The sequence below is a fragment of the Leptosomus discolor genome, chromosome 2, assembly GCF_034619465.1.
Source record: "Leptosomus discolor isolate bLepDis1 chromosome 2, bLepDis1.hap2, whole genome shotgun sequence".
Taxonomy (NCBI): domain Eukaryota; kingdom Metazoa; phylum Chordata; class Aves; order Leptosomiformes; family Leptosomidae; genus Leptosomus; species Leptosomus discolor.
Window position 1 is genome coordinate 120,370,708 of NC_141392.1, and position 144,179 is coordinate 120,514,886.

At 40.6% G+C, this 144,179-nt stretch overlaps 1 protein-coding gene across 3 annotated transcripts; it reads left to right on the forward strand.

Moving 5' to 3' along the window:
- Window positions 1–16,188: 16,188 nt before the first annotated feature.
- PTCHD4 (patched domain containing 4) lies at window positions 16,189–101,021 on the forward strand. Of its 3 annotated transcripts, XM_086461634.1 has the most exons (4): window positions 16,189–16,199; window positions 16,613–17,162; window positions 41,839–42,319; window positions 99,388–101,021. In XM_086461634.1, the coding sequence occupies exons 2-4, from the start codon at window positions 16,614–16,616 to the stop codon at window positions 101,019–101,021; spliced, it is 2,664 nt and encodes an 887-aa protein (XP_086317760.1). In that variant the 5' UTR covers window positions 16,189–16,199; window position 16,613. The 3 variants fall into 3 exon arrangements, with proteins under 3 accessions (XP_086317760.1, XP_086317758.1, XP_086317759.1); XM_086461632.1 differs by lacking the exon at window positions 16,189–16,199 and having other exon boundaries at window positions 16,563–17,162; XM_086461633.1 differs by lacking the exon at window positions 16,189–16,199 and having other exon boundaries at window positions 16,563–16,988.
- Window positions 101,022–144,179: the final 43,158 nt, after the last annotated feature.

Below are 144,179 nucleotides of genomic sequence, written 5' to 3' on the forward strand. Positions count from 1 at the left end.
CCATCACCCGTGTGTTCGAAGACCTACCCTACCTTGCTTTGAGCCTTCAGCAGTGTAAGGCTGCAAATACCCACAGAAATGTAAATTCCATAGCAAAATTTGCTTAAGAGATAATGTCAGTGCAATAGAGTGCTGTGACAGGATAATGGTCTCCTGACACAATAAAACTGCCAAAAATAAGCCAAGCAGTTTATAGGTAATAAATACCAAGACGGAGGTAGATGTTTATTTTCTGAGCATCGCAAGCCTATTAACCTGTCAGATTCTCCTGTTTCGATTTCTTTATTTCCATTATCCTAAATGACTAAAGAACAGTAAGGAATGAGATATTCCACAGGCCAATCACAAGCCCGTTCAGCCTGACTGCTCCAGCAAGGCATTAGCTCACATCAACGTATGTCTTTATTGAGGAGCTGCATTGCTCTGGATCACTGACATGAACTTCAGACAAAGAGCAAACCCCCTGTCTCTTCCAGAAGGTGTTTACCTGCCAACTGTAAAGTTCTCTTTGCTATTGAACCATCTTAACTCCAATGAAGGGGGACACACGTGGAGGAAACAAGGAGAAAATATTTGTCCCTGCATTACACTACTGGCATCTGTATCAGCTTGCAGAGATGAGCATTAAATGGGTCTTTAGAAGGGGTAGATGAGGATTGTGGGCAGAGTCAAACAGGTATATATTAGTATAGGTACAACAGTCACAAGTTTCTAGAAGGCGATAATGGGTATCTTCATTTGTGTCCACATTGATAATAGGTGTGAGTTGGGTAAATCCAATGTCATTTCCTATCTTGACATGTGTTTCCTCAGATGAGCATTTTGCATTACTCACTTATCTTTTGTATGATGATGATGATTATTATTATTATTATTTAACAATAAGTATGTGTTTTATGGAATGGGCTGGTAAAAAATAATCTCTGCCCCAAAAAATGGTGCAGTCTGGAAGCGAAAGAAATCTTGTATGCTGCCGAGCAAAAAAGGGAAGTGGAAAAGGAGCTGATTGTGCTTTTATTTGCTGTTGCACGTAACAAATAAAGTTCAGAGCTGTTGCAGTGGGTAAGATAACATGAACAGGCCATGCTGGCATGGGTCTGGAGAATGGATCTAAAGTGAAGCAAGCAGGAGTATGTGAAAAGGGTGTTTCCAAAGGAAAATACACTAAGAAGTAAAGACCATCATTCGAGAAGAATGATGTGGTGACATTTGGTCTCACAAAGGTCATTTATTTCGTGTGCAGCTTTCTATTCACCAACTAAGTGAAGTCAAAAGGTCTCCAGAAAAAACAGCGTGACAAAGGAAACTCTTGGCAGCTTTGCTATGCAGAGAATGCCAAGGGCACGGTATTAACCTTCAGACTTCCTGCTGGGCCCTTTCTCCTCCTTTTTCTGGTTTTGCTTGGGCTGCTCCACCTTCTCCTGGGGGAATGGCATTGGATTAATATTTTTTACTCTCCTTCTTTCTTTACAACTGAAAGGAAAACACCCAAGATAAAACCCCTCCACAGAGGAGCACTCATCTGGAGATGAGCTGTAATATTCCCTGGCAGCAGCCTGGACTTTAACTCATGTACTGCCTAGAAATGCCTGAACATCCAATGGTCAGCAAGTGAAAAATACACTTCCAGGGGGAAGATTGATCTGGGCACCAAGGCAAAGTGCCAGCATGTCATGATGAGGCTGTTCCAGGGTTACCTCATGGTAGATACATGCAGTCCTTTGTTTTTGCTGTGAATTGTAATTGCATCTGTCCACAGATCCATGTTAATTAACATTAATACAGAAGGAGGACTTCTGAAACATTCCACAATTTCTACTCAGAGGGAAGCTTCCATGCCCTACATTTTCTGTGGGTTTTCAGCCCCATTGCAAGGAACGATGTCTCTGGTAGACCATCTGGATGAATGATGGTAGCTGACAATGCAAGTGACCCTCATCATCTCTAAGAGTCCATTCACCTTACCTGACTTCAGCCATCTAAAGGTTAGTTATCAGGTCTGAACTAACCATCAAGGAGCTGTCAATAGTCCCTGGAGACAGACAGTGGTGTCCAAAGACTACTTCATCCCCATCTAACAAAGAGTTCTAAGTAAGCCCAAGATGAATGTCCTGGTGAAGATGTCTTTTTCATGATTAAGGGACCTGCCTAACTAGATGAGACTAGGCATATAATTTTTAAACAGCTAATGTTATGTGAGTTGTAACCTGTTCCATAAATGAACTTCGTGACTTCTTATTGCATACTATTTCAGTATTGCAATAAAAAATACCTGTGTGTAAACTGAAATCACAGGAAAAATGGATAGATAGTAAAAGGTTAAAAATCAATTATATCAGATGAAATGATGGGATTTTCAACTGTGTTGTTATTTCAATAATATGTCTTTAGTATTTAATTTTACATTCTGACACCTCTGTTAATCTACTCAGAATAAGCCAGAACTGAGATATACAGTTACTACCATTTATATGAATCATTTAAATTAAAACAATTTCAAGCAGTTCACGTATCTTACCAAAGTTACAAAAATGCGAAACCGTTTAACCATGCAAGTAGCAGGAAGTGGAATTTGTTAAAGAGCTAAATTAATGCCGATGCCACTAAACTCTGTCTCAGTGCAGAGTATTTTCTGTTTATACCACTCATATAGCCAACTTGTTTAGGTGCTAGCATGTCCAAAGTAAAGAAATCAACTGGGAATCAAGGAAGTGGGAAAATTCTTTATTCCTACCTCGAAGGATGGGATCCACTACTGTAATGCTATGGTAAAATCTGGTTGAATTCTGAATCAATCTGTTCGACTTACTTGTACACGTAATAGGTTAACTTCATCCTAGATGCAAAACATGTCATTAAAAGCTCTCCAACCCTGCTTATGCATCCAGGACATTTAAGATATTTTTATTTAAATAATAAAAATTATTTTTAAAAACCTTAGTTTCTGTTCTTTTAATTAAATTCCTGGATCCATGTGAAAGCTATTTGTCACTTACTATGCGGGGGGAGGGGAAGTTAATTACATCTTTAGAAAATAAGGAATTTGTCATTCACACTTCTCAGCAAAACAGAAACGAAAAAATAAAAAACCTAAATGGGTTATTCTGTGTATTTTCTTATGTAAATGCATATAGATAGAGAATATCTAATATTTGCAAAGTGTGTCCCAGATTCTGCCGACCACTGAAGATGAACAGAAGAACATATTCCCTGGACAGCAGCCTGTTTTTTTCTTTCTCTTCTTGTTTTAGCAAAAAAAGTACCATCCAGGTTTTCTTTTTTTTTTTCATCCCTGAGGAGAGCAAGATTGGAGAAATATGATCTGCCCCACAGATGATGAGTTTTGCACCCTACTCCTCCATTAGGAGGAACTTCAAGACAGGGACTACTAGGAAACTCCTAGCAGACTCATAAAACTGCCCAGAGTTGGAGACTGGACCTCTTCTCTGGGCAGTCAGTGCTAGTGCTTACCTGTGTTAGAAGGTTTCAGTGTAATATCAACACATGCTTGCTGAAGTTTATTGCATGTTATCCTAGTTACCAAGGATGTGCAAAACACATACATTCTTCCTTCTTTTATATCTGCTTTCCATATATTTGAAAAAGACCATCATGGCCCTTTTGTTCTTTGCCTTTGTGTATGTATACTGCAAGGAATATTTTTCTTAAAGAGAACAGTACTGTCTCAAGAGGAAAGTAAATAGGTAAAACATGAAGAACTGAAAAGTTTGCAGAGGGAAGAAGGTTTAGGATTAGGGAGAAACCTCATAAATACTTGAGAGAGGGAAGGAGTGTGGTATTTTCAGAGTATCACATCATATTAGATAAATATACAAATATGTCCTAATATGCAAAGTATTTCATGATCTTGGCATGACATTCCTAAAAACCAACCTAATTTTCTCCTTTTGGCAAGATGGAGTCATTCACAGCAAACCAATCAGGTCAGCATATAGCAGAGCCCTGTGCAATTATTTTGTTGAAATTCTACTTCATAGTCCCTCGCCATGGGACAATACATAACTGGAATCAGCTCAGCAAAGGTGAAAGAGGCACCTAATGGGTTTCACAGCCCCTGGCATTTCAGCCGGGCAACTTGACTTCACAGGAGATAGAACCAGAAATATTTAAACAGATAAATTTTCTTTTGAAAAGTTTTGTTTATCTTTTAGTGCAATTTAATTAAAAGTCATTGATATGAAATGATGAGGTTTCTGCTGCAGTAAGTTACTCAGGCAATCATTTTCATGCTGATGATGACAGAATCTTGAAGTCAACCCAATAATTAAATTCAGCAAAGAACATCAGAGGAAAAATATTGACTGAAGCATCAATTCACCGTTTATTGAGGTATGATACCTCATGTCTTGCAGCGGAACTTGCTTGTAGTGAAGTCAGCCTGATACATTTTGTGGCTCTTTCTTGGGTAAATGGTGTGACAGAAGTGGGCACCGATTCCTGAAACTTTCTGTCCTACAGATGTGAATTTGCAAAGGAGAGAGGAAGAGGGCACTGTTGCAGTGGCAGAGATTTCTACAACTTGAGGAAAGTACTGAGGCAGTGATGCTTTATGTCCCCTTTGGAGTGTGAGAAGAGTGACAGTCACATTACATGAATACAACTCATGTCGTCTCCTTACCGTTTCTAATGTACAAGCAATGTAAACAGTCCTTCAACAAATGAAACAGAGGTGACCTTTTTTTGGCCAATAGGTAGAAATTAAAGCTCAGAATAGACTGGCTATTATGAAACAGCTCTAACATAGGATCTTTCAAACAGCATCTAGTCCTTGAGTTGTGTCAGAATTAAAACTCAGACTTAAAATTTCAGGTTAGGACCATGCTTTACACTGGCCAAATAATGTATATTTCTGGTTCATCTCTTTATAACTTGCAGCAACATTGAGGCTAAACCGTATCAGGCGTTAAAGTGTAAGCAGAGGGATTATGTGACATGTCTTAGAGACACAGCCCACATGATGTTTGGCTATTTTGGAAACTGTCTAATTTTGTTGAAACATGTCCAGATTGTAATGCAGTAAAACCACCTACTAATTCAGACATTCCATATCCCATCTTAAGGTGATTATTATCTGAGTGTACAAATGTGGATTTAGTTGAATTGCACACATTTCTTCTACCCTGTTCTGATTTCTATTCCATTCTCCAGTCCTTTCAGCCTTCATCCCATTTGATCCTATTTGCAAGTGTAATACTCATACTCCCTGTTTGGCCATCAGCATAACTCAAAATATTTGGGAATACCTGACCAAAGAAAGCATCTTGAGAAATCTGTCACACTACATGCATTTGGAAAATGAACCAATCATAATTACTTTCAGGTAGTCATTTTCTAACCAGTTTTTCACTCACCTTACTTTAGTTTTATCAGGACCAACTTTCTCCGGTTTGTGAGAAAATAATATGAAACAGTGTCAGTAGACATCCTAAAGTCAAGTGTTTAACTGCTGCTTCTTACTTGTCCTGAAGGCTTCTGTAGAAGGCATTGACTTTTTTTTTTTTCCTTAAAAAAACCAAATTACCACTTGTTTCTCCCTGTGAGCATTCAGATAGTTATTGTTCCATTATGGCTGATTGGCTGTCTGGTCAGTATCTTTTGACCTCTTCCTCCTCTTCCTTTTTAAAAATGTCTACTTTATTTGCTGTTTCCTATCTTATTGGACCTCAACCGACTTCTAGGAGTTCGCAGACACCTGACGATAACATCAAGATCTTTTTCCATAAATTATCTGAGAATCCAATTTAAATTCATCTAAGTGTTCTCTACAACCTCTTCTATTTTTGTTCTACTTTGATTTTTATTCCTTTGTTTCTGGCATTCTCTTTTTTAGCCATCTGATTTGATTACACCCGACCCTCTTCCTGAAAATACTATCAAATATTTAAACCTTCTTAAGGCTTCTATTAAGTAAGAGAGAAAGCAGTTTATTAAAATACCCATCTTGCTGAAGGATCAAGAGGATCCAATCTAAGAAAATGCTAATGAATTTGATGCACAGCAATGTCCATTCCCTCATGGGATGATCGAAACCGTCAGAGATTTGCCTTCTACTGGCCAAAACCAGTACCAGATTCTTGCAACGGTGGGTGTGGGCTGAGAAGGACCCTGTCCCTGCACACAAGAGCTCTAGGAACTTGAGGTCTTGGGCAAGGGCTAGGATCCATCAAAGGCAGAAGAAGCTGGTTTAAGTAGACAGTTTTAGAGAACCACTAAATGCACATGCAGAAGGGAGGGGAAGAAGGAGAGAGGAGGAAGCATTTGTGTAGGGCGGTGGTCTGAGACTGAAGTGACAGCGTTAAATTTTCTGAGGGTAGATGCAGTTCATTCAGGACATAATTGCTTGTTGATCTTCTCAATATTCTAGCTCTCTGGACTAATTCTCACATTTCAAAACTAATAAACTCATTTGGGACTGGGGTTGCTACCTCTCTCCTTTGTATTCCTCGTCTCTTATAGAAGTTGTCTGAAATTACACCCCTAGTTTTGACACAGCTTCTCAACATGATGACAAAAAACTACAGAAGCTATGTATGGAAACACAAGAAAATTTGCAGGCTGAGGCTACTTTCGTGCTCAAGATTTTCTAGAAAAATGTTTTCCAAAAGAACAAAATCCAGGGGATGTTCCAAAGGGTGGGAAGTCTGCTGATGTATGTCAATAATAACAAATGATGAGTGAGATCTCCTGGGAAAGCCAGTGTAACATCGATAACAGAACCGATAAAGGAAATAAAAAAGGCAAAATTTATACAGAATTAATAAAGATTAAGTAAGTTTTAGGGAATATAATTAATTAATACCAGTCACCAAAATTTTACAGAAAACATGTCTCATAAAACAAATGCAATTAAATATTTGATGAATTTTCAAGGCTGGCTGATTAAGGCAACAACAAAGATACAATCTATTTAGACTTCTGTATGGTGTTTGACTTTTTGCTGCATAACATTTTGATTAAAAAATTGGCTCCATGTAATATCAATGAGGAACATGTTAAGGGGATTAAGAACAGGGTAATTCAGAAACCTGCAAAAGGGTTTGTCAATGGGAAGCCATGATGGAGAGAGGACGCTCTTAGTAGGGTTCTGCATAGACTGTTGCTAGGTCTGTTGCTATCCCATATTTCTGGAAGGCAGTTTGCTATCACTGTTGGTAACATTTGCGGATAACACAAAGGCTGTCGGCATGCTAAATAATGCAGAGAATGGAGCAACAGTGCACAGCAATACACATCACTCAGTGAGTTGATCCCAGACAAGGTTACGAAGCCAATGATGAGGTGGAGTGGGGAGGAGGATTCTCAGGGCTTAGCATGTGAGTCACTCAACGAGAGCAGTGGTGTGTCAGGAAAGGGACTGCGGCCTCTGCGGAGAGCGAGCTAGCAAACAGGGCAGGGAGGTGAGTCTTTGTTGAAGGACGTGGTTTTTCCCTTTCACTGCCGCCCCAGTGCTTGCATGTGAATTTCCTAATATGTCTTTTCTTTAGGAGGGATCCAGTTTGCCTGGGTTGACTCTCTAAGCAACACCTGTATTTTTGGCACCTATCAGAGCAGTCCTACACTAAGTACCCAAGTTCCCAGGCAACTAGTGATGACAGATGCTCTGTAGGCCTTGAAAGTAAGATCCACTTTATCTAATTTAGGTGATTAAATTTAGGCAGGCAAAATCTCTCCTCGGAGGCCTCCAGAGCACCCTGCCTGTCTCCACTGACCATGCTGGGAATTTCAGCTCTTCATTTGGGAGGAACTTGACACTGAATCAGATAAAATGGATCACATTCCCTGTGAAGCCACTTTGCCTATTTAAATCTAGCAGAATCTGTATTGTTCACTCAGAGGTATTTATTAAGCAGCGTTTCTTGATATCAAGTTCATTAAATTAGTCCAGTGCACCAAAAACCTGATATCACACATGAGAATCACTTTTACTCTACATAGCACATATACTGTGTCAAAAGTTAAAAGGAACCAGAGTTTTCATTAAGTACATGATATGTCCTGAATCGAATTCATGCTTTGCCAGGAATTTAGGGCATGAAAAATGAATTTCCAGCTGGTGTAAATGGGGACAAAATCACTGAGTTCCTGGTTTTACAGAGAAATAATGGTCCTTTTTTCTAGCGGTATGCTTTTGTTTTCTCTTTGCCTATCTCTCAGTTCCAGTCATTCATAATCCACTCTTCTATTTTTCTATTTTATAGCCATCCCACAGGAGTAATGTGAAATATAATCAATCAGTATTTGTAAAGCACTCTGAGGCTATCAGGTGGAAGGAAGTGTATAAATGCAAATTGTTACAATTGCTCTTACATTGCTGCCAAGGGACCTGCAAACAGAATCAGGTCCCCGTATATTCAGATATACACAGACTTAGTCACATCTTGTGAAAGAAGCCAGAAGATAAAACCTGAGGAAGCGTGGGAAGATAGAAGTTTAATAACATATAGGAAAAGATGGTTCAGGGAGTGTTTATGAGTTTAAGACTGAATCTTTGTTCCGTTACAGATTTTTGCCCAGTTTTGCTTCTAGCACCATCTAAGGTACCTATGTTTGGAGCATAATTAACCTGTGTTGTCTGTATCGGTCTACGTAGTTCATAATGTAGTGACCTAGCCTTTCTGGACTCCTCTTATAGTCAGTGCTGTCTAACAGAGCTTTTATGGTGCAATCCATGTGACCATTATTAGACATCCACTTAATGGTAAGTAGATCTCATATGATGAGAGAAATTATGCCCAAGTGTTCCTTTTCATTGACTATACATTTTCTGGGGTAGACCCAGACAACTGTCTCAGATGTAGGCATCTACATTTGATTAGGCAAATCTGATCCTATAATTACCTCTGTCAGTAGATTGAACCATGCCAGGGAACATTCCCAAGCACTGCAATACAATCATCTGTATTCTTCAGTTTTTAGAACAGTGCCTGGGATGATTTTGGCTCAAAATAACCGGAACTTTCCCAAGGCATTCCTGAGCGTGGGTCAGGATCCCACACCATCCAGGGACCGTTCTGAGCTGTTGGTCTGGATGCAGCTACCCTGTTGCAGAGACTGGGATACTTTAATGCTATAGACACAGAAAGGCTGTGTCAGCTGGCCCCAGGGCTAGAAAATGGGCTCTGGCACTGCTTAGTTTACTAGGATAGTCATATCCACAGCTCAACACTCATCACAACTGTAGCTGGGAATATTCAGTGATTTGCCAAAATAGATCTGTGATCCCAAGTTGACAAGAGACGTACAGTCCTGCTGGATCTAAGCCATTTGAGTAGCATCTCATAGGAACAATGTGGCAGAGGCAGGAACAAGACCGGATCCCTTTGCCAGCATTCAAATGCTTCACAGCCTTGCAGCCACTGTCCTACTGGTTTTGGTTTGGTTTTCAGGGCTGGGGGAGGCGGGATTTTTTGGAGGGTTTTGTTTGTTTGTTTTTGGTTTTTTGTTTTGGGTTTGTTTTTTTTTTTTTTTTTAAATTCTGCATTACTCTTTCAAAGACAGAAAGAAATAAACTGAGACATTTTGTATGGACTCATGACTTTGTAGGTTCGCTCTTCATGAAACATGTTCTCTGGTTCCCTATTATAAACATCATAAGGCAACGCAACTTTTAGGAATAGTAAAGAGACTCTTTTCCTAGGTAACAAATTCATTAATTTTCATGCTCCTTTTTACCTCTTGTTGAAACCGCCATGCCCTTCGTGTCATTAAACAGTCAACATCACCACTAGGTGAGATTTATTGTGTATCTCTTGATTTCATGTCATTCTAAAGAAATAAAGTCCTGAAGCTGACTGCACTTTGCTCCTTCTCATCAGTTTCTGTAGCAGCTTCTCTTGCTGCATTCAGCCCTGTCCTCACAGGACTCACAGCAAAGGCCATCTCAGGCCATCTTCATAAAGGCAGACTAAGGCTGGCAAAATTAGCAGAGAAACCCTGCAATCAAGGAGAAGCAGGAAGCCTGTTAGAATGATGTTTTATGAAGCTGGTCTCTTCTACAAGACCTATAGTATTACCTTCCCCTTCTAAACCCATCTTTGTAAACAGAAAATAACACTGTCGTGTGGCACCACCCTCTGATTTGGGCTAAATAACAACACTACACTTCATTCTCAATGAGGAGGTGAAATAATGCAAGGCACGCATCCAAGATGTTGTCAGACCAAGGATTAATACCATCTATTTTCTTACTGGGATTCCTGTGCTTAGGAGTGTCTTTCCCAGCTCCATTTGGATCTGTAGCATTAAAAATACATTGCAGTAGCTTCCCCAGTCAGCCTGAAAACCTGCAGGGTAGATACGGTCTCTGTATAAAGTCCTGAAGGAGGACATGGGTATCAGGTATAATTTACAGTACCACAGATCTCCATCTAGAGATGGATTGTAGCAGACACCTTTGTTTTCAAAGTACTTTTCCAAATAGGCAAGAACGTGAAGATAAAGACATATGGTGATAGAAGAAATGAATATTCATTGTTAGCCTTTTATGATAGTAGGAAGCACAGTAACAAGAGCTGAAAAGATGGGGTTTAATTTTTGCAGAAGTGATAAGGAGAAACACATGTGGGAGCGTATTTGTTTGATTTTTTCACTCATCTGAAGTAGCTTCCTCAGTCATTTCCATTTTCTCCAGCTGAATCAATATTTTCTCTCTCACAAAAGAAAACAAAACCACAACTTAACCTCCCCACCCACACAAAACATATCACTTAACTGCCTGCTGCTCCCAGCTATCTTTGCAAGCTGTCTTCTTCCAGCATTTTAATTTTTTGGTCTTCTCAAGAAATATAATACATTAGCATTATGCATTTGATGATGCTTCTACTTGTCACAGATCTCACAGTTCCTTGTTAACACTGAAGGTTTTTATCAGGTAACAGTGTGAATTAGCCATAGTTGCTTAGAAAATGGCAAGTGTATTTTTGCAACAACAACAACAAAAAAATAAATAGGTGCAAAACCTGTATATTTGTTTCAACTAAAGTTCCAAGAAAGCTTCTATTTTTTGATGAAAACCTCAAATTTTAAAAGATTTGCAGAATTAACTAGGAAAAAAATGTATTTTAAATCTGTTCACAAAAGCTTGATTTTCAAATTGACAGGTTTTTTATTTTCAAAACTACAAGAGCTTGTAGAATATGTAGAATGAAACTGTTGGTTTATGCCCAATATTTTTTCAAAATTTGTTTTTCATATGTGAAAGTGTTGACCAATTTTATTCAACAAATGTAAACCCTTTGAAAGCCCTGGCTTGGCAATCTGCACTTACATGAGTAGTATTTTAGCAACATCACCAAATGCCCTATAGCTGCTTAAGGAAATAACACCTAATTGGGGGAATAAAACTTTTATAACTGTCATGGTTTAACCCCAATTAAGCACCACAGAGCCACTCTCTCACTTCCCACCTCCCCCAGCTGCAGGGGGAGAGAATCATGGAAAAAAGTGAAATTCATGGGTTGAGATAAAGACAGTTTAATAGGACAGAAAAAGAAGAAAATAATAACAATGAAAGAATTAGAATATACAAAACAAGTGATGCACAATGCGATTGCTCACCACCAACAGACTGACGCCCAGCCTGTTCCCCAGCCAACTTTCCCTCCAGCTTATAGAATGAACATGATGTCATATGGTATGGGATATCCCTTTGTCCAGTTTGGATCAGCTGTCCTGGCTGCCTCCCCTCCCAGCTTCTTGTGCCTCTTGTCCCCTCTTGCTTCTTGCTGGCAGGGCATGAGAAGCTGAGAAGACCTTGACTTAGTATAAACACTACTCAGCAACAACTGAAAACATGAGTGTGTTATCAACTTTATTTTCATCCTAAATCCGAAACACAACACTGTACCAACTACTAGGAAGAAAATTAACTCTAACCCAGCCAAAACCAGGACAATAATAATGCTGAATGTTTGAGAATATATCAGTACATAAAGGATCTGATACTTTCTTCCTCCCATACAAGAGTTTCAAAGGCTCTTTAGCATCTACTCCTTTGGTTATCACCACTACAACCTCCTGTGTCTTTACTGGCAGCCTGACTGTCCATGCTTTTCACCAGTCTCAGGTGTTTCTGTGTAAAATCTCCACAGCCACCGGGCGCACATTTCTGGTCCTACAGGGCCTGACATCCTCCCTGAAAGGCACAAGGCACCTCAGTGTTTCATACTCCCCATTTCTGCAGCTGGCAGAGTTTTCTCAACTATTTTCAAACCCACCACATAGCGCGAGAACAAACCAGCAAATTCCACCACAGTAACCACAGTTTGGTTTCTTTTTTCCCTTGAAGGGTCACCCCAGCACTTACATCCTTACCCCAGTGCCCTCATTCCCCAGTATTAGACACAGACCCCCTCTGTCTCCCCCTTTCCACTCCTGCCCTTCCTGCCTGGCTCCTGTGCAGTGCTGGCTCTGGAGTTCGAGGAAGCTCAGAACTTAAATGAGAATTACTAAAGGATTTTCTCTTAAAATCCACATTTCTAAAACTGAACTGTATAATACACTAGAGTTTTTCTTTCACAGTTTGTGGCAGAAAATCACGTAAGTGCATGAGCACAAACTGCCAGTCCATTTAAAGTCAGTTTTATTTACTCTTATATACACAGCCTCTGTGGCTATTCTAAATTATCCCTCTGTTTTTTCACTATTTAATGTCTTTTTGTGCCATTAACTTTTACTATATCCACCCAGCTATTAAACCATAACAACTTAAAATCACTACGTCAATAGGACTGTTTGTAGCTTTACTCGCTTGTGAATCAACATATGGCAATCTGGCTCTTGGGCAGTCGACTCTGCCTTCTTCAATACCTAATCAGTGCCAAACCCTCAAGCCCCTTGATAATTCTTATCTAAACTATCAAGAAGTTTACTGTGTCTCAGTAACCCTCCAAGCTGGACACAGTACCCCAGTGCAGCCACATCAGAGTAACACAGACGGACTGTTCGCTCCCTGCTTTAGGATATCTCTGCAAGCAAATTAACTTTCTGCTATGCAATGTTTTTTTCCCAAATCATGCCTACCTTGCCCTGTGCTGTAATCCCTTTTTTCTTGTGCTGAATCATTTGTTCCCAAAGTTGCCTCCTTTCTGGGAGTAGGCAACTCCTATTATTTTCCCCAGATACAGCTGCATTTTTTTCCAAGCTGAATCTTGTTTAAAGTATTTCTGAGTGTTTTGAATCTCTCTATGGTTTGTTATTCCTCTGGGCTCCAGACTCTGTGAACCATCCTTCAGTTCCCCTGGCTAACATCCCTGACATATCGGTAATTCCCCTTTAAAGTGGCTTCATTGGATGACAGCGGGGAGGATATAAATATCGGCATATCCCAACAGTGTTCTCAGAAAAGGTGCTGATGCCCTGCTTGTTTCTGAGATGTACTTCAAAGCGACTTTTTAGATCCTCCGTGGATTTTGCCATGTGAGATGACCAACATAATGCACTGGTCACTTATCATCGGCGTTACTTGCAGAAGCACTAGTGCCAGATCACACTTTGTTATCCTGTACTCCAAGGGACAGGCAAGACCAACTGCCCTTTGGCAATACTGCTTTATTGTCCTGCTCAGGAAGCAAGCAGCATGTGCTCAGTCCTACCTTTCATTGCACATATTTCTTTGCCCTCTCTTTGCATGGTCTGTGCTTCAGCAATGCCGTGTCTGAATGCTCCACTGCAGCATCCTGGCAGACAGGTTGTCCAAGACCAAAGTCCAAGACCTGGAGAAGGTGCAGACAAAAAACATCCTTTGCCATATCTTATTTAGGCACTAGAGGGACCTGCTCCTCCTGTGGTGGTCGGGACTACTTGTAGTGTGTTCCTGAGCTCTTATTGTGGTCAACAGGAAGATCTGGCCAACCTCCTGAGCAATGATCATCTCTCGGGAGGGTTTACTGGGCAAGGCCACGGCAACCAAGAGATGTGATTGCAGCCTTCTCCCTGCCAGACCAGGTAGCAAGACCACATAAGCCACAGAAGCAATGAGTACCAAGAACCCAAAGGCTCCAGGTGGAGCTTCTGCAGCCTATGCTGAAGCCCACAGTGCTAAGACATCTCTGCCAGTAGCACCTGTAGTTTAGGTACAGTGACATACTCTGTCAAAGGCTATTACAAGCCTGCATGTATAGAAATGAGGAATCAGGTTCTGACTTCCCACTCAAGGTCTCACTTAGGTATGTAAGTACAAAGGCTCCATAAAGCTTTTGCATTTAGACTTTATTCACTGAGAGCACTCAACCATTGCCATAAGTGCATCATAAAATAGACAAAGAGCTGTAATTTGTACCAGTGGAGCTTAGCATTTCCTGCAGTTGTTGAGGCAGACTTCCATCATGGGCAATGTTTTAAGATGAGCAAATAGGAGGCTGGATAGGGTCTTTTCTACAGAATTTCCCACCTTCAACCTCTCCTTCTTGTTCCCCGTAGGAACTCTGGACCACGTTTGCAAGCACTTCCAGGTCAGCAGTATCTAGGCCACTAAATAAAAACAGCCTGAATTTGAATGGCGTGATGTGCTTGCAGAATCCATTCAAATATCTAAAAATTAAGCCAGTTTTACCAAGGCAGTTGTGAATCTTAGACTCTGATTTTAGTCAGGTAGGTTTCCAATCCAATGCTTCCCGCCTCTCTGTTGCATCCCTTGGAAGAATTTCACATTTCCATACTTCTGCAGGACCTCAGGCTCCCAATCTGAGTCAGTCTCTGTAACCTAGCACAAGCCCTCCAAATCCTTCAAAGATGGGCTTCTTCTTTGTATGTCCTGCTCAACCACACAGAAGTGTGTGTGTAGGAGTGTCAGCATGAAAGGGATTGCTGAATATGCTGGTTTTCTCCAAAACACTGGGAAGTACTTCAAGCTGAGCACAGCCCGCTGTTTGTCTAGTCCTGGATCGGGCAGAATCTGCTAATTGACAGTTTTGAGCTCCCCAGTTTCCACTCTCCCTCCATTTCAGTATGGGTTTATTATGGAAGAACTTTGTTCTCAGGCTTTGCACAACGTCCTTGGTCCCATCCCAAAATAAATCAATTTCTGCTTGACAAAACTAGCTAAAATACAGCAGTAATTTGGTGGAGGGGCAGACACTGAGCAGAGATCTGCATTTTTCAGGTTTTGTTTTTTAATTACATTTCTGCGATTTAGACTTATGAGTTAAGTATAAAGGTCCTGCAAAGCAAGCCTGCCTTTTCTCCTGCCCTGCCTGCAAGGGGCTGCCAGGTCTGCTAGAGCTGGATCTGCTGTCCCAAGCGGTCCTGGCTGAAGCTCCTGGAGGAGCAGAGCTTGCTGCCTGGAGAGTTGGTGGGCAGCTCTTCTGCTGCAAATGCATACATTCTTCTGCTGCTCTCCTTTGGTCCAGGGAGCTGCAGAATTTTCCTCCTCTTATGTAATGGTCTACTGGTGTCTTAGCTTGGAAAACGTCTTTTTTTTTCAGCTGGAGGGTGTCAGGAGCCCCGTCCTGCCTCTCTTGGGTCACTGCTCAGGGAGCTGATGGCCGGGGGCGGGGGGGAGAGGTGCCAGGCTCTCGGGCAGCAGGGGGAAGCAGCTCGCTCCCTCTTCCCCCCCTTACCCCGAGCCCTCCCCAGAGTCACTCTCCCCCTCGTAGGAGCACGGGGCAGCTCCGCCTGGGCGACCTCGGGCTGCAAACGGGGGAAAGGGCAGATGTGGCGATTTGGGTTGGGAGCTTTGCCTGTACTAGTGGCTGTGTCGTGTCGTCGTCGTCGTCCCCCTCCCGCAAGAGCCACAGAGCGGCTGGGGCAGGGCTGGGGGTGCGGCGGGGCGGGGGGGGGGGATGCAGCAGCGGTGGGACCCGGGGATGGAGAGCGGAGAGCGGCGGCGGCGGCTGCTCTGGGAAAGCGCTTCGCAAAGTCCCCGGGCAAAGCTCTCCCGGCCCCGGCAGCCGGCGGGGAGCAGGGGCGAGAGGCGATGGGGAGGGGGCACGGTGGGGTCGGGGGACGTTAAAATGCAGCATCATCCTCCCGCCCCGGCGAATTTCCCGTGTGTGTGTGTGGAGGGGGTGGAGGGAGAAAAGCGAGCAGCGGTGCTTTGCAGCTGGGGAGGGCGGCGAGGGGGGCCGTGGGGGGGGGGGGGCTCGCTGGCTGAGGTGGCTGCACCGCCCCGGAGAAGCGGTGCCCGCCGCGGAGCAGCGCGGAGCAGCGCGGAGCAGCGCGGAGCGGGCACTGCAGAGCCGGCAGCGCTCCCGGTGCAACGCCTGAGCCTCGCCGGCGAAAGGGGGGCACCGGGGGGGGGGGGGGGGGGGGCGATGCTAGTTGGCTGGAGGGGGAGGGAGGAGAGATGGGGGGGGGGGGGGGGAAAGAAATAAAAGAGAAAGAGAAAAAAAAAGCTGGACCCCCCTCCTCCCTCCTCTGCCCGGTCCCTTCCACCCCCGGCACACACACCCGCACACACACACACACACGCGCGCACACACACCCCATTGATCAATATTTGGCTGTCTTGCTGCAACTTGCTGCAGTCTTTTAAAGGAGTAGTAGAGAGAGAGGGAGAGAGAAAGGGAAACTGGCAGGAAGGGGTAAGGAGCTACACATGTCACATGTGCTTTCTAAGACGGCCAGGAGCATCTGCAGGCTGGATCTGGTGGAGGATGCTGCGGCAGGTGATACACAGAGGGCTCCAGTCGTTTTTCTACAAGCTGGGCTTATTCGTGAGCAGGCATCCGGTGTTTTTCCTCACTGTGCCCGCAGTCCTGACCATCATCTTCGGCTTCAGCCTGCTCAACCGCTTCCAGCCTGACACTGACCTGGAGAGCCTGGTAGCCCCCAGCCACAGCCTGGCCAAGATCGAGAGGAGCTTAGCCAGCAGCCTTTTCTCCCTCGATCAATCCAAAAGCCAGCTGTATTCGGACTTGCACACCCCGGGAAGGTATGGCAGGGTGATTCTCCTCTCCAAACCCGGAGGCAATATTTTGCATCAGGCTGATGTGATCCTGCAGATCCACCGAGCCGTGCTGGAAATGAAGGTGAACTACAAAGGCTATAATTATACTTTTTCCCATCTGTGTGTGTTGAGAAATCAGGATAAGAAATGCGTGCTGGATGATATTATTTCAGTGCTAGAGGATCTGAGGCAGGCTGCCCTCTCCAATAAGACAACAGCCAGGGTGCAAGTGAGCTATCCCAACACTAAATTAAAGGTATGCTCTTACTGCATGCTTTTGCCAATTAAAGAGGCAGCACTTCATTTCTTGTCCTAAACAGCAAAAAGAAATATAATCATATCTCTCTCTCTCTATATATATATCTAAATGTGTGTGATCTGGGCTTTCCTCGGGAAGCAGCTGAAATCGGTGCCTTGCTATTGTTCTGTACGAGGAGGGAGGGTGGGGGGGACTGTAGCTAGCGAACCAGGAGAAGCAGGGAGTGGAGAACAGCCTCGGGACCGGGAGACCTTGCAGTGCCTTGAAGGGTTAATACATTGGGGAAAAGGGACAGGAGGCCGGTGGGGACTGAGAGCTGGCATTTCACTATCACCTTTTCCACCTTTTCCATGGGGTAATTTATTATTAATATGGCCAGAAAAGGCTTTCCTCAAATGCACAGTGAGCTCCTGTATCTCCCTGCTTCTGCGAGTGCCATAGGAGCAGCAGGAGGTTTGGGCCAGCAGCGATTTCAGGTGTCCTGCCTTCTTTTTCTTTACCTGCATGCAAAGAAGGGGAAAGGAGGTGGGCTTTTTTCTCTCAGTGTGAAAATAACCGCTGATGGATGGGCTGGAGCTTTGGGACAGATCCCATCAGCTAGAGGCTTCCAGCCAAGGCGAAACAAGGTAAAAGGTGAAAGAAGTTTCAGTCCTTGCAATTAAAAGAATGAACAAATGATCTTAGGAAGATTTCCCTGGCACACAAGCAACCGTCTGCTTTCCCCCTCATCTGGAGCAATCCAATTCACCAGGACTAACCTGCCATGAGGAGCAAATAAGGCACAAACTTTGCAGGTGGCTGCTGAAAGAAGTTTCTGCAAATTACAGTATATCTGCATGTGCCCCTAGGCATTGCACCAGAGGCAGGATTTATTTAACAGAGTGCAACAAACTCCCTAGCACACTAGTTACTCATGGCTTAGGTCATAAGGAAAAGAATATGGTCCTTCTTGTAAACCAGAGAGGGTCTTTGGGGTTACCTGTCCTCCTCTTTTCAAAGACATCCTCGGGGATGAGGGAGGTAGTGCTCTGGTAATTACTGGCCAGATCCTGAAGTTATTGCGTGTTTCTTATTGTTCATTTCCCAGGAAAAAAAGGGAAGCCAGTCCCTGTCCCAAAATCTGAAGCAGAAACATAGATTGATTTTATTGGGCTTTTTGCTTCAGTAAAAGGGCCAAGTGGGACAGCTGGGATTTGGTCCTGTTGTTCTAAATGTTAGCAATTGCTTTGCACAGAGTTGTGGCTGTTTGAGTCGAGTGTGTGGAAACGAAAAGGTGTCCTTGCTGCTGCTGGAAAGTCCTGAGTGCAAGGAGTGCTCAGAAACATGAGTTATTCTGGGTTAAATATCCCTGAACAAATTTTATCTGTTAGTTTGCTGTGAAGACAATCCTGCTATTGCAGAATTAAAGTGCTTTATTTACATTTTGCTTATTTCTATAGTCAAGATTAAGCTAGTTCAGTGGAGGACACTGATAATCTGCACTAACATAATTATAAACCAGCTTTGTACAGAAATAGTCTTCCTACTCTCTCAGTCCATTTCTTGTGTAGAGAAACCTTAATTGAGCTTTGCAAAACTAGGATGCAGTTACTTGCAATGTTTTTTTTACTAGGAGAGTGCCTACAGCTACTCCTTTTTTAAAGATAAAAGCAAAAGAAAAAATAACCTGGTCTGGATTAGAGATTTATTAGAATAAGTGATCGGTAGATAATTCACACACAGAGAAAGGTTTTCCCGAAACATAGATGTCTGATTCTGAGCACTGCTGAATACCAGCCCTGCACATCCAAACCCCAAGTATCATCTTCCGGATGAAGGAATAAATGCACTTAAGTAACGAGGTTTAAAGTTGGACAGAGAAGGCAGCTTTCTACCCAATTCTCAGTGAAGGGAGTTAAAGCTGCCAAAATCTGTGACTGCACTTTAGAGAAAAGCTGATTACAACCCATTTCTGCGGGTAGGGAGAGTTCCGGCTGTCACTGAGAAACACACTTTGCCACCGTTTTTCTTTTTCTGGTGCGTTAAGGACTCTGTTGTGGGACTGAGGTCAGCCCTGAACCTGGGCTGGCCTTCAGCTGTGGTGTGTCCTCAGAGATTCACCTCCTCTGGTCTCTTTGGCTCCAGCTGCTGAGAATACATTACTAGTTTGTATAGATTAATTCACTAGGTCATCTCTGTCATCTCTGTGTCCCATCTACCAAGGGTTAGGAAGTTGTGGGCAAATGTCTCTTGCTCTGTTTCAACCCATGGCCAAAATCTTAGTCCAGTCTCCCAGTCTATTTACTGACCTCCCTCTCTCTGCACCTCTGAGCAAAGGCTGTAGAAACCCAGGTCTGTGTTGCTTGTTTTGGGGTGTCTAGGTGTGTTTAACCAGAAATATCTCAAATGCTGCACCCACCAGGGTAGGTCAGTCTCTGGATGTTCAGTAAAAGGAAACAACCCCTGTGGCTATAGCTATGAGGTTTTTTATTTCTTTTTCCTTAAGTCACGACACGAAGGAGCAGTTGTGGCTAGACCTCATGGGAATGCAAACAAGAGGGACGAGTCTGCCTGCCCTTATTCAGTGTGGACCAGTGTTCATCACACTCACGAGTCCATGTCCTTGGGAGATTTCTCAGCTAAACTTTCCTGCACCATAAGGATCCACCAGGATCTTCTGGGTTGCCTCACTTTCTCAAAGAACACATTGCTTGGTTAATACTGGTAGATTTTGCTCTGTCTTGTTCTTTTAATAATGGCTTCAGATTTAATAAATTCTTCTAAGAACAACACGGTGGGTTTACAAATGATGAAGGTGTCCCAGATGTGTTTAGTCTGCAGCTGACATGGGTCAGGCATCAACCTGTACTGGTTTGGGAACCACAATGACAATATTGAGCTGTTCCAATCCCTCTCCTGCTCCATCCGGGAGCTGCAAAAATATCTTGTAGGTTTTTTTCTTTCCCTCAAGCCTTGTGAGCAGCTCTCACTTTGCCCCTCTCCTCATCTCCTGCTGGAGTCCAGATTGGTTCAGTTCTCTCAGGTGAGGCTGGCTGAAGGCTAGCTGTGGGTGAGTTTTTGCCAGGTCTTTCACAGGAACTTTGTAGGAGCTGTACAAGCAGATTTCAGCAAACTGCTCCGGTTTTGATACAGCTGTTAGTGAGCTGCAAAATCTAATGAAACTACTTGGCTTTTCCTAAGAAAATCTGGTGCTAGAGGGTAATAATTGTTTAATCGTTATTTGCTGTAGTGTTGGAAGAGGTTATAGCCTTGAATAAATCTGTCTTCACTGCCCCTCTGTAAGTTGGTAAGTCTTGGTCTCTCCACTCGCCCGAGGTGGAGCACAGAGATCGCACTTACATCCAGAGTGCAGACTGCAGTGTGGTTTCAAACATCTGAGATGGGTTTAAAATCTACTGTAGCAACACAGAGGTCATAGTAGGCTAGTTCACTCTTCTGAAAGGGCAGGTGAACCAGGCTGTAGGAAAATGCCTGCTCCCATTGCTTCAGGGACCACTGTTCGCGGTTATTGCTACGCTACGCTGCAGTCTGCAGTCCAGCCAGAAGAGTGACTTGCCCAAGGTCATGCAGATAGACTGTGGCTGAGCAGGAAAACAAAGCTGGATGTATGAAGTCTTAATGAAGACTTTTGAGATACGTCCTGGAACAAGATTGCTCATGCTTTGCCCAGTTCGGGACAAAAACCCGACATTCCTCTGCTTGGGGTCTGGATAGAAGAAGACTGGGGAAGTCTACACTGAGCACTGATCATCAGTCACCAATCTGTTAAATCACAAGTTTTGACAAAACCCAGCATCATTTTTGTCAATTCAGACTTCCAGGACAGTGCTTGCCAGGGTATGACTTGGGAGATATTATGGGAAAGGATCTGTTCCTGGTGGGTATATCTATCCCGTTCTGGTGATAACAGCATGTACCTGCTTGGATATGTTGTACCTCTGCCTTCAGGGAGAGAATATGGCCTGAGGCACATTTTATTTATTGGTCCAGATAGAATTAGTGATTCCATGGGGATTACTTCTTGTTTACTATCAGATATGAGGAAGGAGATGGGATTTTGACCCTGATTTGCCAATAACCCCAGCAAATTTTCTGCCTTTACCAGGAAAAAAGAAAAAAATCACTACAAAGAATGAAAATTATTTGTGAACACAGTCCTTACCCAGAGGGGAAAAAAAAGAAAAAAGGCATAAAAGCATTTTTTCAGGTATTTCTCCTTTACAGTTTCTTTTCACGTTTATTAGCTATGTTTCTGAGAAGAGATAATAACTTAGAATTTACTTCTCTGAGAGCAGAACGACTATGACAACTGCTAGTTAAAAGGAGCCTTTGTAAGCAGATTGGTTTCTGTAATACCACTTTCAATTAATTAAGTATCAGTCGTTTATGAACACTAGGCTAAACAACAGCCAATAAACCAAACATCTCTATTACCACATTTGTGATAAAACACGTCAGCTGGATATTGAATCCTTTATTGCTTAAGTTGCTTGCATTCACTTAGCATCTTGAAACATGTAATTGCAGATTTGCTACTGGCCAGATTCTCAATTTTGCTCACACTAACAGCTATACTTTTAAATGACTCTTGCTCCATTTGCATTTGTGGAACATTTCCTACTGCTTTAAGATTTATCCCTCCTTATATGACTCAGAGGCATAGGCCATCTCCACGGGACAGAGAAGATGTAAAACCAGAGCCCACCTACATCAGAGCAGGCATCTGTATATCAATAATATCCACAAACTGATTATTCCTTTAGTAAAGTTGGTTCAAGTGTAAAATTTCTCTGACTCCAAGGACCAGATGCTTCCTTGGAGGCAGTGGGGCTCTGTAATCGTTTGTAATACCACCCATCCCAACCCAAGCCTGTGGCTCAGTATCCTGTGAAGTGCTCCTTGGCTGGCAAAAGCTGCTAAGTCAAAGCAAAATAATAAAACATGAGGAGGGAGAAGACCAGAAGAGGAAGGCTGGAGGCTGCAGGTAGTTTTCATCTCAGCCTCTCAGATCAAGATGGGATTGGGCAGGCTGAGCTTGGATTAGCTGCTCAGTAGCATGAAAGCAAGCAGAAGATGTTTGAAGGCAAGTAGCCTCTGCTGGCTCACAGGTTGGGAAACTTATTTTGAAAAAAACATTTTAAAAGACCTTCTTGCTCTTCCAAATGTGTTTCTGTACTGTCCAGCAGGACTAGGAAGAGCTCTTCACCCTCCTCCCTTGGAGGGGCTGGCAGAGCTGGTGTCTGTGGTGGGTTAGCTGTGCCCTTGCTGGGAGATGTCCCTGCAGCTGTCAGCTCTTGAGGACATGATGAGAGGGCCTGCCTGCATCATGTGGGCAATAAATGAAGTGTTTCCTTACATTTTTAGGAAAAATCTCCACTCCTTCCTTTCCTTAGTACATTAGGAAAGGTCTCTTTCTTAGTTCTGATAGACCAAGGCTAAGACAACTCTCTTGCTAAAAGAAAGGCCAGACTATGAACCCTGACCGCACCAGAGACACAAAACCAGGTTAACCTGTACCAGGACGAGCTATGCCAATGTAAACAAACAGCAAAAATACAGCAGAAACTTATCAAAGCAAGGATGGGGTTTAGGGTGCTCTTTTTGCATTGCCATTCTTTCAGTTATGAGCTTAACTTTCCTTATGAGCCTTTGGGGTAAATTCCACCATGACCCCACCACGGCTGTAGGCAGCAGGTTCCTTGGGTGTGGGACTCATTCCTTCCCGTCTAGCAGTTGAGAGCGCTGGCCATATCAAAGACTACAAAGAAAATATTGTCCATTGACCTCTCGGATGACCTTGGTCAGCTGTTTCATGTCTTTTCCTCACAACCATTCCACTTTTTAGTTTCGTCAGCACTTGCCAGGGGACATGGCCTTTTATGCAGTGCCAGGCCTTCTGGAGACCTTGCCATGGTGTGAATAATAATAAGCAGTTAGAAGGTTATTTGGGTAGAAAGAAAAGGAAAGTGCAATTGCAAACCCCTTTAGTTAGTAACGACTGCTCATTGCTGCGAATCTGGGGTGGAAAGCAACTAATTGCCAAAGGTAGAAAATCCAGTAACACTTTACCATCTTCCTACAATAGCTACTCCTTCATGGACAGAAATAATAGTTTTATTTCCTTTACTCAATATTTAGTTAATGATTGGCAGTGATTCTACACTGACACTACATCTTATACTCTCATCCATCCTTATGCCTTTCCAAAATGTCTTTGGAACCCCTTACTGTATCGGTTGTGTGAGCTGTTGGAGGGCTCTGAACTTCTCGCTCTGTATTTACAACAGGTGGGTATTCTTGCTATCTGTAACAAGAGTTCAAACAAATTCAGATACTGCCATGCTAGCAAGGCAATAGAATACAATCGATGAGCTTTAGTGAAGAAGACGTGTCATCTTCCCAGCCAGAGAAATATTCTTTTATGGAGAGGAGAGGAGAGGAGAGGAGAGGAGAGGAGAGGAGAGGAGAGGAGAGGAGAGGAGAGGAGAGGAGAGGAGAGGAGAGGAGAGGAGAGGAGAGGAGAGGAGAGGAGAGGAGAGGAGAGGAGAGGAGAGGAGAGGAGAGGAGAGGAGAGGAGAGGAGAGGAGAGGAGAGGAGAGGAGAGAGGAGCTCCTTAAACCAATTAATTACTAACTGTTCTGTGGTAGAAGCGGGAGGAAATTTGTAAGGAGAAATTTAGATTAATAAATATATATAAAAAAAGTTCTTAAATTATTTAACATCCTTTATGTATATGTGGGTATGTATATTGCATACATATCTTTCTTAGTAAACAATTATGTAGATGAGGTTGTGCTAGACATTTTGAAAATAGTAGTCTAATAACAAACTTGTATTAAACCTTTTCAGCCATTAAGAAATAAAAGATCCCTATGCAGAGCTCTGCACAGTTGCTATTACAGAAGTCATGGTGAAAAAAACCTGCTGGCTGGTTTTCCAAGAGGAGGGAATTGAGTTATTAAAATTATGATCTTGCATTTCTGCAAAAAGCTTTTCATTTATGCAGACCCCACATCCATTGCACACTCCTAGTGCAAACACTGACACATGCTGTGCATGGCTGGGACTTGAACTGAAAAGCAGCTTTAAATACAGATGAAACAAAGCCTTCAACAATGTGGGAAAGCAGGTGCTGCGTGTGATGGAAGAGAGAGGAAGACAATGGGAGGCAGAAAGAGCAAGATATAAAGTCTTTTATACCCCTGTTTCTCACTGTATTAGTCCTGTTCTTTGTTTTCCTAACTACCAAAGTGCAAGATGCTCATGTGGCAAATAGATAGTAAAGGAAGTTCTTGGCACTGGGGCTGTGAAGCTCCTACAAAGGGAGAGAGCAGTGACAGAGCTCCTGAGCATTTCAGAGATGGTCACATGTATTGGCACATGTCGTTGCCCTAGCCCTGGACTCACTGGGTGTGAATTAGCCTCCGTTTTACACTAGTTAGGCCATTTGGGAGCAGGAGCTTTGGGTGAAGTGCTTGAAGATCTTTGATAAAACTAGCAAGTGTGACCTGGTGGCAGCAGGAGGATTTCTAGCTGAAAAGAATTACTGTGGAACTGACTCAAGGGCAAACTGGGAATAATTTGTTGGTGGACAGCTCTGGTATGGTGGAGAAATTTTTCTGATTTTTTTTGCCTCCTTAACCGTGCTCACACATCGGTGGGTAATTCCTGCACGATGCCAGTTCTGCACGCCCAGCAGCGGCTCCGCAAGGTGTCGGACAGCATTACACAAGTGTTGTCAGTCTGATGGGAAGGTGTTATTCTTACCACATATGTGATGTATTTTTGCGCATGTGTCAACAGCTTCATAAAGGGTGCTACGATTCAGAAGCGGCCATGGAGCATTTTGCTGCTTCTGTGCAAAATCATGCGTTACCTGTGCTGCATCTAGGGCCAGCCTATAAAATTTCAGCTGAATCTTTTTCTACCAGAAGTTACAGTCCTCTTAAAATCAAAAGCATCTGTGAATCAATGTCTACCTTTGCTCTTAATTTTGTCTTGGAGGAAGAAAAAAGAAGGGCAGGGTCCCATAGTTTCATTTTGACATTCTCCTAACAAAACTTTTCCATTTTTCTGTGTTGAAATGGTTCTTTCAAAGTATTCTTTCAAAATTATTTCCAAAATATTTTGCTCTCACTTTATACTTTAGATTACAAAATAAAGGAGAAAAAAAAAGTTACTTTTGAAGCAACTGTTTTCTCATGTTCAAACTTTGGGGAAGGAGAGGTCACTCTAGTTTGAAAATTGCAGAGAAATGGAGTCGCCCCACCTGCTCTGCCTGTGAGGATCCCTGTGTGGCTGAGGACACAGCCCAGTCCCCATGTACATGAATGTATCCCCCAACAGGGTGCTCTCGCTCTTGATAATGCCATTTTTCACTGGGGACCAAGACACTGTGTTGATGGGCCAAGTGAACCTCGCTTCCAGTTTTCCAAGCAGGTTTAGTTTGTAAAACAATTTGCAGTTCATTAAGAAGAAAGATGCTGTTAGCGGTACTTCATTATGCAACACAATCTCTTGTTTGACAGGACCTGTGACTTAAATATAAATTACCCTTTTCCTAACCATTTTACAGGATGGTTTCTTAGAGTAAATTTTGATTCATTAACAAAATACATTAACAAATCTAGTGCTGAGTAGGTGCAACATGGAAGCGTTCATGTGCATTTGTCTCCTTATAATCCACCCTTCGGTTTGCTCATGTTCTTGAGTCCTGTCCTACTGAGTGAAGTTTTGTTCACAGATAAGTACAAAACATCCTCTAAAAGAGACGACACCACATAGACTTCTCTTCAGGAGTGGGTGGAAGGTAGTAAATGCTCTACCAGGGGTGTTTCTTTGTTAACTAACATTTATTTTCCTGTCCATAACTGATTTTCCATCTGCACGTAAAAACCACTGGTCACCCAGTTAACGCTCAACAGATTTATCATTGTAAATTGCACAGAAAGTTCATACACTAGCAAAGCAACATGAACATTTCTGAATATTTACAAATGTCTCTCCAAGCCTTTCTTTCCCCAGGCTTCAAGATTAGCATAAGTATTAGGCTTTAGGTATATACCCCAAAATAAATTTCACAAGCTTGTCAAGCTTAAGAGCTCCCCTGCTCTCATAAAGTATTTGATGTTTTGTTTTTGAAAATAATTTAATTTTAAAGAAAAGGTAATTTTTTCTCCTAAACCAGTAAACTTTGTACCCTTACAACTTTTACCATCTTCTTGCCTCTAGTATAAGATCTTGGAGGCGAGAGAAAGAGGAAGACATGCTTGAAGGGAAATTTGTGTTATATAAATGCCAACTATTGTAATTGCATATGTTCAGTGGTCTTTCCATCAAAATATTCACCTCAAAAGGAAAGTTCAAACAGGTCATTTGTCACTGCTTAACAGATCTGAACAGATCTGAAGCTCCTTTAGGAATGAATCTGATACATTTCTTGTGGAAAACCCAATTATTCTTTGAAGGTGCAAAAATGACAGAAAAATAAGGAGACTAGGACATTTTCTCACTTCCTTTAGAGCAGCTAAATAAAAGGTAACCGGGATAGAGAATAGTCCAGAACGAAACTCAAAGGAGCTCAAGTGCACCCTTAAACCATTTGAACGGGGTTTTTCCTATAGCTTCTTTAATGGAGATAAAGTGCACAGAAAGGACAACATTTCAGATGCTGTTTTATGAAGGAACAGTTTAGGGTGTGGGATGGCGATTTTGGTGCAGGACCACGTATTTAAGAATTCATATTCTACTGCGACTCAGATCCTTCTCTCCCTTACATTGATTTTTCAATCATAAAGGAATGCTGTAGTGTTGCTGGAGAAATTCAGTCAGAGGGCTGTTGGAGTTTTATGAGCAATCTCATGCCTCTTCCGTGTAACATCAAGAGGTCAAAGACATAAAAGGTTTATAAGGTCAGTCTAGCCCATTCCCTGGTCTGTGCAGGATTATGAGGAAACCCTAATAGAAAAATTAATTCAGATTGGCTTGGATGGGAAATCAGTCATGTGGGTTGGAAACTGGCTGAAAGACTGTAAGTGAAGAATCATGATAAATGATAATGTAACAAGTTTATGGAAGGTATCTTGGAGGGTATCTGGAGAATTTCTGTTAGGTCTGGTCTCATCTAGCATCTCTATTAATTATCGGGAAGTGGAATTGAATTGCACAGGAATAAAATTCACAAATAATATTAAACAAGGAGCACATGTCAGCAGCAGCTGAGTCAGAGAGTTTACACAGACAGAACCGGAGCAGTTAGAAACCCAAACACAAAATAACACAGTGTTCTAAAGAGTTTTGGTTGCATTCTGGTCCCCAAAGGGCAATCTAGAGTACTCCCTTGGAACAGATTCCTGTTAGCTGCATTTTGCAAATGTCAAATTGAAGATGCAGTGCTTATATGTCATGGCCAAGGTCAAAGACAAAGTTGATGTTAAAGTTGGGATTTTGCGACCTCCACAGAAAGGACACTCAGTTTTACTTCTGACTCTGACACCACTTTGCAAGTATAGACATTTATCTACTCGCTGTTGTCCTTCATCGTTCACCATCTTGCAGATCAAGTTCTGCAGGACAAAGACAGCTCCGTATGTTGAGTTTGAATGGTGCTTTGGAGGCTGTAGATGATGTGTTAAATAATCAGTGAAGCCTTGACAAATTGCTGCTTTGCCTTGATCTCTGAGTTACCTTTCTAGAATGAAGTCAGTCTTCTGAACTTTCATGCTGACTGTGTGGATTTTGGATGGGCCAAACCTAAGAATGTTTTGCCATGTAGTGCATCATCTGATTGATCCCCAGCACTGCAGATTAGAATATCCTTATACCCCTAATGTCACAAATTGGCTCCATTTTGTCCCCGTTGAATTTTGCCATTCATTAATTATATTCTAGTTGTGCCAGGGAAAAATTCTCCTAGCAGGCACTCTTAAAACTCAGTTGAGCAGGATACTTAAAAAATATTCAGCTGGATCATTTCTAGTATTTTTTGTCCAACTTGAGTGTGATTGCAGACCAAGTCTTTAGGAACAGGTTGGTGATGTTTGTGAAATGGATTGTGGAGTCAGGTCATTTCTTCTCCTCTTCTTGACAAACATCCACAATGTCGGGGTATTTGTTGAAGTGGGTGGTACCTGGTCTGGTCTGCAGAGTCAGGCTGTGACCCTGCCCTGCCACTGAGGGTCCATGATGTAGCAGTTTGTGGATGCTCATACAGAAAGTCATGATGGGAACACTCATCCCAAAGAAGGGATATATGTCTTCTATTTGAGCCCTTTTACTTTCAGAGTCTGATCTAAACTGAGCCCAATGTGCAATCAGGGGAGAGAAGGGTGAACCTCCCCAAGCAATACATTTCACTTTTTCTAAACAACTGTATTAGGAAGGGATAAACTCCCCCTTCAGAGACATCATGGATCGTATTATGCATTTACGTGTCACAGAACGGTAGGGGTTGGAAGGGACTTCTGGAGATCATCTAGTCCAAAGTCTAGTTCAGATGGTTAAAATTAGGTGAGCTGAATCCCACCATACCTTTATTTCAAATCACAGGAAAAAAAAGTTCCATGAAATTTCATAAGCATGAGAATATGCTAAATCTATAGATCTTTATAGAAAAGACTTATGTCAGGTGAAGAATTTCTGAATGATTTAGGAAATAATCTGCATTTGCACTGACATGAGAAAAAACTTCCTAGAATAGTTTCATAGGAAAAATCAAGGGTTTTTCTCAAGTCCATTGCAGCTTTTCTCACACCAAATCTCTGACAGGTTTTTGAAAGACTCTTTTTGGAAATTATTATTAGACAGTTGCAAAAGAACTAAAACACATTAATCTGAATAAGGAATTAGTTTCCACTGAAGGAACCGGAATTATATGCCATCCTCCTGCAAAATAGATTACTGGATATTGGCAGTTTATTGCAGCAGGGAGACTGAGATTTTGCAGAGTACTCAGAAGACAAATGCTGAGGTTCTATCATCCGGAATTGCTTTACCGTCTGATTACTCTTTGGCTTACTTTATCAGAATTTTACCGTAAATATTTATTTGTTTGAAATCCAAAGGTTGCTAAATACCACAAAGTCTCACCATCTGCAGCACTTTAGTTTTAAAATTAAAAGTCCAGTCCTTCCTGTTCTGCCAGAACCAAAACCTTTCCAAATAGGTTATACTAATACAAATTGAAAATCACTTTGCACTCCAGGAGACTTTGAAAAGACTTTTTTTATTTTTTTAACACATATTGCATTAAAGTAACTGGAAAATGTCTATTTGGAGAAAAAAGTTTTGACATCTTGCAGGAAAAGGTCTCAGATAAGTTGGAAAGGTGGCTGATGCTGTTGTTATTATTATTATTTTTATTATTATTAACAATGAATATACCACATTTCTTCAGAAGTGCCTATACACAGTAACCAAGTATTGATCTTACTTGGTATCTTGAACTCATTCTTAACAATGGCACTACATCAACATACAAATCTAGGAACACATATAACCTAGCTTTAGGAATTTACTGAAGGTACTTAAATTAGGTTTTGGGACACTGTATTCTTCAGGAGGACTAAAAACCCTGAGAATGAGATTCAGTCCATTTAAGACCAAAATTGCAATTGCCCTCTGGAGGTGCCCTGTTTTTCTCTTCTCCTTGAGCAGGCAGTCTGATAGTCCTGGCATTTCTAACCTGGCAGGCTTGATTAGGCAGCCTAACTCAGGACCTCAGAGCCTAAATTCTGAATTTTCATGTTTTGAGTCTTGTTCTGGCTGAAGAGGCACATCCAAACCAGAAACTCTGCTCGAGTTAACAGCTACTGTGTGCTCGCACAAAAGGACAAACTCTCAGCTGTGACATACAGCCACCTTGAGGGTGAAGCTATTCAGGTGTTGCACAGCTGACACCACCACTGGACTACGGGGTTTGAGCACAGGAATTAAAGAAACCCTCTGCCAGCTGGCAGCAAGGAGGGGATTAAATCCTTTTTTTTTTTTTTTTTTTTTTTCCCCCATTGAGTTTGCATAAGCCTGGATTATTTGATTATTTCTCCAGTCCATTTCACCACATACCACATGAACTGCTGCTCCTGAGCTTGGCAGAGAGGAGGTGCAGGCTCAGGAAGGGACATTTCCTTTGGCAGCATCACCAGTTCATACTGTGAAATACAGCAACTAAAGAAACTCCAGCATCAGATGGGAAGATCTCTGAAGCATGGGCAGCTTCTCCAGCTGTGCATTTGCACAGTACCTTGCACAGTGGGATCGTGGGCCATGCCAGAACCTCACTGGTGACCAGTGATTATGGTCTGAAGTGAGACCCCAGCATCTGCTGTACCTTGTGTGGGTCCTCCCAGGCCTTTGCAGCACAAAGGCTGCATCAAGATGAATTGTTCCCAGCATATGGAGCATGATCAGTGGCAGTTAGAACTCCTGCAATCTCTAGGTGAAGGTTTTCAGCTGATGCAAAGTTTTCATGTTGTCTCACACTGTTATTTAACACTTGTTTATCATTGCAAATGTGCTCTGTGCTGTCTGACAGCACGAGACACCTTCTCCCACAGATTATGGCTAAAAAAATAAAGAAAACTAGCCCTCGTAATGTCAGCAAACTTCCAGTAGGAGAGCTCTCCAGCCATGGGAGACGGTGAGAAGCACAAAGTGGAGATGATGCCACAAGCTTTACTTTTTTTTGACTAGACTAAGAATTAAAGAGAACACATGATAGCACCTTAATCTTTACGGGCTACTAAGAACATAAGATTTTATCCTGAAGGGTTTTACAAGGTGATCTTGAGACAGATTTTACAAATATAAAAGCTACCTGCTGATGTTCATATGTGGGGGTGAAAAATATCTTTGAATGTACTGAATTCAGAAGTACCTTGGGTGGGAGTCAGCTGTCTCATATGCAGATCCAGAACCCCAGCTTTGGTTATATTTTAATGCATAAATACGTGCCTACTTAAATGCCTCATTCCCACTCGCCCTTTCTGGTCCAACCCTATAAAAAAAAAAGGAAAAACATCTGAAACTAGACATTTTTTTGGCTCTCTCCAGCTAACAAATGGCCAAACTCATTAAAAAAGTGTGTGCTGGAGGGAAGAGGGAAATTCTTCAGGGTAGAGGAATTGCTTCACAATGCCAAATTTGAGATTAAAAAAAAAAAAAAAAAAAAAAGAGGGAAAACTGATTAATTACCTCTTAAAAAGGAGGAATTTTCAGCTGGAAGTGTTAAGCGTCCTTAAGTGTATCTGCTTTGCACAGTGCCTTGTTATATCTCATCGAGTACTGCGAGAGTGGACGCTCCTGATAGGACTTGGGTAAGAGCATAGCAGTGCCCTGCATTCAAACGCTGGGCTTAGTTAAGCCTACAAATTGCTTAGCTGGAAGTTAACCTCAAAACTATGCTAGCCCCAAAATCTTGCCACATCACGCTTGGCTTTGTCTGATTCTCAGTTATTTCTTTTCTTCTTGTCTTTGATAAAACATTATCACAGTGTTTCAGTACTTTTGCTGCTGGTCCCCAGAGAAACCAGGAAGAGCAGAGACAAGAGAAAATTAAAGAGATGTTTGCCAACATAAAACGTAATTTAAAAAGAAAAAAGCACCCTTTTCTGTGTCATTATTGAAACTTCAGATTGTAAGAGCTTAAATGATTCCTGTGGATCTGCTTTACTTCTCACTTTTTATTCTCTGCTGTTTATTTTTTAACATTTCCTTTAGATGGAGTAATAAAACTAGGCAAATCCAATTCTTTTTGCTTCCTGGCAGTTTTTTTTCCTATTTCTTGTGAGTATTGGACTTCAAGCAGTGTAGGGAAAACAATTAAAAGAGGTACGCAGTGGGATGCACGCAAAGCAAGAGGGCTTACAAATACTTCAGGATCTCCTTTTAGGGAAAATGATTGGATCCCATTCTTGTCGCCCCCAGAACCCTTCAGCTTAGCCATATGAAGAGTGTGGTGAAGTTTTGCAAACAGTTTTGTGCCTTTTTGCTGTTGTTGATATGGAAAGACAACAAAAAAGGAGGTTTTCTTGATTTTTAGTGTTTTCTGCTGTCTTTTTTTTTTTTTTTTTTTTTTTTACTTTAAGCATTAGGTGCTTCTTTAGCCTATAACTCCATGGACTTTAAGAAAGCTTTAAGATTAGACCTTCACAAGAGACAGAAAACATTCTGGTGGAATGTTTTCTCCCATTTGGAGAAAGCCATGACCCTCTTCAAATAACAAAACTCTCTTGGATTTCACTGAGGCACAAGATATCTTTAATTCATTAGTCTTGCTTACTTTTTGTTGCCAATTTCATTCAAATGTTTGCATTTGGGAGAAGGATTGCTTTGTTACAAAATGAACAGTTACATTCTTTCTCCTCCTTCCCAGCAGCTCATTTCACTCTTTTATTTGTTGAAGAGCTGGAAAATCCACAATAACTATGAGACTCCCAAAGATGTCTTCCAGCCATATTATGGAAGACACTGTCTTGGTGTGTCATGCTTTAGTTTGGGCTAGATGGACCACTGGCCTGCACTGAAAAAGCATTTCTTGTCTTTTTATGCTTTTTGTAATTTTCTTCATTTCTTCTGAACATTTTTAACATTGAGTTTGATCCGTGGACGAAATCAGACTTAATATGGAGTATTCATTAATATAAAGTATTTACACTATGGATTCCTAGAGTGTGCCAAATATGAGAGGTGGTAAATCTGTTCTTCATACACATGCCTGCATACGTGAGTGTGAGTGTTTAACTGTATATACATAAATATTGTTGTTTTGTGTGTCTCCCTTGAGGCACTACTCTCTGCATAGTGATTCATTCCTGTGTTTCTCCTTGGCATAAATAAAATCCTTTGGGATGAACAGTAGCTCTGCGTGAGACCATGGAGACAAGAACAGCTTTTTTTAGTTGGACTTGAGTATTCTTCATGGCTTAGCACATGGTAGAGGATTAGCCATTGTCCCAGTTTGTATAGGTGAAGGTCCACAACTGTACCATGCAATGCAGGAGCTTGGACTTCCCCTCCTAAAGCCATGTGATACCTCTGCAAAAGTCTGTCATAAAGCACAATTGGAATATATGAAAAATATGAATGCTGTCCTGCTTGGTTATGTGAAGCGTGGAGGTCCGGGAGTAGAAAAACAGTTTTTGAGGAAATTCTCACACCTCAGTGCAAAGCTCCAGGTTGGCTCAATCAACTCGCCATGATCTGGAGCTGGTTGGCAAAGAGTGCAGGCGGGGGAATATGGCCCTGTTCAAAAATCTCCAGCAATCAGGACATGGGCCTGTGCGTGGTGAGAGGAAGCCACTGACTGTAATCCAAATCCCTGCTCCTTTGCAGACCAGAGACAGAGCTGGAGTTATTCATGCAACCCTCTCCCTCTTCCCCCATGGCTCATCCTTTGCATGTCAACCTGTTACAGGCCACTAGGGAGACCCCCAGAGCTGGCGGTGGGGTTTGAATCCTCCCACACTGTATGTGTTCCTACACATGGGTCTAGAGCAGCACAGTATGGCTGTGCAGGGCTTGCAAACCAGGTGCTTGGGAGCAGGTAGACACCAGCAGGAAGAAATATCACGTGTGCTACCCAGCCTGAAGTGTGACTTTTGGGGTGGAAATGCTTGAAATTTCCTATTCTTCTGTAGAGATATTGAGAGGGAAGGACAGTTTAGGATAGCTAAACCCAGCCCTGCATTATTGCTGCTGTGCTCGATGCATGTGACCTGGGGTCCTGCGGGAAGGTGGGAAGGAGGGATGTGGAAGGGGGATGGGAAGGCAGCGAGAGCTGAAGCAGGGACTGCAGTGCAGGGCTGTGCTCGTCTGCTGCCACTGGCACGGTGGCACAGGGCACAGGAGACATGACTCTGCTGTTTGCAGGAGGGTGTCAAAGCAACTTTGCTCCCATCTGCCTTCTGCCCTCTTTCTGGATGGTCAGGGTGCAATGAGAACTGCTGCTTTTGTTACCACTCACCCTGTGTTTTTCCTCTCCTGGCCCCCTCTTTTTTAAAGAGACACTCCCAGTCTCTTTAAGGCATCCAGCTCCATAGTCCCAGTTTTATTTCACGATCACTACCAACTCCCCTTCCTTTGTATCACTGACCACTTTCTTACTACACAAATCCCCCATAAAGCACACTTCTCACTTGCTTGGTCTTTCCACATCCATCCCTTGGACAGGAACCCGTTCTTGGATTGCCAGGGAAACTGTGCTGGTCTGCAGTGATGTTTTTTACAGTCGTCCTTCATCCTGGGGGGTTTAGCGGCCATGGTGCCAGGATGCAGCCTGACTTTTTTGCTCTGTGATACCAGGGAAGCTCCACTGGCAGGGACAGGCTGTGAAAAGCCTGAGCCCTAAGTGACTGCCTCAAGGGCTTTTGACCCTGGACAGGGCAGAACACAAACTAAAATGACAGTATAAAGTGGGGAGGGACCTGTGGCTCTGTGCCTGCTGCAAACAAGAGGACAGCTGTATTTTAAGATCTGACCTGCTAGATTTACACACCCAGGCTTACCTATGACTTGAGCGGTCCTGCTGACACAATCTCCTGTGGAAGGTGAACTGATGTCGCCAACGGTTTTGCTGAGCCACCCGCTGCAGGCCTTCCTCTCCTGCCATCTCACCAGTGCTTGGGTCACTGAGCACTCAAAGCCATCTGTGCCCTTTACCCCTGAATCCGTCCTGCAGGGCTGGGATGCAGCACCTGCTGCTGCCTGAATCGTCAGTGCCAAAGCTATTTCGCTGCTGTGTCTGTGATCCTGCTCCTGCTGGAGCAGAGAGATGAAAAAGGCAGATAGGCCAGCTGTACCCCAAAAATTACCTCCCAGTGCTTGAGGTCCTCTTTGTGCTGTCTGTAAATCCCCATCTTCCAGCAGTACCCTTCCCCATGTAGGGGATGTGTGTAATCACAGCCAACATGGGTATTACTTAGCAGCATCAAGGACACCACTGCGTCCTTGGGTGCACAGGTGCTGTTTAGGACAACTGGGGACAAAGTTGTGCTGGGAGTGAACTAGACAGTAAATCCATCCCTCTTTTCCCAGAAGTACTGGGATGGGATCAAAAATGGACCAAATGGGGATCAGAGCTTGAAAGTAAAGGGGTCAGTTGAGTGATGAAGAGCTTGAAAAAAGGTCAAAGAAAAAAGAAGTCTTGAAAAGGATGTAAAGGTGAAATACAGTCTACGAGGGAAGGTTTGTTGTGGAGTGAATTGGACTGGGAGGGAGAGGACCTATTTTGTGTTTTCATTCCTGAGGGATGTACAGGGGAAGCAGAAGGTGAAGGTACAGCCTTTTGCACTTTCCCTCTCTCCTTTCCCTCTCTTGACAGAGATGCCCAGTTGAAGGTGGTGAGACACTGAAACAGGTTGCCCAGAGAGGTGATAGATTACCCAACCCTGGAAACATTCCAGGTCAGGCTGGATGGGGCTCTGAGCAACCTGATCTAGCTAAAGATGTCTCTGCTTACTGCAGGGTGGTTGGACTAGGTGACCTTCAAATGTCCCTTCCAACCCAAAGCATTCCAATTCTATAAAAACCTGATGGGATGATACTGAAGGAACAATGTTGGGAGGATCACTCAGCAATACAGTGTGTCCAGCACCAGAAGCTCCTCTACAAAGAAGAGCTCGCTATTAGAAATCACACTTTGCCATTGCATGCTTATGAATTCCTCTGTAATTTCATTTACTTAGGAGGAATAGATCTGTGTAAGGAACATTTCTCTGATTCTCTGTGTTAATCCTAGAGTATATAAGTGTCTTTAAATACTTTTATCCTGTTCTTTCCTCTTTTCAAATTATCTGATCAAAAACTAGAAACCCAAAACAGTAAGAGTCTGGGCTCTAGCACGAGAAAGAAGTGCCAAACAGTTCTGGTTGCCTTTTGGGTGTTCTGGGTACACACCTCCTGCACTTAAAAATCACAGTAGCAATCCTTGATTTCCCTGGGAGGGGGCTCAAGGTCTGTATGTTTATTAACCTGCAGGATATGCCTGTGAAGTGGCCAATGTGAGCCAGGAATTGCAAGACAGGTCAGCTAGTTTTGTGTTTGCATCTGTCAATGAAGGTGGGTTAATATCTCCTAACTTTTTAGCCTTAGCCTTAGTAATCTTGTGCCTCTGTTGTAAATGGAGAGAGACAGGCAACTGCAGAAGGCAAGCCTCGTTTTGACCTGCACCTTAGGATGGGGTAGACCGTCCTTTGGATGTGTCTGACTCTTCCCAGTGACTTACAAAACAAATTTGCTTGACTAGCTGGTGAGCTGAACCTCATCATTGCTAGATAACTGGAAATAACTGAATTGCTCTTTATTGCAGCACAGACCTAGAGGACTATTTCCTGGATAGCTTGTCACGGCCACTTCCGTACATTTATTTTTGCTGAGCAAATAGATCACATGGCCATTGCTGTTCCCAGCCAGCCAAGGTGCAGTTTTACCTCGAATGCATTGCCCTCAGGGCTCACTTGCCTTGCACTCTGTCTCCATTGCTGAGCCGTACAGAATAGCTGCACAGGGACAAGCACAGCAAGCAGGCTGGTGGGTGTGCATGAGCACCTACACAGCTCTGAGGGCAGGAAAACTGCTACACTGACATAAATCAGCATTACGTGCGACCATTTGAAAGGGATGCTTCAGGAATTGTTGGTAATTGGTGTCTGTGTGATAGGCATCAACTGGTATAAGGTGGATGGATATCTGTACTAGGGACAGGGACAGAGAAATCAGTTTGTTTGAGGAGAAAAAACCACCCTCCAAAGTTTTACAGTGAGGCTGAAGGGATGCAGGAGCAACACAATATGCTAAACCTTAAATGAAAGGGGATTTTGGGTTTTTTACCTTGAATACTTCAGGTGCACTAAAGCAACTGACTTCATCCTAACCTCTGTGGCCTTTAGTGTAACACTTTCTATGACCTATGTTTGGTAGAGAAGGAATATCCTCATCATGGGGAGAAACAACTGCATTGATCGCATTAGAATGTTCATCACAATATTTCAACAGACGTCCCTGGTTGACTTTTGTTGAAGATTTTTAAGCTTTTAAGACAAAATGGAGTTTAACCAGGATTGCATGCTTTATCCTAACATTTCTATAATGTAGCTTGATAATTATCCATCACTCCAGTTGATAAGAGGTAACAGTTAAAGAAAAATAAAAACAGAGACAGATCTGCTGGCAAAGATCCCGCGATGTACTTGAATGAGAGTGATCTGGCAGTAGGGTGCAATGGCTTCTCTCCTTCTTGCCAGGGATCTGAAATGACTTTTAAACCTCTCACTAGCCATAACCTCCACTAAGCAGGGCACTGGGAAGGCAGGAGCCATGTCATCTCAAAAATGTCTTAAACCCTCCATTTTTTCTCTTAGAGGGTAGTCAGTAGAGGCTGGTGACATTCAAAGCAGGGAGGAGAAGGCATCCTGCCCAAGGCTGGTGCAGCAGTGGTCAATGGCCACACAGAACCCTTGGGATGGGAGTTGGGGCTGAAATTGTTCAGGAAATTTAGTAGTAAGGAAGTATTGCTAGTATCCCTCTGGGCTGCATGCAGAGAGGGTCTGTGCCTACATCTGCACCAGAAAAAGATATTTAGCTCAGTAGAAGCCACTGTTTTTATTTAACTTGAGAGGTCCTGCATTCAGCTCTGGAGCAAGCCAAACATCCCCGTGCCATTTACACATCTTTTTAAGATATTAAGAGTCCAAGCATCCTTTAAAGAAATGTTTCTAGCCTGAAATATGGTAGGGGGTTATTCTGCATTCATCCATCTATCATTAGTGATTTTCACTGCCGAATGGACAAGCAGTTTGGATTTTCAACCATGTGCAAGGCCAGGTCTGCATAAATGCAGGTGGCAAAGTTCATCTTGCTGGGAGAAAAGCAGGACGATGCTGTCCATGTCTGTCATCTTTCAGTCCTCTGAGAGTCCTTAGTTCTTGTCCTCCTCTCTTTTAGAGTCTAAATCTACCAAATGGCTCTGGGGCATCTAGAAAAAGAGAAGGGAGTACACAATACCCAATTTCATAGTATCCATCGAAGCAAAGATTTTTGCTTGGCACCTGTTTAAGATCAAATATCACAGGCCCCGGCAAGTGATCTATATTTCACTCCATTTCTAAAGATGTTGAGATCTGGAGGGTCAGAATGGATGATGGCCCTTTTTGTCCTCTGGGAGAACAGACACGGTGAAGTTTTCATTAGACATTAAAAAAAAAAAAAAAAAAAAAAAGAGAAACACACATAGACACATAGACACAGCCTGGGAAGGTGAAATTCAGGCTCCAGCCATGCTAGTGACCTTGCTAAAGACAGTTATCATCTTGTCTTGTAGATCCTCTGGAGATACATGGGTGTAAAATGGTGCACAACCAATAAGTATTTTTTATTACTCTATTTTTTTACTTTGCTTTTCTGTGTATAAGATCAGAGAGTAGCAACATATGTAAGTAAAATGTGTAAGGGATCTGTAGTCTGAAATATGAAACTATTGTTACAAAACTAAAAATAGCATCATGTAGGCAGGTACCAGGAAGGACGTGCTAATTAACAGCAGAAAGTGTTTTTATTCATTGAAGAACTAGGCAAAATGAGGGAACTTGTTCAAAACCTGCATGGTCTTCAGGCCTCATTTATATAAGTCCTGTGGCCTCATTCTGTTTCCCAAACCTTAGACAGCCCAGGAGCTTAGCCATTCATGTCTCCTTTCATCAAGGTGGTCCTGGAGGACAACAGAGAACTTGGGATGGTGAGTAACACCCCTATAGTGCCCATGAAGTTGTTAGGTCCCTGGCTTGGTGGCCTCTGGGAGATGCTGAAAGTCATGTCGGCAGCACTGGGTCTTCATTTTCTCACACTTCAGTTTCCATCTGTAAAATGGGATGTAAGGCAATATTTTTCCCCATCTTTCTTCTATCTTCCTTGCTGAGATTGCAACCATTGCTATGACAGCCCTGCCTAGCACAACAGGACCTTTATCTATCTTAGAGCATTTGGCAGAGACAACATATGAGATGTGTCAGAAAAGGGCCCCGTTTTCCCAAATGTCATGGTGGCAGGTTCGTGTTTGCATGCTATAAAAGCAGCAAAGGCAAAACCCTTGCATAGAGAGGAAGCAATCTGCCTTTGGAAAGAAAGGGACGGATGAAAAGACCTCAAAGCAATTCAGCATCTGTGATTTCCGCGATTCCATCTGAAAGCTTGCTCTCTATTTTGCTGACATATGAGCCGGGTGCCCTATTGTACATCAGTGTAACAAATAGGCGTTATCTTCTGTTTCGTGGGAGATACAGCAGAACATGATTTATTCGTGCCTGCTCTGTTGCCTCTTCTGAAATGTTGCCGTCGTTCGGCGCACCTTTCGCAGAGCAAGGCAGATGGTCATCGCAAAGTTTCTCATAACCTTGCCATGCATGCTGCATAGTGCATCAATGAAACCTGAATTACAGTCCATTGTCTGAGTTTGGAGCTGTGCTGCTAAAGTATCCTGCAGTGGCTGAAAACGTTTGAATGTCAACACTGCATATATACTGAGGAAATACAACATTTCTCCCTAAAATTTCAAAGCAGTGCCAAAGGGAATTTTTTAACTGCAAAGTTGCATCTGATGTGAGCAGGGACTGCATTGCTCAAACCTTAATTGCCAGCTTGGAAATGTACCTTCTGTGAGTGTGTGAGTGTTAGGTGTGACCCCTCCTTAGAAAAAAAATGAAATAATGAGTCAAAACAGGATTCTAACATGAAATGCCAGAGACAAGGCTTTTTTTGGAGTCCAAACAGCACCAGCTGCCCCTCTGTGCTAGCTGTCTCTGCTTATATGACATTTGCAATGAGGCTTCAGGTGATTTGAGAAGCTGGCATTAGACTGCAAATCACCTTTCATGTCAGCTCGTGCCAGGATACCTCGCCAGAAGCCATTATTTCAGTCGGAAATAACAACCGGGAATAGGGAAAAAATGAACTTCCGAAAAGCACTTTGTCATGTTCCCTGGGCTGTGGCAGGCAAACGCTGAAAACAGTGTGAGCTCCTGCCATGAAAGCAGGCATAGGCAGAAATTTCTCAGTGGGAGGATTGCCTCCTTTACATACCAGAGACAAGACAAGGTGAGTATATAAAACACTTTCAGCACTGTCTCTCAATTTCTGATATTTATTTACTCTATGAGCCAACATGCCAGAAGACATCTATGTTTCCTAAAGCCTGGTACCTTGTTTCATTGATTTTTCCTTAGGATGGGAATCATTTCAACAAGCAGGTCTGCAATTTCAAATAAAGGCCCGCATGCAGCACGGGTGTTTCTAAAAAAGGTTAATGTTGGATGTAACAGATGTTAAAAGTGTCTCCCCCAAATGCTTCTGGCGTTTTGCAGATGACCACTTCCATGTGTGTGTGTAGGGCAGGGCATCTCCCAAATTCAAGCTGTCAGTTAGCTCACTCCCCTAGCGCATCTAGGCAGAGAGCATCATCTCATGTCAACTTGCTGCTGCAAGATGTTTTTTACATTGCACGCAACACATTAACTGGCTTGAAAAATTTATGCTTTTATTAAATTCAAGAGGAAAGAAACCTGAAAACTTATAATCTAATTTACAGGGGGAAAATAAGCAAAAAGTTGTTATTTGGTGTGCCACTGACATTTACACCCTGCGTTTAGATTTTTGATCAAAGCGATTACTTATGCTAGGATATTTTTATCCAATCTACTGGGTGTTCTTCCTCAGTTTGCAAAAGGGTTTGGTTTTCTAAATCCATGCAAGCTTCCCCTGCCTTCAAAGTGGCACGTCAGTTATTCCAGAGAACTCGAAAAAGCAGTGGTTCAAGAGCAGGGACCTTTCTTGCTGGATCTTTCTTACCAAAAAAAAAAAAAAAAAAAAGCAATCTAAATAGGACCAGATAAATCGACCAAAAAGAAAAATGGTCTGGTCTTGTAAATAGACAGAGACTGATCCTGGGTGCACCTGATGTATCCTTTACTGATTGTCATAGCATATATCGGAATAAGTGAGACCAGAGTAAGGTTTATATTCTTGAAATACAAAAAACCAAATCCTGGGTAAATCAAGGTGTAAGGTAGATTCTTTTCTCTGTGCCACTGGTATAGATCCATGAAATCTCAAATGAACAATTCAAAAAGTCTGATTTTAATTACATTTTCCTAGAGCCACAGTAGCTATTAAACTTTGTGGATCTGTCTACATTTACACCTGTATATTGAGGAACCAGGCCTCATTTTCTGTACATTTCCAATTTTTAAAAGCATTTCCAAAGTGTCAGGAAATCACAAATTTTCCAGAAGCTGATTTTCATCTCAAAAATTTCGTACTTCAGAAACTGGAGATTTGTTGTTTGTTAGAGTTAAAATATGGGAAAGTGATCCTCTTCTGTGGGTGAGGAGCTTGCATGCAACTTTTCAGTCCTCAAACATCTGGGACTGCAATGAGTACCAGAGCAGTCCCTGAACTGCAGCACAGAATTGCACATGAATCTGTAATGAATAAGAAACAGAGTTGTGGCAAGGAACAGGGATGTGTCCCAAAGCCCACTGAAGTGAATGGCATGACTCCTGTTGACTGCAGTGGCCTTTGAGCGGGGCGCTGTGCATGTCCGTGAAAGCAAGGTAGAGTCAAACGGTATCACTGTATCACATCTTACGTGGGATAACCACATGCTCATCTTTTTTACTTTCTCTCCCAGGATGGAAGGAGCAGTTTTATTGGCCACCAGCTTGGAGGGGTCATGGAAGTGCCAAACAGCAAGGATCAGAGAGTCAAATCAGCCAGAGCCATCCAAATCACTTACTACCTCCAAACATATGGCTCTGTCACCCAGGACCTCATTGGGGAGAAGTGGGAGAGTGAATTCTGTAAACTGATGCACCAGATGCAGCTGGATCACCAAGATCTGCAGCTCTACTCACTAGCATCCTTTAGCCTCTGGAAGGACTTCCACCAGACCAGTCTCTTGGCCAGGGGCAAGATTTTGGTGAGCCTGATGCTGATTCTCCTGACAGCTACCCTCTCAAGCTCCATGAAGGACTGCCTGCGTAGCAAACCTTTCCTGGGACTCTTGGGAGTACTCACTATCTGTATTTCCAGTGTCACTGCGGCAGGGATATTTTTCATTACTGATGGAAAATATAATTCTACTCTGTTGGGAATCCCTTTCTTCGCTATGGGTAATTATTTATCTTCATAATAATAGGATTAACAGAGCTTAATGACAGGATTGTAAATTACATCCTGGGTTATAAAGTGCAGATTTTACCTTGAGTGAAAGTCTAAGTCGTTTTCATCTTGTTAAATTGATCTGTGCCTTGCCAAAAAAAAGAAAAAAAAAAAAAAGAAAAAAGGAAACCAAACAAAGCAGTAGCAACAAAAAAAGAGCAAATGACGTTGCTGGAATCTCGGCCAATATGAGAGAGGGGCAGTTTTATTGATCTCTGTTACAAAACGAAGGAGAAATTGTTATTGAAAACTAGTCAGCTCAGCACAGAAAATGGATATGTGTTGACCTGACTTTGATGGGAGGCCAGCCAAAAGAGTAAGTTAAAATAGGAGGGCACCGAGGAAGGAAAGATTTTAGCGTCCTTCCCGAGGAGGGCTTCTCTTCCAGCTCTGTCTAAGGGGCAGAGGGGAACGGGCTGGTGTAAGAACAAGATTGATGGACTTTATCTCAGAGAGGAGATTACTGTTGTGGTGTTTGCCAGGCTGTAAGCAAAGAGGCCTGTCAGTATCTGTAGCACATAATCCCTCGGTTTGTGAAGTCCCAGATCAGCTGCAGAGATTTGCTTGGTGTGGCACCTGGGCAGGGGAAGGTGCAGATGATGAACAAACATAAACCCCAGATCTTTTAGCAGAATTTTTTTCATTCCTTCTGCTTTTTATTTCGGTTCCAAGCACATTTGGTGCATCTGTGTGGTTAATGACTTTGATGAGAAGGTACGTTGGAAAGGAAGAGGGAAACGTGCCCGAAATGGCTTGCTGAGGCAGCATTTTTTGGTGTGATAATATCCAAGTTTGTCAGTTTCTCCCTATCATGTGTCCGAACCACAGCGATGACTCCTATGGAAAAACTCAGCAGCGACAGCCCAGGCCCAAAAACCTTCATGCTGGCTTTTTGATGGCAGAAAACCTTACCTGTGGGCAGAACTCTGCATCTTTACAGTTAACTTCTAAAATTCCATTAATGCTTGTAGTACTCAAGCCCAAGTCCTATGCTACGGTGAGAGATAGCTAAATATGTAACGCCACAAGTCAGAGTCAAGGTTTTGAGAAGGGTCTTATATTTTTCTTAAATACCTAGGCCTCCCAAAAGCCTACATTTTCTTGCTTTTTTCCCTCAAGAAAAGTCCTATAGGTGTACGCATCCCCCACTCTCTGCCTCCTATTTTTTCTGTCACCCGAAAATTCATCCGTGTCACTAACTGGGGGGCTAAGCTTTGGCTTCAGCAGTCCTACACCCAGCATCTCTGGAGCAGCTGGTTGAGGTGGGAAGGAGTGGAATGGAGTGGATGGACAAGATTCCAGAAGAGAAAGGGAGGAGTGAGGCAAAAGACCCCAAGGATTTGAACGATTGTTTCAGCTTCATTAATACTGATAAACAATGCCATGCCAAAGCCTCTAATTCAATAATCTGCACTGTTACATCATGACAATGGCCCCTGGCATGGTCTGCCCTGTGCCAGCTCATCAAACGCTGTGCACAGCTCTGCCGTGTGAGAGAACCTGAGGAAAAGACAGTGTTGAGAGGGGGAAGGGAAGAACGCCAGCAGGAGGCGCAGAGAACATGCCAGCTTGTGACAGGGATGGATCCTGACCTGACCAGGGGGTGTGGGCTTAGGAAAAAGAGATCTGCATGGCAGAATGAAGAAAAGGATGACAATGGGGAAGGGGAGGCTCGTGCTTGTTGTCAGATTGTGGCAACCTTTTTGCTGGGTGTCAGGAGGTGCATATCAAAGAGTGGGGCCAAATGTCACTGCCTTGCTTGTGCAGCAAATTGGAGTATAGGCAAAAAAAACACGGAGTAGTGAAAAGCACCTTCCTTCAATTGTTTATTCCTCTGCGGGTGTCCCTTTTTAGATGGCTGTGAATATGGGCAGCCCATACTCTTTGCTTGACAGGTCCTAAATTTGTCACTCTCATGGAGCCTCAAACAGCGCCTGTAGGTGAAGCTCATCTTGGGGCTGACCTCGAAAGCATCAGCACCCATACAGGCCAGGAGCATCAATCAAAATGGCAGTAACATTGCACTCAATGTATAGATACCCTGCAGCCCCAGGATGGGACAAGGGTGGGAGTTTCTGAAAGCAGAGCGGCTCAATTTCCCATCTAGGATGGTGGTAATCTGGGAAGTTGTTCTCTGTCTGTGGAAAAGTAACGTTTATAACTTTCTGTTGTGTTTTGCGCTGTCATTCTTCTCACAGCCCCTGCCAAGACCAAAAAAAAAAAAAAAAAGGAAACCTCTCTTGAAATGAGATAATTGCAAGGATTGTTTCTATAACATTATTATCGAACAAACTTCAGGTTGAAAAAGAAAACATTTAAGGAAACCCTTCTACAGAAATTTCATTCAGGAATCTCAGACAGAATTGGAAATATCATTAGAGAACAGCTTACAATGCCTGGGAACTACTTCTGGTAAATATTAGGCAACAGTTTTACAGTTCAGTGAACTAAAAGACAGGAAGCAAGTCTTACCAAAGTCATACTGGGTTACTTGCTGCAAATCCCATGTGCCTTTAGTCCCTTAAATGACGGTGCCAGCTAACAAGATCTTGCTCTGCCTGTGATATAACCAGACCCTCACAGAGCTGGGCTCCTCACAGGGCAGGGTTTTCTGTTGAACCTGGATTACAGTGAACTGGTCTGACACCTTAGGGTAGATCCATTAAAGACACCGAGACTGTTAATTCTGTGGGTCAATACGTAACTCTGGCCCATCTTGTGCCAGTGTCCGTCGCCACTAGCACAGCAAAGAGCAAACAATATGTCAAATAATAATTGAGTGAATATAGATGATAAAGTGTGCAAAGTGGGGTTTCCCAGAATTACAAATGCGAGATTTGCAAGTCAGCCTTTCAAAGTCAAGTTACTTAGATTAAAAAATAAATAAAATGGAAAACCAAGCAATAACAGCCACAAAGTGCCTGCAAGTGCAATACTATGCAGGCAACCTTAATTTTGACAGCTCCTGACTTTGGAATGCTTCAACCTGACATTTGCAAACTGTCCATTCAAAGTGTATTTGTTTGGTTAAAAATATACCATTTCTTCTGACATTCGCTTTCCAAAGGATTAATTTTAATGGAAATTCTGTGATGTTCTGCACTTGTCCTTTTTCCTGCAGAGATGGCAGGATGCTGCCATCTGAATGACAAGAATAACCCTGGACTTGTACAAATGTTTAGGTCCGCAATTCCACTTGCAGTGCAGAGCTTCTGTGGGTTTCAGTAGGTGATAGAAGCCTATATAACAACGAAACATTAACATTTTTCTAAATTTGGACTGAATGACCTACACATTAATTATTTATTGTAGTCCTGCTGTGAGGGAATGGTCTGCTGGGATAGAGCACATCTCTGATATACTGGAGGAAGAGTGTTAGCTCAGATTGACTTTTCTCTTCTTTATCCTTGAAGGTGAAAAACTTCAGTCTTAAGTCAGGCATGAGGACAGTGGTGGAAAATCCTGCTTACTCTGACTGTCTCTTCCTGATACCACAGCCTTCTCAGACAGCTGTCTCAGGAAAAAGATTTTCCCCAGTACCGTGTCTACCACTGTGTTTTTGGAGTCAGTGAGGATCAACTCTTCAGAAAGGTCCTGTGCAAATAATGCTCTGCTTGCAAGGATCTCTGGCAAACAGGAACAAGAGACACTAATTTTTAGCTGTTGATACCTCAGACAAATGGCTGAATGTAGTGAGTTAGAGAAAAGATGCTACTTTAGTTTCAGGGCTTCCTCCTTTAGGAAAAGATGCTACATGTTTCAGGGGTTCCTCCTTTAGGAACTGAATTGGACTTAGATGTTTTGTTTGTCTTTTTTTTTTTTTTTTTTTTTTTTTTAAAGTCAGCTTTTTACCATGTGAAATCAGAACATGAGACAGTTCTATCTTGCATTTCTCTTGTAGGAGAAATACAAACTGCAGTTTCTTCTGCAAGTTTGACATCAGCAGAGCTGTCACCACTGGATGTGTTTCAGATAGGAAATAGAGGGTCAAATCACTGAATTTCAGATTTGTTCTAGACATCAGAAATGGACCTGGTTAGATGTTCACATCTGCCTTTTGTGGTTAGATTCATGATGCAATTTCAAAGGATTGTTATGTACGTGACATAATTATGGTTTCCCATGCCTAATCATCACTAATTAATATAACCAGAAGGTTAACTACATAATTGAGATATTATTGCTCCCATAATTTTCTTTTTAATGCACAGGAACCAGCCTGATATCGTCAGAGAGATAATGATTTAACTCAGCTGAGGATCTGACTGTATATTTTTGAATACAGGTGTATTAATTATGTCGTTTTACACCAGAATGATTTTTGGCCAGTCCATGAAGTACGTCATTATACAGATTTAAAAATGTGACTACAGTGTAATTAGAGTGTAATTATGCTTTTTTATGTTACAAATTATATGAGATTCTTAGAAGGCTGGATTCACAGTGGATGTAAGAAATACTTCCTCCCCTTTGGAAGTCTAGGCCATGAAGACCCTAAGGTCTTCATGGGAATGGCTATTTCTTGTTGAGTCTTTAGAGAACGCTAAACTTAATGGATGCCCTACAACACATTGCAATATTATTACTACTAATAATAACAACAATACTGTTAATAGCAGTGTAGTAAAGAGACACAAAATCTATAGGAAGCAATAGGCTACCTGTTTCCAGCAGTAGCCCCACTCCTGGTGTAAAAGTGCAAGTTTGTTGGCAGGTTTGTACTTACAGTGCAGACTTTTCTGTTAAAATTCCACGTTTTTCCTTCCCCTGAGTTATTCAAATGGAAGGAAGAAGCAAGGCAAAAGCAGACAAGACTCCAGGCAGTTATTAGCATTTCAGACAAAAGTCTTCCAACCTCTTTCAGATGGCAGTTGTTAAAATAATGACTGGGGATCACCTTTAAGTAAATTTGAGATGTCACAGTATTACCATTAGTGGGAGAGTTATGGGAAATTACAGAAAAAAAGTCCTAGTGAAGATGAGGAATTTTTTTTTTTAAACCTCAGAAGACAAATATGAGTGTTAAAGTGCATGCTATCATCAGTTTACCTGTATGTGAAGTATCAAGGTATTTCTAATCTTTGCTTCAAGCAATGGACTTTGTGATTACAGCTGCAACCTAGAAGCATTTCAGGAGTGACTCTGACTTTGGTTTTGTCCTTTTGATGCAGCAGTAAAGCAAATCCCCTATGAATCTCACGTTATATGATCATATCCTATCTGTATGATGAGCAAGAGAATGACCCTTTAGAGCAGAGACCTACCGACATAAAACCCCAGAACTCCATGCCATAGAAACACAGTGAATCTGTCATTTTAGATGTTGCGGCCATTCATGTCCCCACCCACTCAGTAGATCATTGAGGACTTGGAAATACCGTGTCCTTAATTAGAAAATGTCCATTCTTGACTTTTACAGTGGGAAATCGGAATAACAAAAAAAAAATATGTGGCAGCAGGAAAAAAAAAAGGAAAGATATAAAAATGCTTAAAATTGCCTGTCTGGATGGTCAGATAACATAATTAATTCGTATGAAGGTTGACTTCCCCATAACCTGGTATACTCCTTAGCAAGTCTATTCCCAGTTACAGAGGGTTATTTTTTTTTCATTTCTACAGGAAAGGTTAACCTCTGCAGAACAGTATTTCCTGGATTTTGAGTAAAAGACCAAAGCCTTTCAGTTCTAACCTGTTGCACTTGCACCGTGCAGTCTGGCCCTGCAGCTATGTCCTGGAGCTGTCATGGTTAGGGTGAGACAACAAGCTTCTCTCCTCAAACACAGCTGAGATGAGGATCTCTCTGCCTGGGTCCTTTGTGCCTTCTCGTGCCCAGCAGAAAGGGATACAAGAAGCAGCCCAGCCAGCCTCAGTCCTAACAATAGAGTTTGTAGCACCTAATTTCAGGTGTCACAAATGTTCATCCCTTAACTGAAGTGACACAGTTTCCTCCACAGTCAATAGAAAGAAATAAGCAACTCTGAAGTCTTTCGGACCATGACTTAGTACATATTTGGGATGAGCTGCATTAATCTCTGGAAGGTCCTATCCATCTCTGAAAAAGCTAGGGTGACTGCTTAGATTTTAACACCCAAGGTTTTATACATAAGCTCTAAGATATACATTCAGGTATGCATATACAACATATATGCATAAACTGACTTGAATCCCTTACAGATCGAATTCTAGCTCTTCTTTTGCTGTAGGCACTTACCAGAAGGTCTCTTACCAGCTCAAATGTCACCATCCCTTAAGGGCAGTTACTCCACCCCAGGAGGAGAGTCTGCAGGTCTGTGATCTGGTCAGTGATTCTGAGGCTCAGATCAGGTTGAAGCATTCATCCTTGGACCGTTGCCCAAGCACTGACTGTCCGTAATGACAGAGCAAATACAAAAAATATTGGCTGGGTTTGTTGCTTGAGAACAGTCAGCTAAACTCTTCCTCCTTCTGACTCTAGTGGGAACCCAATTAACCCATTTGGCCAAAGTGTCGTGTCCAAATACAGATGTCATTTGTTGTTATTGTTATTATTTTTATTAAAACAGCTTTCTCAGCTCCCCATCTTCAGCTAACAGACTGGTTGCTGTCATTTGAGCTGCTTCTAACTTGCTGCAAGCATTTCTACAACTGTTTGAAAAAAAGTGGTTTGATAAGAGAAGAGAGCGTGTTTTGAGCTAAAAAGTCAAAGGCTGAAAGGAATGATTTTTTTTTTGCACTTAAAAATGTATGTTTAGTACTCTTAATCAATATACAAATTCTGTTGCGATAGTAAAGGATGTTTCCTTTCCAGATGCCTCACGCATTTGTCTGAACACCTCTTGCTTTCATTTTTCTACCCTTTCACGGCAATGCTCATTCCTATGGCTGGGTTTTTTAAGGTTCTTTATTGAATGCACCTTTTCTGCTTGTTGATCTCATTTAGCAGGAGTTTCCTTCCTTGTATTTAGCACGTATCAATGCACATCACATTTATATTTGGCTCATTTGGGCTGGAAAGGAGCTGCATCATGGCAGAAATTATTTAGCTCCATGTATATCATCCCTAATAGGGCAGTGCCAAATCCAGCCTTGAACTGCACCATTGCTAGCAATTCCATAACCTGTCTCGACAGCTTGTTCCAGTGCTTAAACAGACATACATTTATAAAGGTATTAATATTTTCACTGCTGCAGCTTATGCCTATAACTTCAGAGTCTGTCTGGTCTGACTGTGGAGTGTAATTTTTCACAGTATCTATGTATTTGCAAATGCTTTTAAGATATTTTATATGTAGGGCTATGCTTACTTCAGCTTAGATATAATTTCCTACCAGATCTTTTTTCCCAGATATTTCACTGTAGTTCACGCTTTCCTGCGAGCTCCATTCATACAGAAAGATTAATGGTGACTTCTGGTCTCTGCTGGAGCACTGTGGATCTGCAGGAAGGAGCAGATGTAGGATAGGCTGAGGACGTGTCCTGTGCTTTTTGGTGTGTGGCGGGAAAACACAATTTGGCATTGTCCTTTCTTTTCTGCTGGGCAGGAAAGGTGAGCTCTGCTACCTGAGGAAGCATAGAGTGAATGATCCTATGCTCTGTCAAGCATGCTGTCTGCTTGCCTTAAGTGCCGTGTTCCTCTGTACGGTAATCCAAAATTGCGCCTCTGGATTTTAAGCAAAAATGAGAGGCAGCAAATGCATTTACTTTCTCCTGGAATACATTTTATATGCAAAAACCCCTGGAACGTACTGTTGCGAGATATGGTTGTGGCTCCAAATTCAGCCTGATTCAAAAAGACTTGTATTTTTACACAGCTAGCTAAAACATCTTCATTATTTTTAATAACATTGCAACGCTAAAACATAACAGTAAGGAAGGAGTATAAAAACTAATGACCATGTTCAAAAACCCAGTTCAAAAATGGTTACAAAGAAGTTTCACTTGTGAAGAAATTTTCCCACAGCTGCCCACTTTCAGTCTGATAATTTTACCCTGAAGAGTTAGGAAAGGGATACGGAACTCAATAGACCATTTGCCAAATGTTCTAAATCGATATTTATCTGATATATTCATCTTCACTGTCAAAAACTTTGCATAGAATTAAAGGTTTAAAGAGTATATTGTAAACACAAAACCAACTAAAAAGACCATTATTGTATATTGTATCATTTATATGTCCTCATTTGTGCAACCACTACCCAGCTGAGTTTTTAATAATTCAGTTTTATCCTTCCATTTCCGATCCTTTTTTTCACTCCATTTCTTTCCCATGAAGTGACTTCTCTCTGGTGGGATAACTGCCTGCAGTAACATACAGCATGCTGAAGCCACACCATGTCAGGGCTCGTTTCTCCAGGAGTGGTAACAAACGACAGCAGCAGCCAACATTGTTCAAGAAGTATCTCCATGTCATTGATACACACCTGGGTTACCGGCCTTCAGGCAAAGATACACTCAGGTATTACAGCTGTGACTTTCCACGTGTTAGTCCTGCTGGATGCGGCGAATCAGGTCATGATTCATCCACACCTATCTGACTGCAAGTTGAAGAAGGACACGCTATTTTGGATGCCCAAAGTGGTAGTAAGAGCTGCAGCAGCAGTAGATGTAGGCACAGGGCTGCAAGTGGCAACCACCAACAGAATGCTATGAAAACCTCAGGCCTTTGCAGATTTGCATCACAGAAGCTGCTCTTTAATTTTTGTTCTGCAAGAGTGGGTGTACTGTCCTCACTGTCTTGGCTGAATATCAGCATGGATAATTGCATTTCTATCTTCTCCAAACTCCCTCTGCTGTGCAGGTTAGATGCAATATTGGTGAGCACTGCCTGGCTCAAAGCACTGCGCAGGTGAGTGCTCAGTTAAGCAGATGCTGGTTTTCACCCAGACATAGTTGTATTTCACTGGTGAATGCAATGGCCATGTTATGTGGCTCTCTAAAATCATTCTGCGTTCCCTGAGAACGCGTAGCTGTGTCTTGGCGTGTTGCCATTGCATTTTCCTGCAGTAATCTGTGGTATTTCAGCACAGGGGAATTTTTTGCTCATACTCTGTATTCTCAAAGTCCAACGAAGAAAAGCATTTCTTTACAGCCTGATATGACACTTAGACCTACCCAAACCATCCATCCCAATGCATATTCAAATGCAAATTTGCCACAGAAATTTTAAATGCCGTAGCTTTTTCTGGTGTTAAGAACTCCATTGCTGTTGATATCCTGCATATAAAGAAAACTATTTTGCTAGCATAGCCATGAAACAGATTTGTACTATATCATTTTGCAAATGTTGCATAAATTCAGAAACTTCAGCTATAATCTACTAGAGGGAGCACTTGCATTGCTTTATAAAGAGGATCAAATGGCAGATTACTGCACATCGGGTGAGACCCTAGCAGGTGAAATTTTCTGTTCCTTTAAGTTTCCAGTTGATATTTTTACCATTGCTGTTGACAAATTATTATCCTCCATGGAGGACACAGAGTTGAGAAGCAAGATGGAGAGGTGTTCTGCATACTGAGTGCAGAGCAACAAAACCTTTTGTCCTTCTACAGTACCCTAAAACATTTTACACGCATTATTTGTTTAAGGCAATTTAAGCCTTCTGAAACCAGACTGGGAGCCCTGGGAACAAAAAGTCTGTTTGTGCTTAGAGTAGATACCACAACAAAAAGAAATTGTGCAAAGAGCAAAACCAAAACACTTCTAATGCAAAATCTTCTTGTGGGAACAGCTGAAAGAGAAGACCCCACAGGAGAGATTTTAAGTGCACGATTGTAAGCATTACCAGAAAGTGCAATGTTGTGGCTGTACAGGAGCTGAATATATTAGGCAAAAAAGCAGCTCAAATATCCCTCCCATCACACTTCCAGTCAACTTCAAGACACCACTTTTAGGAGTGAGAGCTGCTGGATTCACCTAGTCCTTGGCTCTCTACAAAACTGCAGCTCAGGGCCTTTTGTAATCCCTTATGTGGGCTTTCAATATCTCTCCCATCAGAGCTAAGAAACAGTAAAAACTTTATCATGCAGTTAGCCTGCTTTTAAATTAATAACCTTGGTAGGATATTGAGGCAGAGAAGGCTTTACTAATCATAGATACAGATGTTCTACCTCTTTCTTAGGTTATTTGAAGTCAGGCTCTGAACAACGCAGTTAATGAAGCAAATCTCAAAAGAACTCTCTTACGTGGATTTTGACCTCTAATATACTATTCTTTCCCTGAGAGGAAAGTAATAGAACCACTTTATGGACTATTTCCAAAAAAAAAAGTGTAGAAATTTATTATGATTGAAATCTCTTCTTCTCTGCCACAATTTTTGAAGTTGGTCAGGAGCTACAAAAGTAGTTGGTGGTCAAGGACAGACAAACAAACACAAATGGCTACACAAACCTAGAACACTGAGCAAAACAAGGCAAAAATGTCCATCAGTTTTCTTTACACATAGTATAAAAGAAAAAGTAAAAAACTGCATGTGTGTTAAACAGACATGATTCAGCTTTCACAGCAATGAAATCATTAAATCTCATCCACTCAGGAGTTTTGTTCACAAGTTGGAAAAGACACTTTGTCAGCTTTTAAACTGCAAGAACGCTGTCAGTGCTCCAGGAGACCTCTGCTTGTCTTTTGTGACCTTTTTTACCCGACCCTGTCATGTTTGCATTCCACTTCCCTAGGACCTGACACTGTATTGCAAAACACACAACAAACAATGCATTCCTTATGAAACTTTTTATTTTAGCTATTGATAATTTTTTCTTGGACTGTATTCAATGTTTATTTGAAAAGATGAGGATACCTTTATTTTCATTAGTCAGTGACACAAATGTCCCATTTAATGTCTTTTACTGGAATGCATTGCAGGTTTTAACTCTTAGAGGGGATTTTTTGACCTGACATTAGTAGGGAAAAGTGAAAGCATCACAGAAATTCTTGAAAAATAGAGAGTATTTTTACCTGCAGATGAGGTTCTTCCATGACTTTTCCCTTAACAGTGATGTAACTGGGTCACTGATCCACTGATAGTTTGAGTAGGCAAATGGAGTACACAGGTGATATTGGAAGTTCCTTATCAACAAATTCAAGATGAAGTTGTTAGGAATGATTTTTGTTTTCTCATAGAGAGGGTTGGTTTAATTTTACATGAGAAAACAAAGATGATATGTTTCAGGATGATAAATTTTAGCCTAATACTCCTCTACTGATCTTGGTATATTGAGTAACGGGCAAAATTAAAAGTAAGCTTTAGGTCATTGAATTTAACTTCTTCTGACTGCAAAATCTTCATCTTAGGATGTCTTAAATCTTAAGCTCGGTACATGAGTATCATCTTGTCTAACTTCAACTTTCTGAAATTTGGGCACCTGTTCTAAACTTTAGGGTGATTTCTTACATCATTACGACAAAGACTCTTAGAATGACTCTGACAGATCAGGCCAAGGTTTCATCTAACTGAATACCCTCTCTGACAATGTCTGGCAACAGAATCCTTGGAAAGAATAGCAGGACAGGATAAGTGCACAGTTCCTAGGTTATCCCTCTGTTCAGGGAGCCACAGATAATGTCTCTGCACCTAGCAGCTCTTCTAGAATATTGTTGAGTTGCATTTTTGCCATGTGAACTTGTACTATCCACAAATTCAGTTTAAATCCATGTGATGTGAAGAGTTACCTCTTTGAGATAGTCATAACTATATCACCAGTTAGTTTCACTGATGACTTCAGTTCTCGTTTAGGAAGAGAGAGTGAACATGTCAGTCCTAGAGATCGTCCTCGTAACATTCATGAGTTCATAATTGCCTGCTCCATAAGGCTGATGAGGTCCTATCTGTTTAATCACCTGTCATATAAAGCCCATAATCTATATGGGTTTGGCCATGCTAGATTCTCTTTTAATGACGCCTGCAACCCAAATTCTCTGAAAACTCTTTGAAAAGCCAAACCCAAATACCTGTAGGAATATCAGGTTCATAAGGAAAAGAACTGCTACCCTGAAGACTTTACAGTTTATGAAAGGGAAATCTACTCAAAGCCATAACATGCAGCACATGTGCCAGTTTTGGTATTCAACAATGTACAGAAAACCATCAATTTCTCTCTCGGAGTGCCCTAAAAAGAAAAGGAAGTTTACAGAACAAAAGATAAACTGACATTGTAATCTAGAAATGTAGCTGGAACTAAATTGTTACAGCCAAATTAAAACTTGGGTGCCAAAGTCATCCTGGAGCATCATCACAACAAAATTACTCAAGTCTCTTGAAGACCTTAGATTTCGTAGCCACTGATTAACCTCTATAGTCAGAAAATCCAGACTGACTCTTGTTAATATATGAATTAGGACAAAGTTACTGCCAGCTACTGAATTTCCAGTATAAGAGACTGAGGCTTTATCCACTCACCTAGATTGCTGGGAAGGGGACAACTAACAATTAAAAAATTCCTCTAACCAAGAATTTGGGGGTTACATTCCAAGGCGTCCTCAAAGAGTTAGAACAGAACAGAATAGAACAGAACAGAACAGAACAGAACGTTTTGAGTTAGAAAGGGCCTACAATGATCACCGAGTCCAACTGCCTGACCAACTCAGGGCTGACCAAAAGTTAAAGCATGTTGTTAAGGTCATTGTCCAAATGCCTTCTAAACACTGACAGGCTTGGGGCATTGACCACCTCCCTTGGAAGTTTGTTCCAGCATTTGACCACCCTCTGGGTAGAGAAATGCTTCCTAATGTCCAGTCTGAACCTCCCCTGGCACAACTTTGAACCGTTCCCACATGTCCTGTCTCTAGATCCCTGGGACAACAGATCAGCACCTTCCTCTCCACTTCCCCTCCTGAGGAGGCTGTAGAGAGCAATGAGGTCACCCCTCCAAGTTAGACAAACCCAAAGCCCTCAGCCACTCCTCATGGGACATGTCTTCCAGTCCCTTCACCAGCTCTGTTGCCCTCCTCTGGACACATTCAAGTACCTTCAAATTTTCAATTCAAGTTTCAATTAGTTTCAATTAGTTTCACCAAAAGTCAGCGAAGTTAGACAGTTATTTCTCATAAATTCTTTGAAAAGAAATTGTCAAAAATTATGTCATTGGTCTAAATGCAGGAAAAAGAAGTGATAACTCTTTCTAGTTTTTACAATTTTCAAATTCGTAACTTTCCACTCTCAAACCTCTTTTTATTTTTCCTCTGGGGAAAAGGGAAATAGAGAAAAAGAAGAAGAAGAAAAATCAGGGTGTGAGGAATTGAAGAAAGGAAAACATCCAGGAGTTCCTTTTGCTTTTTAAATTATAAAAATGCTGGAAAGAAAACAATGCATTTTAGTAGATAAAAGATTTAAGTACAAAAGTTCCGACAACTTTATATTCTAAAATCTTAATCTTAAATACGATGGCAACAGATATTTTAACACCCTGGATCAAATATTTATCTGGAAAAAAATCAGTAAATATTATAACATAAAATGACTTTTTAAAATGGTGCAATAATTATTTCCTTGATAACATGGAAAATATGTCTTATTAGATAAACCTGATGTTTTTAAATTATTCTCCAAGTTGACAGAAGAAAAGAAACCATGCTGGTGTAGTATATTCAGATAATGGTAATTTGATTTATTCCTGCACAACATTTTGATACATGCATCTATTTGTACTAGATTAAATCACTGTGGCTTATATTAAATATAATAATGAAATATTAATTTGTAAATGTGCACTCTTCCTTCTGGGAAGACATAAACAACCAGGCCAAAAAAAAATTTCTTCTCTGCTGTTCAACACATTCCCCCATGTTCTGCAGTAAAAAAGAAATCAATAGTAGTAAAATTCTCAGATAATGGAAGGTTTGGCAGATAAAAATAATGAAAATGCAGCCCAGGCACATCGTCAGGCAGGCTCGTTTTGTCAACATGTGCTTCATCACAGTTAAGTGCTAGATTATGCATCTAGAAACAAAGAATGTATTCACATTTGCAAGATGAGCCACTGCATCCCCCGAAAGCAAAAACAATGAGATCACGGTAGATAATGCATTGAATACAAATTCCTAGTGTGCTGCTGTTGTTAACATGGGAAGATGAAAAGTGTGCTAGAGAAAGAATAGGAAGGTGACATCAGTTAGGTGAGCAACTTCAGGAAGACTCTAATTGGCATTTTGAGTGGGGTTCACCTGATAAAATATAGTCCGTCATGTATGCAGTATCTCTATGGCACTGTGGAGCCCTTCCTAGAGTATGTTTCAAAATAGACTACAAAACTGGAGTCCTTCACTGGGAGGAATGTGATGTTCGTGTTGTCTTTAACAGCAGTTGTACAGGGCGGGTGGAGATGACGTAAGAAGACCCAGTGTCTGGAAGCTGCAGTTAAACCACTTCATACCAGAATAAAGGTGCAATTCTTTTACACCGAAAACAATTAACAACTGGGACAATTTTTCAGGGCTTGATGGAACATGTATGACTAAAAACTTTCAGACTAAGATTGCCTTTCTTAGCTTACAGCTGTACCTCAAAATCTATGATGTTGATGCAGAAATGATAGGTTACAATGTTTTGGCATGTGATCATAATAGATTTCCCTATTCTTAAAACCTATGAATTTTCTGTCTAGAAGAACAGAAATTTTGTCTTCTGTCCTGTGTGACAGATCAGATTTGGTTTTGCTCATCCTAAATTTTCATCTTCTCAACTTTATTCCACCTTTAGGGAACTTCAGACAATTGTCTTTACTCACCAGACTCCTGCAAATACTCCTACAGAATAATGTTGTGTTCATGTCTCTATTTGACATATCTTTTTTTTTTTTTTATAATAAAAAGTACTCTATTATTTAATGGTATTTTGTAAGACTGTCACATTACAACATATCAAAAATCCAAAATCACTTTCAAAATCTTTCTTAGCACATTTTGATAAATGCCCAAGTGCCACTGACCATTTGACATACACAAAGGTTTTGCTGGTTTTCTTCATTTGTTTTAGAACATTTCTAGCTTTTAGGCTCTTCAGAGCAGCCATGACTCATCTGGCAAACCCTTCCAGGCCTGCATGTCTTTCTATTCCTATAAATCCAACACATCTTAAAAATACTGGAAAGCTATTATTGTTCGTATGGCTCGCTGGCTTTTGGTCACATTTTGCTTGAACTCGTATAACAGTAGGATTGCATGAGATGCTGCATCACAAATATATTCTCTAACCAAGACATACTGTGTCTCTTCTATTAGTTTCTGTTTTCATATTACTTCCAGCTACACAGTAGTCTTAACAACATTGCTCTTCCATAAACCCATCAGTGTTTCTACCTTCTAGCTAGTGTGGAATGCCATCAGAGCGCCAGTGAAATGTTCATATTTCTATTAAACCATGTGTTGCCTCTCAGCACAGAGATTAATTTCACCTAGTTCCCTTATCTGGTAGCTTGTTAATGGTATTCCTCTTTAATACTTGCTTTTCCTTTTGCCTAGACATGAAAGCTAGTTTCAGTGGTTAGCAATTGCTGTACTCCACCTCTTAAGATCAGCATCATCATTAGTTCTTCAAGTCTTCAGTCCTTTGACACCGCTTTTTATGTCTTTCCAATACAAACTGGCAACAATTCAGTGAATCTGGTCACAACCACCATTCTCTTCACACTGGTACGACAGATGAGTAGGCTGAATATTTTGGCCTTATGATTCAATGAAAGAAGAAGTCTCAGTAAGAGCTGAAATTCAAGCTTTTCTTGATCTGAGTTGTAGCACTTGCTTCTTAACACACTCACTGGTTCTATGATAATCACAATCTGGATTTCACAACAGTGTAAAAAACATATGCAGTGTCTCAGATTGTAACACAGGGCAGGAATAGGCCACTTAAAGTTTTCTCTCATCACAGCTATCCCTACCCCTTTATGGCTTTCTTTTGATAGCTTGCATTCCTCAGATCACTGCTGGATACTGAATTTCCAGTATAACAGATTGAGGCAATATCCAAATCATTTGGGAACCTAGCACTTTCTGGAAACCTGAAGCTGCTGCTTTATAGAATCTATGTTTAGAAATGCTAGCAGAAGACAGCAATTTTTGAGACAAGTGTAAATAAAAAAGTTGTTTTGCTTTTTCCTTTTTGTCCCTGTTATGGCAGTTTAACTTGCTGACCATCTCCTAGAGATAATGCCATAACATTTCACTGCTTCCACAGATTCATCTAAACACACGTTTTTCTTCCGTTCTGTTTTTTGCCTCCTATACTCCAGAATTCCTGTGGCCCATGTAGTTCATCCTTTCTTCCCACAACTTTATATGCCCTTGGCCCTTTAGCATCAAACTGTGGTCTTTCTTGTTTCTCTGTTTCCAGTTACAGCATGATTCCTATTTGCATCAAGCGTATGTCATGTGACCATGACTCTCATCTAACTGCTTTGCAAATCTCTTCTTTGGTTCCTAAAGAATTCAGGATAACAGTGTTTCTCCACTACCTCTTCTTAGAAGCAGCATCCTTGTAAATCCTTCTGTCAGCTGCATGCTGCATGCACCGATAATCCCCAGACGAGGTGACATTGTCAAACCATAATCCATAGTCTCCTTGTTGCCTCTTCATATTTGCTAACTCTGTTCTTTTAGTAGTCAAACACAATAATCTTCCAAGTGACAACGAAGGCCTCAGCTTATCTGCAAGGAGTGGCAGAGGATCCAAGCATCAAGAAAGACTAGAAGGGAAATTTGCGTTCAGCCCCATCCCAGCAACCCTGCAATATGTGCTGCCTACTCACCCAGGTGCTGGTTTGTAGTGTCTGCCCACACCAGCTCCTTGAATCTGAGAAAACAGTTTGGGATTGGGACCATGATGAGGAGCACTTAAGGACCTGACTGACTAGAAGGTACTCAACTTTCAGCATCCTGGCACCTTTTTCTACATCTTTTGAAATTATCTCTTTGCTCTTCAGAAAGTGCATTGGTAAAATGAGCTCGGCAACACTGTTTGTCTGCACTTTAATTTTTGGATTTTGATGGGTGGAAACCTGCCATAGACTGCAGCAGCTGTGTTGCTAATTGCCTAAGTGGGGTCTTTTCATGCTCCTTCAGGGAGAGTCCGGCTCTTAGGTTTTACTTTTCTTTCAGATCCCCATCTTCTTCAATCGCAGGCAGCCAAATGCCTACTGTAAGGACCTCTATTGACTGGAGGGAGATCTGAAGACTCCCGAGATGCCTGTGTCAGGAAGGACTTCCTGGTTTAATCCTGGTGTGAGTAAAGAAACAGGAGCATCATGAAACAGGAGGCCTCCTTGTATCAGACACTTCCAAATGCTTGACTAAGATATATTTGTATTTTTCTGTTATAAAACAGAATAAATATTGTTGGCTTTGAAGTGAGAAAAAATATGTACATGGTGTGCCAGAGAAGGGGCTTCTTTACTTCACCCTCCATCAATCTTCCCTCTTTCCAAAACTCTTCTCAATAAATCAGTGTGGAAATGACAGAAATCATGCCCTTTTCTCCCTGGCTTCTCATTGTCATGGATGAATTCACAGGATGAGTCTATCAAAGTCAGTGGAATTGCCTCAGAAATTAATTTGTCTGGGATAGCTTGCAACAGATGTGATGTTGGCTTCTGCTTTGATCATTTCTGTGCTCATAGCACGGCCCTGTTGTGTGAGACCCATTCCAGGCCCTAAGGACCCTGCAACACAAACTCACTCTGGAGACTGAGAAAGCCAAAGCAGAAAGATTTGACCAATGTCACAGAGCAGGCCTGCTTTAGAAATTTAACGTGACTCTTGTGTCTTCCTTGCATGGTCTGATTTTGGACCATGCCACCCACTGGGGTGTAAAACATGGGCGGGAGTAACCATGGAGGAGGCCAGATGTCTACTTGGGAAGGTGTCCAGGGCTTGCCATCGCCATGGGAAAAGAGAAAAGAACAAGCCACTCAAACTACTTTCTAATTTGATATTTGTGATTGAAATATTTTATCTCACTACAAAACACTTATTTGTGATAGATGCAACCGAACTCTGTTGGAATCAGACCACAGGTTATTTGGCTAAGATGGGTATTGCTGCAGAGGTGGAGGTGCATTGTACCACTGGGATATAGCTGTTTGCTCCATGTTTGGCCATGAGCCACCACCAAAACTGTCAAGATGACTGAGACAGCAGTTGTAATGCTATATATGTCTATGCTGTGTACTCTGGGACCTCCATTCAAGTGCAGACTAGCATTTGAGATGAAAGAAGATAAGGAAGGGAAGCAGCTTGCTCATCTGCTGGTCTGCACCCAGACATGCCCACCCAAAGTGCTGCAAGTAAATAAGAATAACTATCCTCTTAGGAGAGCAATAATGATATTGGAAAGATCAGAGTCTTGCTGGAAATACCCCAGACATCCTAGACACTGGCTGATAAGGAGAAAGGCGAAAGCTCTTTTGCTCAATGAAAAGATAAATGAACAAGAGTATCAGCCACGGTGGCAGCAGAATTGCTACAGGCACCAGCTTCATCAGAGAAGTAGCAATAACAATGGCAAATAATTTCAGTAATCCCTAGCTGATACCAGCATCCTTCTGTTCAAGTATCTAGCTGAACTCACAGCATAATTAACCTTGGCTGCGTTATAAGAACAGCGATGTCCTGAAGAGAGTGGCACCAAAAGAATATGTACTGTCACACATGTGAGTAGGAAAATCCTATAAAAATCTTATCAGAAATATTGCATATAGCATTTCACAGCTAAATATGAGCACTTATAGGATTGAAATACGTTAAAGGTGAGATATAAGGCCTGAGACTTTGTAAGAAAGCGTTTCTGCATCTCGTAAGTGCATCCAGAGTCACAAGTGGGACGAGGCTCAGGTACATCCTTTCATGGTTACCAAAGTATTAGTGTACTATGTAACTAACTATGGTTATCAAAGTACTACTGATTTGGTGTATTCTTCCTCAATACACACTTCAGCTGTTATGTGCTTTTACACCAGAGAAGACGACACTACATCCCCAGAAAAGACCAGCAGAGAGTTTTGGACAGCTGTTCCTGCATTGCATAGTTATTTTATTAAGAGACTCTAATTTTTTTGTCCTAGTGGCTGCCTGCCCATCTGGGATGGGCAAACAGAGCTGACATTGCAAAACTGTTGATAAGGCTTTATCTTGTTTCATCCTCCAGCATTGCAATGTATTTAGGTAAGCAAAAGCCCCAAAGTTACCACTTAAATATGGCTTAGAGCCAGAGTTTCTCCTTTAAACACGTTTTATTGAGTAGATAAGAAGGTTAAAACTTTGAAAATTACTGACCAGGATTTTGATCTGAGAACTGAGCATGGACAGAACAAGCAACCGTAAGCACCTTTATGCTCTCCTGCCACCAACACCTTGCACGAAATTGGAACAGTTCTCTAATACAGAGAAAATGTAGGGAGAAATAATTTAGATGAAAGGTTGTCCTTGGATGGGCAAAGAGATTCAAGATGAGGCTCAGGAGAGAGAAAAAAAAAAAAACCACACAGAAAGAAAGAAAAAAAAACACCAAACAAATTAAACAACCATACATCTTGAATCTTTTGTCTATTCTGATGAAGTTTTAATGACTCAAGTTCCTTCTTTCTGTTAGTTATAATATTTTTAACAATTTTCTATGAAAATAAATTTCTACTCTGACAGAAGAAAAGGCCTAAGTGATATATCCTCAGGAACAGCTACGATAATTACACTGTAGTTGTGATGAGACGATAACGTAGTTACATTGCAGTTAACTTTGAGACACTTTCATGACCATTTTTCATGCCCATTTTTCACATAACTGACAGTTCATCTACATGATAGAGTTATTGATTTTTTTTTCTCTGTTTCTTTTATGCTTAATAAGCACAGTTTGTGACATAGAAGTAGTAACAAAAGCATTTTAGCCTAAAATGTAATTATACAGAAACAAATTCAAAATTACAGCATAATTGAAATGCTATTACCCTCTACAAGAAGTTTTATGTAGTGAATTGTACAACTATGAATGTATAACTGGGAACTTTTGAAGTGATCAGATACAGTAGTGGCAGATCCAGTAGGAAACTGAAAGTAGTTGTCTTAAAAAATATTAGTGGGTCTTCCTTCAGCTGGCATATCAGCTCCATGGAAGGGGCTATGCTCAAAAGCTGCAGTTCACTCATCCTTGTTTGGTTTAAATCGAATATTCAAAAATACAGATTAGTATACAGCATGTGGCTTCTTTGCTCATCTGCATATTTTAATATGATTGCAGCTTTAGCTTTCTGTCCTTCCAACATACTGTTAACTCCAGTATGACTGTGAACAAGCTGAAAGTAGGTACCTTTGACTTGTGAATTAAAATGTGAGTCTGATAATTAATGAATTACAATAGCAGCATTGCTCTCTGTTTTGAGCCAAATGAAATAAAGAGGCTAGGGGGATTCTTTAATAACAATAAATATGGCACTCTAATTCCTTTTTATGCTCTGTGATCACATACAAAAGATCTAATAAAAATAATTGCATTAGTTGTCCTATTTTTGGAGAAATGCATAGCTAGTGTTTAGGAAGAATCTTATTGCTCTGATTTATCTATTAATGAAGCAAAACCTAGTTAATTACCTAATTTGCATGATATTTTGCATCCACATAGATGCTGGGATGAGCACTGGGGAGAGGTTTTGCATCAATCCATTTTTAATAAGGTAATGAAGTTGTCTGGGCTGACTGCAGATCAAATCATTGGATGCTTTTCTCCTGTTGGACCAAGAACTTGTAAATCAAGGTACTGATCAAACAAGCTTGTGACCTGGGGACGGCAAGACCTTTCCTCCTCCGCTGCCAAGGTCCTGTTACTGTACTGGAGCTGCAAATCGATGACCTGCTTGAGGTCCCAGATTATCATCCCATGGTCTTGAGTGGAGGCAGTGAGAAGGATACAGTAGCTTGTGGCTTCCTATCTCATACCTTCTGCCGTGCCTGCTCCACTGCACCATTGCTCTGAGGCGGGATATAACCTCGAAAACTGCCAGTCAAAGCTGGGTCAGTAATATCAAGGCAGAAAGTGGTAGGTCTACTGCTGCTTTTTCCTCTTTTTTACATCACTCCTTCTGTTCTCCATGGTGTGTCTCCCCGCTCTTTGTCTGTCACTCCTTTGTCCCCTTGCATCGGGATGCCTTTTTTCAACCTACCTATCCTTCAGTCAGTGTGTGCTTATGTTTCTGCACCCCATGTATCTGTCAGGAGATGATACCTCAAGAAAAAAAAAACAATTTTCCTTGAGGCCTTCCCAAGCCCTGTCCAGCAGAGGGTCTGATTTGCCATATAAAGATGATTTGTACAAGAATGTATCTTCCCTATCGTTAGCTATTTAAAACCAAGGCATCCCAGTCTAAGCCAGTTAGCTGTCCAGGCTGAGCAGTGGTGGCCAGACAGAACAGCACCTGGAGGTACAGAGGTACAGAGCAATACCCTGGAGGGAATGCTTCTTCTCATCTAGAGGTGGGAGTTGGAAAGTTTTGAACCACCAGTTGATGTTCTCCTCTCTCTGTGTTGACAAGAGAGGGAGCCAAAAACAACAGATTTAGATTATATGCAAAACTCTACATGGCTAAATTTAGGGGAGATTAATTTCATCCTTAGGGTCTTCTAAAAAACTCCCGCATGCTCTATGCAAGCACAGAAAAAGTGCCATTAGATACAAAAACTCATGAAACAAACTAGGTCTTAAAATGCAAACATCTGCCATTACAGAAATGAGGGGATTTGGCAGGAAAGAACTTTCCAAAGAACAGTCCCTAGGCTTCCAGTCTCTGCCGCTTCAAGTAACAGCTAAATGTATGAGCCATTTAATACTGAAAAGAGGGCAGACTCTCATCACTGGAGATAAATTACTAGTTCTGGAGACTCAGCTACAGCATAAAAGTAACAACCCACTGGAAAAAAATATTGTCCTAATTACACTGGGTCATATATTGAAATATGGTAATTTGAGTGCTGAGTCACCAAGAGTGCTGAGGAAAAAGTTTCTGCTATAAAACAAAGTTAGTGAAGTCTATGTTTTCTGTTTTTAAAGCCATTCTTGGGAATAAGATAAATAAAACCACATGGGCTTTTGATATATTTAATGTAATTTTGCTTGATTTTTATCCACCATTATTTAAATACATTTGGAGTTTTATTTAGATGGTTTACCTTTGTGTCTAAGGTGCATTTTAACAACTAACATGATGTTGAATCTCAAGGAGCAATTTGAGCTCCTTATTATACAGGGCAGAAAGACTGTGGCTATCTCTGGAGCCACTGGAGAGAGGCAGATGCCTACATAAAAGTTCATCTTGTGTATCTTAGCCATTTAAAACTTAGGCTTATAGCCTAATTGTCTTTACTCTTTTTATAATTGATGGTGACAGGCAGGTACCCCAGAAAGTGATCGGTGCTATGTATTTTACCTATGTAGTGGTATGGTGAGGAGGTCTCTCTCCACTGACAGCTAGATTAGACTAGATGCATAACTTTCAGATCTCTAAAATTAGTGAGACGAATCCCACTTGTGCGGTAGATGATCTTACATGTGCTCCTAAATTTAAAACTGCATTGCATGTAGAGCAGGCAAAAGATATATTTTTACCCCAATATTCTGCAGCACTCCATTCAAAGCTGAGGGAAAGGAGAAGGGTGTGATTTGTTTGCTCTGTTGTTGACGGGGAGGTACGAAATCACAAGTTACCAAGACACTGAAATTTCTAGCTTGTTGGACATTAAACATAAATGTCATTAAAAGATAACACCTCCAGAAAGAGCTTACAAAAAGTATAGTTTAACGCCGACGGAAGCCAGCAGAAAACTTATTAACTTCAATTAGTATTTGCATCAAGATAGCCATAATTCAATTAAACATCTCCTCATGAAAATATTTAAAATTGATGTCAAATGTGACAAAAGTAAAACACTCCTGAAGAAGAAAGTGTTTAGCGCATTCAGCACAACGGTTGTGCTGAATTAAAATATTTTGGATGACACCAGAGTACAGGAGAACCATGAAATGGTCATTCTCATGAAAAGCTGTTGTAGTGTACCAAGGATATGCGTGAACTACTGCTCATCAGACTTGCTTTTCAAGTCAGTGGGGAGGAGAAGGCAGATACAAAGGGCAGTCATCCCTCATATAGTCTCAAGTGGATACATGGCATCTGCTGCTCCTTTGCTGCAAAGGAGGAGACTGTCAGCTTAAACGTCTCACCCAGGGGTATCTGTGAGCACAGAAGAGTGCCACCTCCAATGCCAAGTGCTCGTAGTAACATCCATATCATAAACAACTGACCATGCTTTCCTGTTTGGATGGAAAGATTCTCCTTCAATATCTTTATCTAGGGTTTTTTTCTGAGTTTTAACTCTGGCATAATGTGGGCTAAATAAGCTGGTGTGTACCAGGCCAGTGTTCATCTATAACTTCTCTGAGAATGTGAGATCTGTCTAGCTCTCAGGCTCATGAGGTAATCCTCTCACGGCACGCGATGTAAACCCGATGCCACATAATTCGTAAGAGATAAAGAAACTTCCAAATACAGGCTTTAAAAAGGACTTGACTTCATTGAAAAATGTCCTGGCAGTCTCAGTTTCCCTTGCATTGTGCAAGAGAGGACAAATGCCACCTGATAACACAAAAAGAAAACAAGATGATAAAATTCTCAATTCAATTCTAAGAGTATTCAACCAACTTTCTCTGTTTTCTAAATGCCTCCCTGAGCTTAGTCCAATAATTGCCTGTGGCACTTTTGAGATTTTGATCTGAATTGCCTAGTTGCCAGAATGACAATGAAGTAGGGCTAGATCATGACAAAAAAGAAAATGTAACCCAACAAATTTCAGCATCAACCTAACTGCTGTTATCATAACACAGAAAACATAATACAACATTGGGACCCAAAATTATAGAGCAATATTTCCATACCCTCCTTCCTATTTTAAATTCTGATGCACTTGAGGAATGATATAAAAATTGCCAGTTTGACTAGGATAAAATTTCCAGCTCAAAGCAGCGCACAAATGTGTGGCAGAGCTAGCATAAATCAGTCTCAGGCCAGTGAAGCTTACAATGAATTGAGCTCTGCTGTTTTCCCAAGCATTTTTCCCTGGGCATTATTTTCAGACCTGGGTGATGCACCGGTAGAGTCCATTGCTTCACACAGGCTCACAGCACATATATCAGCACTGTGCCCATATTTGAATCAGGGTGGCATCGCTACCAAGTATTGGTGGGTTCCTTTTTCTAATCACAATGCTGGAAAATTACACAGAAAAAACAGCTAGTAGAAAAACTGTGTTCCTGAATTTAACAAGGAATCAGCTGGTGACTTAAGAAAATTAATTTCAGGAAGGAGATATATGAGAATAAAAAAGAACAGAAATTTGTCCCTTAAATCCTCTCCTCTCCTCGCCTCGCCTCACCTCGCCTCTCATCCCCACTTTCTTTTTTTTTTTTTTTCAGAAGAACATCTTCCTCTGGCATCTTAAAATCACTGTAAAAGTCACCTCTGGGAATAATAGTCCAGGCATCCCTGAGCTTAAGCTCTGCTTGAGAGCAGAATTATGTGATTCCTCTCTAATTGCCATAAACTTAGCTCACTTAATGCAACTAGATGTCAAAATTTTAAATTCCCTAATCAGGCTGGCATTACTCTATCCAATGAGATGGGAAAATGATCTTAAAATAGAAGTATATATTTATATATTTGTATTTCTAAGGATAGAATTAAAGTGTCTTGTTTCATTTGTGAGAGCCTTGCCATTTTTTCTGCAGCTGAATCTGAGGTCTGACAAAGTAGCAACATGCTCTCTGGGTTGATTAAACCAAATGAATTTCACAGCCTCGGCAGATGAGGGTTGAAGGTCTCTTGATACAGTAATGGTGCACACTTCAGTTCCAAGAGATGGGAGAGGATTGTTTCAGGTTTGCTATGGGCCGGGGTTTTTATGAAGGGTTTATTGCCACATGACATTGGTCTGTGCTAAAAGACCCTTCCTCCATGAGGAAAAACAGCTGACACTGGCAGTTTCCAAGTAAAATCCTTTGTAGGACAGGATAACAAAAGAGACCATTGTGATTTTCTGATGTGACTTCTCTTTGAGGACTGACAATAGAAACTCTTGCATTTCTGGAACCAAGTGAATAAATCAAGAAAAGAAAGACAAGACACTCCCATCCTCCTTGTGCTGTTACTTACCTTAACTCCACTGAATCTGGTGTGAGCCTTAGATTTGTGGCCCTTGCAAAAAGCACAGATTGAGATGTTTTTTAAGATAGTACCCCAAAGTGAGCAAAATCTTCTGAAAACATAGGCTGCAATTGCTTTATTCCCCCAGTCCACTGCATTGGCTCAGACAGAAGGAAAACAGGCAATAGGCAGAGAGTAGCTGGGAAGGAATATGACCATGGGGAATAAAAACCCTCACAAGCAGGTATAGGAGCAGGGAGGAGCCCTTGGCAGTTTCTGTGATCTTATCAGTAATGACAGCCCAAAGGAAACCTGGATCTTGCAAAGAGGGGAAAAAAACCAAACCAAACCAAACCAATCCAGGGAAAGAACTTGCATAAAGGGGAAAAGGACTGTGCCAAAAGGAAAGGAAGAGTGAGTTTGTTTAAGGACTGGCCATGATGCTTAAACAGAGAGGGATGGAAACATTTTCTAGTCAAATCATAGAATCATAGATGCATAGAATAGTTTGGGTTGGAAGGGACCTTTGAAGGTCATCTAGTCCAACACCTCTGCAGTAAGCAGGATCATCTTTGGCTAGATCAGATGGAGGTGATGGCAATCGGAATACATGTTCCAGCGCTCCTCAATCACCTCACAGCTTGCTATGCTGACAATCAACAGCCACATGTTGAAAAAAATCTCACTGTTATCATCACTGTTCAGATATTTCCCCACTTTCAACACTTGTTGGTACAAACTTCTCCCCTTCAGTCCTTGTACTGTGGAGAGCATGGCTGAGGGTGCATGACATCCATTCTTTTTTCTGTTGTGAGTTCATTTCTCATCCATTCCTACTTGCAGAGTATTACACCTCACTCCTCTAACAATTATGCCATCCTTACTCAAACAGAAAAGCTCCTCTTAAAACAAATACTCCATCCTAGCACAGGGAAAAAACTGTGAGGTTAATTCACCAGCGTGAAGTTGGTATGACCAGACCTTGTTCCTTCCCTGATGTACGTACTTTTCTGATGTTTATTATTGCATTCCCTTTGCCTTATTTTTAATTTTTCTCAGAGCATGATATAGAAACTTTCTCCTTGACTGAGTTTTGAATAGAAAGTTGTCAGGAATTAGACCCCTTTCTTCAACTCATGGTTAGTTTCCCAGAAATGCAGCATATTATCTATTCAACACCTTTCTCTGATACACCCTGAGGCCCCCCCCTGCTCTCTCCTAGCTTCAGGCACTTATCTGAGATTCCTGCTTGCCCAAGGCACTCTCTACAGCCAAAGGGAAAGAGAGATCTCAGCAGGTGTTTCTGATCTCGGTAAGCTCTCTCTTCCCGGTGATTATAAGGAAAAATCAGTGCATCTACTAATGTAGTTACCTCTTAATTGCCTGAAATTAGGTGGGATGAAGCCAGGAAGCAGCATCTAAAACTGAATGCATCATTCCATGTAGAAGCTATACAGACTTTGTGTCCTCCCCACCCTTAAGGCTATTGCTGACCTAAACTGGATGAGCCTTTCTTTGAAACCGTGCAGTACAGAAAACATTGGCTCGTTCTGGTCTTTTTCAGCATCAGCCATCACTAGTTACTCCATCACTATGCTCATGAGTATCTGGATATTGTCTTCCTTTTTGTTATTAGATTGTTATTTTCACAACAATATTCATTGTGAATGTCCATGAAAACAATTCTGTTGAGTTTTGCTGATGGCATTTTTGGGAGACAGTCAGTTCAGGCTAAGAGAAAACTGGTTGAAAAGAGATTATCCTTTACAAAGTGACAGAGCCCCCACCACTCCTGGTGACATAAAGATGATGTCTTATTCTTCAGTCTCTCCAAAACTTTATTTGCTCTATTTTACTGAATCGTGTGTACAACTGTAAGCAATGAAGCTGGAAGCCTAGGAAGCTAAAATATGAGAGCAAATCTCATCTAAGCTTTGCAGTAGACTTCTGTGATAATTGCATTCAGTATCACTCACCACCACCAGGGGAATATTCCATGATTTATCACTTTAATCTATTTCTTTATTGCTAGTTTTTGTCAACAGGAAAAAAATGTATGGATTAGCTATTTGACTGACATGACTAGGAATACTTCGAGTTAATGCTCTAGGCTTGTGTTCTCTAACACCTTGTGGTAGATCTGGTGCTATTTGTCTCCATGGAAGAATGTCTAAATACAAGGGAATAAAATCTACTTTGACATTGTGGTCTTGCAAAAGCCATGCTTCTGCAAAACGTCTTCCTTAGTACAAAATAACACAAGCCTTTGGCTATCATAATCAAATAACAATATTGGTAAAGGTACAATCTTTTATGCAGTTGAGAAAATTTATATCTGCTTTCTTTCTTTTTTTTTTTTTTTTATTTATGTCATACTGGATACTTTGAGAGGCCAAGCAAAAATTTCACTTTTTCTGGACTGGAAAGTGGGATGGAAGTAATCATATAATCTTAGCTGGCCTCACAAGGGAAATTGTTTTCTCTCTATTTAGTACTAGTGAGGACTTGCCTTATTTGTATCTTTGTGTTAACTGAGGAGAGAAAATTTAGGAAAGCTGGTCTGTAAAAGTATTCTACTTTCTTTAAACTTCAAGGTGTTGGTGTTTCTTCTAAGGATAAAACAGGCACATAAATTTATGTTATTGTAATTTTATAACGGATGTCTCTAGCAGATGGCATATTTTAATGAGGTTGAAAAATCCCTATGGGCTCAAAAAGAACATAGCAAACATTTCATAAAGAAGCTAAATCAAATATATTTAAAAAACAAAATAAGACTTTTTTTCCAGTAGCCAACCTATATACTGAATGTTTTATTCTCAGGAGTCTTTAAAACAAAACAAACCTCAACCGTTTTAAATACACTTGAAAAATCATTTTGATCTCCTCTAGGATGTTTTTCATGAATGTTTTACCTCCAGTTTCCACCATAGGCATATTTAAAGAATTCTGTAGAGAATTACTAAAAATGACAGTGTATTTATATTTCCTAAGGGCTGTGACAAAAAAATGTCACCCCTTCCCTAATTTCCATCAGGACAGCCTCATCCTTGGTGTAACTTCTTAGATGACTAGAGATCTACTTCAAATAAAATGAAGCTGAACCAATGGAGCTCTTTTATACAGGAATGAATCCAAAGTAATTTAAGAAATTTTAGCACATGTACTTGGGTTTAAGACAGTATAAGTGAGATGGCAATTCAGAAAAGTATTTAAGCACAGACATAACTCCATCTCTGTTCATGTTTAGCTTTAAATATGGCTTTAAATCCAATCACTTAAGTACATCCTTAAGTATTTTCCTGAATGGGATGCTTTTCTGAATCACAGCCTAGAGTCCAGAGCGATGTTCACATTTTACGATGTGCAGTACATTTAGGTAATGTCACACTTCACAGGCACTCGGAATGGGAAAACCTAAGGTGGCAGTGATGTTTTGGAGCAACCTTACTGTTTATTATGAAGACTTGGCTTGTGGCTCTGTGTTTAAGGCTGTTTTGATTTCTTTTTCTACACAGAAAATAATTTAAATTCCTTATTTCTTTCCAGAGAGCTTCAGTTATTTCACTATTATGTTTTGGAGTCTCAGTCATTAGGTTTGGACAGGCTCATGAAAGATGGTGATATATGCTATATGGCAAACAACGTACATGAAATTTCAAATCTCTGTCGGATTACCTTAACAAGTAAAAATGTTAACTATTGAGATAACTACTTCTGTTTCACATCCAAGCATTTACAAAGCTCTCTGTCTTGCAATGCGCATGATGTCTATTCATTTTTTATTAGACTGAACAACAAGATTTATGATACTTAAAAATTTAAGATCTCGCCCACACATCAGTCTTCATAAAGGATCTTTTGAGAGATTAATCTCTTTAAGAAGATCAGTCATTACAGGGAAGTGGATGGGTAACTTGAAAGAAAAAATGTCTTTATATCTTGTGTATTGTCTGGTGTGATTAAGTCTTTGGATATTAAAATAAATAAGCCATAATTATTATCATCAAATCATTGCTTAATATTTCTCTGTAGGAAGAGTTACCTATCTCAGATGCCTGGAGGGCCTCCTTTGCCTCTCCAGTGACCAAAGAGGGAGCACAGGTGATAATTTTGGACTAAATTCCTTTCCCTTTGGCTGAAGACAGGGACTCCCAACCACCCTTGCTGTCTGTAATGTTATCTTTGCTGTGGACTAATCCATTACTGCAGTAGAGGTATCTCCATTTCCAAACACTTCTAGATTCTCTGAGACCATAAGGCCGTAGCTGAGGAAGTGTGACATAAAATCGTGCTTCATTATGGCATTTTTACAAGCCAGTTTTGGGGATTTGCATTTATGTTCCCTCACTTTTTCTTTCTAAAGCATAGCTGGTCAGAAAATAATTTGTTAAAAGCATTCTCAGGTAAAGAATTTCTACATGAAAGCACATGCTTTCGCCCTGGGGTAATGCTTGCTTGACAAAAACTAAAGAAAACCATTGACTCTGCTTTCAGCAAACACTTGTTTTTAGGCAAAAAGCAATACATTTTGACTGCTAGACATCTAGTGGTTTCTACTTATCTGGAATTGGTTGAAAGTTCCAGCTACCTGAAACTGGAAACAGTAAAAAAAACAAACAAACAAACAAAAAAAAAACCTCTTGAAAAACTTAACCAAGAAATGAGCTTTCTGATAGAAAATAACTTGCTTTTCCTCACTAGCTCTGATATTCTGAACTGTTCTTTATAAGCACAGCTTCTTGAAATATTGCACAGCCTTATTCTGAACAAGGTTTTCATGGGTGTGCAGATAATTTTTTGGAAATGTATCTGTTGTGTTCACCTACGTCTGTTTAGATATCTTGCATAAGAAAAGAAAGTGGGCTGATATTTTTTCACATTTCAGGCTCTTCGTGTTCTCTATGCCCTCACATTTCTGAACTGATAGCATTGCTGGTGCCAGTACCACAACACTGCAGCTGAATACTCTTGGCTATTTTGCAATTAGATTTTTGTTTAGATTAATGCCGTAGAAGATAACTTCTTCCTTCCCCCGCATTTGAATCTCTTCAAATAACATATATTATAGTCTATGAGCTATAAAGAACCTATGTTAATGCATTTCTAATCCTGACAGATGTCTCAGGACAATATTTTAGTAAAATATATTTACTGCCAAATGGCTTTTCAAAGTTAATGACCCATTGTAAAAAATATTATCTTATGGTAATTTGATTTTTTTCTGAATTTAGGACACTTCACTGTGCAAGAATGTAATCTCATCAGAAAGAAAAAAATAATTGATAGGAGTTGTATCTTTCTTTAGTTTCCCATTCACACCTTCTTGCCCAGTACAAATAGATCTGTTTTGCAGGAGAAACACACAGTGAAATAAAAAGATGTTTATATCAAAAAAGTGTGTTTTCCAAACCCATTTTTAATAAAGCTTGCAGTACGTTTTACTGGTATTATATCTGAAAGAGAAATGCTTTAGGACCTCTTTATCCTCTCTTTTAAAAAAAATGTAGCAATCTAATCCAACAGAGTGGGAACAGGGAAAAGCACAAGAGAGGCTGCAAAGCTTTGCCTGCCTAGAGTGGCACAACGCATGCAGCAGGTATTGGTAGGACACCCTTTGTCACCTCTCCTCTCAAACTCCAACCTCTCTAGTAAATTTGTGACCTTTTGTGAATTGAACTCGTGTTAAAGCACACAACGACTATGAGATGCTGTAAATTTGTCTCCAAGCTGAACTAAATTTTAGATCAAAGTAAATGCTTACAGAAGACGTGTAAAAAGCATGTTTCTTCATACCTCCACCTCACCTTTGGAAAGATAGGAAGGAGAAAAATAACGTTCTTTGATCTCTTCTTTTCCACGATTACAAATCAAGCAAAACTTGAGTTTTCTGAATTAAACTTTTCCCTTATGATGAAAGGCTGAGGGAGCTGGGTCTCTTTAGCTCAGAGAAGAGGAGACTGAGGGGTGACCTCATTAATGTTTATAAATACGTAAAGGGCGAGTGTCAGGAGGATGGAGCTGGGCTCTTCTCGGTGATGTGCAATGACAAGGCAAGGGGCAATGGGTACAAGCAGAAGCACAGGAGGTTCCACATTAACATAAGGCAAAACTTTTTCCCTGTGAGGGTGGCAGAGCACTGGAACAGGCTGCCCAGAGAGGTGGTGGAGTCTCCTTCTCTGGAGACATTCAAAACTCACCTGGACTCGTTCCTGTGTAACCTACTCTGGGTGGTCCTGCTTTGGCAGAGGAGTTGGACTAGATGATCTTTCGAGGTCTCTTCCAACTCCTACAATTCTGTGATTCTGTGATTCCGTGATTTATATTTAGTCTTTCTGTTCTTCCTGATGTGTCAATGTTTGCAGACCTCACAGAAGATGCTTGCTGAACATGGATTGAAAAACTTGACTTCCAGACATCTTAGTTAAGATAGAGGATGTTTTTATTATAAGGTATACAATACTTTCTTTAAAAAGTCACCTTGGTACATTGTCATATTGGACTAAGAACTTACTCTTGCACTGACAGCTTATCCTTATTCTATTTTTAATAAGAATGTATTGCACTAAGAAAATTAATTATGTAAGCTGAAGGGCAAGATCCAGGTGAAAAAAGGTGGAGGAAGACACTATTTCTTAGCTTTTGAGGAAAAAGGTAGGCCAAACATATTAATTTCCCCTGAGCTGCAACGGTAGAGAAAAGCAGTTAGCAGTGGGAAACATTACCTATGAGTAAATAAGCTAAAGAAACATCACTTACTAAGCTTGGTACTTGCTAGGGCTGTTGAGAATGACTTCCAAACATGTTCAGATAGTCCCCATGAACCAGTGAGCCTTTGGATCATTTCAGTCTTCTGAAACAGAAGATCTAGTTCTTGTCTCCACAGTTGTTTAGTATGGCATAAAACAGAGCAAGACAAGATAAAAAAAAAAAAACAGACACACTTAACTGTATTTCGTACTTAACAACTACTGCTCTCAGTATTAACTTCTTATCTACCTTATCTGCTTCTGCTCTTGGCATTTTCTTTAGTCATTGTCATATCTTCATCTTATGTATTTTCCTCTTTCTAAGTATTAAATTTAAACATGGGGATTACATGGGGCCCTCTCCAATGTCAAGTCTGTCACGGCAGCCCTGACAAGGAAGCTTGTACTCCAGGTGGGATGTTCGAAGAAGGCAGCTTTTATTTCTGTGAATGTTTCCTGATGGCCAAACAATCCCAAGAATTCAACAACTGTTGAAACAATTCAGTCTGGTTCCAGGTCTGGGATGGAAAACATGAGACTTCTAATGCCAATCTGATAAATGTTGGAATACATGATGTGTAAGTAGGAAAGTTTAACCTGACAGGGAGAACTTTAAACAGGCCTTCTGCTATAGAAGAGTACCTAATGTTGGAGAACTGGAGAGGTTCTCCAGTCACCAGACAATCCCACAACCATTCGGGAGTTACATAGAATTTCATTGCCAGACCATGATATCTATATGGGAGCAGTCACAAAGACTATTTCTTGACATGGAAGGAGAAACATGGCCAACAAGGGAGGAGGAGAAGATGAGAAAATGGGAAAAATGAACAAAGGAAGAAAAGTCAGGTATTACATGAGATTTGCATCTCCCCTCTCTATTTTAAAGGATAGCTAACAACTTTATCCATTGCAGAGTACTACAGCCTCTTTGCAGAAGAGTTCACTTATGTTTTAAACTCTGCCAAGAGGCCATGTCTAAGCTTGCAAAGCTGTTTATTGGTTGGCCATCTGGCAACATGCAAGCAAAACACATGAATAAAATTAACATCTTGTCTAGGCCTTCAAGTCAGAGAGAAAATGTGACTCAACCTAGGAAATAAAATTGAATATGACGAAACCCCAGAACCTTAAAAGTATTTGAGTATCTTATCCCACTGATAAGGTGAGGGTTAAGCTCCTGCACACCTCAGAAGAGTTAGGAAAAAACAGAGGCTTTTTTATTCATAAGATACCTCTACAATCAGTTATGGGGAGAAAGCACAGAATTACTGTACTGTGTTAATTATTTATTCTGACAGTCTGAACAAGCAATTGAATTGAGAGTTTGGGAGTCTCTGTTGACTAATAGCAGAGAAATATTCAAGAGCTTAAAGGCAAGGAGTGAATTGAGAGTGAGTGTTTATTAATACATGACTGAATTTACTACTCCAAGGAGAAGTTTATTAGTATGTTATAGCTCTTTGGTCTTCAGTTACAGAAGAGGATATTTTGCAAAGGCTTGTAAGGCGGACCCTGAAACATAAAATCGTTAAGACAGTAAAAAGTTAAAAGGAAAATCCTGAAGGAGAACAGATAAGATGTACGTCGATCATCATTCCTATGCAAAGTGTAACCTAGGCAAACAGGAAAGAAATAAGGTAACTAGATGAAGGACTTTTTTTTTTTTTTTTTAATGAAGACTAAAAAGTAATTACAAATAAAACATTTAATATCACAGAAAACAAGAAAGACAACAGATTGATTTTGACCTTGATTTATTTTGTTTAAGTCTCTTGGTTTCAGGCAACTAACTCTTGCTGAGCAATAAAAGCTTTGTAAAAACCAAATTAGAAGGCAAAATTGAAGTCCTGAAACTCACAGAAGTCAGAAGAAATAAAGAGTGAGCTATGCACAGTATAGCTGTCTGAGACAATTTCCTGAGCATTGTGGGTTCCCTTTGTGATTGATGGGATGAAATATGCAGTGTTGGGTCACAATTCATCTTTCCTGATTTAGAAGCCCTCCTAGACTGAAATGAATTGTCCCCTAAAAATGTTCCTCTTTCATGGACTAAAAAGGGTGTTTAAACAGATAGATCATAATCACTGGAAGCAATGGCTGTGTCTATATCTGTTACCAAGACTGTGCCACCATTTTCTATCCTGGAGGCCAGCTACCATTATCTGACAGCATCCATATGTTTCAGTTCTCCTAGCCTTCAAAAGAGAGTGATCGTAACCAAATTTCCTGTTGGGAATGGTTCTTGGACTATAGTACATCCTAAACTATGCCTGGGAACTATTTATGGGAATGCTGCTTGGACCAGACTAAACCTGTGTCAGGGACCTCTCTGACAATCAAAAATATGGCAAATAGATTTGCAGTGCCCATTCCAGGGTGCTGTTTAATGTACTGATATAGAGGTACTCACTGAAAATTACTTTATAGCCCAGCTTAAAGACTTTGGGCTTCAATAACCTGTAGTACACTTCAGAAGAGACAGTGGCAAAAAAAATACCTCAGTTCATGTTGGATCCACCTCTGAGTTATCTTATCTCCATTTTTCAATAAAATACAAAAGATACTTGGAAGCTACAAAAGAAGGTGATGATATAGTGAGAATGAATGACAGCTCACACTGATAAAGAGGAATATTTACTGGGTAACCCAAGTATATATGAATATAGGAGATATGATCAATGGGAAAGGGGCATTAAAGTGATCACTAGCAAATAGCTGAAGTCAAAGCAGACCAAAAGAACAGAAAATTACTACATGGTTTATTTCTGATCTCTTTATGTAGCAACATGAAGCAATCACAACAAGAGAGTTAAGCTTACAGCTTATGTTTTAAGTCAAGAAGAGGATAAATCTGGAGTTCCACAATATCACACATTAGTAAATGCGTAGTGAGTGGTTCAGTCTAACAATGGGTTATGACAATTCATACTTTATCTCAGTGGGAATATGTGGAGTAAGAATGTCACCAACCATAATGCTAACAAAATATCCAGATCATTCTGAAAATACAGACTTTCAAAGAAAATGCCAAGGTAATTAGAAGTCAGGTTGGGGTCTTGGGGAACAACAGACAACACCTGGATGGTTACCACCAGGCCTTCCCTAACATCACCATAATCTTAAGTAGTGCAGTAGGATTATTGCAAAAGATAAGCTTTCTCTATGGAGGAATAGTATTACAGTAAAAACAATATATGAAAAATGGAAAAAAAAAAGGAGAAAAGGTGTTACTTAGGAATAGTAGATGTTTACATTTCTTATGCAACAGAAATTGATTCACTTTCTTAACGATGTCTACTGCTGCTTGAATCATGCTAAGTGACACTAATTTAGAGACCTACGTTAAACTCATATTTTTCTTGAATCACAGGTAGAAACTCACTAGGCTGTCTAGCCTAGGATATCGTTAATGGCATGAGATGCCTACAGGGGCACCTGAATAAGGCTTTCCTGGTTCCCATTGCAGCAACAGAGGTCAAAGGTGGGATTCAACTGCTTAAATGCAGGTATCTAGTGCCATTTAAGAAGCCCTGGGATATATTCTGTCTGACCTCCCACTGCCAAAACAACAAGACAAGAAGATATCCCGTGTCATTCTGCCCTACCTTTGTCTGTGTGTCAGATGATCAAAAGTATCCAAAATGTCAGTGGGTGTTTACATTTGCACATACTGATTTTGTCACTAGTAAACAAACACAGTCAAAAGAGCTTTTCAGTTGATCAAATAGATTTGTCCACTTCAGGATGTGCTGAATACTTTTATAGATTTCACTGACTATTGACAGGGCTTCCACTGACTATGATGAGATCATTAATACTTACCTCCCGGGTGCATACCTATGCTGCAGATACTGAAACTTATGTACCTGAATCTGCATCTGAATCCTTCACTGTCCTGTGGGTGTCTGAATCAACAAATAAATTCCACTTTCAGGACTTAGTTCAGTTTTCTAAGAGTATGAATCCTCTCAGTCATGTTTGCATATCTTGAATACTCAAATGCTGCACACCTATGTTTAGGCACCAGAATGGAACCCTAGTGGTTTTGGGTAGCCGTATATTGTAAGGTAAGATAAATGTCTACAAGCCAGCAGAGTCTGATGGAATTTATTTTCCAAAGGTTCAAGAGACTATGTGAAACAATCTTGGAAATTTTAGAAATCAATCCCTCAGAACTTGTGGAGGCCAGGGCAGGCCCCAGAGGATGGGAGTAGGTAAACATAATACTTATCTTTAAATAGCAGCAAGAAAAGAAGGATCCAGAAACTTATGGATCCAGGAACCTGACTGTGAAAGTCACAAAGATTGAGAAGATTGTTGAACAATCATTTTGCAAACACTGGCAGGATGATAAGGCGATAAGAAACAGCTAACATATATTTGTCAAGGACAGGTCACATCGAACCAATCTGATATTCTTCCCTGGTGGAGTAGAAGCATAAAATTTAATGTAAAGACATAGAAAGCTATTTATTTTAGTGATCTATTTATTTTCATTTTCCCATAAATAATGGATGCCAGATCATTAGCCTGTCTTCATGTGCTTTTAATGTCTTGCATGTGGCAAATGCCTCTGTTTAATATGTGGTACATTTTGTAGGAAAATGTCATATTGTTAACTGACACTCTGCAGTAATTGCCATACCATGGCAAGAATGAGAGGAGACATATGTACCAGAATTTGTGATGGAAGTATTGCTACCGTGAGAAATTACTCATGTCCTTGAGGGATCGCCACTTCTTGAATCACAGTTCTACATCTGTGTCTATCATGGTCAATATTTCTCAGTTAATCACATTCTCCATTGGTGCTATCAGCCTGATTTGCCCAACACTTACACTGGTACTCGGAATGCCATGATCATTAAACTACACTGATGTAAAAGAGATATGGATCAGGCTCTTGACTTACAGAAACAACACTAAATTCAAAAGCCCTTTTAGTGCAAAAAGAAGCTTTCAGTAAAATAACTTATGAAGATCTAAAGTCCTTCAGATTTAATATGAAAATTATTTACTAGTATTTTCGAAAGGCCAAGGTTTCACACTCAATGCCTTTCTGCTAAAGGCGCTATAAGGTAAATGTCTACAATGTTCAACTTCCACCCCCCACCCCACCCAAGTACTATTATGGTGGACTTCTCAGCATGGACTCCTAATCATACACACAATGTTTCGTATCCTCAGTTCGAGAAGGACAGGCAACTGCTGGAAAGAGTCCAGTGCAGAGCCACAAAGATGATTGAGGGGGTGGAACATCTCCCTTATGACGAAAGGCTGAAGGAGCTGGGTCTCTTTAGCTTGGAGAAGAGGAGCCTGAGGGGTGACCTCATCAATGTTTATAAATACGTAAAGGGCGAGTGTCAGGAGGATGGAGCCGGGCTCTTCTCGGTGATGGCCAATGACAGGACAAGGGGCAGCAGGTGCAAGCTGGAGCACAGGAGGTTCCACATTAACATAAGGCAAAACTTTTTTACTGTGAGGGTGACAGAGCACTGGAACAGGCTGCCCAGAGAGGTCATGGAGTCTCCTTCTCTGGAGACATTCAAAACCTACCTGGATGCGTTCCTGTGTGACCTACTCTAGGTGGTCCTGCTCTGGCAGAGGAGTTGGACTAGATGATCTTTCGAGGTCCCTTCCAACCCCTACAATTCTGTGATTACATGAAAACTGCACTGAATTACAATTTGGCTTCCAGTAAAGATTTCAGCAGCAAGAAAGATGTATAATACTAAATAAGCCCAGTGCACTCGTCTTTCTCTGTGTACAGTTTGTCAGTACTTTCTCAGCTTTTTTCATTTAAAATCTCAGGAAAATTTGGTACAGAGTCATTTGTGAAGTTGAGTATAAATGAAATTTCAAAAGTGTCTAAGGGAAAACTGATAAATGTTAATATCTCTACACATGCATACATAGTGGGATTTTCAAAATGCCTTTGAAATAGATGGAGAAATTACTTAGGTGTCTATCAGCCAGTTTAGATGTCTACATACATTTTTAATTGTCTTTTTAATGTTACGAGTGCCTAAAATCTCTATATTATCTCACCTACAGTTAGCAGTCTGAAAATTAGATTTCTAGACTCCCTCAATAGTCAATGATGTGAGGCGGGTGTCTCCAGAGGACAATCCATCCCACCTATTTTAAGATGCAATTAATCATTTTTTTTTTTTTTGTCTAAAGAGGAAGCTCAGGTGCCCATCTTTTTCTTGGTGTTTTTGAAAAGTAAACACGAGGTATCAGGGCATACCATGTACCATCTTGCAGAGAAAACAGTTGGGGGTGGGATCTGAAGGAGCATCGGGCTGGCTGTTTCCTGTTTTAGTTAATTATGGAGTGAAAAATGAATGTGAACAAGCTGAGCATGTAAGACGTTAGAGTAAGACTGCATGTATTAAAGCATCTAAAATTCATGTGAAAGTCAATGTTTACTGAGGCTGTTCTCTGACAGAGAAAAGTCTAGGTTCTTCTTACAGTCCTCTAAATACTTCTTTGAAGTTCTTTTCAAAGTTTCTTTGAAGTCTATCAACTTACATTTAAGCACCTAAGGATTTTCTATAGGACAACTTCTTCATGGATTTGTAAAATGCAGAAACAAGGTAGGTAGCCTCAGTCTGAAAAACTTGCTTCTAAATCTATCTTTTTCTTGCCAAAATGCTGAAAAAAATTACTTTGCAATAAAATGTTCAATTCAGCCTGAATCAAAGCACTTTTTTAGGCCCTTGGGAAAAAAAGCAAAGCAAAGGAAAAAAATCCCCTCTGTTAAGAAATGATGAAAGTATCCCCTTCCTGTCAGTATATCAATGGAAAGAGCACCTACACTTGCTTAGATCCAGATTCAGGATTAATTCCCCTGGCTGTCTGAAAGCACCAGTGCCCATTTGGTTCACAGTCCAGCACAGTCTCCACGTCACCATGCAATAGGAACATCGGGGCTAAGACAGTGCCTATCTAGGCACCATTAGTCTGCCCTGACAGTATTAGTTGCATCAGTGATTGAATTGAGCTGTCACTGGATTCAGTCCCAGATGAATGACATAATCCCCAAACAAGACAGCCACTCTCTTTTCTCTCACTTTTTCTCATCTCACTTGGTTTATGCATTTAAAAGGCACTTTAAAAGCCAGCTCCCATGAACAGGGAAGGAAAGAACTATGTGTTTTTACAAAAAAAAAACCCAAACAAACAAACAAAAACATTAGTGGGTTATGTTTTTACTCTGTAAATTTATAGGAAAATGAAAACAAACTTTATGGTACAAGACAGGAATCAAAGTGAGATATGAAGGCATCAATTCAGTCCTGAAAGAGTAAGGATAGAAAAAATTTCCCACCAAGATTCTTCATTGTTCCACATCTACTCTCAAATAAGCCTAAAATACTCCTATGGGTGCCAAATACTTACTAACAAAGCTAAAGTAATTCCTCTTTAGTAGAAAATAAGAGGTGGATGGGAAGGATTATAGAGACATGATGGGATACTTCAAGAGCAGTGACAAAAATTGCTGAGTATAACCCAAACAAAAGATTTGCAGCTAGCTCATTTTCATTAGCTCCATCTTTGAGTATATATTCAAGTCAAACTGTGCCTGTGCAAGTTAGAATATGTCTCCAAGGTCCTTCTTCAAGGGATAATGTTTGTGGGGTAAATTACCATGTGAACAAGTTCCCTGGCTAACAAACCTGAAACAATAACCAAAACAGGACACTTGACTTAAGTAGCTTCTATACTTGTATTTTTCAGTTTAGGTTCTTCAGCCTTGTAGCCCAAGAACTTAAAATTGTTACTTCCTTTGAGCAAAAACTTGCCATTTCCATCAGAATTTTGTCTTCTGTTTAAGGCAAGCTCAGGACTAACTGATCAGCATTAAGCTTTTTGCGTTTGCAGACAAAAAACAGGGATCACAGAAGAAGTGTAATCATTAACAGTAAGGCTGGGATTGAGTTTCCTACCAAGTTGCAAGAGCCGCTGCAGTGGGAGTCACCAAGCCAGGGAACACCAAGAACCCTTCTACCACTGAGCAGACACTGGAGAAGAAGAAAGTTACGCCTGAACAAACAAATCTGTGAAAAGCAATTGAGAAAGGTCCCTCAACTGCCTATGCTAAGAGAAAAAGAGATAAAAGGGCCGATATGAGAATGAGCATTTTGTTTTCTGTTCTATTTAGTTCATACCTGAGAGCCTAAGAAGCAGAGAGGAGGTGTAAGAGCATGCCTTGCCTTTATCTGGGCTGCTGGCAAGTGTGCTTGGACATATCAACTCCCATTCTGCTGTTCCAGAAGTAGTAAAATCTGCCATCATCGTTATGCTAGTGCCAAAGGCAAAGAAGAGTTTTCTGCAGAATGGTTTGTGAGAAAATTAATTGATGACAGGCTTCTTGGCAGTTTGCAGCCATAACATTTGTATGATCTGCTGACGCCACCGTTTTATTACCTGCTAATCAATTATTGCTCTCTTTACTATGCAAGAGCATCTCTTCCAGCTATTGTTTGCATGGAGAAGGAAGACCTCCTAATGGTAATAATTCAAGTCCACAACAACTTTCAGTTCATATTGGCACATATTTTTATAAGGTCTCAGAATACTCCATGGAAACAACCCCAACATAAAATAGCCAAAATGTGACAGTCTGCCTTGTGTGGAAATCCAGCTTTGACAGCCACCTTTTTGGCTTCAGCACAAATCCCTACCTCACTGAATGAGCTAATTCCTAACAGATAATCTCAATCTTTATTTACACCCCTGAGTGTCTGAGATAACTGAGTTATCTACATCTGAAGCTCTGTCTTCTAGAGCTCCCTCTAAGTTAATGGAAAGAGGCAGACACCTGTAGATCTCCAGACAGACAAACTAGATTGTCCTAGACTTGAAGGCGGAGGGACACAATATCAGGCCTGCCCATGACAAGCTGTGGGATAACACGCCAAGCTTAAAGGGATGGGGTGCTAGTGAGGGCCTTCAGCTTGTGGGTCTGAGACATGCTGGGTGCACTGCAGCACACTTGAAGTCTTGCAGAGGTGAGCTACAGATGTCGTCTGTCTTGACTTCTGTAAGGCCTTTGACATGATCCCCCACAACATCCTTCTCTCTAAATTGGAGTGATATGGATTTGATGAGGACCTTGTATGAGCCTTTCTGATGATGAAATGCTGAGAGAACTTGGTTTGTTCAGCCTTGAGAAAAGAAGGCTTAGAGAGGACCTTATCACCATGTTCCAGTACCCAGTATTTAAATGGTGGCTACAAATGAGATGGAGAGTCCCTCTTTACAAAGAGTCACATGGAAAAGATGAGGGGTAATGGATACAAGTGACTCATGGGGACATTCCGATTAGACAAAAGAGGAAAATTTTCCACAACAAGAACAATCAGTCACTGGAATAATCTCCTCAGGGAGGTGATGGATTCCCCAAAATTGCACATTTTTAAGATACAGCTGGACATGGTGCCGGGTCATCTTATCTAGACTGTACTTTTCCCAAGAAAGTTTGGATCAGATGATTCTTGAAGTCCGTTGCAACCTGGTGTTCTATGATTCTATGATTCTGTGATGGATGGACTGTTCGGTGAATGAAGAATTGGTTCGATGGTTGCATCCAGAAGGTAGTGGTCAATGGCTCAATGTCCTGATGGTGATAGGCAACAAGGGGCATCCCTCAGGGTTACGTATTGGGAACAGTGCTGCTTGATACCTTCATCAATGGCACAGACAGTGAGATTGACAGATGACACCAAGCTGAGTGGTGCAGCTGACCGTCCTGAGCGACGGGAGGCCATCCAGAGGGATCGGGACAAGCTTAAGAAGTGCGTCCATGTAAAACTCATGAGGTTCAATAAGGCCACATGCCAGGTCCTGCACCTGGACTTGGGCAATCCCCAGTATCAATACAGGCTGGGAGATGAAGGGATTGAGAGCAGCCATGATGAGAAGGACTTGGGGGTACGGGTGGATGAAAAACTGGACAGTAACACGAACGAGCTGGATGAACGCCAGCAATGTGCACTCGCAGCCCAGAAAGCCAGCCATCTCCTGGGCTGCATCAAAAGGGGTGTGCCCAGCAGGTTGAGGGAGGTGATTATCCTCTCCTCTGCTCTTGTGAGACCTCGCCTGGAGTATTGCGTCCAGCTCTGGAGTCCTCAGCACAGGAAAGATATGGAACTCCTGGAGTGGGTCCAGAGGAGGACCACAACAATGATCAGAGGGCTGGAGCACCTCTCCTATGAGGACAGGCTGAGAGAGTTGGGGTTGTTCAGCCTAGAGAAAAGAAGACTCCAGGGACACCTCGTAGTGGCCTTCCAGTGCTTCAAGGGGGCCTACAGGAAAGACGGGCACCAACTTTTTAGCAGTCCTTGTTGTGGTAGGACAAGGAGTAATGGTTTTAAGCTAACAGAGGGTAGTTTTAGGCTAGATAGAAGGAATTTTTTATGATGAGGGCAGTGAAACACTGGAACAGGCTGCCCAGAGAGGTGGCAGAAGCCCCATGCCTGTAAACATTCCAGGTCAGGCTGGATGGGGCACTGGGCAACCTGATCTAGCTGAAGATGTCCCTGCTCACTGCAGGGGAGTTGGACTAGATGACCTTTAAAGGTCCCTTGCAACCCAAACTATTCTATGATTCTGTGATTTCTCTGGTTACAGAGGGACCTTAGGATGATTAGACACCTCAGATAAATACCTAAAGTTACACAGAAAAGACACAGATCAACCGAGAGAAAGAGGGGACACTCAGGTGTCTGTGGAATTTATCCAGAAGTAAGAGAAGTACGAGAAGCACTTACAAATCAGTTGAATTTCCCAGAAAATGGTTCAATAGGGTGAAAGTTTCATAGCAGAATTCACAATGAAATAGGCTTTACATTTCTGAGAGTGGCAAAGGTCAAGAGAAGAGAGAAAAATAAATATTTCTCTCTGTTTTCTGCCCTCCTGGCAGTCTGGTGCCAGAATTTGGGGGATTTCTTTGCAAACTAAGAGTGTAGAAAACTTTGGTTTGCTCAGCTGAGGTTCTGGACTCTTGCACAGTCCTGGGACACCAGAAACTGGAGGTGATAGAAGAATCTCTGGTGCTGCTGCAAATCCTGAGAAAACAACACTGCAGTAACCTGGTGCTAGAGCAGCAGAACTCCGTGTATAGGGAGAGCACACCTACGTGGAGCTTTCACCTTCCCATTTAAAAGAAAAAGACATTTAGTATTAACATTACATACGTAAGAATAAGATTATATCTAAACAGAGGTTCCAAAATGCAGCTATGTAGTAATTTTTTTTTATGAGTAGTGTTTGTTTCAGTAATTTACAATTTCTCTTGAAAAATATTCTTTGGAAGACACAGAGTACATCTTACAGATGCCAGATAATTTTGTTGTAACATAATGATTTTTAATACTCCTTGCTGTTACATTTTTAACTTCTGTCCTAGTGCTCTGGATTGTATTTAGCAATCTTTTAAGTTTGCACGGTGCAGTTGGAGCCTTATGAATGAGAACACCAGTATAATAATCATTTATCAGCTTGAGAGATATAGACTGAAACTGTACACGTTTCTAGCGCAGCCTTATAATGATAACTCATGACAATATCTAAAATCACTTTTAGTTCTTTAAAACTGAAAGGAAACTGCAATTTGTGATGTCATATTTTGGATGAATGGGCAACGTTCTGAGAAGCAATCAAATAAAATAAGCTGATTTATAGGTTCCTGTAGGAGGCAAACAATCTTAAAATCTCTTTCTAAAACAAAACATAACTTTGCATTCAGTCCCACATTTAAATTGCAATGATTTATATATATACTTTGTTCATTTTATATTTATTGTTATTTGCCTTTCTGAGTAAATTCAATGTACTGAGAGCACATTGTGAAGTGCTACTCACAAAGCTTTGCTATCATAAAAGTAATAAAAAGAAGCATGCTGTGAGACCAGTGATTCATTGAGAACAGCCAGCACCTTGCTTCTGGTGTACATTATAATTTTCTTTCTTGTGAGCTCAGCAAGCAAAACTCTTTTTTTGGCAACAGACTAAGAAGCTGCTTCTTTCCAGATTTTTTACATCTCTCAGTTACATCTACCAAGCAATTAAATGCAGTCTGTAGTCTGGGCTCATGTTATCTCTGCTTTACTCCCATTGCAATGACTGACAATGCAACATTTTAAAGCATCAAAAGCACTAAAACCAGAGTTTGAAGGAGTTGGATCTAGCAGTTTCCTCATTCCTCCTTTTTCTTTCCCAGCATTTGGCTTCTTACAAGGGGTAATCTCCTATTCATCAGACTTTTTAGAGGAGAAAGATAGCCAAATCAGCACATCAGATGAGAACAGAGGCAGAGATCATCTCTCCAATTCCTATTACCTTTTAAAACTCTGCCATTTCTTAATTCAGAGAAATTAATGAACGCACAGCAAAGTCAGGTGGGAGTGACAGGCTCAGAACAGCCAAAGGTTTGGTCCTAAAGCTGGCACCAGTGACATACTGTTGTGCCAGTCATCCTATGAAGTAAGCCAGCGCCTCTCTTTCGCACCAGTAGAGCTGTAAGTACTTTCAACCAGCACAGCCATCTCTATAAAAGCGTGATAAACTGAGTTATCATTTTGTGCTTTCTCCCATGTCCACAAAGGAATTAAGACAGAGACACGCACCCAGCCCCTGCCATGTTTATAGATGTAAACGTGAAAGTTAGGTACTCCAACAGAACTATGAAATTCAGCATCGATGTGATTCTTGTGCATGTGCAGTGGCAGAACAGCATCACCCTTTGGCTAAAAACTTGACTAGAAAACAGAAGAGGGCCAGGGCTGTGACTGTCTATATGGAATTAAATTGTTTGCATGCTCCCTGACATGATTTTGCCCTGTTCATGGCACTTTCTCAAATTAAGGTTTGGATGTGGCCATGCTATTTTGGAGGCTAAAGAAGTAAAATACCATAATGAGCTCAGATTGACCAGCTGGCCTTTGTGACAGAAAATTAACCCTAGAAATATTTAATTCATTAGAATGGATGCAGATTAGGAATCTCCAATGACCTCTGTAGGAACCTATGCACAACAAAAGATTAATCAGAGAAAACACTCCCTCTCCAGTCCTACGACTCTCTTCCTCCTTGGGGTATTAGGAAAGTACACAGTCAAGCTAATTTCATGTTCAAAATTATTCACAACTGAAATAATGGATATTCAAAATAATAGTGGGAAAAGTGTGGGCAGCCAGCTGGCTCACTGCTCCTGGTATTCCTGGCAAAAAGGACGCCCCCCACCACCACCACCAAAACAGAAGTGTTTCTTATATATTATTTTAAGGCTACAGTGAGTTTAGTCAGCATACTAATTAAGTGCAAGCTTAATTATATCCCCCTGGGACTGACTGTTAAAGGTCAGGTTTCAGACACACTAACGAGCTGTTAAAGGCTGCTAACTGAGAAAGGCTTTTTTTAAGTCCTGCACAAGCCAGCCCACTCATATTTTTAAAGTCAACACTGGGCATTTTAGATGTCTGTGGGAGTTTCGCCTTGAAAAGAAAGCTCATCTTGTGCTTTATTTACAACTACTTCACTAGGTTTTATGAGAAGCAACTTGAAGATGAGGCCATGCACCACAAAACTGGGAAAGAGCTTGTTGGTCTGATTCCAGCTCCTTACTGGGTCCTCTGGTCAGTGATTCAGGGGGTAAATCAGAGCTATTCAGAGGCGGAGGTCTTTGTGGTGGCAGCCTGGCTTCTTGAAAAGGCTAAAAAGCAACATGGGAAGGAGTCTACGGCTTGAAAAAAGCAGCAGTCATGTGCTATCGTCAAAACTGGGAAAGCAACATATTTTAACAGATGCCTACTAGTTTGCACAGTTTACTGCTTCTGTGTCTTGGTCTGACACTCAAGGTATGAATCCTCAAAGTATGACATATGCATATATTGGTTGATATCAGGCTTTAAGCATATAAATTGCAATAAAAGTCCTGTGTTCCATGAGAACAGCATGGTCTGGTCAGTGCCAAGTGCTCACTGGTGGATCCTGGTGATATTTTAAAATCAGATTTCCTTTTGCCTCAATTTCCCTGCCATAAAGTTGGTGTAATACCCATAACAATCTCACAGAGGTCATGGTATTCATTAATGTATATGGTGCATGTGGGAATTGATGCACACACTGCCATATAAACCCGTGGCAAAATAATCAATTTGTAATCAGTGCTATGTACAAATGGTGGAGTTAAATAGGACCAGAGACCCTGCAGTCAATGAGGCAAGTATTTGTACCAATTCAAAGACACATTTCTAAATGGTATTACTATAAAATTAGTAAAGTCAAAAACTTAAATGCCCGAAGGAAGGGCCAGAATACTTGCACAGCTTTAATTCATTCGTCACGTGTATATGGATTTCAATGCAGTCACCCCCATGAATACATAGAGATGCAAAAGCGTTCAGACTGATTCAGGGTTTATCTAGCTCAGCATCCTATCTCTGATAGCAGCCGATGGCAAGCGCTTTAAAAATGAGCATTTCAAAAGGTCAAGTGTAAAGTCATACTTTCCCAAAACAGTCCCCCAGACTCCGGCTGCTTCTTGGCTCACTGGCTTCTATGTTCAAATGTGTTGTCTCTGACTTTAATGACCCTTTCTTGCAGTTTTCCTACATGAGTGTATGCAAGCCCTTTTAACCTCCTGAATGGTCCGTGTTAGTGTTATACCTTTTTGAACAAATTTGATATGAGTCTAGTTGAGAGTCATGGGGCAGCAGGCATAGCATCCATACGTTGCAGTTGTAATTTTTCAATAGAGCTGCATAATGAAACGTAAGGAGTAGGGTTTTATTTCAGTCGTTGAATAAGTAATTTCTTCTCTCTTTGGTTCATCTTGCTTTTCACTCTTTGTCTAGTGAGAGGAAACTCCTAGGTCTGAGAATAAGCTTTTGCCCATGCAGAGGCATGCTGAGGACCATTAAAACCATTTGGCAGCTTGGCTGAATTAATTCCTGCATCTGCAGCATTCCCTGGCGCTGCTGTTTGATAAGTGGTGTATATGCAACCTACACATCCTGGATCTGCCACCTGCAATCCTCAGGGTAAATTTGTAGGAACAAGCTGGGAGTATGGGAAAGGGCTGCTGCTCCCCCACAGCGTTACTGTGTGAGCAGCACAGCTTGTGTATCGCAACGTAGGGCAGCAGCCACATCGCTGCACCAGCCGCTTGGCAGCTGCCTGTGTCTCGCAGCCGAATGGGAGGATGTTTCCCTGCCGGAGCAGTCCCACTAGTGGGATGACCTGAGCTGGAGCTGCGGTGCTGCAGCAGGGCATGGGCAGCCCGGCACTGCAGTGCACTGAATGCCTCCCTCCCAAGTGCCGTCTTGGGCTTGGCAAGGGCAGCAGAGCAGCCTTCCTCCACGTTCTTGTGCAATGCAGAACCTGGGCTTTTGGGGAGGGAAAAGGGAAATTTAATACCTATTTTCCAAATTGCTGAGTCAGTCCCCCATATTTTCTTCACTCCCAGCCAACAGAAGCAAAAGGCTAACGCCTCCCACTGCCTTCCCATACATTTTCTGAAGTAAACAAATGTCAGCAAATCCTGCACTAACGGTGCTGTTAAAAATATCACCCTGTCAGCAGATGGTTTCATTCCCTTTGGTCTGGAGCTATCTCTTCATTGCAGAAAAGATGTGTTTTTTCATCAAGATAAGTAGTTTAGATAGAAACCTCAGTGGCCGAGTGAAGAGCAGGCATGTTATGGTGTGCACCACAGTGTCATCAGCTGGAGTAATTTCTAGATAGAAATTGTTAGAGAAGGAGTGGATTTGACCTGTGTTAACTATCAAGACAGAAGTTAGCCCTGCTTTTCTCAGCTAGAACCTGGCCCTGGGGTAGCAATCAGAAATGAGCTACTTCAGCCAAGATACAATACTCGTGCTCTTTAGCATATTGCAAACCCCACAAACCAAGCTAACCACAAGACTAGATCTTCAGCCACTGTGAAAAGATGGTGCCCATTTAGGCTTTGGAACCCGAGAAATATCCGCCATCAGACAAACTACATCCCTTTCAAAGTGAGATAAATCCCCACAAAGTGGGGAAATGACTGGGGAAAGTGGAGGGTGAACTTTTTCCTGCTTATTGCTTGTTATATTCTGGCATCCCGCAGTTCAGAAACTTCAGATTGTGCAGACAAATGCATCTTGTCCTGAAAGGCAAAAGTTTTCTCCTTTCATAACTGGGTCCACCGCTGAAAACATTATACATTTCCCTCATGTGTAACTCTAGAAATTTGTCCCACTGTCTTCAAAGACTCCTGTACTCTCTTCATTTGCTCGTTACAAATGCATCAGTCATTTTTTGTACATGTATTTTTTCACACCTTTTATTTGCTTCTCCAACTATTTAACCATTTTTTTGCTTTCCTTTGAAAAATCCACAATTGCACTCTCTGCCAGAAAGTAGCAAATGACCAAACTCATTGTTCCTATAATGATTCAAGTATAGATTATTTTTTCTGGATGCCAGAATCCACATTTGGTCAAAGCATCTTCCTTTCTTGAGACTCACTAGTACCTTATTAATCTGATTTTCTTCTGGGTGATAAATAAAGCATTCTGATCAATGTCGCAAATCCATCCTATGCATTTAGCACAAAAGAATATATATGAAATTCATTAACAGCTTGATCTAAATTCATTCCCTTGTCTTCTATATGTCACTTAAACTTCTATCAATGAATAGCCATTTCCATATATGCAGTCCTTGTTTACAATGTTCATTAAAAGGCTTAGATGCGAAACAGTGAAAAGCATTTTAATTCATTGCTAAGCACAGCAGAAAACTAAGCAGGATTCCGACTTTATATACAATTTGCAAGCAGCATACATTAGCTCAAACGTAAATCTCACATAATGAGGTGTGCAGCCTCATGACTAATCACATCCATTGAAGCATTCTCCATGTTCAGCTCTGTTTCAACGCATGGGGTGGGGACTGTTGCTATTTAAAATTTTAGTTCCTTCTAACAAGAAGAAGAGGAGCTTCTAGGCATGAAAATTTGTAAAACTTGACCTTAAAATGAACTATGCCAAACAAACCTTGAATACAAAGTGATGTCACTACAGTTCAGTTAGAAACATGTTTGCATCTGGACTAGCAGGTCTTTGGCTCATCTCCAGTGCTCAACCCTGGGCTTCTGCCCAGGGATGCTTATGGTGAAGCTCTGGAAAGGCTTTGTCAATATGAAAGATGTAAAATTGGATAAGATTCAAAATCAAAGATGCCAAATTCATGTTAGCATTAATTATTCTTAATTCAAACCCATATCAAGGTCCCATTATGCTGGTCTCTGTGCAAACAGGGATAACAGTGTTTGCCTTGCAAAGTCTGCAAAATGAGAAACAGAAACTGATGAAAGATTGAGGATGTGCCGAAGGGATGTGACGTGTAAGTAAATGATCACCATGCAATTTAGCCCAGTTCCCGTATTTACTCATGTCTGGGCTTCTTTATGTTGAAGGAGGATTGGGGCAACCACAGGCCTGTCAGTCTGACCTTGGTGCCAAGCTAGGTTGTGGAGCAAATCGTCTTGAGTGCCATCACATGGCACATACAGGCCAATGGGGTGATCAGGCCCAGTCACAATGGGTTTATGGAAGGCAGGTCCTGCTTGACTAACCTGATCTCCTTCTGTGACAAGGTGACCCACTTAGAGGATGAGGGAAAGGCTGTGCATGTTGCCTACCTGGACTTTAGTGAAGCCTTTGACACTGTTTCCCACATCATTCTCCTGGAGAAACTGGCCGCTCAGGGCTTGGACACGTGTACTCTTTGCTGGGTAAAAAACTGGCTGAATGGCCAGGCCTAAAGAGTGGTGGTGAATGGGAATCCATCCAGTTGGCGGCCAGTCACAAGTGGTGTTCCCCAGGACTCAGTATTGGGGCCAGTTCTGGTTAGTGTCTTTATCAATGGTCTGGACAAGGGGATTAAGTGCACCCTCAGTCAGTTTGCAGATGACACTAAATTGGGTGGGAGTGTTGATCTGCTCGAGGGTAGGAAGACTCTGCAGAGAGACCTGGACAGGCTGGATTGATGGCCCGAGGCCAGTGCTATGAGGTTTAACAAGGCCAAGTGCCGGGTCCTGCACTTGGGTCACACCAACCCCATGCAGCGCTACAGGCTGGGGGAGGAGCGGCTGGAAAGGCGCCCGGCGGAAAAGGACCTGGGGGTGCTGGTCGACAGCTGGCTGAACATGAGCCAGCAGTGTACTTGATGCAAGCATGCTGGCCTGTGTCAGAAACAGTGTGACCAGCACAACTAGGAAAGTGATTATCCTCTGTATTCAGCACTGTTGAGGCCGCACCTTGAATAGTGTGTTCAGTTTTGGGCTCCTTACTAAAAGAAAGACTTCGAGGTGCTGGAACGTGTTCAAAGAAGGGCACCGAAGCTGCTGAAGTGTTTAGAGAATAAGTCTTATGAGAAGCACCTGAGGGAACTGGTTTTTTTTAGCCTTGATTTTTTTTTTATTATTGTTAATTCGGCTTTTTACATGTTGTAACTGAATTTTTTTTTTATTTATTTCCTTTGAAGTTCCCCATATCCTCCAAACAATCTTCTGTCTCACTTCTCCTTCACCTGTTATTCTTTGTTATGCATTTCTTTAATTTGACTTCCTAACACCAAGTACCTTGCATTAATTTCATCTTACTAATACCTGACCATTTCTCCAAGTCTAAAGTCTTGCTCTGCTCTACAGAGGGCTTGAACTCCTCCGCAGTTTAGACTTAAGCACAAATTCTGTAAGTGTCCATGTCATTAATGGAAAATATTGAAAAGAACGAGGTCCAAGATGAACCTTTGATACAATCTTAAAATGTCCCTGTGAAAATTGATAGATCATTGGAAACAATTCTATATGTGCACACTTTCAATCAGTTGAACATGTATTTTCCATGTTTTCCTCTAGGTAGCATTCCCTTAAATTTCTTGTCAGAATACTAAGTGCAATAAAATTAAAATCTTGCTAAGTCCAGTAGAAAGATATTAACAGCCTTACTGAGATAGCCTGTCTCCTTCTCCTTCTTGCCATTAGGCTAGTTACTTTTCAAAGCAAGAAATCAGGTTGACTTGAGATTATTTGGTTTTGACAAATTTATATCAGCTTTTTCTGATCATCTTCCTATCCTCTCAGTGATGATAAATTGGTTTGCAATTGCTTGTTCTATCATCTTTTGAGATAGGAACTAAGCTGATGGACATTAATTTCTGTAGGCTGTCTTCTCCTATTTGAAGATAGACATTATGCTTGTTCTCTCCGTTTTTCCTGGACCATTCCTTCTACATTCATTCTCTAAGGCGACTGCTAATAGTTCAGAGATTGCTTTGGCTTAGCTTTTAATTGATTCATTTCTCCAGGCTCTTCCATCTTGAATAAATTTAACAGAATCAAGTGGCCTTTAGTCTGTTACTTCACTCTTCTCATTTCCATCCCTATCGTCTTAAACTTATTTTAAATATCTGCTCGCAATTAACCTTTTGTTTTGAAAATTGAGGCAGAAAAAGTGTTATATATTTCCACTTTCTCTGCAGCCTCACTTATTTGCTCTCTTAACCTCACAAGTAATGGAATAAAATTGTCTGTTGTCTCCTTTCTTCTTAAGTAGTCATAGGCCATTGCCTGTCTGTCAAATAAAAAATTGCTGTACTTCGTTCATGTCATGTTAATACCAGAGAAACTTGGCAGTTTTGACCCAGAGCTAAAGACCCTGTGAACCTTCCTAGAACTGCTCAGTGAACTTAACTCCACTGTCCATGTTGTCAGTGACATTAGTGATGAAGCTGAAGGAACAGAATTTTACAGAGTGACTGTGGTGACTGAATTATCAGAAATGTCAGAAAATGTTCAGAAAAAAATAGATTTGTGTCCTTGTTGGGAAAGGAAAATAAACCTATGTAAAACAACGGAAGCTGACTGGAAAACTTGGTATCAGAGTAATGATGTGGGGAAAACCAGTCAGGCAAAGATTTCTTCTTGTGGCAGCAAGGGAATTACTGCACTGTATTCCCCAATTCCTGTATTTGTGTGATAGAGCTGAAGTTATCTGTAAAAGGGGGATAAGTGGAAATATTACATTTCTGCAACAATAATTCTCATAAGGAAATCAGTGCCAATTTTCATCCCCAAAGAAGTTACAAATACCAATATTTTATTTCCTTAAGATACTACTTATTCTATTAGAAAAAAAAGGCTAGAGTTTAATTCCAGTATTTCAATTTGCAGTTTTAACAGAAGTTTGTGCATACACATTAGTGTATACTCTTGGTAGTCTTTGCATACATATATGTTTCACAATAAAACACCTTTCTATTTGTCATTATGTACATACCCTAAGATTAAATGCATCCAGGTACTAATCACTGAGAATGTGATACGCAAAAATTTATAATTTAATAACAATAAAATCATGGTAAAGATGCAACTGTGAACATAAAATTGCAGGTGGGCAGATAAGTGAGATTTTGGAATAAGTAGAGAAAAATCAGTATTACTTTAAATTGTTGACAGAGCTGGTAGAGTATTGCTTCACCTAATGCTTCTTTAGAAAGTGCAAAACCATCATAACATAAACTGTTCCTGCAAAAGGACTCTTTTTGATAAATTTCCAATTTAAAAATATTAAAATGATCCACACTACCTATTTTAGCACTTTCAAAATGTTAAAATGTTAATTTGGTTTTGCCAATCACTTTTAGCTCCGATTCCTAACAAGAGACTTCCACAGTTATTCTGTCAATACATTTGCTTGTGTAGCAACACCCTGCAAACAACAGGCCCATTTCAGTCACATCTGTAAGAGAGATGGAGATCTCAGAGACTACTGCAATCCTAGAAGCTTTGTGAAAATTGATGCCTAGAAAAAGGAAAGAAATCCCAGATTAGTACCTCCTAGAGAAAGCAGAACCTCAGCTATTTTATATTTGTTAACATCCACATGGCAAATTAGCACGTGCATCTTGGACAGCCAGCAAGGAAGAGCACACCTAGCTGTGGACATGTCATCAAGGAGAGGTGTCAGAAGGGTGAGGGATGCTGGGACTATTCACATGGGAGATCCCAGGAACAAAAGACATGTGCATAGGACAAGTTTTATTAAAGACCCTGCTCACGAACTAACAGGGTCACATTTTGCTTAGTTCAGCCATAAAGCTTTACTTAGTGAGAGTTTGAAACAAACAAAAGCAAGGCCTTCCTTCGTTCAGCAAGTAACGAAGTTATAAAGCTCCTGGCAGTAGGAGGCCATGGTGGCCAAAAGTATGAGTGTGTTTAGAAATGAATTAGACAGATGAATAAAGGTCCCTCAATGCCTCCAAACATGATGTTGCAAATGCAGCATCTGGTTTTGGGAGGTCTTTTGGCTGTGTCTAAAACTCTCAGAGGCTGAAATGGAGAAGAATTACTCTATATGCGTTCTATTTCCAACATCCTTTTCTTGAAAATCTATCCCTGGACTTTGTCAGGTCAACTAGATAGAGGTAGAGCAATCCTCAGTTTGACCCAGTGTGGTTACTGTCATGTTGTTAAAGGCAGAAGAGAGAAGTCAGAGAGGAAAGATGTTCTCAAAGTCCCAGCTAGATCCTAAACTAGTGTTTCCAGTGTGAGATTTGCAGACTAAGGATTCCATTTGATCACAGCAGGGTACCTGGGAGAGTAGGGGAGAGAGGAAACTGAGGTAGAAAACTTCATCTCCGCCCAGTAAGATCATTCTGCCCTCAGTGAAAGGGTCTTGATGGGATGGGGAGACAGGAGAAATGACACCAGCAATAGAAGCAGAAATCCTATGTTACTACTCATCCGCTCAACCTTCCTTATAAAAGAAGAAAACAAATAAAAAAAAAGACAGACAGAAAGAAGAGGGGTGCCTAAAGCTGGAAGAGAAGGAGCAAGAGCGAGGTCAGGAGCTGGTTTGGGAAGAGTAGTGTTACTGACATAAAAGATATGAACAAGTTTTAAGTGGTAAAGTCATACATTAAAGGAACCTTTGTCAGAAATATCTGGAAAAGAGCCATTCAAAATCAATCAGTAGATGGAGAGTGTGTGAGCAGACATCTGAGGGAGATCACTGTGCTCTACTGTTCCCAAAAGAGAATGAAACTCATTGAGGTGCTGGAGCATGTCCAAAGAAGGGCAATGAAGCTGGAGAAGGGTCTAGAGCACAAGTCTTATGAGAAACAGCTGAGGGAACTGGGTATTTTTAGCCTGGAGAAAAGGAGACTGAGGGGAGACCTTATCGCTCTCTACAACTACCTGAAAGGAGGTTGTAGTGAGGTGGGTGTCAGTCTCTTCTCCCAAGTAACAAGCGATAGAACAAGATGAAATGGCCTCAAGGTGCACCAGGGGAGGTTTAGATTGGATATTAGTAAAAAATTCTTCACCAAAACAGTTATTAAGCATTGGAACAGTCTGGACGGGGAAATGGTGGAGTCACCATCCCTGGAGGTATTTGAAAGACATGTAGATATGGTGCTTAGTGACATGGTTTAGTGATGGACTTGGCAGTGCCAGGTTAACAGTTGGACTAGATCTTAAAGGTCCTTTCCAGCCTAAATGATTCTATGATTCCTATACTATCAAATTAAGCCATGTCAGGACATGGGCACTGCACGTGCTGACCAGCCAGCCTGCAAAATATAAAATTACATCCAAGTCACCAGATTCTGCAGCTTTACTCAGTCCAAGGAGTCAATACTTTCTGCTTGATGATCCAAAAGTGACAGTGTGCAAGACAGCCATGCCTTGAGAATTTGAACAGACTCCACTAAACTTACCAGGAAATTCAAGGTCCCTCCTGAATCAAGATGCTGATTCATAAGAGAGCAGCATTTCCACACAGGCTTTTTGCTAACTGCAATAATTCTGTAATACTATATGTTTATCTTTCACTGGGGACACTGATTTGCAGTAAAACAGGTAACATTCACGGAACTTGACAGTTTATGCTGTAGTTTTCCCTTTCTAGAATGGCTGTCAGGAGTCTGCTTTGGGCACCATAAGCAGCTGTAAGAATCCAAACAATTTAAATCAAAAGACAAACTCAACAGACTTTTTGTTCACTGTTACACACTTGATTACTTGCAAATCTCCTGTTGGTATATTTCTGGTTTTGTTACAAGAAAATTACCTTTGTTCATGATTTGTCGCATGCAATTCCTCTACAGCAGAAGTGAAGGCACACAAACAGAGGCAGGAGAATCTGCAATCTGCTTTTACTTCTTTCTCGGCTCAGTAGTGTGTTTCCTTGCATTGTCCAGGATTTTCTCAGGGCTTGATTCAAAGTGCAGAGTACTTTCCACTTTCTCATCCAAACCCAATATGTTTTTTTAATTTTTGACCAAAATTTTTATTTGAAAACCAAATGCTCTTGGATGTATTTTTTTGTCAGTTTTTATATTTTCCCCAAAATTTAATTTCTCTAGTGGGAAATAACAGAATATGAGAGTGTATGCATATATATATATATATATATATATATATATATATTTTCAACATATAAATTATATGAATATGTATAAATAATGAATAACTTTTACTAGCTTAACCTTTTCCAGTAAGATTACAAAATCACAGAATTACAGAATGGTAGGAGTTGGAAGGGACCTCTGGAGATCATCTAGTCCAACCCCACTGCTAAAGCAGGTTCACCTACAGCAGGTTGCACAGGATCTCATCCAGGCGGGTCTTGAATCTCTCTGCAGAAGAAAACTCCACAACCTCCCTGGGCAGCCTGTTCTGGTGCTCTGTCACCCTCCATGTAAAGAAGTTTTTCCTCATATTCAGGCAGAACTTTACATGCTCCAGTTTGTGCCTTTTGTGCCTTGTCCTGTCACTGGGCACCACTGAAAAAAAGCCTGGTCCCCACTGAAAAAAAGCCTGGTCCCATCCTCTTGACACCCACCCTTTAGATACTTATAAGTGTTGATAAGGTCCCCTCTCAGTCTTCTCTTCTCCAAGCTAAACAGACCCAGGTTTCTCAGCCTTTCCTTGTGGTAGAGGTGCTCCAGTCCCCTAATCGGTTTAGTAGCCCTCCGCTGGACTCTTTCCAGTAGTTCCCTGTATCTCTTGAACTGGGGGGCCTAGAACTGGACGTTAGCTTCAACTTCACAATTCTGTCCCAAAGTTTAATAGCTGTAGACTTCCTGGACTGTGACTGTGGTGAGTAAAATGAACGTAAGTCTGTATTAAGCTTTAATGTATTAAAAAATCATACCCTTAAAATGCTTCTCAGGACTGAATACAGAGAACTTGTCATGGAGCACTGACCACATCTGACTCTTTTCTGAATGTCCTCTCGCATGAGCTAAGGCAATTCCTTTTAACCAGGAGGAGCTCTAGATAGCTGAGAGAGAGACAGAGGGAGACATAATCATGAAAAAAATGCCATACGTTTTCTAGTCAATTAATGTGGACCAACGTTTTAGCCAGTACTGTACTCTCCATCATTACCACCAGCATGTCAACTTTCATATATCGTGGAAACTTGTGTACTATCACTGAGAAGTTCCAGTTTCACTCAGTAGGTAAAGAACCATGATAAAAATTATTCTGGTTATTTGTACTTAATGGCAGTATATTTTTTTCCTTTGTCCAGCTTGAAGAACCAAGATGTCACTTTCTTGGACACACACACTCATTTCTCAAACAATGCCTGTAATTTATACTCTCTGGAAGAAAATGTTGTTACTTGCATTTGTAAGTGTTTTAAACCAAATCCCTTAAACCTTGAAAGATGTAGTAGGATGCCACAAGGAACTTCAAGAATGAACCCCAGACATGAACTAAACTTCATGTTCTCATTTGTTCTATATATGCAGCCCATTTAGGAACTAATGCAATGTCCATTAAAATCAGTGAGTGTCTTAAAGGGTATTTCATCATTTTATTTCTGAGCATGGAGAGTCTTAGTATATCAGGCTGTTAATTTAAGCACCTGCATGTAAGTTCTGATATCTAGCTTTAGATAGACATTTCACAATTTTCCATTTGTTTAACTGCTGACAAAACCGTAACAAAATTTAGCTGACAAAATTTTTTGACTGCTGGAGGATGAAAAACATGAAGGATAACAGAAACTCCTTTATATATGCACATATATGCACTTTGTTTTCTCATTTCAGGTCATGGAACCAAAGGAGTGTTCGAACTTCTTTCAGGATGGCGTCGAACCAGAGAGAATCTGCCATTCAAGGACAGAGTAGCAGATGCCTACTCAGATGTCATGGTCTCCTACACAATGACAAGCTCCTTGTATTTCATAGCCTTCGGCATGGGTGCAAGCCCTTTCACAAACATTGAAGCTGTAAAAGTCTTTTGCCAGAACATGTGTGTCTCCATCCTGTTGAACTACTTCTATATCTTCTCCTTCTTTGGCTCCTGCCTGGTCTTTGCTGGCCAGTTGGAGCAGAACCGTTATCACAGCATCTTCTGCTGTAAAATCCCTTCAGCAGAATACCTGGACCGGAAACCTGTGTGGTTCCAGACCATGATGAACGACGGCCATCAGCATACTTCTCATCATGAGACCAACCCGTACCAACATCACTTTATCCAGCATTTTCTCCGAGAGCATTACAATGAGTGGATTACCAACATCTATGTCAAGCCATTTGTGGTGATACTATATCTAATCTATGCCTCTTTCTCCTTTATGGGGTGCTTACAGATTAATGATGGAGCCAACATTATCAACCTTCTTGCCAGCGAGTCTCCAAGCGTCTCCTATGCCCTCATACAGCAAAAGTATTTCAGCAACTACAGCCCAGTGATAGGTTTCTACATTTACGAACCTCTGGAGTACTGGAATGGCACTGTGCAAGAAGACCTAAAAACACTAAGCCAGGGATTCAATACAGTGTCCTGGATTGAACAATATTACCAGTACCTTCGAGTAGGTAACATCAGTGCAACCAACAAAAGTGACTTTATCGGCGTCCTGCAGAGCTCCTTTTTAAAAAAGCCAGAATTCCAGCACTTCAAAAATGACATCATTTTCTCCAAAGCCGGAGATGAGAACAACATAATTGCTTCTCGTTTGTACCTGGTGGCCAGGACTAGTGAAAACACACAGAGGGAGGCGGTAGAATTGTTGGAGAAGCTGAGGCCACTCTCTCTTATACAGAGCATCAAGTTCATTGTATTCAATCCTACTTTTGTTTTCATGGACCACTATGGTTTATCAGTAACTATGCCTGTCCTGATTTCTGGTTTTGGGGTCCTGCTGGTGTTAATACTGACATTTTTCCTGGTTATCCATCCTCTGGGAAATTTCTGGTTAATTCTCAGTGTCACCTCGATAGAGCTGGGTGTCCTTGGCTTGATGACGTTATGGAATGTAGACATGGATTGCATTTCTATACTGTGCCTTATCTACACTTTGAATTTTGCCATAGATCACTGTGCACCCCTGCTTTATACATTTGTACTAGCTACTGAGCACACCCGAACTCAGTGTATAAAGAACTCCCTCCAAGAGCATGGGACAGCCATTTTGCAGAACGTCTCTTCTTTTCTTATTGGGTTGGTCCCCCTTCTCTTTGTGCCTTCAAACTTGACCTTCACACTGTTCAAATGCTTGCTGCTTGCTGGCAGTTGCACACTTCTGCACTGTTTTGTTATTTTGCCAGTCTTTCTAACCTTTTTCCCACCTTCCAAAAAGCACCACAAGAAAAAGAAACGGGCCAAAAGAAAGGAACGAGAAGAGATTGAATGCATAGAGATTCAGGAGAATCCTGATCATGTTACAGCAGTCTGAAAGGCTTAGAAAAAATTATAGTATATTCTCTTTTTAAAAAAGCGTTGCACAGAGATGCAGGGAAAATAGAGCAAAGATCTCAGCTGCTTGTGCTGGCCAGGTCTGACAAGGCAAAGGAAGATCAAGAAGGGGTTTTCATGACACATCAAGGTGCAAACTTTTTTTTAACAAAAATAATGAAAGTAAAAATAATCTCAAATGTTTCCTTTGAATCTTCATTCTCCACCAGGGAAGAGTCTGTTGGCCATTAAGTGTTCCTGAATCTCAAACTGTAGCTCTAATGAGAATTGCTTGATCTGTCGTATGTAGGACTGAAGCAAAGGTGAAAAAAAGAGTTACCATTAAGTAAACAGCAGGGGAAAAAAGCAGATTTGTTTGATAAAATTGCCCATGGAAAAGAAAAAAAAAGAAAAAAACATTTCAAACAAGAAAAGGGAACAAGACCAAGAGAGACACAAAAATGCCATGGTATTTTCTTCTTACTTTCTTGAGAAAGTTGGTTAAGATAAAACCTATGCACTTGGGAAGTAGATGTTTAAAACAATCTAAGCCAAAGTACTTCCCAATTCTAGTATACCATGTAACACCACAATTAGAGTGTTATTGTGAATATGGATGGCAAAGCTATACTGCTAAGGGATAGAGGTACTGTTTATACAGAAGAAGAAATAATTACATACATTTGAAAATTTAACATTTAGTTTCTTTAAATGTGACATGGGATCTTTTTCCCAAGAGGTCACAGCTAGTAGTTAATACCACACACACATTTTGGTATTTCTGAATTCTGAAATTCCCCTTGAGCTAACAGACCTCACGAAACTAACCCAGGCCTTTACCACTGCAGCAGTACTTGCAGTTCCCGCAGTGTAACACTTTTGAATTCTAATTTCTCAGTGTTGATATTAAATACTGAATATTAATCAAGCAGGTGCTTTAAATGTAATGATGGATTGCATATCACAGGCATAATGTGATCGTGTAACAGCTGAGTCAGCTCTGGAGCACCTGCACAGTATTATCGTTATATATTTGGTCCAACGGACGAAGGGATATGTTTGCTGGTCCCTGCAATATGCTGCAGGAAGTGGGATTTTCCCCTTCTTTAAGCAAAATGTCAGTCAAATACTTGCCACACACACAAAAAAGACCTTGTTAAGGTTTGCACGGGGCTGAATCAACCCCTAGTTGTAAAAAGACAGATTAGTCCCCTGTGGGAAGGGGAGGGCGAAATGTCTTTATTAGTATTATTATTATTCCTAAATATTTGAGTGTTGATCATCTGCAACATAAAGCTTTGTTATGGCAGTTGAAATTTCACAGGAGAGTGCAGTAAATAATTGGCGGTTACTATGTGACACTGGAAATCATATTATAAAGAACTGTGAATGACTTTCTCTGCTTTGTAAACTACACAGCTTAGTAGCCCAAGAGAAGGGATGAAAACAGATCTAGCCATTTCAGTTCGCTCTTGGCCCAGTTCTGCAATGGAGCTTGCCATGTGCATCTCCCCTTTCAGTATTTAAAAAGGGCTTGCTTTCTACTCTCTGGAATATGGTATAGCATCACCTACATGAGCAATGTCTTCCTGAATATATAGTATCCATGAGGACACTACGTAAAGATACCACTATATGGAGTGTTTATGTCTACTTTGTATTACTTGTGGGTACCTTTAAAAGATGTCTGGAAGCTGTTTGCCTTCCAAAATGTGTGTACATGTCTATTTGTGGCTGGTTAACTCAGTCTCAAACCTGCAGAATTTGTTGACGAGTGTGTGCACATATGTTCTACTAAAAAGCTCTCTGCAAGAAGTTGATTCTTTGTTGAGTGACGTGTCTCACCTCTTCCAACTGTTTCAAGGTTAGGGAGAGCCAGAGAAAGTTCCTCTGCAGCACAAAAAGCCATTTGAAAGCCAGTTCTAATGTTCATTAGCTGCTTCTGTTTCCAAGGAATGCAGTTTTGCCTCCTCTATACTTTCTGTTCTTTGACATTACCATTTGCCAAAAATGACCTCTGTGTTTTAGGAGTGGTCAAAGCTCTCGATTGTTCAAGGACCCTTTTGCATGCAACAGGTTTTAGAGAAAGATAAATTTCTAGATAGGTAAAGCTTCCAAAGTTTGAATCCAGATCTAAACTTCAGGTGTATCTAGATAAAGGTTAGTGGTTTGACCCAAGATATTTGAGTGCCACCTGCAAAACTGAGATCTAAATTGTTTGGTAAGGTTTAGAAGCAGGGGATGTTTTAAAGTTGCGTTATGGCTCAGTTGTGTCTCTAGTTTGGAAACATTTACTGACCTTGATTTGCATCTTGAAGACATTGTGCAATATCCGTCTTTTTTAGAACAGTTATAAATGTCAAGCTTTCCATAGCTCTTCTTACATTTCCTCCACTGCCCATACAAAACCTGGATTGTTGCAGCACAACTGTGAGTGACCCTTGGGTATCACTTCTGGAGGTGTCACAGGGGAAGTTGCTGTTCTTCTCTTGCACTGCCCAGATGTATCCCAGGGATCTCTGTCATGCATTGTATTGAAGAAAGTAGCATTTTCCAAAGCCATCAAAGCCAGTATTCATCTCATCTGACTTCGGATGTTGACAATGTAGAGATATATATATATATATATATGAGCTTCCTTTATGGCTATAGGAGAGGGACAGACACTTCTGGCTCATTTACAGTTGTGCATTAGGAATGAATGAATCACACCTTAAAAAAATGCATATTTCTGTCCATCCATGATAGAGGAAGCTCAGCATGATTAGTTCAGACACAGACATTGGCAATGCAGACTCATCCAGATTTGGTGATCTTAACCCCACTTAAAATGATCAAATACCAAGTGAAAGAGAAAAGAAAAAACCTTAAAAACTTGCCTCCTGAGCATCTATTTTGGGACAAATTCCTGGAGTAACTCAGCTCAAATTTTGTTTGGCTTATGAGGCTTTTATGCAGAACAGACTGTTTAAAAATTGCCATTGGAATTCCCCTAGTAGGGAATGGTGAGTTAAGAAATCAGAAGGTGTCAATATTGAAGGTGGGCTCATACAAAAGAGCTAGAGTTTGATGAGATGTCAAACCAGCTTTTCTCTCAATATCACGCATGTGCAGTAGCACTTGTATATACTAGACACAAGATATATAGATTACGCTCTGGGCTAGAAGTTTTTTATTTCTATGTCAATGTGGGAGCGGAGCAGAAAACAAATCAGATCCTCCATGGATATCTTTTTGTTATTCTACTTGTCAACATTTTCCAGATCCACCAAGAAAGGTCGTTGCAGCTGTTACTCCTGCAGATACATCAGTCTCTGCGGGACAAGGAAAACTTTCATCCGAAGCTAAAAAAAAAATAGATTATTTTCTCCTATAATTCTGTTCACACTAGCAGCATTTGGGGATGGGGAGTCCATATTTTTTAATTCCTTCTCCTTTTTTGCTTATTTTCAGTCCTTTTCAGTAAATTCTACCCTTTTCTGCAGCACTTGTTCAGCTCAACTGGAGCTACATAAGCACTTGAAAAGAAAGGACATAGCCCATGCAAAGCAATTTGACACTCTGATATATGCTGCATATTGGATCTTCATTATACACGTTTTTTTCCAGTTACCATAAGTCCCCTGGGATATTGTGCATATTCCTTTACTGTCTGGTTTTATATATGGTCTACATAAGCTGTCAGGAACCCTGTGTGCATTTCCTTCTTGGTTTAGTTTCATTCCCTCAAAGTCTATTGGTTTAAATTCATTGTTGAGGTAACTCTGTGGAAGTCAATAGACTTATTGCCATGATATGTCTGGCTTTGCATGCTTTATATCTGGTAAGAAGTGAAATCGTGACAAATGAACATCTTACATTGTTGATATGCTTGTTGAACAATATATCTGTCTATACTCTATAGACAGTGTTGCATGCTGCATTCAGGAGGCTGGAGCGAAGGTGTATTTTATTTCTGTCATTTTTTCTTTACACTTTCCCATGCAGGTTATTATCACTTTAATTAATCTATTCTTCTGTGTTCTTTATTATAGTTAAGTCTTCACTTCTGTAGTCCAGTGCTTAACATTTCATAAATTTATTGCCTAACAAAGCAATATACTTTTTATGGCCAAGATAGATACGGGTGCATGGCACCTTGCATGAATAATTTAAAGAGATTATCTTCAGGGTTATCGTTCTCAACGTTCTACTTCAAACAACTCCTATTTAGAATGTAACCTGCCACATGTTAATATCTATTCAAGTTCACTTGAACAACTCCAGTTTTGAAATGTTCTCCAGTGGGAAGGAAAAGAACCAGGGGGGATGGAAGAAATATAAAGAATGTAGTTGTGTAATCAGTGTTCTTTTTTCCCAAAAGGCTTTCACTGCTCTACTCTTAATTAAGTCACACTGAGTAGTGACTCTAGCATAATTAAGATTTATTTCAATGGAGTTATTCCATATTTCACTATGACAAGATCTTGGCTTATTGTCTTTATGCAAGTACCATGCTAAGTCTCTTTGATTAATTTTTCTGTAATTATAAACTTTAATAAGTTCTTTTTCATTGCAACACTAGGTTTTTGAGTACCTCAAACTCTGATTTGATGTCCTAGGAAATACTGAAAGAAAGCAAAGTTAGGCAGTTAGCAAGCAAGAGACATGTTGTAGAGTTGGGGAAAAGGGATACTTCACAAAGAGGCAGCGTATCCTCCAACAAGGACTTAAATAAAAAATTATGTTAAGGCTATATCAGAAGATTAAGGTGAAGTGGAAACCAAGTGAAACATGTTTGGAGAGTAGTGTAATCAAATTACAGACAATCAAAACTTTGGTCTTTCTTCCGTATCATCTTACACAAGCAAGAAAGTTAACTGAATACAAAATAAAGCTCATCCGTCACCTGAAATGCTTCTTTTCACTGTAGTCATGCATAAAGCAATGTCACAGACCAAGTGTGTGCAGGTTCTCCCACTTCAGCGTGAGACTCTCCATGACCTGTTTTTCATGTACAGCAAGGAAGGGATCCCGTCTTGGATTTCACACACCCTTGGGGAGGAGATTCAGAGCTGCTTCCTTATCTGATGAAGCTGTGAATGAGAGCTGAAAGGTGCAAACCATACTGCAGACATCGGTATTGTATGCTCCCATTGTTTGCTCTCTGCCTTCTTACAAGCAGGGACACCACAATCTCCTGGAGATATGCAGAGATATCTACCTGGTCCTGAGTGCCAGCAGTCCAGAGTAATCTGGAATTTGTGATGACAGTAGCTCACAGGCATACACCTCTGACCAAAACTTTAGGGGTTTTTTTAGAGGTGTTCTTTGAGAGATTCTGATTTCTCATTACATCACATTACCTGCCCAATACTGGAGAGGTACAACTGTTTCTTCCGTCATGTCAGTCAGGTAGAAGAAATTTTTCTGGAAGCTTTTCTTTTTAATCTTCAAGGCCTTCATCTCCCCAACTGTTTCTACCTCCTTCATGGCTTAAAAGCAAATGTTCCAATGTGAAACTTGGATGCTCATCCTACCCGTAGTGGTGCAAAACGTCATTGTTTAACCACAGGGTTGACATGGGTTGTGGGTTTTCAGGCCAAACATAGGGATCTGGTCTTCCGCCCAAACAGGCAATCAAAACCCTGCTGAAAACAAGTAAATGTGAAGCAGTTCTGAACTTCATCTTTGCTTGCTTTCTTTGTTTCCTCTCTGAGGTACCAAAATGCCCACAACACTATTCTCATTTTCTTCCTGTTTCCTCATTAAAGAAAATAAAGTTTCTCTTTCCCACTCCCTGAGGCTCCCTTCCCGCTCGTTTCCTTTGCAGCTCAACTTATTTTGTACTTTAATCTTCTGTGTGTGCTCTCAACCTCTTCAAAATTTTCCTATTTATTTTTAAAAACTCTGAGAGCATAACTCTGTTGAAATAAACGAAAGATGCTTGGATGCATCGAAGTGCAGATGCTTGTACAGAACTAGCTAATTTACAACAGCACCCAAATAGCTAAAAACTTTCTTCAGACAGCAAAGAATCTGTAAGAAAACTCAGAAAATAATTATGCCTAATTTTCCATTTTTCTGCACTTTTTATCTCATGAACTTCTACTCTTTCTGGTTCTTTTTACTGTAGGCATTTCCTTTTTCAGCACGCTTTTATCATAGAAATGCCTGGCGTTTCACTGCTTTTCTGTCTCAGCAACAAAAATAAATGGGCATTTCTTCATGCCCTCAAAAAGAAAATATTGCCCCTGCTTGGAACATTTTGTGCCAAGTTTCTGTTCAGAGCTGAGCAGAACATTTTCCAGGCTGAATTATACAAGCCTCTGGAAACAAGTGTTCTAGTGGAAATGCTGATACAGCCTTAACTAGAGAAAAATTATTGGAACCTCAACAGTGTTTTGCTTAACTTCAACCCCTCTGCATCAGCCTGCTGGATACCCTAGGCAGTATTTCTAACACAGATTGATAATGGTCTTCCCATTACTTGCAACACCACTGTTTCAGCAATATCAGCTGTATGGTTCTTCTGAGCACACATCAGCGTCTACCCTGCCTATGTACTAAAATCATGAACAGATGAGCACAGCTTTGGCTGGAGAAGGGATATATCCCAAGGAAAGGCAGTGTGGCAACCCTCTAATATAAGATGGCTTCCGTTTCCCTACTGTATGTTGAATGTTGCACTGACTTCCTCTGTAATGGACAAAAAGCATCACTTTTTTTCAATAAGCCACTTGAGAATAGGACATGAAATATTTTAGATTTAGTCATGGGTAGAAATTTTTTACATGGGAATTTGAATCCACATGTCAACTGAATAGAGAGTAAAGTCTCCATGAATAGGGAAAGCTTGGTCCAAAACGTGTTTCTTCTGTAATTCTGGCATGATACTTCTCTGATCTTATTTCCTTTCATCAATAAAGACTTAACTTTTTTCAGACTTGTCACACCAAAGATAACCCCTGACCTATGAAAATATCCTGTCTGCCAGAAGCAGACTTTCTTTTGGAGAAAACCCCATTGGTTTCAACTCCATGTCAAGGGACATTTTGCAGCACCTGCACAGCAGAATTGTTAGCACGTACCTATTCAGACATAGGCCCTCATCCGCAATGTGTAGACCCAAGTACTAAATATGTAGTATTTGTGGGATATGTGATTTTACCTCTAGAGAAAAAAGGAAAAACAGTTGTAAAATTCTGTTCCATGAGGTGGAAAAGCAAAGTGTGACCAATGTGCCAGCCTAGCTGCTGTTATTGTACCTGCGTGAGACCTTCAGAGAGAGCTCTTCTAGCTGTGAAAGCCTGAATGATGACAATATCTAGGCTTAAACAACGATTTGTTCTCTTCACACTACCTCAGAGAGCCACATATATAAAAATAAACTGCTACTGAACAGCACCATGAAACCTGATCTAAGTCCTGGGCATGACATACAGTTTGAAGCACAGGACTTAGGATGCAACCTCTTAAGACCAAGGCAGTTACTTTCAGAGGCCATTCCAGATTTTGTAATGACACAGGTACTGGAATTTAATCTTCAAAACTATTAAATATCTAGGGAGGTTGCTGGCACAGCTTTGGTCCAGAAAACTAGCTCTCTCCCCAACAATTCCTGGGCACTGTCTAGGTGCTGGCATGGCCCAGGGACCATTCTCATCAGACAGCATGTTTATAGTTACCCGTTTTTTTAGACTATAGGAATGTTTAATAGTATCGACACTGCAGACCATGCAGCCTCCTTCAAGGCCACAGAGCAGCTCCTGGCATTGCTTGGTTTACTAGAAAAGTTATAACTGTAGACATCACGCAGCCTATATTCATACTGGTATTTTAGTGCTGAAGATTTTAATCTGGCAAAGCACTCAAGTAAATGATTTAGTTTAATCAAATTCTTAAGTCTCGTGGACTGGGACATCTTTAAATTTAAGCATGTGTTTAAGTACTGAACTAAATAAGGATGCACTTATCTCTGTGCTTCGAGTTAAATATGAGCTTTGCAGAAAGAGGCCTTAAAAGAAGAGGCATTTTCCCATAATATACTGAATCCTACAATTATAGTAGCAATTTCACAATATGTAGAAAGACCGTGACAAGCATATATATTTTTCAGGGTTTCAATTTCCCTGATGTGAGACATCTCAGGGACATTTTAGTGATTTGTTACAGTCATACAACACTCAAGAACAAAGCCTTGCTGTGCACTTTTCCTGAAAAAATAACAATATATTTGACTCAGAATGAACATACAGTATTTTATGATGTTAAAGCTCATTTCTAAAAGAAAAAATGAAACTTTTCATTTAATGTAACTCGTTATTTCTTTCAAGTACTACTCTGGAGAAGTGCTGGATATCCTCTGTTACAGATAAGAGAGGAATTGCTTGATGATGTCAAATTCAGCTTTGCCAATTAAAAAAAAAATAAAAATTGGCTTTGTGCCTAGTGCAAAATTGCCATGGCATCATCTGTTGCTTTTTAATTGAATTAAATGTGAATGGTGACGTGAATGCTCACATGAATGGAGCAGAAGTGGAGAATCACACTATACATGTCCTTGAGCTGCATCTGGTGAGGAACAGTTATGTACACCAGGAAAAGAAATCAAGTCCCCACTCCTGCAAAAACAGATTCAACTGCCAAGCTGTAAACATCATGAATAATCCCATTGGCTTCGGCAGAGCCATCAGGATGAATATAAAGATATGCCTATAAATCTTTGCCAGTCTGAGGACTTGGGATAAGCAGATACTCTAATCTGAAAAGGAAACAGAGGGTCTTAAATCAGACATTTCCCCAACATCCTTAAAAGGTTTAGTGTAACTGATCTCTATTTCTGACATGAACAATGGTTTTTTAAAAATCTTTGCCCTAAAACATAAGTTCAATATAAACGCAGGGAACTATAAACATTCAAGGGTCTAACAGTATCTTTTCGTGAAATAAGCCTTCCCCTGTGATGTCTGTAGCCATAGTTTATGGAAGCACATGACCAGATGGAAAGGGACATGTGAAAATCGGATATCAAAGACCTTCCCTGCTAGGCTATAGTCAAAGGAGAGAAATAGGTACTGCAATTCATCTAGCTCAGATAGCTACTTTAGGATGACGGCCCTTGCACACATCTGAGGGCAGCTACCAGAGCCGGTGAATAACCTAGAATAACTAGTTCATATACTTGAAAGCGCGTGTCAAAATTGAGTCAGACTAATCCTTCTGAGACATCTCTGTTCATCGTAACTGCAATGAAAATGTTGAGAAATATTTTTTGGGTGATGGGCAATAACTAGTTTGACCGTTCATTTTGTTGAGGTGTTAAGATAGGACACTAGGGCTCCAGGATGGCAGCTGGGTGACTGGAGCATTACAAACAATGCAGTTGTGAGCAGCCAAGAGTCTCTACAAAAAGGATTGAATTAAGCAAGTACCGTGGGGAAGATGAATGTAATTTCTTCCAGCTGCTACTTATGTCCACTTGCATCCTATTTTAATGTATTGCTTGGGGCTTTTTTTAGCCCATAATGGTCAGCTTTTCTATCTTCCTTTAAGTTGCAGAATTTGCTTAAACTTTTTTTGTATGAATTTAGCATTAGTGTTTAATTACTGGAATTTCTCAGGTGTAGGCAACTTTATCATAAGTCAATATTGATTTTTCTCCCTCATAAAGCTCCCTTGTTGCTGAAAACTGTCAATATTTTTCAAGATTATACCATGACCATATTTGTATAACAGCCTTTTACTGAGCTTGAAATTCTATACCAAATACTTATATCTCTGAAAGACAAATCTCCAATAAAATACATTACTCATACATATTAGAATTTTCCCTTTCTTTGATAGAAAGATTGCATATTACAGGACCATTTTGTCAGGTGCCTGTTCCCTTACATTTAGTTTTAGAGGCAATGAACAGGGTTTTTTTGAGAGCAAATGTGGAGCTAAGACCTTGGGCAGCACCAGGAACTGGCACCTCCTTCCTCACAAGAGGTGTAGGGCATTTCAGGACTTGTGAAGAGTGGGTCAGAGTCAAGGAACTGGCAATCCTGAGCTGGCATATGGTCCCTCACAGACTATCGGCAAATAGACAATTTACAGCTGCCCTGAAGCTATGCTAGATGCAACCAAATGTTTAATTTCCCAGACAGAACTGACTAGATAATGGTCTCTGTAGGACATAATCCAGTTCCTTTCTTCACCAACCACTCATGCCAACAGCTCCTTTCTCACCAAGTTCTCTCTTGCTTTCATATTCAGGCTTCTCCCTTCTCCTTCCCAAGCCTGGTAGCACTCCGCTCCTCTTAGCACAGTGGTAGAGTTGGAACTTCAAGCCTTGCCAGTGCAAAGGCATGGGGCACGGTTTTCTTAGATTTTCTCTGATCGTCTCTGGGAAGCTCAAGGGAACCTGCCGGTGTTCTGCCCAGCACCGCCCCACGGGTGTATGATCTGTCCCTGCCTCTGCACTATCACTTCTCTTGCTCTTGATAATGGAGGTACCAGCATGAGCACCTCTCAGGCTCTTGAAAAAATACTGAGCTTAGAAGGACATGTTAAATCCTGTATTTCACATTCATTCACATTTCCCCTATGAAGTGCAAATGGCAACCTTTGGGATTTGCCTTGAAGTCTCTGGCTGTATCGTGAAGTCCTGGTCCTTGGTAACCCGTCTAGAAGGAACCTGCTGTACTAAGACTCTGGCATTCCCATGGACCCGGTTTCCTTTCAAAAGAAGAGGAGGGGATGATGAAGGATCAGAGGACACAACCTTGTTGGTCATACTGGGGACGGCACCTGACACAGGATGTAGGCCTGTCCACCTTTGTCAAGCTATTTTCCACAGATACATTTATTTTCCATTTCTAAATCAATCACTATTTCCCCAGGTGAGTTTTCCAACTAGTGGCCCCAAAAGGCACCGAAAAAAGGCCACAGCTAGAAAACTGCCTCTGCTAGTTTTTGCTGGGGAAACTCTGCTTGGTGAAAAGAAGGTGGCTAGTTGTCATCTCACATGGTGAAGTGGTAACTCTATTGTGTCTTTGAGATGCAAAACATCTCCATGCCAAATACGGGTCATATCGAGCGCAAAAAACCCCATGCTAGTAGAATAATACTGAAGATGTTCAGCTGAATTGCAAGAAATCATGAAATTACTTCAGTTGAAATATTATTTGTCATCAAAATTGCAGAGCTCGTATCGAAAATCACTAGTCACACTACAGCAATTTATCAAGTTTCTGCCTAGAAATTTAGGACTACCAAATACTGCAACCTACACAATAGACACTCAGCTGTAGCAACACATCTGTGCTGGTCCCATGTCAAATGCCTTCCTGTCAATCAATTGCACAGGCTTTTCTGGAAATCAAGCAAATTAGCTTATCAGAATGGTTCCTGCACATACAGCCAAGAATGTCAGCTGATACAAGTTGGCCTGAATCATACAGCTGCAAATGAAGTACATTTCCTTGCCTACTGAGGACTTTATCCTCAAGTTTCTCTGTCTGACTTAAGGTTGTCATATCAGAAATGTTTAACCAACCAATTTACTAACATTGCTGTCAGAGTTTCTTTGTTTTTCTTCCATTTTCTCTTTTTATATGATTTAACTAATTTGGTGTAATACACATTTTTCTCCATTCTTATTCTGGCAGATTTATTTGAAGGGGAGACAAAATTATTTTCCTTGCTTCTATCATAGCCACTTATATAGTCTTAGATGGGATTAGATGTTCACACCAGCCAAGATGAATGAAGTAGAGAACTGCTGTTGCCTCAGAGGCTCTGGCTTTGCATGACACCAGAATTCATCAACGCTATTTCTCCTGGCCTTAATTAGGTGCTGCCATTCCTAGTTGTGTTGATTTTGTGCTAATTTCACTTTCATGAGGGAGGATGTAGATTTGACTCAAAGTAACAGAGGTACCCTAGAGAAATAAAGTGCTTTTTCCACTGTTTCCTAAGGAATGCCTAGTTCAGAAACTTCATAGATTCCTATGATTAAGAAAATATAGCTCAGAACTGCGGCATGAAATTCTTTTCTTCATAGCCAAGGACACAGGAAAGTTTGCAAAGTTTTCTGTGCATGTTGCAAATGAAACAATTGGTCTTATTTCAGCCAGCAAGCCCTTAAGCTCTGCTGAGTGCCAAGAAACAAGGGTAGTGAATGCCCAGCTATGAAAGAGATACCTCAAAGGCTTGGGACTGCATTCAAGTTTCGTAGCAGCCATAACATGATGAGGGCTTCTGCCACTATATTTGCCATTTAAATTAGAGCAGAGCTCAATACTAATTTTGCAAACAAATTTCACTTCCAGAAGCTCTCTGGCCATGGAAAGTTTCTTTCTCTCCCAGTCCAGGTCTGGTCTGGGAAATTTTAATGACAAAGAAAAACTGATGACAGGAAAACTGTCTTTCTGTCTTTCAGCGGCAGATCTGACCTGCTACCTGCAGGATCTTTTGTTAGCAACTGGCATCATAAAGAAGCAACAATTTCTGTTCTGGTAGATAAAGTCACTTTATTGAGGATACTGGGGTTTTGCTATTCTAGTTTATATTGGTACTTATACTGCCCTCCAGTGACAAAGACTGTTCCAACCTGTATTCTAGCCTTTTGTGGCAGCTTAATTCTAGTCTTTGCTCAATTCGTACCGAAAACTGCAGTTCTCATTCCAGAATTTTAGCCAGTTCTGGTCTAATAAAAATAATAATTATATAGTTCTGGTTATATTTTTTTGTAATTTTCGAAAAACTAAAAGTAAATGTGGATCAATTTGTTATGAGAAATAAAAGGTAACATGGAATTGAACATGAAAAAACTCATAAATACATAATTTTGGATCTATTTAAGCCACCAATTAATGAGACTTTCAATTAATTCCTTTTTTAATGCAGATTGACATTTTAGTTTTAGTTCTGCCAAAAAATGTCCATTTTCATTGTTGTTGTTCCTGAAAATAATTCCCTTGTACTCTCAACATTTGATCCATATAGATTTTGGTGCTGTGTTGATTGATGGACCTTAGATCTATTCTGAGTTTTTGCAGTTGTTGCTTCTCTCCCACGCACCTCAAAAATCAGTGTATAGTGTGAAAGACAGGTGCTATCTTCATGGCAGCAGACAGAGAAATGATGCGGTGTTGTTAGTATTTGACGTTTCTATGAGCTTATGGCATCATGCAACAAAAAACATGTATATGGTCCTGCAACTCAAAGGTTTGGCATGGTTTCTCACAGCAAAAGAAGTGTTTCAGAAACATTGGTGGTGGTGGTGTTATAAGAACCCATCATCTGCAATGACCTGACCTATATCCTGGCTGATTGTGGCTGCGTGTAGAAGCATTAGAGACCGGAAAAAAAATTAGCATATTTTGCTCTGCCCATCTCATTCATGATCACTTTTGGATTTCTAGCTGTAATTTACATTTTACTTGGGAATGCTGCAGTTGTGCTGATGGCTGCTTCTCCATTTCTCCTTTAAATGGATACTACAACTTAGTGCTCTTTCCTAAGATGCATCACAGATATATAACTGCAGCTCATGCAGCCATATCTGAGTTTCAGAGTATGGTATGCAAACAAAACATGTCTGAGAAGCTGAGTAAGTGCCTGAGCTATTGGCTTGAGCAGAAATCCCTGTTGCCCCCATTATCAGTAGTGACTATGCTATTGCTGTTAAAACTAAAGCTGTAGCTCCCCCACACATGGCAGCACTGTGGTTTTGTACAGTGATTGGCAGGACAGGAAAAGTCAGTACTCCTGTGGTCTGAATCTGAAGGAGGTGTCATGATCCTCCCTTCCTGAAGTCAATGAGAAGCAGCCGCTGAATTTGTTAGGTGTAAGATCAGTCCAGGCTAAGCAGCTTTTCGACTACGATGCAATGATCAGAGACCCAGTGCGAGGTGTTGTGTCCATAAGATGCCACTATATGGAAAGAAAAGCTTTCTTGCTTTTTATTAGTCTGGAGTGGTAATTTTTCCAATCCTGTTGGTCTAGACTTCCCCGCAATAGTATCGAACGAGAGCTTGAACAAGACCATGTGACATCCATGCAGAAAAATTGCTGTACAGATCATACTTACTGAAATAGTTAATACCAAAATGCAGAGTACTGTCAGGGCTTGTTGGATTTAGGTCTGGATTTTGGCAATCTGTTCAGGAAACGATTTTATGTTAACAGATGATGTGCCTGAAGGTAGCGGTGAAGAACAGAACCAGGGATGGAAAAATACAAAACCTAATACCACAGTAGCAGTTCTTAAATCCTTTACACAATTGGAACTGTCCTCCTAATCATCTCAGTCTGGGCCACGTTAATTGGAGCCTTCCCAGCCATGAGTCAGTCTCACACATTTTCTGCATTTTTGCTAATTAAGAGAATTTTCACCTTTTATAGTTGCTTTGGTATTCAGAGCAGTTTGGCATGGGGTAGTTATAATCACTGAGTGACGGCTTTAGTATTTCATGTTTGTGATGACATTTTGTCACTTTAAATTGGAATCCCATAATGCTTCTTGTGCTATGGTAGATAAGGAGGTCATGTCTATTCTCAGTGTTATCCACCGTGTAAGTTTGTGTCGATATTGAGCATCTACCACATTTTCATTCAGAATCATAGCAGTTTCTTCTGCTTTTCAACTGAAGAGACTAGAAACCCAGCTGATTCCTGACAGAGGAACACAAAAAATACTGAGCTCAAGATCCAGGGCACAAGCCCTTTACTTTAATCCAATAGATGCTCTTGCTTTGTTTGATTTGAGAGAACTGGATACCAGAGTACTGAGGGGCTGGAAGGAAGGAGGCAAGGCAACAAATTCTTCACATCATTGCTCCTCCATTTCCAAATCCATGTCATTTTAAGATCTTAATCACCTATGCAGTGTGGAAAATCATCAGTCCCCTTGAGCTGAGGGAGCAAGTAGAGGAGCACAGTCTCACAATGCAGTCATTGCTTCTTGCAATCAACGCTGTATGACAGCTTACAGCGGCTTTTCCCCTCTGCTCTGTGAAAGCTCCTGCATTGGATCTCAGGGGCTTCCCAGCACTGATGTATCCCTTGAGTAACTCTCAATAGTTCTCAGAACTTGGTGCCAAGGTCCTGAAACATCCTCTTTGTTGCATGGTTGGTAGGTTTGCTGCTTCTCACTTTAGTTGCAACGACTTGTCCTTTGATCCAAGTTTGACAAAGATGGAAAAAGCCAAATCAGGACATAAAGTAGACCATCACTGACTAATGTAAGCATAGTTTACTTAGACTCATCCTACAGTGTGCAAGGGAATATATTTACTGGATTCAAAATCTCTGCAAACCTTGTGCCTTGTGGAGAGTCTTTCTATACCGAGTAGTGCTGCAATGATGAGAAGACAAGAAAGCTTTGCAAGCCTAGATGCAAAGCTGTGTCAGCATGGCACTGTGCTGGAGCTCATCAATCCTGCTCAGAAATAAGACTATCATGTGAGTAACATCACACCAACACAACTATGCCATTTTCAAAACCAAACTAGCACCTTTACGCAGGTCCTCTGCAATGTAACTAACTAACACTGGTATCTCTAATCCAGCATAGCTTTACAAGCATAAAACTTCCCACTTTTCCTCATATCTTTCAAGCACAGGCTCACATCTCACTAGTGTCTGTGGGAGAGAAGCATGTGCTTATGAGCTTTGTTCATTTTGTTCACGCAGGATTTGAGGAGTTTATTGAACTGTAAGTAGCTGGATATTTAATTCCGTCTAAGGCAGCAATAAAGACCAGTTGCAAATAGGATTTGCTTTGTTCTTGGTTGAGGAAAAAAATCTACAAAGCTAAAAATGAAATTTAGCAATGCAAAGAAGCAGTCATATCATAACCAAGCTGCCATTTCTTCTTGACTTCTTGTTAGAAGAATAAGTGTTTCTGGGTACAGATGATAAAGTTAAGGAAATAACTCAGAGTAAATCAGAATTTGTTGAAGGTGTTTCTTTTCACTGTATGCGAAGCTGGAGCTTGTTTTACCAGATTTTCAGATAGACTTGAAAATTTGTATCTAAGGAGTTTTCTTGCCGAGCAAACAATTTCAAAGATAATTATCGAACAACTACGACTGTAAATTTGAAGCTTATGACTTATGACTGTTCATATACATCAGGCTCGTATTTCTTCTATCCGCAGATAAGGTAAATAGAGCTCCTATCCCTCTGCATCTGTTCTGTTGTCCTATACAGATCACAGTCTAAGTAGTTGACAAAATATAATTCCTTGAGTGCATGTGTAGACTAGCTCAAATTTTACCTGAATTGTCTAGTTCTTTCTGTGCCAAAGGGCCATGAGATTTTGGGAAGCCAATGCTTTCTTGTGTCAGTTCAAAGTCACGATACTTAAAGAATAAATATTTGTGACTGAAGGTAATGGTGTCAGCAGATCTCAGCATAAGCAGAGGCCAGCAGAAGCAGATATGAACAAATCCCTGAAAAGTACTGCTAAGCATCTGCTTTCTCAGGTCTACTTAATAAAATGTGCACCTGTGGGAGCACAGAATTGCTATTCTAGAAAACCTCTCTGGGCTCTAGCATTTTCAGAATAGAGAGTTTCAGAGTTATGCAACATTTTCTTTCAAAGATGCTTGCAAATATCTCTCAACAAATGGCTGGAAGTTTGCAGTCCTAATCATTTTCTCAGAGTACATCTTAAAAGAGAGCGTTTCTGAAGGAGTCCACAGCCCTCAGAATATTAGTAAATCTACAACTGCAGCAGACAAGGGAAAACCCACTCTCTTCCTACATATATGACGTAAAATTAATAGAAATTGAGAAGAGTAGATCTATTTTTAGAGCTCTAATATTATCTTTTTTTTCTGCTTTCTGGCAGTTATCCAAATTTTGGAGGTTGCAGTCATTTCTATTGGCAGGAGAAATCGATAAAGAATTCAGCTATTTCTTCAGTGTCCTCCTCTTTCACCTACAAGGCATGCGAAAGGCACTGCCTCCAGGCAGGAGGAAGCAGCTTCTCCAGCTCACAGAAAGTCCCTCCTTTTCCCCTGGTTCAAACCAAGAGGTTTCCCATAGGCATTTTTCGGAACCATGCTCCCAGTCTGGCTGTAGTCTTGCTTCTTTTTATGTCTTCCCTTTCCTGGTGTTTTCTACAGCCTTCTTATCTGTCTTTCCTTCCTACACAGAGGTTCAAACATCCCAAACCAGTCAAGTTACCCCTTCCCACATAGACCCCGTGCCCTCTGGATAACATTACAGACTTGTAATGGATGGAAATGTATAAGTTGTTTCAACTCCCTGGCTCAGTAGGTGAGCTACATACTTCATTTTACTGTCCCAGCCTTCTTTTTTCCTTTCCCCCAAGGCATATGCTATGTGATCACTTATGAAATACGGCTGGGGGTAAGACAGGCAACACCGACAGCGTCTTGTACAGTACATGACATGATTAGCAATGGTTGGGCTTAGCCACAATGTTGTCCTTGGCTTTTAGGTCAATGGAGAGCAGGGCTTGACCTCTGAGAGCTCTGACTGAAACTAAATTCAAGGTCTGGTATTTACAGTCAGTTCAGATGAGAGTTGCATCTGGGAGGTACTGTGCTACGTCCACCAGGGAAAATAATCAGTCTTTTGTTGAAATCCTTTCTCCTGCCATCAGCAGTGATTTGGCTATTGCTGTAAATTAGGATTATAACTGTGATCATAAAAATGCAGTTACGCCGACACGTATTTCCTATCCATATTCAGCCACAGAGATGACAGACAACTTTCTAAATGAAAAGGTATCAATTTCTCTCTGTAATGCACTGTAACATTAAAACTCTTCCTCAAATCAATTTGTACATGGATGGAATACAAATAAGGGTGACTTCATCATATTTTTTTCTGACATCCTTATAACAGAAAAGCCTCAGTTCAAAAAGAATATAATTGCTAACAACTGACAGCTTAGTAGCATATGATTTTTGTGTACTTCTGTATGTTATTATTCTCTCATTTTTCAAGCATTTAATTCACCCCCTGTCATTCAAACATAGGTGTCCCTTCTTTCATTTAAGACTTCATTGGGATATTTTACGGCATTGGCCTCTAAACAGGATGGTTTTTCCATCTCATCTTGGCCATCCTGTTATAAATAGCTCATCTCCTTAACATAAATTTGCACTTACATCCTCAATTAGCCAAGTTTCTATTTTTATTATGCTGAGGAATTCCCGAAGGACTAGCTCTCTTAAGACCATAGAACCATATGGGATCTCCTGCTCATAAAGTCTGACAAGCAGTGCCTTGAGAGTTGGTTCCTGGAAATGTGATTCGTGTGATGACTTGCTAAAAACAGATGTGGCTGAACCAAAATAGAAGTTCCAGTATAACAGAAATCCCCTTAAAACACGGCCAAAAGTATAACCAAACTCCATAAAGCACTAATGACTCAAGTTGGCCAATGGCTACAGAAGTCAGGACATGAGGTAGATTTTTTAAGAGATACCTAAAGATATGCTTAGCTCCCATTAAGGCTCGCTGCTTAGGACCTTTTAAAAATCCAACAGAAATGTACTTTTATCATTCTAAAGCCTTTGAAAAACCCGGCTGTACAGCACCTTTGAGATTGCCTTGTTAGTGGAGCTCCCGAGGCTGAGAACTTCAAGAGGTCCATTTTTCAGAGCTTCTGCTTTCACCACTTTTGTACCCAGTAAGTGATATCGAATCAAGGACTTAAAAATTCTTAGATGTGCTCGAATATCCTAGCCATACTAATGTTAATGGGAGAACCCAAAAACTGTGAAGTTGATTAGAAATAAAACTGAAATAGGCAAAAAAAGTTTAACTACTTTTGAACAAGGTGTTGCAGAAGCAAATGGGAAGCTAAGCCAGTTAAAAATGCATTAATCTTTTTAAAACTCATTCATTTTTAATAATGTAAGGTATAGGTTCCAACATTGATGCAGGTAAAGTAAACTTAAAGAGGCTTTTTATAAAATCTTGCCAGAATTCCTTTGATGTCTCAACCCTCTACCTTCACTTAATGGGAAGGAAAAGCTCAATCTTCTTCCCTAGATCCAGACAGACACTCGCGGAAATCGGTCACGTTATATTGAGCGCTGCCCATGCTGACCCACTTGCATAATCAGCTACTCACCACCAGTAAGCCTGTACTCTGGATATACCTAAGCAAACATTTAATCCTGATTATATCACCACAGTTTAAGTGCTCAAAATGAAAGTGCTTCAGGAAATGGACAGGACATGTCTGTGGAAATTGCATGTAAGTGGAGTAGAGGCAAGGGGCATACATAGTTGAGAAGGAATTAAATTCTCTTCACAAAAGCTCCTCCTGCATGAGCTAACACAGACAACCCCTACAAACGAGGGCTTTTTAATATTCAGGTAGCACATTGCCCACCTCCCCTCTGTTCTGCAGGTGACCTGCACTGTCCCGACACGTCTCAGGTCATCATAATCTTTGGAATGCACCTTAAAATTACAGAGTTGTTTATCGGAGAAATGAGTCACATCCATATTGTCATTTAAGTCATTTCCAAGTGGAGAAAATCTGGACCCAGGGATTTGTTTTCACTTACTGCAGTGTTTGGGATTAGGTGTAAACTGTGCCCTCGTGTGGTTTGTGCTTCTGACTTCTGTTCAAAACAGAAAGTTTGGGTACAACTGGATCTGAATGCTTGTTGTCAGTAGCTGAAAACCACGTAAATAGGAGCAGAATAAAGAATGTCAAGTCACTTAGTACCTTTTAGCTGTTAAGCAAAGAAACGGTGTAAATTTTTCACTGTGACCTGAAACTCAATAAAGTTTAAGCAGAGCAAAGCAAAATAGGTGCTTGTTTTTTAATTACATAAAGCTGACAGAAGAGAAAAACTAGTTCTACACCAACGGCCACTATTAAGAATATATTTTTACAGGCATCTCTGGCATAATTAGCATCATAAACAAAAACTTTTGAAAAATGACAGTACTATGCAGACCACAGGGATCTGAGAAACTTGACGACACAATAAATACATCCACAGGGTCACCAGGAATGGCAAAGAGAAAGCTTACAACATGGTGTATTGCTCTGGGCTTGTTATGTCCAGGTACCATTAGTTCCTCTAAGATCAATAGGAACAAAAGAATTCAAAATTCCTATTGTTTGAAGAGCCAGATCTGAGGCTTTGGATTCAACCATATCAGAAATTTCTTTTAATGTGATCTTTGTAGCTGTGAAAACTGATGGACTGACAGTCCTAGAATCAAAATGCCTTGATGTAGCCAGAGCAGAGATAAAACGTGAAATGCCAGATAATGTAGTGAAGAGTGTACTGAGGAGGTGAAGGAAGATACAGGAGATAGCAAAAGAGTAGGAGGGTAGATATACCAACAGAACAAGAGGACACTATTAGACTGTTAATCTGCACAAGTAGCTTCTTGAAGGAGTTTTAAGGAGCTGTGCTGAGTGAATACACTGAATTATTTTGTCCTGAAAGAGATTATGCCTCTTTGAAAGACATTCATGTGCTCCTCAATGTGCTTGTCTCTCTGCTTTTGCACATTGCCCCTGGTGTTACATTAACATGAATGCTTTTGCATGGCTGCATGTATGAGTACTCTGCCTAACTCTGACACAAGGTTCTCCTGGACAACGCACGTTTGCTTTGGTAGCTGTTGAAAGCTTTTTTCTGCATAGAAGGACACAATTATTTATCTGCTGGCAGCGCAAATGTCTTTTGCCCTGACAGGGATGTGTAAACATCTTGCATGTCTATTTGAGCACAGACAAGGCCAATTCTTTGCGTAAAGAGGTCCCGAGAGTTAAGTTTTTCATTTATTATAGGTATGTCTTACATCTCGTTGCACTCAGTGGCATAACCTATGAAGTTTTCTCTGTGTAAATTTTGAACAAAGATCAAATACTAGATACAGTGGCCACAGGTGGGAAGACTCCTTGGTTGAGCTACTGTCAAGTTCTCAAGGTAGCAGCAGAGTTTCTTCTCCCATCAAGGCTTTTACACATTGAGCAGAGATGGTAAGAATTCCTAAACCCCATGCAGTAACCTGTCTCCTTAACATCAGCTCAGTGTAAACCCCATTTCCAGATGATTTTCAGTACCTTGTAATTGTTATTTTATAAAGGTCTATTTCTCCACCATGTATTGGTCAGGCTCTACAGTCAAATGTCATATCTCACAGGATGCCAAGGTGGTGTATCTATAAGTCCGCCTTAAGAAAGGGGTCACAGGAGCATTGGGTCCCAGGGGAGTTGCATTGGCATTGTAGCTCAGCTCTGAGCCAGTCAGGATGCTGAAACTATACGCTGCCTAAAAGGAGGCAGTGTGCCATGACGGGGAAACGGAGTTTGATGTCCCAAGGATAAGATCTGAAAGAATTTAAGTTCAACAAACTGAAAGAAAATATTGTGAGGCAGAAATATTAAAATGCTCCATCCCATTTTAAATACATCAAACTGAAACATTTATAAATCGTCTCTTTCAAGATTTTAAGAATAATATTAGTAATAATAATTACTAAATAGTAAGTAACAATAGTAAAATCCAACTTTTCATCCAATTTGTAAGAAAAGCAAGTGTTGATAAAATGGCATTTTCCAAGGGCTAGAAACTGCTTTGTGCTGAACCGTTAGTCGTGCAGCAGAGCTCATAAGGATCTGCTGTCTAGGATCTCCCGAGAGAAAAAAAAAAACAACAAAGATTGCACCAAGACAGCTACAACTCTGGGGAAGGCAGATGGATAAAGACACCGAGAGTGAGGCAGAAGAAATAATGAGATAGTGCTAGTAATAGTTGCCTACGAAATCTCTCACACTGTGCTACCTATGTGATATCACTCCAGTATTTGTAAAATTTAACCTAACAAATTTGCAGTGGATTTATTATTGCAAAAAAAAATGAGCAGTGATTCAGCCCTCATATCTCCCTCTTACTTTCATAATTGTCTTACGTTTTCTCTTGTGACAAGTGGAATTAGACTATGATCAAGAAAAGAAAATGAAAAAAAAAAAAATAACAAAAATAAAAGAGCAAAATGCCATTTCTTCTCTGCTTGAAAGCCTGGGCAAGGAGTACCATGTGTTTTCCCATCTGCGCAGAAGTTTTGCTGATTGCTCTAGATCAAAATTTAAGGGAGATGGTACACCAGGGATTTTATTTCAGACCATAGTGTTGTACAGCACAAGCAAGAAAACTTTCAGTGACATTTTGCATGCCTATTCTTGTTTTCCACTGCAGGGATAAATAATGGATGAGCAACCTCATGTTTTATTGCCAAGTGTAAATAAATGATTCATTTATTTTATATGTGTATATATATATTTAAACAGCTGTTTGTAATCAAATGATAAATTCTACTAGCTCATGACCCAGAGTTTAATTCACGCTGCATGAGGATGAAAATTTACAGTATGAATCAGCAAATGGTTCTGCTTTCTCAGCGCATGCAGTGCGCAGTGTGACATCTCATGCATCATTCAAACACAATGCAATGCACACCATAAAGGAGGAACTCCTCGTTTCAGTTTTTGTGCTCCAGCATTTCCCGATATTACTTACCACTGAGCATTAAAATGTCCAGTGTTTTAGTAACATCATTTAGATTATACTCTCATAAGGGTAGCGTGCCTCATGCTTGCTGAACAGCTGGTTGTGAGGCTCTATGCATGCTTTCATGTCATGACCATCACTAGAGTATTTGAACATCAACTGGTTTTAGTCCTGCAAAAGCTTACAAGAGGATTAGTTAAAGTGGTAGCTTTTAAGACTTGAGTCCTTTTGGATACAAGCTCCCACTTCTGATTATGCTGTCACAATCTGTATTTCGCTTACACTGATGACTGCTCCACAGCCACTTGAAACTGTTGGAAATACTCCCTTTGACTTCAACAGGATTTTGCAGCTGCAGGGGGGACAAGAGTGGGCTATTCCCACAATTGTGGGCATTGACTGAAATCTAAGTGACCACAGCCTTTTACACAGAGGTGGATAGACTGAAGAGCAACACAAGGACAAACGCTAGCAGAATCCCCAGGGTAATATCACTTCCATCAATCTTATATTTTTGAGTCCAAACCTTTCCCAATATCCATTCAGATATTAATGGTATTTTCAGGACAAAGAAGAGATAATGCCATGTTTTCTGATCTGTCTTATTTTGACCTTTCCTTGTTCTTCTTGAATTTCAGGACATAAATTAGGAAGCTGCATTTTTTTACATAAAGTCTCCTTCTGAACTCAAAACTCTTCAATTTCATGTTTGAAATTGAACACCAGCACAATGAAGCCCAAACTTCAGTCTCATTAACATCAAAACTTCTGATATGTAAGATTTCTTACATTTTTTTAAGTATAAAGTACATCTAGTTACAAAACATTCAGCATTTCAAAACATGTGAAAGAGCTTGAAATGCATCCATGTGTTTAGCCAAACCACCTGCACACTATATTATTGATTATTTTGATTATGATTAGTTAGCAAAATAGAGATCCCAATTTCATTCTATTTTCTTGATGGAATCTCCTATCGAGGTGTATTTTCTTAGCTAGGACAGATTCATCCTCCAGCAAATCATGTCGTTAGGAACCTACGTGCAGTTTCAGGGGGGTGATTTCCTGAAAAGTGTTAAAATCAGCCTTTTCGATATGTTTGAGTTTAACAACCCCACTGGCTTCTGCAGTTAAAACTTTGACTGACCTTGATCAGAGTTGACAAGTAAATGACAACTGCTTTTAAAACTTCCAACCCCAGAATATAAATATGAACTAAGCCTCCAACATGAAAGCCTGAGATTCATCTGACCAAAATAAGGACGTTTGTAGAGTCCACGTTTGGCCAAGAGACAGAAGTAGGCATTTCCTGGGCACAATCCATTGTATCATAACAAAGGATACAAAAAACCAGAACAAATTAACTGTGCCCTAAAATTACCTACTTCTTTCTATTGATGAGGAAGGAAGCTTGGGGGGGTCTAGTTCAGGCATACATGTTGATACTGCAGAGGTGAGGTGAGGTGAGGTGAATAAGTCCTCTGTGATTCTGAAGGGATTTCTTTGGAGTATATCTCCTCTGAGGATGGCAGCCAACAGACAGAACAATGGGTACAGCCAAATATCTAGCAAAACTTATTCCCAGGGAGTGGTAGGAAAACTACAAAGGTCAAGATGAGGCACATATGAGACCTGCCTGAAGCCTAGCAGCAAGAAGAATATTTTTATGAGCATTAGCAGGCTTTGGAACAAGCCTGCTGAGAAAGAAATCTGAGAATGTGTTGACAAATGCACCTCAGAAGAGGTATGGATACATACAGGGGAATCAGCAATGAAGTGTCTAACAAGACCTGGATTATTGCTATATTCATTGCTGATCCTGACCTTGGGGTGAAAACAATTAATTATTTTCAGTAGGTCTTCCATTAAAATCCAGACTTCGAATTGTATGTTTATTTGTAGCTTGGGAGGAGTGGGGAGAAGGGGGGGGAGGGGTGGGCAAAATCACAGAAAATCATCTAGACAGTGTCTAAAAGCTGGTAATTTAACAATGACTATTTTAGACAGTGCAATATACTTTCTCAGTGCAGTAATAAATTATGTGCAGTTTGCCAAGTAATTTACCCAGTCCTCTTTTCATCATTTCAGCTTAAAATGCTTTAAATAAACTGTGACATTATGTAAATGACTGTATTTATTTAACTGTTTCTCTTAGACACTAATCATGCAAGCAAGAAAATACCGGGTATTAAATGGACTATGCAAAATAGACACAAAATCCCAGACTTTAGATTCTGTTCTATTAATTAAGTATGAATGATAAATTGTTCATAAGTTCAATGAGAAACATAAGTTAATGTAGATACTGTATATTCTTTTTTCACATGGGATTTCATTTCATCGCTTGGACACTTCTTTCCAGGGAAGCAGCTCCTTTGCAAACATACCGTAAACAAACTTCGGGCTTTTTTCAAGTGCCCTTGCATGTCGGTGCATGGTTGAGTTAAGTAGTGATCATGTCATTTAACGCAGTTCTATAAAAACGTCCAGGTTACAGTCTTACACCTTTAGTCAAAGTCTCTTTGTGCCAGTCTCATGTGAATGGAAGCCCTACGGTATTCAGCTGGAAAGTCCTGATTCATAGGCATGCCCACACCTCATAGATAGCACAACACACCACCACAATGTTAGCAGCACTGTGGTGCAAAAACTGTATGTAAAATTGCAAGCTTTACCGTGTAATCGGTTTTAATGTTTTAATGCTAATTAACACTTGGATTTTTCTTTTTAAAAAACTGTGTTATAATCATTACATTTGAGTATGTTATCCCCTGCAGGTAGTTGTTTTGCTGAGTTCAGAACATTAAAATTCCCTGTATGGGTTTAGATCCAAGCCTGCTGCATTTCCACTCCCGCCAGTCACAGAAAATTATTAATAAATCATCAAATATTAATATCATCCCTTCAAGTCATAAAAGGCTGCAATATACATCTATGATTTTTAAATAAAAATTGATGACTATAGGCTTTTTTGTAATAGGCAACATAGTATGGGGGGAGAGACAATCTGATGAATGCTGTTATTTATTTTAACTTTTGTATTAGGTTAATGGAAAAAATATTCTCTCTATAACGTACCAAGATTTATCAGCTTGTGAAATTTTATAATAAAGAAGAGACTGATTTTCTAATTAAAGATTTGTCAAGTAAAGAAAATAAGTGTGCATGCATTTTCTCTCTTTGGGGGATAGTCATGTGAAATAAAATGGTTGAGTTGCATTTGCAAAGTCCCGTGTCAATGCATTTCATTGCTCTGTGTAGATCCATTCAAACTTCTGTGGACTGAAAGCGGTTGTTGATGCATGTGTGTAAAACACAGAACAGGGCCATCTCTCTGAATGATTAACCTGACATTAGATTCAAATTTAGCCTATCCATTTTTAGATGCATTTGCCCCAGGTTCTGAAAGCAACAGAACTGTGCCAGGGGATTATAGCATTGTTACACTGATGTATGACAGATTATCCTATGCTTATCTCTCTCCGCTGACTACCCAGAGAGACAAGGTTCTAAATTAAGTATCTGAATTTTTGCTCTACATGAGGTGACATGAATCCAAACTCTGAATTTCCACAAGTGAGGGGAAATTCCTTATCAAATTCTACCCAAAACACACACGTCACATAAGTTTAACTCGTATTGGAGGCACTTCTCAACACCAGCAAGATAGAGTAAAGGCCCACCAGTTACTAGATGGGAATAAGGTGTCTGGTATAATCAGATCCTCTTGGATTTAAGTATACAAGATCCTCTTAGATGTTGTGGTGAAGAGATTTTCTGAATAAATTGTAGCCTTAGGACTTCAGAGACTTGAGGCTGACAGTACTAATGAGTAGAAGTTCTTTGTCAGACCTGCAGGAAAATGGAAAAGATATGGTGCAAGTGTATCTCAACAAAATGAAGAAAGGAACTATGAATACTAATTTTGTTCTTCTGTTAACATCCAAAGTGAAAGCTTCTCTGGACCTTGATTTCAGCAGACATAATCAAATAGAAATACAGAAATAACATCTGGTGTTTTTCTTTACATGTCTTCTCAGCCACTTCAGAGAGGAATGGAATTAAATAGCAGATTTTGAACTTGCTGAGACAAGAAACACGCACAGAAGGATAATGGTATTTTTAACTCTCAGTATCTCCTTTTTTCTCAAAAATTCTGGGCTCAGATTTTCCATCCCTTTGAACATGGAAAATCGTTTTTTAATTGTCCTGCCATTTCTCCTCAAAGACATTGCACCCATAAGGAAACAGTAAACTTTTTTCATCATATTGATCAAAATCTATAAGAAAGTATCTTCTGCCTTCACTGAATATAAGATCATTCATTGTGCAGTACCTTGCTACGATGTAAATGATCAATCAAAAAAACCTAAAGAGTTCTGTTCCTGGCTCCCTTCCAGGGACTACTTCTTCACTCATGAACCAGATAATATCTGTGTGTCCATGTACCAAATGAAGTCACCTTTTTACTGTGAATTGTATTAGACCAGGCCTAAATCAACACATTATCTTCTCTCAAATGCCACGGAAACCAAAGAAGTTCAGGCTACAACACAAAAACCAACCAAAACCAGGCCCCGAGATTTGGGGTCTTCTTCTTCTTTGGCTTTGGGAGACAGTCTTGACCTGCTGCTATCCATCAGCAGTTTTCTTCCGGGCTCTTGACATCCTTTGGAATGACTCTGCAGAACATCCCAGAAATCTGAAAAACGACCACACTGTCTCTATTTTGGAAACCATTCCTGGTATGGTGCCCATGGAAAAGATTTAGTGTTAGCTGCAGTGCTGCTGTGTGGAAACACAGCAGCTCTCATGCTGAACAACTATGTACCACTTTTAATGCATACTTGTCATCATCCATGTACTCCCAGCCTGCTTGTATTTATCCCTTGTCTCTTGTTCTCATGTTCAAATCATAAGCACTTTGAGCAAGTTTTATTCTGGCTAAGTACCACATTTAGAAAAATGGGTTCATGGATTAAAGCCACTTCATAAAAGATTCAGTACCAATCACAAGTTGACCTTTTGACTACACAGGACAAAAAGCAACGTTGCAAATCCACCTGGTATCTTTTTAAGCAAAGTCTGTCCCCAGGACTTCTTTATCAACAGTAATGTCTTCAATTTCTGCGTTATCATTGGATCGCTAATATGCTAACCCAAGATTATATCCATTTTAAAATGTGAAGCCCCAGTAAGTATGAACATATACAGTGCCTTAGCTATGTATTATACAAAGGCAAGTGCAGAGTCCTGCACCTGAGGAGGAATCACCCCATGCACCAGTACAGGCTGAGGGTCGACCTGCTGGAGAGCAACTCTGTGGAGAAGGACCTGGAAGTTTTGGTGGACACCAAGTTAACCATGAGCCAGCAATGGGCCCTGGTGGCCAAAAAGGCCAATGGTCTCCTGGGGTGCATTATGACAAGTGTGGCCAGCAGGTTGCGGGAAATCACCCTCCCAGTCTACTCTGCCCTAAAGTGGCCATATCTGGAGTACTGTGTCCAGTTTTGGGCCCCATGGTTCAAGAGGGACAGGGAACTACTGGAGAGGGTCCAGTGGAGGGCTATGAAGGTGATGAGGGGACTGGAGCATCTCTCCTACAAGAAAGGCTGAGAGACCTGGATCTGTTTAGCCTGGAGAAGAGAAGACTGAGAGGGGACCTTATCAACACTTTTAAACATCTAAAGGGTGAGTGTCGAGAGGATGGGGCCAGGCTCTTTTCAGTGGTGCCCAGTGACAGGGCAAGGGGCAATGGGCAGAAACTGGAGCACAAGAAGTTCCACCTGAAAATGAGGAAAAACTTCTTTCCGTTAAGGGTGGCAGAGCACTGGAACAGGCTGCCCAGGGAGGTTGTGGAGTCTCCTTCCCTGGAGATACTCAAAACCCACCTGGATGCAGTCCTGTGTAACTTGCTGTAGGTGACCCTGCTTTAGCAGGTGGTTGGACTAGATGATCTCCAGAGGTCCCTTCCAACCCCCGCCATTCTGTGATTCTGTGAGTCTGTAATGAACAATAACAGTTTTGGATTTGCTGCTGTAATTCACAATGTCAATAATCTATAACATAGCACTGCAGCATCTGCTATTGTGTTACAACAAGCTCCACAGGCTGACCATGACTCCTGGATATACAACTCAAGGTTAGATCTCAAGGGCAATTACTCTTTTAGAAATAAAAAGTCTTTTAGAAATTTGGAAACTGTATGAAGGGGATAAAAAGGATGAGAAAACACATCTGATTCCTGCTGAGGGTCTGAACACCCTCTGCAATTCACCCAGAGGCAAAAAAAAACACTTTGGAGCACTTCAGCACCAAACTAGGGCTAAATCCATTAAGGCAGGCTTCAGAGCTACCCATCCATGGCATGAGACTGCTTGCTCTGGGTTAGTGTGTCCTGCTGAGAAGCAGGTGGCATAAAAAAACCCACCAAAAATAAAGAACACCAAAAACAGTGTAGACAGAAGTGCAGTAAATTATCTCCATGATAAAATCTCTTCTGTTTTCTTATTATTTAAAGAGAAATTAAATGTCTGGAAAATAAGATTCAAAACTCCTAGTGAAAGCCCTTTTTGTTCTTATTTATCAGAATTTCTCATGTTATTCATGTTAACCTTACAATCACTCAGTCCCTCTTTGAAGGTGACTATGGTCCACATAGTACTGCTGAGAGCATGAATTCCACCGACCATAAATCATCTAAATAAAAAGAAAAAAACTATTCCAGTGTGCAAAATTTGATGCTACTTGATTTCATAGATAATCTCATTTGCCTTGTGCTGGAAATTTCTCTTTTTGCTACCCCTAAACCATTCATTGCTATGCATGCTCTTGTCATGTCTCCTTATAAGCAGATCTAATGCTCTGGCATTAACAACCCATATCAAAAATTCATCCTCTTTGGACAGGATTAGATTAGTTTCAAAAAAAAAAAAAATTCCTATTCCTTTCTTCCCTTTCACAGGTATAGAAAATTCCTGTGCCACAGCTGTGACTCTTGAGACAGAAATGTGATTTCCAGAAAGCCCCTGTATATTTTAGATGTCGTTGATATACTTGCATTTTTGTGGTTAACCACGTTGTCTATTTTTTGGTGAACTTTCCCTTCCTCTATGCTGTTGTTTGCTTCATCTTTCAAATATGCAGGATCACCCTCATGCGAAAGGTAGCTCTTTGCAGACACAAATAGTCCATTAACCGCACTTTGGAAAGCCTACTATCTCTCATCTCTCTAAATGCATAACTAAGCAGTGGTCATAACATACTTTCTCGGCTATAGTTTATAACAGCTGCAATGTTGAAAATCGGTTCTCTGACATCGTCTCCTTAATTAATCCTTAATTAATCTTCAGTACTTTTTATTTTCCTGGTTTATGTTCTTGCCTTTGTTTTCACCTCAAAAAGATCAGTATTTTGCAAAAAGACCATCAATTTTCTTTTATTATTTTTTTGTCTGGAGACTGGGAATAAAGGTGAGAATTTTTACTGGGATTTCTACTGTAACTGTAACCAGGAGACTTCTGTCTGTGAGGAGCAGAAGTTCTCAAAGGATGCGATGAATTCTCTTCTCAGGCAGCTGTGCCATGATTGGTGTGCCTACATTAGGGTGAAGTTAATGTCTGATGTAGCTCCACACATGTAGACACCAGGCAGGAGTCTGAATATGAGCCCCCCCTGCAAAGTTAGGTGCAATGAATACCCTAAGCTGGTCCCTAAGTCAAGTGAACTCGTTCCCATCTAGTCTATTTAATTAGGGGGAAAGTATCCAAACAGCATCAAATTTTACTAATTTGCAGTTTTTTGAGTCAGTATCTTTGCATCATGATAAGTGAGGAAGGATTTTGCAGTGGTTACAGTCCTGTTTCATTTTTAATTACCTGGGATGGACATAAGGCCGAGGGGCTAACTAGAGGAACACAGCCACTGCACAGACTCCCCTGACAGCTGATTGAAATACATGTTCTTCAAAGATGAGATACTCTCCTGTTACAGTGTTCTGTGTTCTGCATTTAATAATGTCAGTGCTAGTAAATGCAGAGAAAAATTGATAGAAAACATTTGTTTTTAGCATGACAGTTCACGCTGTCTTCAGTAATAAGGGTTGCGAATGAAAAACTGCTTCAATGAGATTGCTCAGCACAGCTTTCCTGTGATGACTAAACTCTCCGAGATCTCCAAATGATCCTAAAATCCATGTTTTCCTTCTATACATTATGTATAAATATGAATTTCTAATCAAGAGACGTGTTCTTCTCCTGATATATATCATAGAATAGTCCTGAGTTAGTAAGAAATAGCTTCCTACTCTCTTAAAAATTCAGATTTTCTCTAGTGGGTCTTTAAATCTTTGTTCCAGGAATTGATCACCTTGTTTTGACATCAATGGCCAATACTGAGGTTATTGAGTGCAGCAATTTTACAGCCAGCTCCTCTGTTCTCCTTCATGTTTTACAATTAGCCAAAGTTTTAGCAGAAATATCATCTGGGAGGAAAATCTCTTGTCATTCCAGATTCAGTAGCAGCAGAAGCTGCCAAGAAAGGTCAAAAACAAAAGCAAACATATGTTTTTACATTTAAAACAGGCAACCCAAACAGCAGAGAGCTCTTTGCATGCGTTAAGCACAAACAAAGCATTCTCAAGTAGTGAAGAGTGAAGGTAACCGATAACTCAGCCAACAATATTTTATGTTAAGTGTTTACAAAAAGAAGAATGTAGGACAGAAAACAGCACTTGTTCCCCGGGAGTGTGCTTACCTATAATTCCACCTTGAAAATGGCTCCACATCAAGAAGAATAAGAAACCTAACTTAGCACCTTTATTTCTTTGTTTCTATTGTTTACCTATGTGCCAAATTTTCCTTTCATTCCATCTTTTTTTTATTTCTAAAGACAAACCCTCTTTCTAGATTATTGGGTTTTTTATTCACTAATACAACTTTTTCTTTGTGCCCTAGTATGCAGAGCAGCACAGATGTCAAACCAGAGCAATCTGACTATTATTTTCCTATTGATTTTCATAGACATCATCTCCAAGCTAAATTTCACAAGTTTTCTCTTCACCTGAAAAATCTGCACATACTTTTTATGACCCCAGACCAAATTTGCTGACATTCTGCAAACTGATTGAAAAATATTTTCATTTTTTTCTCTCTGAAATAGCAGACCCCATTGCCTGAACCATTTGTATCGTGAGAGTTACATGGCTGTGAACTGTGGGATATATAAGATGTGCTTAGGCTTCTAGCCACAATGAAGGATAAAAATGTGACACATCTAAACTGCCATATCAGAACAAAATTTCCAAAATGCATGATCTTCTGAACTGTCTGCTCTTAAAATAGCTCAAAACCTTGAAATTTCATTAAAAAGTTTAGGTACAAAGTATTTTTCATGGAGCAGATGTAAGGATGTTTGATCAGTTCTGGCTTTGAGCTCCTCGCCTTTCTGTACTGAACACAGTCTGAAAACCTGCAGCTAAAGCTGTAAACAATATAATACAAAAGCTGTGCTATACTAGCTCTCCAACAAATGGCCACTCTGTCCAGTACAAAACACTTCTTATTGAGGGAGTCTTTATTCCAATAACAGTTCTGCTATACCCATTGCCTTTTTGGTTTCACCTGCCCTATATTGTCATACTAGCGCAGGGCCAGGCCTAGACACCAGAATTTGGTTGTCTATTCTAATAACCTGTTAGAGCAGTGTTTGGCATAGTTTTGGCTGAAATTTTGTGGTGTAGTGTCCAGTTATATCCCTCCCTGCCCTAGTACAATAAGGACATAGTCAAACAAGGGACATTCCAGTTGAGTGTCACTGAGATGATCAGGGGGTTGGAGACATGCATGACATACGCTGATGGGCTGTGGAGTGGGGTTTATTTAGACTACTAAAAAGAAAGCTACATGGCAGATCTTGTAGCAGATTTCCACGGTCTAATCAGGGTTAAGGAAAAAAGATAAAGCCAGAGTTTTCCCAGAGGTCCAAAATGAAAGGACAAGTGACAATGGGCACAAAATGCTACAAGGGAAATTTTGATGACAAATAAGGAAAAAAAGTTTCACCATAAGGGTAGTCAAATATTGAAACAGGTTGCTCAGAGAGGTCATGCATGGAATTGCCATCTTTGGAGACACACAAACTCAGCTGGACACTGAACTGCCCTCTGAAACCCAAGCGAGCTTGAAGATAGCCCTATTTGAGAAGGGTTTTGGATTACCTGACCTCCTAAGGTCATCTTACTCTTTCAAGCTAATTTAGTCTACAATCCTATTATTTTATATTTTAATAGCTTATTTTAATACTATAGATTTGTCCAGATTGTGCCAGTTGACTTCTGCAGCAGAGAATGGACCCTGAGAGCATTTAATTCTAGTACAGATGGAGCTTTTCTGCTCGAAAAATTGGGCATTATGTGACAGAAGTCTGTCATTTTCCTTCCTTGTCTTCTGTGATTATTCACAATGCTGTATATATGGCATTATATACACTTATAAAGTATATATCTGCATCAACAAGCCTTTGTGGGGAACAGGAAGTGATTTTTACATTATTAGGCAAGGCTTTTTTTTAATTTTTATTCCCCATGGAAAAATTTTAATAGCTATTAAAAGAAAAGAAAAACAAAATCAAAGGCATTCATAACTGTTTGTTTCCATTTTAGGAAAAATTAAAAAGAAGGAATAGAACAGAATCCCACACTATAGTTTTCTTGAATATTTAATGTATGTGACCAAGTCTAGAAAAAGTCATGAAAACTCTACCATGTTTCTGAGGTTCCAGTTTTAACTGCATCAAGGTCAGCTAATTTGTAACAGCAAACTATGATATATCCAACAAGTAATATCTAAGTGATAATAGAATTTAATTCCAAGTTGTAACAAATATTTTCTATACTCCATTCTGGTGCTGTACACAAAGTGCTTTTCAGGACTAGAGTGTCCTGAGATCTCTTGCAGATGGTCCATTGGCATATAGGCCGCATGGTAAGGAAAACAGAGCTCCAAAGACCATACCAGAGGAACTCATCTCCTTCATGGCAGAATCAATGGAGGAGAGAAATCTAATAAAGCATTAGTGTAGGTTAATGCACAACTTATATCCAGCTATTTCTTAGTTTTCAACTGAATCAACCTTGGAGATGGCCATGGTAAAGTTCTCCTCCTACGCTTCTGCTTGCTTTTATTGAGATCAGTGCTAAATTCTTGTTGGCATTCCTAGGACAGAAGGGAGAGAGCTGGATCTGCCACGTATATAGCAGCTTTGATACTTGAAGGATCAGTAAGCTCTTTCATTCATATATATGAAAAGGCACACATCCAAGTGACCATTCAAGTCTTTTTCTTCATAATTAAGACCTGAATCACTGAAGTAGTTAATATATACAATAACTTTTGTACTGTGCATTTACCCCAGAGGAACAATGACTGTGATTCATAAGGTTCATTATGTGCTACATTTGGCACATTGTCAACAGTACTACCTTTTAAAAAGCCAGGATTAAGGTTAATGGAATGGAAAATTTCCTTTTATCCCATTGCTGGGTCAGTCTGGGTGTATCCCATATATTAGCTTGCAACAAAAAGGCAGAGTGTGTGACATTCCCGCTGGGAATTTCTAAAGTGAATGCTACCACACAAAGGAAAAGGAAACAAAGTAAAGTATGTTCAGTGACTTGAAAGAATTAGTTCTTTTATTTTCTTTCCTTTTTCTTTCTAGTTGGCCTTTCCAGGATCTTACTAAAAGTATAATTTAGTCAGAGGGTGTTTTCCTTTTTAATGCTAAATATGTAGGTTGAAAAGTACATATCACCCGGAATTCAGGGTTACAGATGAAAACCTTTCACCTTTCTCACAAAGCAATCAGTGTCTGGCATTGGAAATCGGGTTGATTTCAGAAGGTTTTACAAGTTGCCTATGCAAACCCCACCAAAACCAAAGGCTTTTTTTATTTAGTCCTAAGTTTTCATTCCATCCAAGCCAGTATTGCCATATTCCAAATACTACCTACTTGTATCTCAGACCTGACAAAGCTCTTTCCCCCAAATTGCCTGTCTATCCTATCATGCAAGGCAGTCAAACAACTGTACCAGCTACATTACAGTTATTATAATATGCTTAGTATATTTCTTAATTATTATTAGGTAAAGTGTTCACACCCAAACTGCCTGCTAGAAGTCATCTTGACTATTATTGGATATAAATTCAAGAAACCAACAAATAATTTCTATTCTTCATGTCTTACACACCCAGCTTTCCACCAACATAATTGGAAGAAGGTCTTAGGTTAGGCAGGCTTGGACACTGTGATCAGTAGTTGCTTTCCAGGATCCGGTAGCTTTAGACAGAAAGCTTAGATCCTTTGTAAAAATGAGAATTACTGAAAATAAATTTTTACAGCAATCTGACATTCTAGACAAACTGCACACTTGCAATTGCTGCATCATTAAAACTGAAGCTGAAGGTTATACGAACAGACTAGTTGCTGAATAGTCACACAACAACAAGAAGTTGATTTCAAGAACTTGTCATTTGCACAAAAGAAGCGGTGATGAGCAATGAGTTATGAAACTCAGTGACAGAAAACAATTGAAAAAACCCCAAACATTCTGAACAGCCTGCATCCATCAACACTTCTGTTTGGGGAACCAGGTATTATACATTATGAAAAATGGGATCCAAGTGCTTGCTCTTGCTTATTTTCATTTTAGTTTGTTACATTTGCTACAGGCAGAAGCAAAGTTACTCTATGGAAATCATCACACCCACTCTTTGAAAAATGCTATTGCCTTGTCTTCTCTTAAGCTTTGTGGTAAGCTCTCTGCCTCTCTGTCTCTCTACAATAATGTGCACGGGCTCAGGAATGTCTTTATCTAATTCCTGCTGCATTCTAGGTTATATTCCATTCAGCTAGCCTGATCTGTACGCCTTTGGATTTTCCAGCTAATTACTTTGCTCTATTTGTATCATTAATTTTATTGTTGCAGTTTTTAAGAGGCTTTTCCTCCCTAACTAGTTTCCAGGCTTTTTTTATTTTCCTGAAATACTGAGTTACAGAGGAAGGCAGCAAACCTCTTGTGTTCCTAATCATAATCCCCAGTTTCTGAAATCTTTAGGTTTTCTCATTACTGCTCCTAGCAAAAAGGATTTAAAAGCCACATTTCTCTTCTTGATGCCTTGTAGCAAAACCAAGTTTTCCACATATAAAAATTCCCCACACACAAGGCATTTGCAGGCTGCCCCTGGAATTTTAAATGCTGAATATAAAGCACAGAGGACTTGATGCCATGAGGAATCTTGTTCCCCCAGGTGCAACACCATGTCAATATGCTTTTGGAGAGGAGCAGTATGTCTGTATCCAGGCCGTGCCCTGTCGCCTTTTCAGATCATATCAACCACTACACAACAGAGCCATAGTCTCACTTGCTCATCGTGCCTGCAGAAAAACCACAGCATTTTTCTTGCCCAAGTGTTGTGCAAGGACTAGACTCGATGAACCGAATGGACTGTTTGATTTGTCCTTCTATTGTTCTGACACCACTAATTCATCAAAATAAAATGAAAAAGACTGAGTGGCTTAGAAAGACTGAGCTCAAAATGAGAAAATGTTTTTTGATAAAACTCACGTGCCAGATTCATCTCCCTTTGTGTAAACTGCGGTCAGTTGCCCTCCAAGGGACAGTCAGCTATCTCCATCCGTCCTTCAACATCAAGTTTGCAGAAGTTCATCAAGTTAAGGTGAGGACCACAGGCAGGCCATATGCCTTTGGCCTCTTCTGTATCACCACCATTGTGCATCACCCAGTTGCACCTATGTAACAGCTTGTTATATGTCTAAAACGTGTTTTCATAGAGCTGTAGAGTATTTCTAGTTGGAAGGGTCCCATAAGGATCATCGAGCCCAACTCTGTGCTCCTCTCAGGACTACCCAAAACGAAATTATTTTTCTTAAAGGCACTCAGGTTTGAACTAAAGGCATCAAGGAATGGGGAATCACCCATTCCCTCCATAATTTGTTTCAATTGTTAACCAAGACCCATGCTTAAAACATATTATCCTGTTTTCTATTATTTATTTATTTATTATTTATGTTCTCTATTTATATGCTGCAAACAGAGCCTCCTCTGAATCATCTGCCAGACTCAGTAACTGGACACTTGCTTTGCGCTGGGATGGAGGAAGAGTGCACACACTCAGCTGCTGATGAAAAATCTTGTTGCCACCCTATATTGAAGTTGTGAGCCAGTTGCCATTGCTTAACCTGCTGGTGTGTCTTGATGTCTCCCCACACCACAGTGAGGAGGCAGCTCAGACTTGCTGATGAAGGTTGGCTGTCCCCAGGATATGTGCTGGCAGTCTCCTCTATCAATAGTGGATCCAGATCTGGAAGGAGGTGATACACAGCCCCAAAAGACATTACAGATTTACCCTGGGTTTGTGGGCATTGCAGCAAAAGCGGCGTGTTCAGGGAAACCTTGAAAACATCCACCGGGAACTGACATCCCTTCATTGAGATTTTACCCCGGATTTCTAGCAATAGTAGGGAAGGCATCCTAAAGGGGCTAATGTTAATAACATTTAATGTAGGTATTTCAGTTCAGCTTTTGATACCATCTAGATGGCAGTGCCTTGAACATCAATCTGTTGAATGAACGCAGTCTTCACTGTGGTATACCTCTAAGTTTATTGATGCTTCCTTTGCTGCTGCCATACACATGGTCCCTACTAACAGCAGAGGAGGAAAGAAATCTATTTGTGATTCACAAAGAGATTTTTCTCTGGACAGTAACTTACCGTTCTTAAGCACTTCCATAGGCTTGAGAGTTTATATTTTTCTCTTCAGGCAACTCTGCTTTGCCAAGTATACTCCTTTTATTAATACAAATCTATTGGAGGTGTTGTATTCTCCTACCTTCTGCTGAACTCGACCTTGGAGGAGCGCTAGGCTCATTTTGTATATGGAAATAGATAAATACCCTGTCCTTCCCTAGCTTCCCTACAACTGCCTTCTCAGCCAGTTGTCATCCTTTAACAAGCAAAGGAGATTTACATGGAGGTAAGCAAATATAATAAACTGGTCTATTTGAAGATGAATTACATCTTTTTCTTTTTTTTTTTTTCTTTTTGGAAGTCTTCAAGACTGAAATCCTAATAAACAGCTCTTCATAAGATATCCACTGTCACTTTTTATTTGTCTGAAGCATTTTTTTTCCCGTTGGTATATCTTTCAGCGTTTACCCAAGCCAAAAAAATGCTACTTACTAATATAAACAGGCTTGCAATATTTAGGCAAAACACATAAGCTATTCTACAAAAGTCAGGTTGACAGCAACATTTCAAAAATGAGACTATAATGTAATAAAAACATTGTCCTGGCTTGTGTCTGCACAGAGAATAAGAAAATTAATGAAACATTGTGACAAATGAGGATCGGCAGAATTTTCCAGAGAAGGGAAAAATGAAAGCAGAGCTAGAGAAGAACAAAACAAAACCTTCTGAAAAGGCCATGTTTGAGTACAAGAATTTATGGCTTCTCTTCTTATCTCAATGGACCCTCTGTGAAGGCATTTCCCATGCCGAACACAAATGATTTGTCAGCTGTCCACTAAACCCTTTTTCTTCAAAAGGCTTACATGCCCATTGAATTTCCACAGAATGGTGTACCCCTGTTCCAAACAGCAGAGCTTAGTGCATCCCTGAAAGCATCTCTGTCACTGATGTTAGCAGAAATAAACACGGCAGGCTGAGGATATATTCCCAGCAGGGCTTTGACAGTGTTTAATATAAGTCACTATATGCCTACCTATACAGAAACAGATCTGTTACTTGATGATGTCTCTTTCTATTCAGCTATTAGGGAGAAAAACCTCCCTCTTGTCATTCCTTTGTGAGACACAGCTTTTCTGTAAATAGCACTGCAGGCTGATTTCTTACTTCTGTTCCTTCCCCTCTGCTTCAGTTCTTCCCCTTAAAGAGGGTAATTTAGATTAGATATTAGGAGGAAATTCTTTACTGTGAGGGTGGTGAGGCAGTGGCACAGGTTGCCCAGAGAAGCTATGGCTGCCCCCTCCCTGGCAGTGTTCAAGGCCAGGCTGGATGGGACTTGGAGCAACCTGGTCTAGTGGGAGGTGTCCCTGCCCATGGCAGGGGGTTGGAACTAGATGGTCTTTCTGACCCAAAGCATTCTATGGTTTTATGGTTCTATGATTATATGATTCCTCCAGATCTTGAAGCAAAAGCTCTGGAAGCGAAAGCCTCTGGCTACGGCACAAAAACTGGCTGAGGTTTACAATACTCAACACGACCTGTATTATGCTATACCTTGCCTTTGTGCCACACAGACCTCACTGGTATTAATCCCAGCAGCATCCCTGGAGGGTTATTTTTCTTAACCCTATCTGTTTGTACAGGTGGTAGAGGAATGAGTGATAAGAAACTGCATGGTTACCTAATGGCATAGCCAACGGACCATTGACGTATCTAGCAACATAATGAGTCAATCTGACACTGAAACTGAGAGAAACCTTTGGAATAAAGGTAGTTTCCTCATGAGATAGAGACAACGGCAGCCAACAAAAGAATGGGGATGTTGGAGTGCAGCCAGAATATTAGTGTGCTGCAGATATTTTTGCTTGCTTGCATTGAGAGTCATTGCAACCTTGGAAGAGTTAGCATGGCCATGAAGCTGTCCCACCCTTCTGCTATGCACAAAACAGGTGTAAAGCCAGCTGAGTATACTTCTGTTTCTGCTCAGCAGATTTCAGTCAAAGTATACCTGACACTATATTTGTAATGATATGTTCCATACTCAGGTTTGTCTGTTCATGTAGTGCCACAGGGATGGTATACCAGTAGAAAAGAGGTGGGTGGTGAGTATGTAAGTCCTGCACATGCACCAGTGCCCTAATGATAGGTCATGAAGAGGGAGAGCTTGGTGTGATCAGTGGCTAAGCAACTGTAGTTCACTCTTTTGAGCCTCAAGTCCAGTTCAACACATGACAGAAACTGACACCATTTTCTCACTCTCTTTGCAAAATGCTACTTGTCTTACTGTCTGCTCAAAGGTGACTGTGATGCATTAGGACATTAATGCTAACCAATTTCTACGCAAAACTCCGTATGACTAAAATCCAGTGCATATTTTGTACCTTCTGGTTGACTGTGTATTGGATGACAACGGAAAAGGAATAGAAATCTTCCAAGCTTCAACTTCAAAAGTTACCTTATTTAAAGCTGGCAGCTTTATCTCTGCATCATTCATGATGCCTTTACCCTTTCTTTCGCTCCCTTTGCATAAACATCAATAAGACTTCAAAAAGAAAACTTCTGTTTTTCCGTTATCCCTAGATCCACCTTACTGCACATGCGGTACAGAACAGCAAACTCCTTTCAGCTGAAGTATCATTTTCTTTGTTTTTCCTCTCTGTTCTTTTTTTTCTTCTGATTTTCTTCTTCATATAGCAGTAATTCATGTTGCTTCCTGAGATAGGCACAAAGTACATCTTGTGGCTATTGATTGATACAAAACCCTAAACACCTTTCCAAGCGCTCCACTAAGGGATTTCAAAACCCACAGAACTATTCTAGGATAAAATTTAAGTACTGCAAGATTCATCTATATTTAAATTAACTAATCCCTTGCTGAAAGACTTTTCTTTCACCACGGTAATGAAGACATTGTCCCAGGAAATAATTTCAGCAAAGACTGATTTCACAGTTTAAGATACGGTCACTGAGAGTGAAATCAGTGAAGATGGCATTCAGAGAAGTAGAAACTGAGACTCACATCCATATCGGAGACATTTACACGTGGTAGTTCTTTCAAGGTTACAGTCTAATTCCTTGGACGCGAATCTTGTTGCATGAAGGTCATCTTTAGATTGAGGAGGGGAAAGTAAAAATATTTCTTGGAAAGATGTGGATGTCTCAATTTCTACTCCTCAGTCTCTTCAGAAGGGCAACTCACTTTGGCTAAACAATTAAATAGTAATTAGGCCAGAGAAAAACAGAGAAACAAACTGTGCAGGAATATGGTCAAGAGTCTTCGAAATACAGCAGACCCTGATTAAAGTCCCTTTTCCCAATGAGAGGGAAGAGACACTCGAAATTTCATCATCCACTACACCTTACGCTACTTGCTATTCTGGATCTCAAGAAAAGCTTTCAAAAGTTGCAACAGAAAATAGGAAAAATATCATTATTACAGTCGGTATATAGGTGAGGCATTTAGGTAAAGAGCAGAATTTTACTAATGCCTGTCATTTGACTCCTTCTGGATGTATGTAGCCATTAATTCCACCACAGCTTTCCTTCTGGTGGGCAAATATGTGTCATATGCTTTACATGGTTTTAAAACATTCTTTTAAAATCAGGTATGCACCATTCCAAGTTGAAAAATTATGCGCACAGTCTTCCACAAAATATCAAGATAAGTGGAAACACAGCCATGTACTTCCGGATATTTTAAGAAGAAAGAAATTCTGAAAAGTTATTTATAGCCATCATAGCCGGAATCAAATGTTCTCCCTATCTATCAGCACAAAATCAAAATCAGAAGACTCAGATTATAAAAAATAATACTCCAGAGGAATGAGATCAGTATGTGACCCACTTCAAACTCAGTGCGGTTGAGTGATCTCCCTTTCTGATTTTGTTGTTGTTCTGTTTAACAGTTGAAAGTAAAGAGAAGGAACTTGGGAAAAAAATCTAAACCAAAACTTAGATTGTGGTGACCATCCTGAAATGTCCTAAAAGGAGACTGCCTTCCACAAGGGGAATATCCGTCTATGTTAAACATTAGATACCTGAAATTTGACTTGTCTTCACCACTCCACCATCCTTTCTAGCTACTGAATCCCTGGGGAAATGTCAGTAAAACTAAAGGTGGGTTCACACAAATTTGTTTTCTTGTTACACAACAATTTTACGATCCCATTTCTGGCCTGACCAGATTCCCACGTATCTCAGCCCTGCATCCCCAGGGACTGCAGCTACTGCCAAGCATGGAGAGTTCTCATGTGGAGTGGGATTCAGAAACTCAGGGTTGGCCCAAAACATGGACTCTGTGAGATCTAGGGTTGCTCCAGCATCACGTCACAGAAGTACTCACGGTTCACAGTATTTTATTCCTGAAAATCAAACTCTGATAAAGAGCAGGTCTTAGTATAATACAACAGTGAAACTGATATTTTATATTGAGATTCAAACCCCTGTTTGATTGCTAGCTGCAAACCTTGGTTGTTTTAACATCCACATATAAGTTCTACATGCACCAGAACTCCTTCTTTTTTTAAATCCTGTTTAAATTCTTCTTTTATTTTCAGCTTCCACTACAGAAAAAACTTACCATAAGCAGAAAGCTCCTCACTAATCTCCAAATCTCCATGGAGAGTGCATCTGTTATGGTGCTTTCTCTGATCTTACAGTTTTCCTACTGATCTAAAAATAACTTTTTGCTCATAATTTTTTTTACAAAACCTGTTGTTTCTTTTTCAGTATATCAGAGTAACAGCTATGAAATAAAGGCGAGAAAAGAAATCTGTTCTTTTCTTCTGGCTTTGAAGAAAGCTAATAGAAATAACCCCTGATTCACTCAGTGAACTATTTTTGTGCCATTTTAAAGCATGACCTTCAAAGAAAACAAAACATGTTCTTCAGTGCCTTGAAATAACTGTTGTTAGATCTAAACCTGCATCAATGAAATCAACGCTCTGTTTTGGTAGACCCATATGATGGGAAGAGCACCCCTGCCCAGGGCCATTAAAGCAAGTCTTTTCAAACGTCCTTGAACTCTTTGTCAGGTAACATGTTTGATGTCACCTCTGTGGGACCAGACCCTTGAAGGAAGAGCTCCTGTGGCTCCTACAGAAAAGTCATTTTGTACCTTTGCCTTTGTATGATCATGGAGCGGCCCTGCACAATCGGCCAGCAGCCCAAATCCTGCTGCAGGATGAGTGCCCCCCTGCCATCTAATGATGTGCTGCCAGGACAAAGAACGTCCTTTCTTTCGCCTCAAGCCTGCTGTTTTAAACTGGGAGGTTTCATCTGGTGCCTTCCAAATTCTGTGCCATGAAAAAAATTGTAAATCTGTTCCTTTCACCCTTTCTGTGCTATCTGTCATCCGTACCATACCCCATCAGACTGCCTCCTCTTCCAAGGCAAGTCCATTTAACCTGTCATTGTACAGAAGCTGGTCCATGTCTTGTAACAGGGTTTTGCTGCCCTTAAGCAGATCTTTCCCTCTTCCACCACTTTCTCTGAGACAGGCCACTGGAGCTGCACATGTGCAGTGCAGACACAGCATGACAGGAGTGCAGGCAGTAGCTTGGAACGATTTTCCAGCTCAATCCCTAGTCTTGCAGTTCCTCCCATTGCATTTTTGACTGCAGCTTAGCTCAGGGGAGGAAAAGCTCCTGAGCCCTATGCAGCCTCCACCTGTCCGTATCATTTTACCTGCTGCCAGCGCTGCCTGGCAAGATTTTCCACTGTGCACCTTTTGTCAGATGAACAGAAAAAGGAAGGTGGCTCCCTCTCCCGAGTTTTCAACTCCCCTCAGTCATCTTGAAGAAGAAAAGGGCAAAGGGTAAGAAGGAGAACATCTCATTTTCATGTCCCCTCACAGGGAAGAGCATGTTAAAAAGCTGTGCAGGTAACACTCCATTGGGT

Excerpts from the sequence above, each read along its gene's own strand:
- PTCHD4 (XM_086461632.1), top strand. The coding sequence starts at position 16,563 with ATGTGCTTTCTAAGACGGCCAGGAGCATCTGCAGGCTGGATCTGGTGG. Across the intron at positions 17,163-41,838 it reads ATCCCAACACTAAATTAAAG|GATGGAAGGAGCAGTTTTAT; the intron begins GTATGCTCTTAC and ends TTTCTCTCCCAG. Across the intron at positions 42,320-99,387 it reads AATCCCTTTCTTCGCTATGG|GTCATGGAACCAAAGGAGTG; the intron begins GTAATTATTTAT and ends TTCTCATTTCAG.